The sequence below is a fragment of the Aotus nancymaae genome, unplaced genomic scaffold (assembly GCF_030222135.1).
Source record: "Aotus nancymaae isolate 86718 unplaced genomic scaffold, 86718_ANA_hifiasm-v0.15.2.pri h1tg000025l, whole genome shotgun sequence".
NCBI lineage: Eukaryota > Metazoa > Chordata > Mammalia > Primates > Aotidae > Aotus > Aotus nancymaae.
This window is the reverse complement of record NW_026988438.1, coordinates 3,975,211-4,097,106: the sequence shown is the minus strand read 5'-3', so window position 1 is coordinate 4,097,106 and position 121,896 is coordinate 3,975,211. Positions and strand designations below refer to the sequence as shown.

General features: G+C 34.6%; 1 protein-coding gene and 1 long non-coding RNA gene across 2 annotated transcripts; one reads left to right on the top strand and one right to left on the bottom strand.

The window, feature by feature from the left end:
• Positions 1 to 254: 254 nt before the first annotated feature.
• MEOX2 (mesenchyme homeobox 2) lies at positions 255 to 82,469 on the bottom strand. Its single transcript, XM_012450717.2, has 3 exons — positions 81,595 to 82,469; positions 23,523 to 23,695; positions 255 to 9,017 (listed from the first exon to the last, which is right to left on the bottom strand). The coding sequence occupies exons 1-3, from the start codon at positions 82,106 to 82,108 to the stop codon at positions 8,793 to 8,795; spliced, it is 912 nt and encodes a 303-aa protein (XP_012306140.1). The 5' UTR covers positions 82,109 to 82,469; the 3' UTR covers positions 255 to 8,792.
• On the top strand, positions 81,744 to 90,421 carry LOC105716159 (uncharacterized). The gene is made up of 3 exons (XR_001107208.3): positions 81,744 to 81,994; positions 84,102 to 84,155; positions 90,240 to 90,421. It is a non-coding gene; the product is annotated as an uncharacterized LOC105716159 (long non-coding RNA).
• Positions 90,422 to 121,896: the final 31,475 nt, after the last annotated feature.

Genomic DNA, 121,896 nt, shown 5'->3' with positions numbered 1-121,896 from the left:
TTGCAAGTCACTATGAACCTCTTATTATTCCGCTATGCATTTTAGAGGGACTGCTGTAGCTGCAGTGTAGAAAATTGATTACATACAGCAAAAGAACAATTGATACGGGGGACAGTTATTTGCATGTGTTACATTTTTCTAGATAGTTTGTCAAGTGACTTCAGTGCAGAACATTGTATTCTTCTGTCCTCTTGCCCAGGGAACTATCTAGAACTTCTACCGCTGTTTGGAAAAAAGTCACTGTTTTATACAACTTTCTTAAGAAATTTTTTTTAATGCAGATGGATTTTAAAGTTTTGAACATGTTCCTCAAAAGTATTTTGAACATCTTTAAGTCACATTTTGATTATTTCATTCGACTCTTGATTAGAAAGAATAACACGGGGAACTGTAGATGCACTCAACCTCCTAAGGTAATTATTTATAAGAAGTAAACTTTTTGCATGATCTAATGACATTTTATACAAAAAATGTATAATATTTTCAAAGTAACAGCAATAAAATAATAAGTAATGATCAAAATAAATTTCAAAATATAAAGCATAAATGTCAGAATCAATATTGGTTTTGCCACAATAGCTTGAAAATTTACTGGCAGAAAAATAATAATTGTTAAACACAGAGAAAAGATCAGTCATACATGTCAGCGCTTATTAACTGCCTCTGAAGGTACTACAAGGACAGCTTTGGCTGCTCCTACCCCACGTTCACAGAAATTGAATTGCTTTGTGCATTAACAAAATGGAATTGGACTGAACAATGTCCACAGAAATGCTAAATAGGAAATTATTTAAAATGTCCTCCAAGATTGAGGAATATGTTAACAAAGATTAAGAACACAGCAAATTAAATGATGATTCAGCAGAGCATTACCTAAAATCAGTACAGAAACATTTATAGAATGAATTAATTAATTAAATTGACTATCACAAAATATTAGCTGAGGTAGCCTGAGAAAAAAATTAAAGGAAATTTAAAGTAATATTATTGTGAACCTTTGATTTATTAATTTCATAAAATCAGAATGTTATATAGCCTTCTCTATAATGGTGTCCACTAATAATTTAAAGTCTTTCAATAGGCTCAAGGTACATTTAAAAGAATTAACAATCAAAGTCCTCACGAGGAACAAGAAATGATTTTCTATTTGTTTCTATTTGACTCTCACTGTAGCAACTTATATAATGTTTTGCCTGCATGAAATTTTAAATTTTAAATTTATTTTCTAGACATGGAGGGTCTGCCTCTGCTGCCCAGACTGGACCCAACTCTGGCCCTAAGTGATTCTCCTGCCTCAGCATCCTGAGCAGTGGAAAAATTTTAATAAACAATGAATTTTATTATCACCAATAATTTTATAATTAACGTTAGCATTTACACAGGACCTTTAATACATCTGGAGTTCATTTTGATTGCTCCTTTAAAAAATAAAAGACCAAGAAACAATTTCCCTCGAAGTATTTGTTTCCTCCTCAGAAACTGATGCTTCTGTTAAAAGGTGCATTTCTCACAACCACCCTCTCCCCCATGTCTGGTTCTACTGCAGTCAAAGAAAGTTGACACAATGGTACTTTTTAAAGATAAATTCTTTTCTTTGTAACTCTATCATCTAGTGTTTTCTCAGCTACATATGTGACTTGCCTGGAAGACATGGCTGGTAACTTCTAGAAGAAATCTAAATTGTAAAGATGTAATCATTAGAAAATACTTGTCATTATGGATAGGCAGCTTTATTGTTGTGGCTTTGTTTTCCTGTTTAAAAAACCTGTTTATTTTACCTTTCTACCTTTTTGTGGATATACTATTGCCAGTAAAGGAAGAAAATATGTTTAAGGTAGACATTAAAGTTTGTCTGTGTTCTTGTTGTTTTCCCCAAATCAAAATACTTAAGACATTTAATAATTGTATTTGTTACCATTAAGATGTAATTTGCATGACCTCCTAATAAGTAAAATAATGTAGTTATTTAGTATTTTAGAATTTATGTATTAATAAGTAAAAGCTTTACTGAAAATAAAAAAGAAGATACATTCATTTAGTCTATTGCTTACATATGTAAGAAATGAGTTATGAATGTATAGGTTTTTTTGTTTGATCAATTTCTTTACTAGTTACCTGTTGCATTTGAAAAAACAACATACTCTGGAAATTTACCAAAGTAGCAAAATTCTTAATTTTTAATTTTATAATTTTATAAATATATAATATGACATATACTTAATATATATATAATATGTAAAAATCTCCTACCAATTAATAAGAAATGCAAACATCACAAAAAATATTAAGAACATGATCAACGATTTAAAAAATATAATTATCAATAAATACATGAAGATGTTCAACTTCATTAGTGATTGAACAAATACAAAATAAAATTGCTTTATCGTCAGATTCAAAATACTTTTTAAAAAATTGTAATAGTTAAAATCATATTTATGGAGAAATAGGGATTGGAATGAGTGTAAATTTGCAATACAAAATTGACAATGTGTATTTAAAGTCCTAATAATAAACATACTTACTTGTCCTAAATAATACAATTTCTACAAAATCCCCTAATGGGAAAAATTAGATTTTACAAAGAGGCATGTAAAAAAAAAGCTCAATGTTATTAAAGGGAAACTTGGAGAAAAAATATATCCAATAGTGGCGGATTGTTAAAGAGCATATAATAGATTCATAAAAAGAAATACTGTTCAGCTATTAAATAAATTTATATTGTGTTATTATGCCAAAAACGCCCCAGCTTACAGAGCAGCATATATATTTCCAAAATTATTTAAAAATATACATCTATACAGATATATATTTTCTAAAACTTTGTACCACGTGAATAAAAAGTTTCTCTCTTTTTTTTTTTTTTGAGTTGGAGTCTCACTCTGTCTCCCATGCTGGAGTGCAATGGCACAATCTCGGCTCACTGCAACCTCTGCTTCCTGGGTTCAAGCAATTCTCCTGCCTCAGCCTCCTGAGTAGCTGAGATTACAGGCAACTGCCACCATGCCTGGCTATTTTTTTTTTTTTTTGTATTTTTAGTAGAGATGGGGTTTCACGATGTTTGCCAGGCTGGTCTTGAACTCCTGACCTCGTGACCCACCCTCCTTGGCCTCCCAAAGTGCTGGGATTACAGGCATGAGCCACAGCTCTGGGCCAAAAGTTTCTCTTATATGTACTTTTTTTAAAAAAGCATTTATTTTCAGGAAATACCTGAACATGATTTAATATATGTTAGCATTGCTTCTCAGCCTTTTGGCTAAGATCAAGTGTAATATATTGTTAGCAAGGATGCCTAAATCTGTATGAGGTTTCCAGATAAGAGTATGGTCATGATTAAACATCTCTTCACTTAACCAATCTCATTTGTGGTCTGTTGTTAAATCGAATTCTAGCAAGATATGTCTCCTTTGATTTTTATTTCATAACATTTAGCAAATATTTTATTTCAGATACAAATGATAAGATTTTGCCCAACTATCATTCTTTGACAGGCTACAATCACATCCCTCCAGTAAGCAAAAATTTGCCCAAAATTGTAGTAGTTAGAGGCAACTTTGAAAGGCTTATTTCATACATTCTTCTAAAAGAAATGAAGTTGTTGATACTTTTCTAGAATATGCAATTTCATAAGACAATTTCTTTTTTTCTATTGAACAATTCTAGAAGTATTTTTAAATTCTCCATCAGTCTAGCATCCTTTTCTGTCAATTTTTTCTGCTGTTTTTTAAAACTTAAACACTCTCTTACACCATATATATCTGTTATCATGAAAAATTATTGTATTTCAAAGTTGATGAGTCCAAAGAAAATTATTAAACTCTGCCCTAGAAAAAGGAAAGCCAAAGAAATAATCCAATTGAATTGATAGCTTGATCCTAAATAACAGTTTGGGTCCAAGATTTCATCAAACAGGAAAATCAGGAGGATCTTTACTGATTGTTTTCATTTATTGGCAGTAGCATATTCAGTAAAAGGTAGAATACACTTTAAAAAAAAAAAGAAAGAAAGAAAAACAAAGCCAGCAATGATGAAACAAAACTACCTATCCACAATGAAAAGTGTTTTCTAATGACTGTTTTTAAAATTAATATTTTTTCAGCAAAAGAAAATTTTTAATGTTTTCAACTATAGTTATTATGCATATGCAAAAACAAAGTGTATACTTAAATAATTATAGTATAATCTGGTTCCCAAACCTTCTGATTACTCTTTAATTTAAAAAAATACATGTCTATCTCAGTGAATTACTACTTAGAGTACAGAAATCCAAAGTACAGCCTAAACTTGATATTACTATATACTGAAATCACTGTATCATCTCTTCCATGAAAGGAATGTGACAATAATTTGGATTTGGAAATTCATTCTATTTTGGGAGCTGTTTCTGAAAACCATCTGTAACCAAAGTAAACAATATTTTAATGGGGAATTACTGAGCTGGCTGAATACATTGTGATGCAATAAAAAGTTTTCTAAAATGTTTCAAACCATAGTTTGAAGCTGCATTTGAATAAAAGTTAGCTATTAAGGGGGAAAATAAGACATAAAAAATTTTTTAGTCTTAAATGTACTTTCAATGTATATAACCATTGTAAATGTTAATATAAGAGTATTGTAAAAATACAGTAGAATTACTTAGATAAACAAAAAAACCGTATTTAAATTTTGGGCTGCATATTTTTATAGGTTCTTAGAGTTTGGTGTAGTAATCCAGTTTTCTGGAGCCATTTTTCGTCCTTTGTCTACTACTTCTAGCAACACTTGCAAGAGTTAAAAGCAAAGTGTTGAGGTACCCACGAGGACTGTTATTCAATTACCCTGACCAGCTTTAGGCAGGAGATACAAAAACATAACCAAAAAAGCCACTTTTGTGACAGTATTTGCAGATCAGTCCTACATAGTCCACACTTGTAAGATCTGGAATGTTTGTAGCTTAAATTTATTTTTATTTCTAGGTTGCTTTTTACTGAAAGAATGCAACAAAGGGAGCTGCCAAGAAAATACAATTATTCCCCCAAATAGCTCAAAGAACTACGTACGGCAGGCAGGTATTTGTAGTTCATATTTTAAATTTATATTGTAGTCTAAATACCAGTCACCTCAAATATTAAGTGAATTATTTAAACGCATTTTATTAGAAAATAGGGCATGGCATAAATGGCTGCTTCTTAAAAAATCACCGGCCTAAGTGTATTTAGAAATTAAAGTGAGAAGTGTTTTCTTTAAACCTTTTAGTCACTAACAGGATGCTCTGTGTTTTTGAGACTGATTGGTTTATTTTTTTTGAGACTGATTTTTAACTCTATAGTTTCTCTAAACTTCTGTCAGGCGAAAATTAGCATTTGCCGTCAAATACACCAGTAAGTTAAGAAATGTTCTCAAAAACTAGTAGCATTAGAAATATAAAATATTTATTTTTATAACTTGCTAAATACTTATTTTTATAACTTACTTTGTTTTAATCTGGCCTCTGGTCTTATTTTACTGGTCTGAGAAAAGCTTTTATTGAATTTCACAAGTGAGTCTCACACATTTTTCATGTAATGGTATTCATAAGTATATTAAAAATATAAATGGGATTATTTTAAATGCATTTAGTTCATCTTAAAAAAAGCAAAATTACCAACTCGGGTACTATGCATGGTTTCTGAAGGAGAAAATCTAATGTGACAGCAGTGGGTAAATATGGGAAGTCGGAAGTAACTGGGGTCTTGTGACTAAAGAGTTAAAAATATGTGGCTCAGCCTTTGGAAAAACTTTGTAGTGTTCATCCCTCCAAATCCTACAAAAAAAAAAAAAACTATCCTGACCATGATTTCATACTATTTTCAGAGAAAGGTGTTTTCGTGCTATTATGAATTTCTATCAGAGCCACAGGGTCTGAGATAGAATTACATGAAAAGGGCATTATGTATTAAGATACCAGGGCATGCCAGGAGCCCAGTATAGAATGAAAACAAGTAGAGTTCTTTTAGATTTTTGGCACCTTTGGAGTGAATTAAACCCAGATAGTTCATGAGAAAAATCTTACGTTTCCTCAAATAATTTTAATTCTAAAAGGATATTGGGGTATCATGTAACTAACCTATGGATCATTTAAAGGCAGGAAAATACTGAAATACTTTAAAAAGATAGCAAGTTCCACTAATAAAAATTACTCTGACTTGTCAGTGTGTTGACAATGTGATAATGTGTCAGGTGTCTTATGTGGTGGATCATTTTAATTCATCGTAAAGTGATGTCTCTTTTTGGTCAGCCATGTGGGCCTTTCTTACCATTTTGTGTTCTCTAGAGTCAAATTTCATTTTAGGATTGCTCACAATTCTCTAATAAAGATATGGCCCACGATACAAACGCCTCCCATTTCCTGAATGTCGTATCTATTCACAATCCCATTTTCCTATTTCATTTATCATATTACATTGGAATTCTTATGTCTATTTGGCTACAACCATTACCTCTCCTTTTAGCTACTCCTAAAGCGTCCTTTTCTCTTATTTCTGGAAATTATTTTCCTGCCCAAATGAATTATCCTCCACTTTGTCCCTATTGAACTCAATTTGATTTACATCTTCCCACTTCACCAATTTGTCAAGACATTTTGAATTTAAATCCTATTCTACAGTAAGAAAGTCAGTCCACCCAAGTAGATGTCATCAGCACAAACAGACTTTGTATTTATTCAAGTGACTGATAAAAAACTGTCTGTTTCATGCCTGGAAGACTTCAATTTGAATGATCCATTCTCAGTTAATTAAAAAATACTGATAACTACACTGAGATAAAATTTATTATCACAAAAAGAAAATGTGATATAAATAAAATAATTATTTACTTTATTTCTGGAATACTCTCTATATATCATGCTAGATTAAGTTAAAATAATTGAATCTAATTTTTGTCAGTCTAATCATTATAAAGCAAATGAAATCAATTAACTGAAGAGTTTTTGGAAATTTTTACTGATTGTTTTTCTGTATTTGTTTCTGATTGAGGCAGGGAAGGGAGGCTGGCAATCTTTCCAAGCATTTCTGCTTAGAATATGAAACAAATGAAAAACAATGTGATAAAGTTATGAGTAGAACATGGGCATTGCATGCATGTGCAACCATGCATGATGCAAAACACATTACGTTAATAGCATCCTTGACTTCTTACATTAGTCCCACTAGGACTGAGGACTCTGATTAGCTTGTTTAACTTCTATTTCACATCAGAGACTCTGCATACTATAAACCACTGTTGGATTAACTTACATATATCAGACATAATTTTTAAAATGTATGACTATTTTATTTTCCTCACTGTGGCAAATGATATTATTTAATACTATTTTCCTACTTTTATCTGTGGCTTCATAAAACACACACACAAAATCCATTCACTATATTCTTCAAATTAGAGAAACAGCTTAATATATGCACATTCTTAGGTGCCCTTTGATTACACAAGGATTGAATTTTTTTCCTGCTGTAATAAAAAATTAGAAATGAAAAAAATGTAAATAACTCACTAATTATAATCATCTGGATTTGCACAAGAGCAGATAGATCTGAGACTTGGTTACGTATTGATATTGAAATCTACAAAAATTAAGGAAATTACAGTGGGGAGATCAGTTATTTACAAAGGATCATTTATTAAACACATTTGAAAAACAAAATACAAAGATTGTTGTTCTGCATGAATACATCACATATGAAAAAATAACGTGTTTTTACCGAATTTCATTTGAAGATATTCAGAATTTTATTTTCTATCAACTTAAGGAATCAGTTTTGCTTTGCACCTTGTCTAACACTGTTGCCAATCAGGAAGAGACATCTCCTTGTTAATTAAATGATATTCACACAGCTAATACTTTATAGAAATAAAATAAGACAATGTCTGCCATACAAAGCTCTTTCTGCAAGGTAACTGATTTGCCTATGATCCTAATTTTTTTTTAAGCGATAAGATAGGAAGAATTCAGGAGCTAGGTAAGTTTTATAATAATGTATTAGCAGCAGTTGATAGTAAATGCAACATAAGATTTGTTTTGTCTGTGGTACAAGAATATGTCCTATCAGACTCTACTGTATTTTTCTCTACTTGAACACAAGTAAGCACATACTGATTGTCTCTGGGATGATAAAATGTATAAAAAGGACAAGAAGCTGGCTCTGGTTGTCATTGTGAGTGCCTATTTTCATCAGCTAATATGAATGCATTGCTAAATTAGTGAAGACAGGAAAATGGCTTAAGGGTAATATATACAGAGTTAAAATACACTTTTTATCCATTTGAGTGATTTCAGGCACTGTGGCTATTCAGGATAAAATATTTCATGGTTCTTGATAGCAATTTAATTTTCAGTGCAAGCAAAAGCAAATACCTGCCCACTGTAATACACATGACCTCACGCATCTGGAATGTTCAATGCAAGTTCATCTTCAGTATCTTCACTCTGGAGCCATCTTGAATAAAAACGTTTCATAGTTTGGTCTTGATAGCAATTTAATATTCAGTGCAAGCAAAAGCAAACACATACCTGCTCACTGCCATACACACGACCAAATATTCTGGAATATTCAAAGCAAGTTCACCTTCTCCATCTTCACTGTGGAAGCTTTTTAATAAGCGGCACTTAGTGTAAACCCTCTATAAATCATGGAAAACAGATTCGAGATGCCTGGATTTAATAATATTAAACATCACTGCCATAGTCATCTCTCTGTGTAAACGGTGTTTGGGTAAGGCTTGCCATCACAACATTTCTTTCCTGAGAATGGAGTTGGTCCTCTGTGTATGTATCATAAGTGTGCATGCTCTGAGCTGTGGTCACTGTCGTGACTGTCTTCATTTGCTAGAGAGTCCCCTGTTTGCTGGAGGGTGGCTGCGCCAATTCCAGACAGCTCTGATGGGAGAAGTGTTCCCTTTTTCACATTCACCAGTTCCTTTTCCCGAGCCGCAGCTCCTTGCTGTCCACCCTTCACCCTCTTCCACTTCATCCGCCTGTTTTGGAACCAGACTTTCACCTTCAGCAAAGAAAGGGAACAAACAAACAAAACAAAAAATAATTAAAATGACTTGTTTTTCTCCTTAGTGTCATCAGTGAAAAGTAGTTCCTCAAAGGCTTGTAAAAAGACACCATGAAGGAGTGAACAGAAAAACAAATCCACATTGAATTAAATGAGGTTGCATGTTCATGATAATGTTTTTTTTTGGAAACAGAGTCTTGCTGTGTTGCCCAGGCTGAGGTGCAGTGGCGCGATCTCAGCTCACTGCAACATTCCAGGTACAAGCGATTCTCCTGCGTCAGCCTCCCGAGTAGCTGGGACTACCGGCGTGTACTGCCACACTCGGCTATTTTTTTTATTTTTTAAGTAGAGTAGGGGTTTCACCATGTTGGCCAGGATGGTCTTGATCTGACCTTGTGATCCACCCGCCTCAGCCTTCCAAAGTGCTGGGATTACACAAGACAGCCACCGTGCCCGACCAATAATTTTTCAACTTTCAAAAGGTGCAAACTACTATATTTTGTATTTTACAGCATACAATGTAAAATATGGAAACAGACAAAAACTTAGGTCACTCAAAGTACTTGGGTCTAGATAGAGTTTCCGTGAATTGGAGCTAGCATAATATTGGTCTTGGTCAAAGCCTCCTCACTCCTAAGTTCTTTGATTTGACATCTAGCTGTCATTTCCTGAACCAATATAAAACATGCTCAGGGAGCTACTGATTAAGCTGTATCGGAAAGGCCATCCTCTACCATTAGAAACTACTGCTTCTTGGTTTTCTGTTTCTGTGTTAATTTGTGGAGAATAATGGTTTTCAGCTTCATCCATGCCCCTGCAAAGGACATGAACTCATCCTTTTTTATGCTGCATAGTATTCCATGGTGTATATGTGCCACATTTTCTTTATCCAGCCCATGTTCTCACTCATAAGTGGGAGATGAACAATGAGAACACATGGACACAGGGAGGGGAATATCACACATTGGGTCTGTGAGGGGTTGGGGGGCTAGGGGAGGGATGGCATTAGGAGAAATACCTAATGTAGATGACAGGTTGATGGGTGCAGTTAACCACCATGGCACGTGTATACCTATGTAACAAACCTGCATGTTCTTCACATGTATCCCAGAACTTAAAGTATAATAATAATAAAAAAAAAAGTCAAAAAAAAAAAAAAACTACTGCTGTTTTCACAAAACTTTATTTGACCATTCCTCACACTGAGCCTATCTTCTTTTGAACTAGTCTTCTTTTCTGCCTTAATTCTTTTACGTTACTTTGCAAATATTTGATCTAATGATTTCTTAAAATATGGTCACAGTAATAAAATTCTCAACATCAGTTAAATGCTAACACCGAGATTATATACTACATCATTCACATCAGCTTTGTACAGGTATTTTTCTTTTTAAAAGCTTCGTTGAGGGCTGGGCGCGTTGGCTCACGCCTGTGATCCCAGCACTTTGGGAGGCCGAGGCGGGTGGATCACGAGGTCAAGAGATCGAGACCATCCTGGTTAACATGGTGAAACCCCGTCTCTACTAAAAATACAAAAAATTAGCTGGGCATGGTGGCGCGTGCCTGTAATCCCAGCTACTCAGGAGGCTGAGGCAGGAGAATTGCCTGAACCCAGGAGGCGAAGGTTGCGGTGAGCCGAGATCGCGCCATTGCACTCCAGCCTGGGTAACAAGAGCGAAACTCCGTCTCAAAAAAAAAAAGCTTCGTTGAATTTGCCTAATACATTTAAATATTTTATATATATACATATATATATATATACACCAACAGACATTAAAGGTCTGTCTATTATCAGAACTAGAATATTACTGGAATTATTCCATCTTTTTTGGGAGGAAATCTGTTTCTTTCACATTGCATTTCTCATGATTATAGCTTCTAGTAAGCTAAGTGTTCTTTTTACATTGTATTTCTCTGTCTATACCACCTACAAGTACCACAAGCCTGAGTTTTGGGTATCATCTCCAAGTCTTTCTTTAAAAAGAAAACAAACTTTTTTCATAACACGCGACATTAAAAATATACTCTTTAATTTTATTTGTTAGGGTTATCAAAATAGAATGTTCTTAAGTGTAGGCTTTTTGCCATATCTATGTTGATTCAAGAGACTGTATTTATTCATTTTTTATCAAAGTATAATATTCCAAATTCTGTCAATATAGCACCATTTTTCCATTCTACTGTCCATGAATATTTGAATTCTTTTTTTTTCCCTGTATGTAATGCTGCTATAGACATTCTTGCGTTTATGTTCTGATAAGCATATGATGGGAACTTCCCTGGAGACTGCAGTTACATGGCTGCCACTATCTATCTTCTTTCAATGAATGCTGTTTGTTTTTCCTTTTCTTAGAGTATCTTTTGATAATCAGAAACTCTTAATGTTAATATGTTTAAATTTATCTCTTGTTTCTTTTATGACTAGTGTTTTTGTGTTTCCTTTTTTTAAAAAAAAAAAAATCTCTTTTTTGAGACCACTAAGATATTCTATTGTGTCTTCTAAGAGTTTTAAAGGTTGCCTTTTCCAACACAGTGGAACCCTGTGTCTACAAATAAATAAATAAAATGGAATAAAATTAGCTGGGTGGGATGGCACAGTGCCTGTAGTCTCAGCTACTTGGGAGGCTGAGTTGGGAGGACTGCTTGAGCCCAGGAGGTTGAGGTTGCCGTGAGTGGTGGTTATACCACTGCACTCCAGCCTGGGCAACAGAGTGACATCCTATCTCAAAAAGAAAATACGTTTGCCTTTCATATTGAAGTAGTTAATCCATGAAGTACTGATTTTAGTATATAGTCTGAAGAATTGGCTTAAATTGACTTTATTTTAAATGGATAACACATTGTCCCAGGTCCATTTATTAAAGAACTCACCTTTTTTTTCCAGTGACCACTGTTCCATCTCTGTTCATTAATCAAGTTTCCATATATGCATAGCTTTATTGCTGTATTCTGTTTTTCTTGAACAATTTTTCTATAGTTATGATAAAGCCACATTATCTTATTAATTATAATTTTATAATAACCCTTTATATCTGCTAGGGATAGTTCTGTTTTATTATTCTACATTAGAAATATTTTGAATATTCTCTATTTTCATTTTAGAAATAATCTCAATTTCTGTAAATGGTGCTATGTAGAAAGTGAAGAAAAATATATTAAATTTCCAAAGACATAATTATAGCACTGATCTTTAAATCACAATGCCTCATCAGCATGCTTTCACAGTGAAATGTTTAAACTGAGATATTTCACTACTTCAAATTTTTCTTGGTCTCACTTTGAGCCATAGTTAAATTCATGTATGATATAATACACATACATATATTAATCAATTTGACAATAAAAAATAAGAAAAAATAGTGCTAAAAAGATTCACTAAAAAGTAGTTGATGGGTGTTCACATATTATTACTTACTAACCAAAAGGATCAATAATTGCCTTTTATTATATACCTACTTAGGAATAGACAGCTATACTATTGTTACTGTTTATACAATATTCTAATACAGTTTCGCAGAGATTGTTACCATTAGTCTTATGTTATAGATGAGAAAGTTGAGGTAAAGGTTAAGAGACTTACCTAAGATTGGACAGAAGGAAAACTGTGGTGCCAGGATTTAAATCTAAGGGCTGGGGTTTGTTTGGTTCCAGATTCTGGGTTTTTTTTTTCTTTTTTTCTTTTTTTGGTTCCTGTTATATTTCATACTCCTATTTTTAAAGCATTAAGAATAAAAAATAAATCATATAGAGTATGTGAACTCCATCCATATTAGTATTATCATTCAGGTAATTCTCCCACTTGATATAATTAGGTTTGTAAATATAACACTATTTTCCTGTGCTGTAATTTAGGTAATCATACTACTGAGTTTAATTACCTTTGCAAGCTTGACATTGCATTTTGCATTAGATCTATTTCACATGAGTTGGGTTCGCTCTTGGCTTTACTTCTCCATTTTGTGTGAATTTGAGAAAATTACACTTTACCTCAATTTTCGTATTTCTAATATTGGAATCATGAACCTTTTCAAGATTTCCTATAGGGATATTTTCTCATGGACAATTCCAGATAGAAGAAATACATATGCCATGATCATCATCATTATTACCAAGAACTGAAACATTCAGTCTAAATGATCTTGGCAGAAAAAGAGGAGAAATATACTTTTTAAAACCTACATGTATTTCCTTTTCTAGGAGAAGGGTATGGTAATTCTATAATACCAATATAAAACCTGTTATGGGTAATTCTAAATAAGAGAACTCTAAATGTAAGAATATGGTATTGATTTTAGATATATTATAGCCTATTTTGCATTGCTTTCTATGTCTATTATATAAAATTTTACCATTTCATTTTTTAAAATAGACTGATAAAAGACTGCATAGTTAATTGCCAGTAGTATCTACATGTATATACATATGAATAGATACATACATATATGAATGTGCATTTAATTGTATAGAGTAACTCTAATACCTTATGTATTATTTTCTTTCAAGGCTAGATTATATATCTGACACTGAAATTCCATCATCTTAGTAAGGGACGAAAAATAGCAACAAATACATAATAGTCATATCTTTTAGAAAAGAGAAGGAAAAATATAGAACTCTAAAAGTCAGTATGTTCAGATTTATTTTCAAATATACTATAAGATATTGGGGTGAAGTAAACTAAGTGGAGAAAGATTTTTGGAAAAACAGTTTTCTATTAGCATCATAGTATTAGCAGCGCCCCAACAAAATCTACAAAATTAATTCCCGATTATAAATCAATATTGTCATTAATGTAAGACAGCAGTCCATTTATAAATAAAGAGATTTCATGGTATAACTTAGTATCACTTTATTAACCCAGCCTTATTGACTGGAATGAAAAAAAACTTTTTCTTTTAGTTTTTGTGTTTAAGACAGCTAAATTATAGTCATCCAAATGCCTAAAATTTTATTTATAAAAAAAATTCAAATTATTTTTCTTAAAATGTATGAGCATATTTTATATAATAAGATTTATAAACTACATAGGGTACAGGAATGCTCACATTTCCTTGGTGACTTTGGATCTCTATTTATTCACTCATTCATGCATTTAAAAATATTACCAAATGTCCAGCAACCTGTACTATGTTAGATCAGAGATGGGAGGTGTTGAAGCATTAATAAAACATGGTCCCCACCCTAAAGATATTCACAGTCAAGAAAATGGAGGAAATTTAAATGTAACTTATTTGGCCATCACATTACAGCCTTGACTGTGTAAGTTCACAATATCAGTCTTCTTAGATTTCACAATATATCACAAGGCAAAATAAATGAAATTTGAATCTGTATTGTCACACAATTTCCTAAGGTGTCCAGAGGCAAATAGGCTGATAGAAAGTTAAATCTATATAATGCCATAACTCATATTTATATAATACCGTAAATGTCTGTGTTTTGAAGAAACAACCATAACACCAAACATCTGGATGAAAACTAAAAATTTCAGTGACATACTCAGATGCCTCTAAACATCTGGGATTTGCAGATTTAATATTCCAACTGTTTCCATTTTTACCTGGGCATTTGGAATACTGTAGACATTGTCTAACAAATATTTATTAACATCTTTGAGATGTGAAAACATGCAAATAATAATTGCATAAATAAAATTTTCAGATTTAATCGAATCTCTAGTGACTAAAATTGGTCATGGCAGTGTAGCTAGTAAATCCAAAGACCTGCTCAAGTAATTCAGTGACAGAGCAGCTGAACTACTGACTATTAGTGTCAGAATCAGAACCAAGAATGCTTAAAAGTAAAAGTAGAAAATGGGGAAAATAAAACTTATTTTACTCCTCCTGAATAGATAGATTTATAGCTGATTAAAAGAAGGAATTCTTCAGCTATTTCCAAAAGCTTTTTGGAGCCACTAATTGACTGTGTTGTTTCTACCAGAATTAAAGGGTGTTTGTGTGTGTTAGGGAGGCTGTGGAGGGTTAGGACATATTTCATAACTAAAGGCTGAAGTCCTGTTTACAGGGCCGCCTCTCACCTTTATCCTCTAATTTAGCACATTGGGAATCATTTTCCCACCTCTGTAATTTTTAGTTCTGAAGCCTCTTCTTTTTGTCTTTCCAAGTCTTGTGAATCAGGTTCATTAATGTAATTATAACATTTATGATTACATATTTCATATGTTTTTAAATCAAACTGAATACACATTAGCTATAGACAGCCATGGACAAATAACATCTCGAACAAGGATTAACTCTTTCTTGGGGCAACGGATGAAATTCTCCATGACAGATTTAAATCTCACAGGCACAATTACAAGCCAACCTTATGATCTCATTCATCTTTCCAAAAATGAACCAAAACCATTCACATGATGAGGCAAAGTGGTTATCGAATTGATTTATTTTCGAAAAGGCTTTTCTAAAAGCCTTTATAAAAGTCACAGTAATAGTAAACCATTGCTCTTTCTCTCATACCTGGTAAAATTCAACTCAAATGGTTTCTTTCACTACATTTACAGTGAAAATTCACTACTCTTAATCCTATTTTTATACAACATAAAAAATAGACACGCCTTTTAGTTACTTTAAGTAAAATATTGTTAAGTGTATCATGAATAAAAGACTATATCAAATTGAATGAAAAGATTAAAACTAAATTAGGCACTTTTCTTCTTCATTGTGTTATAAAATTACTGACTAGCAATACTTGAAGACATGGAATTTGTATATTCTGTGCCACTACTTCATATTTATCTTGTTCAAGCTACTGAGACCAACTAGAATGATGGTCTTTGATCTCAATATCTTGCCCAATCTCTTGGCTGATGTTTAACAACAATTAGCAACATAATGCCATCAATATTTCAGCTAACAGCTTCTGAGTATAACCTACCGAATATAAATATTTAGCTGAAACAAAGGAACTTACCCTTTTTATAAATAAAGAACAGTAGAATATTGAAACTTTACTGTGATTTAATCTAAATTTATATTCTGATTGTTAATATTAATATTTTGATAATTTCTGATTGTTTAAGTTCTTTATCGGAATATATGTGAGCCTTTACTGCCCTGGTTATTTCATTTATTAGATTTAGAGACTATTGCCTTAGATCCAAGTTTATTATATGAACTTATAAAGACAATCATTTCTTCTGTGTGAGTATACACTGACCCACAAAACGTCAATAATTTTAATAACTTCAAAACCTTCAACAATTTAAAAACATACATTCAGCATAAAAAATTGGAAGTGATAAAAGGGATTTGAGGTTCAAAGTCTATTCTAAATTAAATGTATCTCCGCCTTTTTCATTAGGAGACATGGAAATATGAAAAATAATTGCTACAAATGCTTTTATACTCAAAGTCTCTAGAAACTGTCAGTTGTCCTAGGCTGGGGTTTATTACATTATAGATGTCACAGAACATATGTATATACTCTTCTATATACATATGAAGATGATAGAAAATTTTCTTAAAATTGAAAATGCCAACACAAAACTTGCACCAGCTTCTCAAAATATCCAGAAGCTTCTCAGTTTTAGAATCCTTTTTAATAACATGAAAAGAACTTATGGATGCAAGAATAGTGTTGACAAGGAATGCATGGAGTGATATTTCATAACAGAAGTCTCTTTCTTTAGCAGTACGCTTTAAGTGATGATCCTGTGATGGAATGCATTATATGTTTCAGAACATTATTGTCAATTAGTTAATTAAATATAAATTGATATTTTTGCTTTTCTATTGGGGAAATTATGAGACAAAACGTGGCAAATTCTTAGACTGCTGGGAAGAATTATCTTTATCCTTTTATGACACCAGTTTGATGAACATTTACAGTAAGAATTGTGGAGCAAATTTAACTAAAATTTCTAAAATAAAGACTCATTTTGTGTGTGTGTGTGTCTGTGTGTGTATACACATATGCAAATACATATACACATATACACAAAATATATATGTGTGTGTGTATATGTATAGATATCTAGATAGATACATCTTCATACCTCTAAGTGTATATATGTCTATCTATCTACATCAAAAGAAATATAGCATTTTAAAAGAAAACAGATTATATATTCTCAAGGCCAGTTCAATAAAGGTGCGGTTTATTTTTCTTTGGTTTTCAAAATATTATTTGAAATTTAAATATTTACATTTATTAGGGATCAGTTACTTATTTCTCAGTCTTTTACCTTATACAGGTAATATTTCTGAAAATGAATTTTAGGTTAAAACATTGTTTGCACTGAATAGATCTTGCTTTATTATTGATCTTCTTAAGTTACTTTTCATGTATCATAAGCTTCTTCTTGTGGAAGCTAAAGTAGTTTTGAGCTTGGCTTTTGGAGCTTTCCAAATACTGTCAATATGCATTTCTTTATTTAAACAAAAGCATTATCAGGAATGCCTCTTTTCATTTAATATTAAAATTCCCTCTCATAACCCATCATCAGCTCTTTTACCCTATACTATTCCCATTTTTCCAGTTGTGGTCAAATTATACTTAATAGTTGTCATATCGTGAATTAAGCAAATAAAACATCTTACTGTTTCTCTAGATGACTGCTATATACCGCTGTAAAGAAATGAAGAAATATTCTAAAATCACTGGCTACATAGGTAGACTTGAATTAACTTGAATAGACAATAAATCTAGTCATGGAGACTTAATTAGTTAAGTAACTAAGTGTATAAGTTTGTAGAAATAAAACTATGAAGCAGAGAGATTGTATAAAATAGCTGAGCAAAAGACAAAACCACTCTATTTGGCACACAAAACATTTCTCCTTCATAGTCATCAGAAAAAGGATAGCTATTTTGGAAACATTTGGCATTGGCCCATTTGATGATTTATAAGTAAAAAACAAAAATAATCCCTCTCATTTCCACTAATGGAGTATGATCTAGCTAGGTGGGATTTTCCATTTATCATGGCAGAAGTAACATTAATTCAGTCTGTTTATTCCAGTAATCTTAACTAGTTTACAAGTCTGCAACATTGCCCCTTGATTAGCTCTGTGAAAAAGATTTTTTGAAATGAAAGGATCTCCCATTCTTTCTATATTTGGCAGCCTTAATGCTATAAAAATGTCCATTTTGCCACTTCTTTTATATGCTCTGCAGCTGCTTTCTCTCATCTTCCCACTGTGAGATATTAAAAATCTGGTGGGAGTTTTCTCCAAGTTTATCTGGATGAAGAAAAAAAGCCAGAATAAGCTTATACAACTTAAAAATACCTTGAAAATGCAGCGCCTTTAGACTGAGTTCTCTGCAAAACATTAGGGATAACCCTGACAATTGAAGATTATTAGCTGTTGATTTTGAAGGGTTTATGAGAATATGTTGTAAACTAGAAGCTGTAAGTTAGAAGTTGGAAGATTTACTGGAGTGATCTGTAACTGTTCAACAAAACAATGTTGCATAATTAAAATATTTGAAGCTCTGCTTCTTTCTAGGTTCTGCATTTTTATTTAACATAAAATAATTTTCTTTAACACTTGAGTTCTAACATGGAATTACTTTTCAGAACGAGCCTCTTTTTTTTCTTATTCTTTGGCCAGATGAAGTTCAAAGAGAATTATAGACTACCCTGACGTTTCATTACGGGAGATGCAAATGTAAGAGTGTAACATCTTTGTGTGATTCCATGACTGTTCTTCAGAATGGAATCTGGAAATTCAAGTCCTGAGTGATATTTAAGGATTTAACATATCTTACTTTTTGCTAAAAGCAAACATAATTATTACTGTAAATCTTCATGACACATATGTAACCCACCATAAAATTTGTGTTAGATATACTGATCATTGATATAAGTAACGTTGGGATAGCCACAAATAACATCAGTTATAGACATGCATATTTTACACGCAATCATGTACAATTTCAATATGACAATATGTCAAAAGACTAGTTCTGATTATAAAGTAAGTTTTCATGTAGGAGAAAATCATTTCTCAAAAACAATTCTGTTATAGATCTAGATGATAATGCTTGTTTTTCCCCATTTGCATGATATACATAAGTCCTGTCTCTGCATTTGAATCTCAAAAGACATTGACAATGTTAAGACAACTATTTTATATTCAAATAATTCTATTAAAGCTAAGGAAAATACGAAACAATATGAGGTTAGAGGTAATATTCCTTGGTGTATATGCTTATTTTATTGAATCTCAGGTTATTTTAACATTTGAAAAAAATAAGTCTTAAAGAATGGATATGAAAAGACAGCATACCTATAATTAGATATTTTACATGTGGAAATCATAGGGAGGGATGTTGTTTAAGATTATATAGGGTCAAGAAATAGATTACATAGATAAACATAGCATTTATAGATTAATAAAAAAATCAAAGTAATTGAATAGCTGTGCTATGGTCCAAATATTTATGACTCCTCCAAATTATTATGTTAAAATTCTAACCCTCAAGATGATATGGTCCAAATATTTATGACTCCTCCAAATTATTATGTTAAAATTCTAACCCTCAAGATGATGGCATTAGGAAGTGGGGCCTTTAAAATGAGATTAGGTCATAAGAACAGATGTATCATTACTCATATTAGCACCCTTATTAAAGAGGTTCCAGAGAGCTACCTAGTTTCTTCAAGCCATGTCAAGGCAGAGTGAGAAGATGGAAGCCTATCAGGAAGTGTCTGCTCACCAGACACTGAATCTGCTGATGCCTGATATTGGACTTCCCATCCTCCAGAACCATGAGAAATCAATGTGTGTTGTTTATAAGCCACCCAGGCTATGGTATTTTGTTATAGCAGCCCCAATGGACGAAGACAAGCTGGACTGCAAATTAGAGAAGGTGGATTTTAAAGTGTTTTATATGTAATTCTGTCAATAACTTTAAAAGCCCAACCTCCAAAAATAAATAAATAAAAGAACTGAAAATATTTCACTGGGATGAGAGCCCTGGGCATTTTGAAGGAATATGCCATCTGACCTTCAAGAATAGCAAAGTTGATGATTGACATCATACTATATTCTTTCTGATAAATTCAACACAGTAAAATTCAGCCCAAAATACAAATATAACTTAAGATAGATACATAATTTAAGTATGTGATTTATTTTTTTTTGATACAGAGTTTGCTGTCACCCAAGTTAGGGTACAGTCACGCAATCTCGGTTCACTGCAACTTCTGCCTCCTGGGTTCAAGTTTTTCTCCTGCCTCCCGTGTGGCTGGGATTACAGGGACCTGCCACCACACCTGGCTCATTTTTGTATTTTTAGTAGAGACGGAGTTTCACCATGTTGGCCGTGGTGACAGCTGGTTTTTAACTTTTGACCTCAAGTGACCCACTTGCTTTGGTTTCCCAAAGTGCTGGGAGTAACAGGTGTGAGCCACCACTGCCAGCCTGATTCTTAATTAGGATATTTTATGCACAGATTAATCTAAGCAATTTAAGATAATATGTGTGCACAGAAATGTTGGAATGAAATGGTGCAACCAGAAACATTATCCAATACAATTATATCATCCCTCTCCTGTGACATTCTACACTCATAACAATTGTGAATACTTGTTTGATTTTTACCTTTCCTGTGAATTCTAACAAGTATTTATCTAGCATATTTTAAGAAGATTTTACTTCCAGCATTTAGCTCAACAAATATTTGTGTTACAAAAGGATTAATTCAACATGCTTTGCAGAGCAAAGGTTTTTCCTACCTAGATGATAATTCTGTTTTACAGTTTATGCTAAAAATTATTTCATATCCATTATGATATATAAATCTAAGTAGAAGAAAGAGCAGGTAGTTTTAATTTCCATTTTGTGCCTTAGGGAGATTGTTACTTACTTAAGAACACACAAATCCAATTGACAAATCTTGGACCTTTATTTAGATTTTTTTCATAGCAATAAAATTATTTTTGACTAACCCATGGAGGCCCTCTAAAGACTTAGTTTTGATAAGAAATTTAAATTCTGCATGTACACATCTTTTTGCATTCACTTGCAAAACTACAAATAGAAATTTATGAAATAAAAATATCTTGTGCACAATAATAAATTTTAAATTCAATGAACCGAATTATCTCTCATGTTCTTTGTTATTTTTCTCCCATGATGCTGTGGTTAGATTATTTCAGGAACAACTTCCAGTGAAGTGGTCCTGTCCTGCACTGACACTGAGTTAGGTCACGTGGCTTGTTTTGGACAATGGGACATTAGTAAATACGATGTAAGGGGCCTGAAAAGCCCTTGCTCATTGAAATTTTCCCCTTCAGTGCTCCCAGGAATATTTCTATCACCATTGGAAGGATCCCAAAGTAGCCTATAAGAAGATGAAACCATATGCAAAAGAGACTAGCTGTCCCAGCTGAGGCCCAGCCATCTCTTAGTCATCCCATCAGCTAATGGGAGTTCCATGAGGGTTCTATGTGGGGCCAGCAGTATTACTGTCCAACTAAGCCCAGTCAAAATCTCTAACCTACATAATCTAGAGCAAATAAAACTTTGGTTATTATTTGAAGCCATTAAGATTTGGAGTATTTTGTTACACAGCGAAGGGTAACTGACACAAAATTTTAAAAGAATCTTTCAAAAAACATTAAAATAGTATGTATAGGTATATATAATTCTTGCATGTAATTCTTTACCAAGCTTATCAAGTCAGTTAGAAGGACAGTTAAATACCCAAGACATCTTCAAAATTTTCAAGCCAGATTTATAAAACTGCTTCTAAAAGGAAATGATTCTTAGACAAAAGTGAAAATTCTTCTCCATGGTCAAATAATGACAGATAACCACAGACTGTCCCCAAATTAGCAAGTACGGAATCTTGTTTTTCCTTGTGGCTGAGAGCACAGTACTGCATCCTGCCATTTCTCTAGATTGGAAGCAAATCCTAGTTTCCTGGTTCGTTCATGCACTATATGAAACACGGTTCCATTTCCTAGAGTTCACCATCTCTATATAAGAACATTAGTGTGTAATTCTCGCTCCACACACGCCTTTTTATTTTCCTGTTCTCTGTTAAAAATAATAATAAAATAGAGGTCTGATGATGTAGATTTTGGATCCTGCTTTCCAGCATGCCAAATGTTGAACACTTATAGATGGAATTTTGTATGTGAAGTTTAAGGGAAGGAAGATGTTGTGCTCCGTAACATAGGTACTAGCCATAGTATTTAATAAAGTATAAACTGCCAATAAATAAAACCTCATAAAAAGTGTACCTCTGCCTATTTCTACTACCCATAAATAACCTGCCAAAGCTGAAATGTAAAAATTAACAGAAAAAAAGCAGATTATTTAAGAAATTGGATAAAATTACTTGCTCTCCTAAGAAATACATTCATTCGTCCACACCCTGTTGATATTTCTTTGGTTCCAATGGGATCCTGGAGGAGGTACACACAGTGAAAGAGGAAATGAGACTCTAGCCCTAAGAGTGCCAATCATAACTGCACTGTCCATAAAGATGTTTGCATTTGCCTTTCAGGAATGTTTTTGTAAAGATTAGCAACTGTTAGCCAGCAGTAGGCTAGATTCTTCTCAGTCAAACCAGAATACGTACAAGGAGTCCACTGGGAGTACTATTAGAGCAAATCATTTGCCATTCAAAAAAATGTAAGAAAGGGACCTAAAAAGCAATTAATTTAAAAATATTATTTAGGTCTCATTAATTGGGGTCCAAAAATATCAATACTTTCAACGTATTCTCTGAGTGGGTAGCAGAATTTTGAATTACTGAGACTAGTACAGTTTCAAAAATATTTTGGACCAAGGGGCAGAAATAGTTACCAACAATCTGTGTGTCCTTGCCTTTCATCATTTCCCAGCCATCTTGCACCTAAGCTGCACCATTTTACTAGTCAAGATATTGGTGTGTAAATAGAAGTGACACGGGTAATTTACAGGTGAAAACATTTAAGGGTCACTACATAAACTTCCAATTCTTTCTTATTTCCTGTGGTTACCATGGACACCACATGTTGAGATGCAAGAGAGTCAGAATGGGTCTGTGAGTGATTATTTGGAATGCTGAACACGTAGAGTTTGTATGGAGGGTGAGTAAGTAATGAATATCTTAGTGTTATGCCATTGAGATTTGAGGGTTAATGTGTTACTGCAACGTAACATATCCTATCCTGAGCAATACAGAAAACTAATCTGGGGTTACCAACTTTCGAATATGCCAAATAAGATGTTAAATTATAAGCACACACAATTCCTCATTGTATGCCATCATTATGTAAAAGAAATAATATTTTAAAACCAAAAAATACAGAAGGATCATAATCAGGAAGATTCTTTCTTAAACTCAAAAAGTATGGTTTTCTTCTAAATATCATTATATTATTTTTAATTTTTTCATTTTGCTGGCAAAGTTTTATCACGGAATAGTATACTTGTCTTCCAAATGGTATGCAAGAATTCTGGATTAGGTATTTCAAAAATGTCATAGAAGACTGTGGACCCAAAGCAATTAAAAAAGATCACATAATGACAATGTCCAGCTTTACCTGTCTTTCAGTGAGATCCAGATTCACTGCTATCTCGTATCGCCTCAGCCTGGTCAGATAATTATGATGGGCAAATTCTGCTTCAAGTTCTCTGATTTGCTCTTTGGTAAATGCTGTCCTTTCTTTCCTGGGTTTGCTGTTGACTTCCGACTTGTAATTTCCTTCCTGGGAGTCTGAAATAAAAGGAAGACAGAATTGGCAACAACTCATTTATTCAAACACATGCAATCATATCATTCACAGTTACTGAGTTACTACTTGTCCAGGTACTGTGCCAGACATGGAATAAATAGAGAAAAAAGATAGTAAGACTGATGGCAGCTCAACAGGGCGAGATATGTTTCTTATTTTTTTCATCTTCCATCAGGTAACTCACAGCCTAACTGGGAAAGCATGTAATTTTCTTCTTATAAAATATTAACAAAACTTTTAACTGCTTGTAATATGATATTAATATAAATGAAAACCTCTCTAGAAAACAATTTTAGACACGAAGTTTTGTTTCATAAGTTGTTGAACACACGTACTTGAGGTCTAAGTAAGATTGAACAGAGTAATCCTTTAAAAAGTGGCATCTCAGTATATGAGTATTTGAGCAATTCAAACGTTTAGCAACTGGACCATAAAAAATTTTATGCTCAGACTGAGCATATATAAAACTAAGTGTGTACTTATTGGCCTTTTTATCTGTATTTAAGTAAAATTCTTGAGGGCAATAGCAATGTTCTTTTATTTTATATAATACTTAGTCCAACATGGAATCTATAAATAAAATTGTGTTCATATGACTTAAACTATGAACAGAGTTTTTAAATGTGATTTTCATTGTATATAAGATAAACAAAAGATGCACAACACGTAACATCAGTGATTCACAACATCGGATCTTACAATGCAATGTAAAATACCAATAATAATTTTGAGCCTATCATTCCATTTTTCCTCATAAGGGTTCAAGACATAATTAACATATAGCATCTCTTTTATCCTCATAGTATCCCTGAAATGGAGGTTAGAAGACATTCTTAATATACTAAAAACAGAATGTGTATCAATAGTAAAAACACACACACATACACGCAAACACACACACTCCAAGTACAAAGTAATCATACCCAGCTCTAATAAATTATGGCAAATTTATCCTCATTGAAATAGCAACATAATCAAGATAAGGGAGCACATTAATGCTCTCCTGAAAATTATTTCTGGTATCTAGTTATTTTTACACATGTCCAAACAAGCTATGATATCTTAACGAAGTGTGAATACAATTAACCTTTCTAATAGCCCAAATGATAGAAAATTGATGTGGAAAGATGACCATTAACCAAAGGTTTCAAAGAGTGACATATTAATTGTTTTTTTAATTGACAAATGTAAGATGGCATGGCTTATAAAGGATCTTTCTATATTATGGTTTTTCATGCAATAATGCTTAAATATGCTTAGTACAAAATGAATTTTTTAGTGTTCGTTTTCTTTCTATCTGCCTGAGGGATGTTTAACTGAACTAAAGAGGACCCTGCATAATGGAAAGTCACTAGACGTAGCACTTTAATGTAAACACTTTTGTTTTGATTCTTAGAAGAATCTAAGTGAGCCAGATGTAAAGTTTTTTAGATCTAGTAGCAGCGGCAGCAGCAATAGGTTTGCATCGACTTGGCAAACTGACCATTACTTATCCTCTGAAGGATCACAGACTGTTTCACTGGCTGGTGCACTGGCACTATCTAAAATTATTCACTCACTGACCCCATTTCTGGGCTGTCACTTATCCCTGTATCAACTAGCTTCTAACCTTAGCAGGGCATGTGGGGCTTTATCCAGTACAAATGTAGTTTGTGACATGTCATGCACAGGTCGACAGGCCCACTGGGACCAGGTGAGTGACATGAGATGATTTGTGTGCTCTCAGGTTAGGCCATGTTTACACAGTGCCAACTTACAAAGTGAAAACTACAGTCTATCATCCACTTTCCTCTAGCTACAGATTTGCCAACATTCAAATTGGTGGAGCATTTAGCTATTCTGACATTGTGTGAACAACATTTCCAAATGATTGATTTTTTTTAACTTTTCTGTGGGCTGTTCTTGCAGTCTGCAAACTCAGTCACAGTACAGAATATTCAGATAACAAGACCCTCTCATAAGCATTCATGTTCTCAGGTGAATCGAAAGAAATTTTGCCAGTTTGGATCCCCACTTTGCCAAAAATATGTAGCTGATTATTCTTTATGTGGAGACGATGCTCTTTTCCTTTCTGTCAAGCAACTCTGGAAACTGACAGTAAAACCAGCACATTTTTTCTCATGAGCAATTCAATTTGAATGACTCATGGTTAGCATATTCCCTTACGTAAGCATGACTGAACAAATCCAAATTGAGGAAAGCCTATTGACTTCTATTTATTTGAGTTTCTTTGAAAGTGATCTTCTTTAACTTTGTGGTACTTCATAAATACCACAAAGTCACACAAACAAAAACACAAAATATGGGCCAATGGTCAGAAGAACACTCACACATAATGATCTATATAGACACCCATTGTAACTAGAAATATACAACAGGAGGTTTATACAGCCAGTGACTAAATTTAAACAAGAATCTGGCTGTAATTCAATATTTACATCCATAAATTATTTACTGAATGCCTGAGTACCAAACTAAAAATTGCTCACAAAGTGAAATCCAAAGACTAAAATGAAGTAAGTTGTGCACAGTCATATTTATGATAACCACAGAAGGAACCATTAAATTATAACTAAATTGCATTAAATTAGATGACAGAGAGTGGATGAGTGCTTCTTGATATCACTTCCTATGAGAGAGAACATTCATGTAGTTGAGGTGACACCAGTGTTGATTAATCCAGCCACTGCTTTTACCCTCGTACATATGATTCTTTTGTGGTTTCCATCACAACTCTCCTTCTCTTTTATGAAAACACGCTTCTTGGAATTGCATTTCTGGATTCGTATTTCCTACAATCTTAGGGGTTTTTGAAATTTTTTTACTTCTTTCTTTACAGTTTCTCCAAAGCCTATCACTTGCTGACCCTAAGACCTCTACTGCCATCACCTAACAGGACTTTCTTTCGTAGAAAGTGGGTGGACGGTTTGCACCATGCATTTGAAAATCTTCGCATCAGTTTCCATCTGTTTCCCAGCTGTTTCAAGTGAGGCAAAACTCCCTCCCTTGTCTTCAACTTCCCATATCCTATGCCAAATGGTAGGTTTTGAGGGCAGAATCTGCATACTGCCTCCCTTTCTTCCCTACAACCACAAACAAAATGTCACCTTCGGTACAGTATATTCCGACGTAAAATACTACAGCTGTTGTTTTTCGTTTCAGATACTTTAATGCACCTGTGGGTCCACTCACACACACTCTCACCACTTCGAGGAAATGCTGACTTATGTGATCAGGTATGGCTGGCAGTCCCAGGTCTCTAACCTTTTGCTCCCTGGGACTACGCTAATGGAAGAGGTCTGCAATACTTCCGTGGAGGATAAAAACTGCCCTTCAAGGATCATTTCTGTCTAGCATTTAGAACTTCTCCACATGTGACTTTTTATTTCCCCTAGTGCAAGAGAATGCCAAAAGATACTAATGTTTTATTGAAGACAAGTAACGGGAGGGCTTGGTCTGTTCACTAGTGGCGCAGAGTGCCATTTAGTAAAAGAGAAATAAAAGAATGATTGAGTATATTTTTAGCTACTCTGGGTAAAAGTATTAGCTCGTTTAAATTAAGAACATAATTTACCTATGTCTGTAAAATATCAAAATGGAATGGAATGTCTATATAGCTTGGACTAATATAAATTCTTATTTCATATCCTGAAGAAAAATTAATACTAAGCCTCAGCATATTGATGTAACTTTTGTATCAATGTTTTGTAAACTATTCAAAATGAGAGATATTCTGTTATTTATTAACAAAACTGCATAAGCCTGTAGTTATGGAAAGCGAATAATTTTTATGTAGGCATAGGGATTGTGGATGGAGGCAGAAAAATTTATGAAATCATCCTATTGGTGCTAGTAATCTTCACATTTAAAGGGGAAATTGCCTTCTTTATGGGCATTCATCCAACTTGCTGCTCCAGCTTATTAATGAGTAGGCATTTCAGCTTCTCAGTGTTTCTTCTTTTTTCAAAGTAAATAACCTTCTCTGGGAGTTTTTAAACCCTCCTGCCCATCCACTCTCCAGATTTGAGAACCACAGTCATAGTGAGCTACTATGATTCAGGAATGTGTCTATTATACAACAAGGTGTGTGAGGAGTTAAAAATAGAATTGAAAACCACTGTTAGATCTAGAATAGGATAGCACAGAAAACATCTATTATTTCTTGTACCTCTTTGATAGCTATAATACTACTTTCTGTTATAAAGCAAACCCAAATTTCACACACCCAAAAAGGAATTTCCATAAATTTGTAATTATTATTGTAACAGTTGTCTTCAAAATGCAAAAAAAGAAATCATTGTGCCTGCTGAGCAGTGACTGTCAATTGGCAGATGTCCTCTCTTTCACCATCTGTCCTCTCTGCTCCACATTTTGATTATTCATGTGATTGTCTCATATGCTTTCAGGGAGGAAATAAATCAAATAAATCCCAATTTAGTAAAATTGAAGATAGATTAGTTTTTATTATATTTCTGTAGCTGATTATATGTCTTGAACAAGTAATTTATAGAGGATATACTATTTATTCCTGTTAAAGGAATTTAAGTTCATATTTAGTGGTCTATATTGAAAGAGTAACTGTATAACTAAAAATTTTATGTAATAGTCCTTCAATTTAAGTTTATAGACTTGACTTTTTCTCCTTATATTTATTTAGGCTTGTGTTTACACCACTAATTCTTAAAATGAGATCAACCAAAATTTTATGCACACAATTGCATCAGTATTTAGCAATAGCTACTTACATAAGAAAATATTACAATTGCTAACTCATAAAACAATTTATGCTGTACAAAGCAATGATATAAAAAATAAAAGTATGAAGATTTGAGCTGCTTTATAAAATCTATATATTTTATGTTATTTTAATATGAACGATAATTTTAATTTTTGGAAATATCTCATCATACATTTATCATAGGCTATGAAATTTTACCAAAAAGAAAAGAGCAAGTTAAGCCAAGGTTAAATATGTTTGTGTGTGTTTGTGTTTGTGTACAGTGTGTGTGTGGGGGGGTGTATGTAGAGACAGAGAGAGAAACAGAGCAGAAAATAGCACAAGATTTTCCTAAAATGGCAGAAATTTAGTAACTTAGAATGAATATGTATAAGAAAAATTTGCAAACACATATCTCAGAATTTGTGCAAACATAAAATACTTAGGCCCTCCACACCTTAGATGTAGGTGCCTCCTTGAAGTAGGTAATAATATTTCCCTGGTATTGCATTACATTCCTGGAAGAAACTGGCAAGTATTAGAAAAGAGTCTTTCTTTTTGCTTCCTTCTCTCTTCCCCACAGAAAGTTTAGCCATTTTAAAATAGGTACCTAGTATATAACTCATTTTAAGTCCTTCCTTTTTGTGCCCATCAATATATGATTTCAGTTTTACCTTACAGCCTGTTTAGCTGAGACCCTTAATTTTAAATGATGAGATTTTAACGTGTCAGTTAGTTTTAATTTTATCCTTCTTTTTCTATAATTTATTATTATGCAATTCTTCCTCATAATAAGAAGATGCCAACCCAATGGTTCTTCCTTCACCATCTAAGTATAAAGTCAAAGTCAAAAAGAACTAAAAATGTTGATGAAATGAATAGCATGATTAATGTACAATTCCAAAAACATTTAACACAAAGTATTTTTGTTAAAAATATTTCTAAAGGCCAGATACACATAAAATGGTAATATAATGCAATTTACTTCAGTCAAATTTGAGACAGATTTGATTCTTCTAACTACTAACTTCAAAACACTTAACACAAAAACAAAACCAGCACATATCTTCTGGGTAAAAATAAACTTTGTAGATTTTGCTACACAATTCTAGGCTTAGAAAGATGTTACAGAGCCCAGAATTGACTTTATGGCTCTTGCTATATCCAGGGAGAAAACATAAACTAGAGAAAGATCACGGCCATCCATCCAAAAAAACAAGGCACATGTGTCTGAATCTGCGTAATAGTAAAGGACTTCTCAAAGGTCATCACTTGCACCTACAGTGGGACTAGAGGTCCTAATTAAGACTTTTTGATGTAAAACATTTCATTCCATTTTCCCTGCTTCTATTAGTTTAAAGAGGGCACCCCTTTTGTTGGCTCCCTTTCTTACAATGCTTACTACTTTCTGCCACTGTACGGATGATTTGTTTCCTATACTAGAATGTAAGTGTTTGAGGCCATCTCCTGTTCTAGTTTATTCAGACATTGGAGATCAATACAACTAATACTTGTGCCTGGCGCAGTGGCTCATGCCTGTAATCCCAGCACTTTGGGAGGCTGAGGCGGGCAATCACTGGAGGTTGGGAGGTTGAGACCAGCCTGACCAACATGGAGAAATTCCGTTTCTACTAAAATTACAAAAATTAGCTGGGCATGGTGGTGCATGATTGTAATCCCAGCTGCTCGGAAGGCTGAGGCAGAAGGATTGCCTGAACCCGGGAAGGGGAGGTTGCGGTAAGCCAAGATCACACCATTGCACTCTAGCCTGGGCAACAAGAGCAAAAAACTCTGTCTCAATAATAATAATAATAATAATAATAATAATAATACTTGCATTCACACTTATATTTTAATACATGCAGAAGCAATAAGCAATTCAGTGAAGAGAACTCAAGCTTCCATATGTGTCCCGCATTCACCTACTATTCAGCTCTTATGTCAGCAAATGGCCTGAAATTACATGATATTACTGCATCTTTGAGAAGATGGGGGGAAAGAAACTATTTTCACAAATTAAGGACAATGATAACTTGGCAACCGCCAAATGAATTGTGACACTTCTACTTTACAGCTGTCAACAGGGCATAAAGGACCGAGCCCTCTTATGGCATCAGATAACACCATACAGATGTGCAGTGGGATGCCAGAAAATTCAGCACCAATTCTGCTAGTAGTGCAGTGAAACCCTTGGACATGTAACAGGAAAACTTCCATAGAGTTTTTCATTTATATTCTGGAAGATAAGTCCACACCTTCTCAGAGTGTAAGGACTTGCATTTATGCTATAATTCTGAGCCATTTTTGTAGCAAGTCATCATAATGACTTTAATGTATATTTAAGTAGTGACATAGAAATTATTGAACTTTTCATTTATCTTCGTGTCTGCTTTGCTTCTCTGGACTCTTGACTCTAGGTAACTTAAGATTATGAATTTTGACTTCTTCATCTTTGTATTTCTAATACTAAACATCTAATATTCTGCTGTATCTTTGATTTTATGATCTGGTTATAGATTACAATTACAAAGATAGTTACCTAAGGAGACTTGTTCTGTTATAGAAATTTAACTGACCTTCAGCTTACAAAAAGGAAAATCACTGAATATTGCTTTCTATTAACTTTTAAGACATGTTTACCCATATCTCATGTAACTAATGGCAGCCAGGTAATATTATCTTAATTCTATATATATAATGATATCTCCAAATATGGTCACATAGAAAAGTGCCAAATCAGTGTCCCTATTACAAATTTAAAACCAAAATGATTGAATGCTATATCAAGGGAAGGAACATATGGTACAGAGATCAGAGTTCTGAACATCAGCACTATTGACATTTTGGACTGGATAATTCTTGTCACATTTATATTCAATGAAACATAAACACATTCAAAATAAAGATATCCAGTGTGAAGTTGGGACTGTTCTGAGCATTGTAGAAAGTTTAGAACATCCCTGGCTTCTACTCACGAGATGCCTGTAGCAAACCCCAAGATTAATTTTAGTGTTGTCAGATAAAATATGTGACTCCCAATCCAATCTGAAGTTCAAACAAACAATAAATAAAGTTTTAGCATGTTACAAACATTACACAAAGCATACTTGTATATTAAAATGTTTATTATTGTTTGAAGATTCTAATTTAACCAGATATTTGTAGTTTAATTGGTTAAATTTGGCAATCTTACATTGCCAATGTACCCTAAGGGGAAAAATTGCTCCCAGTGGAGAATCATTGCATGTAGATAATATTTGGATGAAGACATCAATAACTTTCAGTTATACAACTCTCTCTAGGGGAGACCTACCTCTGCTACTTATCTGCTTATTCATTTCTAAAATGGCACACATTTTAGAAATTGATTCATAAATTAGAGTGCATTACTTATATGCAAATAACACCACCTTTATACTGTGGTCAAGCCTTATCTCCTCCAAGACATTGATGAGATTATTTGCAGATAAAATTGTCCAAGAAGAGATTTTGTCAGTGCTAATTCACCAAATACATAACTACAGAATAAGTGCCTCTAATAACTTCAGAGGACTTTCCACAGAGAACAGTAAAATGACACATACGGCATCACCATAGAAATTGCCATGTCCCTAAGCCATCCCTTAGAGGTGTGATCATTTCAATCAATTTCAGAAGGAAATATTTCCTGCAATGCATCAAAGCACATAAGAGCTAATAATAACTCAACTATTTGATTACACATATATAATTTAATAAATACTGACTGAATTAATAAGTATTGACTTTGTAGGCACACATTCTAGAAATTGAGGAGATTCTTAAAAACTATCAATTTCCACCTGCTCTCTACATGAGAAAGGTGTGGCTCAAAGTAGCTAAAGGGCTCATCAATGATCGCATATAGTCACACAGTGTTTCTAGGCCTGTGTCATTCAGCTATAGAAACCAACAGGAATACATTTTATGAACTCCTGAAATATCCTTTATCTACTGCATGGCCTTTTCACAACAAGGATTTGAGGACCCCTGCCATTTAATTGTGATACTAAATATGGTTATGTAAGTTAAAATACTTAAATAGAATCTTGATTACCAACGATTCCAAATACACAGATATTAAGAGCATGGTCTCTGCTACTTATTTGCTTATTCAACCCCTATTGCCTTCACTGTGCTCATCTTTAACACAGAATTTAAGTGAAGAGGGTTAAATGAAGTAAATTACGTAGAACAATGCCTACATATTGTGGGTACTCGATAATCAATTATAAACTCTGCCGTTATTAGGAGAGGACTGAGGTCTAAGGCTTTAGCAATTGAAAATTATGCATTTGATAAAATCATGTATCAGAATTAGTTTTTTAAAGTGTAGGAAAATTTTGTTTTTAAAATGGACCTCAATCTAAAAATCTAAGAAGTTAGGAATTTACACAGTGACTAGCAGAGTTCTACTTTACATTGAAAAAATGATTAGGTCCCTAAAAGTAGCTATGTATTATTTTTGGCTAATGTACAAATGAAGCTAAAGGTTTAATTATGATTTTCCAAGGAACCTGAGGGCAGGGGGGTGACACTTTACAAGGCTTAGTGGTATCAATGTACGAAATTTTATTTCCTCTGAAAGTTTTATAGGGAAATTCAACAAAACATAACCAAACCTGGCGTGTCCAACAAAGTGGAGCCAGATAGTGTGCTTGTGTTTGTGTGAATGTGTGTGTTTCTCGTCCTTTAGGGTCCTGGCAAACAGGTACATACATTTAGGAAGATAGAAGTCACATTCTACCTAGTTGTTAAGATATAAAAAGTTTAATTAATACTTTTAAGTGGATTTTTAGAAAACCCAAGATAAGAAGTATTTACTGAAAACACAAGCCAATTCTCTTAAATATTGTGCTCTTATTTGTTTTCTTAGAAATATTCTCTAATTACGAGTTTCTTCATATAAAGGATTTGAAAAGAAAATCACTTAAATTTTTTTTTCTGAAATAATCGTATTGGAAGATTAATGACCAAGAATTTATAAATTGATTTGCTTTATTTTGAAAGTATAATAGACAAATTATAAACAATAATAAATAATGCATAAAGGTAAGGAAATAAACCTAATTAACAAACAGTAAACAACATAGGGTTCTAGCCCAGGCGTCAGTTTCCTTTTGACTGTACTAGCGAAGTTAAATGCTTTGTGATTTATTTCATGTTTGCAGCAGTACTGGCAAGAAGGAAAACAATCTCAGGTTGATGAATCTGCCTTATAATCAAATTATGATTGTTTTTGCAAAGATTTCTCTCAATTAGAGAGCATCTAAATCATTTCTTTGAAAAATCTTAAATTCAATTATGCATGCAATATAGAAATTTAAGAACTTAAATGCAATTATTATCTGCCTTAGACCATTTCGTGCCGCTATAACAGAATACCTGAGTGGGTAATTTATTAAAAAAACAGAAATTTATTTCTGACAATCCTAGAGGCTGAGAAGAAGTGCCAGATCAAGGCAGCAGCATCTGGTTAGGGCTTTCTTGCTGCATCCTTAATGGCAGAAGGCAGAAGGGCAAAAGAGCATGATCCCATCCATACAAGCGCATTTCATTGTGGCATTAATCCATTCATGGGGGGTGAAATCCTCATGACCTAAACACCTCCCAAAAGGCTTCACCTGCCAACACTGTTTCCCTGGGGATCAAGTTTTCAACACATGAATTTTAGGGAACACATTCAGACCACAGAATTATCCATTCATTCATGATATTTTTGAGACTAAGATTAAATGTAAAAAATTTTCTACACCTATTGCTGATCTCTACCAAGACAGCATATAAATGATACAGCATTAAAATTTATGTGAATGTGAAGCTTTTATCTAAGTCTTGCAGGCAATCCTTGGGTTGTAATTTTATAACAAATTCAGGCACTCCATCAAAACTCACAATTATTTTTTCAAATGTCATAGGTTACAGCTTATAATTTTTGGAATAATTCATAAGCTTATTACAGTTAGATATTAGATAGCATTCAGTATTCCATTACATGGTGGAGAGAAAGGGACTTGAAGCACAAACATTTTTGTTTTACTTTACACCTATGCTGCCAGCCACAGAGTACAGGCTTACTCCTAAAATACAATTTTCCAATACACACAGACACACACACATACATACACATGCACACTACACTTAAAACATACCAACTGCTAATCTTGCAATACTTTTCAATAAGCAGAAAAATCTTAGTATTACCCAGTTTTTATGTTTTTCATTGATTAAACAGAATTGTAGTTATAAGTATACCTGTATAACTTACATAGTTTTGTTTACAACTCTTAGTATTTAGAAGAAAAAAAGACTAGGGAATAGATCAGGGGCTTTGAAGCCAGCAGACTTGAGTTGGACATCCATTGTTGCTACTTACTATGTGGTCGTCTGAGCCTGGTAAGTCTTTTGAAATTTAGATTCTCCATCTCAGAATCCACAAGATTGTTGAAAAGAGGAGAATTAGGGAATTTAAAGTGTGTATATCTGAGACACAGTATCAATTCAATAATACAAACCTACTATTAGTGAAGTTAAACTTAAAACGTACCATGAGTAAGATGGTACTGTCATATTTTTGGGCCTTTTCTAAGTCAAATTTATTAGTTTTCAAATTTCGTTTGAATCATTTAACTCTCATTTAACACCTAACATTTAGCGAAATACATCTTTCTTTCATTTTTAGTGATACTGAACTTAGAAAGAAGTTGATTTTATTTCCTACCTCTTTCTACCCATATGTATTTTAAAAAGATCCACAATCTTCACAATTTCTTTAGGCAATCAGCAAGAGTTAGGTATGTTTACTTTTAAAAAGTTAATAGGTTATGAAAGTCTGTATGCATTCATTTCTTTCATATTTTACAGATTTGCTGCTAAAAAGTGGAGGCAAATTTAAAGCATAAATTATTTTTTCTGAGTGCAATGAAATGGCATTAACTTTCATTTTCCAAGTAAGTCAAAATAAAGAGTATGTACATTTGTATGTGTGGGGGCATATATATTTACAGTTACAATTAAAATACTTATTTAGTCGTCATTGGTCACATTAATTTAGTGAAATTCATGCAATTTTGTACATACATAGAGCACTTCTATATCTTTTTTATTTTTTAGGTTCAGAGGAGTAAATATGCAGGTCTGTTACATAGGTATACTTCCTAATGGTTAAGTTTGGGCTTCTAGTGAACCCATCACCTAAACAGTGAACATGATAGTATTTTTCACCCTCTCCGCCCTCTCCCTCTCTCCTTTTGGACTTCCCAGTGTCTACTATTTCCATCTTTGTGTCCATGTGTACCTATTGTTTAGCTTCCACTTATAAGTGAGAACATATGGTATTTCAGTTTTTTTCTGAGTTATTTCACTTGAGATAATGGCCTCCAACTTCATCTTTATTGCTGCAAAGGACAGGATTTAATTTTTATGGCCCTGTAATATTCCAGGGTGCATATATATCACATTTTCTTCACGCAGTCAACTGTTGATGGACATTTAGGTTGATTCCAAAAAATTGCTATTGTGAATACAGCTATGATAAACGTGAACAACAGGTGACTTTTTGATACAATTTTTTTTCCTTTGTGTAGATATGCAGTAGTGTAATTGCTGGGTGAAATTATAGTTCTTTTTATAGCTGAGAACTCTCCATACTGTTTTCCATAGGGTTTGAACTAATTTACATTCCCGACAGTGCATAAGCAGTCACTTTTCTCTACATCCTCATCGTCTCTTATTTTTTGACTTTTTAAGAATAGCCATTCTGACTGTATGAAATAGTTTCTCATAAGGGTTTTTATTTGCATTTCACTGATGATTTGTGATGTTGAGCATGTTTCCATATGTTTATTAGCCACTTGTAGATCTTCTTTTGACAAGTATTTGTTCATGTCCTTTTTCTACTTATTAAAGTAGGGTTATTTGTCATTTTCTTGTTGATTTGTTTAAGTCTTTTAAAATATATTCTGGATATTAGTCTTTTGTTGGATGCATAGATTTGAATATTTTCTTCCATTTTCAAGGTTTTCTGATTATTCAATTAATTATGCTTCTTGCTGTGCAGAAGCTCTTTAGTTTTAGTAAGTCCCATTTGTCTGCTTTGGTTTTCACTACATTTTACTTTTGAGGTCTTAATTTAAGGCCAATTTCTAAGAGAGTTCTTCCTAGATTTTCCTCTTGGTTTCTTATACTTTTGGGTCTTATGTTTAGATATTTTATCCATCTTGAGTTAATTTTTGTATATAGTGAGATATAAGCTTCCAATTTCATTCTTCTGCATGTAGCTAGCCAGTTTTCCCAGAACCATTTATCAAAAACAGTGCCCCTCCTCATTGTTTATTTTTGTTGACTTTGTTAAAGATCAGCTAGTTTTAGGAGTGTAGCTTTATTTCTCAGCTCTCTGTTCTGTTCCACTGATCTATGTATCTATTGTACCAGTACCAAACTGTTTTGGTTACTAAAGCCTTCTAGTATAGCTTGAAGTCAGGTAATGTAATATCTCCAGTTTTCTTTGTTTTTTTGTTTTGTTTTGTTTTGTTTTGTTTTGCTTATGATTGTTTTGTCTATTTGAGCTCTCTTTTTTGGTTCCATGTGGATTTTAGAATTGTTTTTCTAATTCTGTGAAAAATGACATTAGTAATTTAATAGGAATTGTGATGAATCTGTAGATTGCTTTGGGCAATATAGTTATTTTAATGACATTGATTCTTCCTATCCATGGGATGTTTTTCCACTTTTTTGTATTATCTATGATTCTATCATCAGTGTTTTGTAGTTCTCCTTGTAGAATTCTTTCACTTCCTTAGTTAAATGTATTTCTAGGTTTGTTGTTGTCAATGCTGTTTTGGGGTTTTGTGGGGTTTTTTTGTTTGTTTGTTTTTTGTTTTTTCTGGCTACCGTGAATGGGACTGAGTTCTTGATTTGGTTCTGAGCTTGAGCACTGTTGTATAAAATGCAATTGAATTTTATGCATTAATTTTGAATCCTGAAACTTTATTGAAGTCATTTATCCAGTCTGGGAGTCTTTTGAAGGAATAGAGTTTTCCAGATATAAGATCATGACATCAGTGAACAGAGGTAATTTGACTTCCTTATTTCCAATTTGAATGCCTTTTGTTTCTTTCTCTTGCCCAGCTAGGACTTTTAGTACTATGTTGAATAGTAATGGTGAGAGTGGGCATCTTTGTCTTCTTCCAGTTCTTAAGGGGAATGTTTTCAAATTTTCCCCATTCAGTATGATGTCAATTTTCGGTTTGTCATATGTGGCTCTTATTATTTTGAAGTATGTTCTTTCAATGCCTCTTTTATTGAGGGTTTTTATCATGATGGATGCTGGATTTTAACAGATGCTTTTTCTGAGATTATCACATGGTTATTGTTTTAATTCTGTTTACACAGTGAATCATATTTATTGATTTGTGTATGTTGAACTATCCTTGCATCCCTGGAATTAAACTTACTTAATCATGATGAATTATGTTTTTTGATATGTTGCCAGATTTGGCTTCCTAGGATTTTGTTGAAAAGTTTTGCATCTATTTTCATCAGGGATATTGGCTTACGATTTTATTTTTATTGTTGTTGTTGTTGTTTTTGTTGTGGCCTTGCCATATTTTGATATCAAGATTATCCTGGTAGAAGGAGTTAGAAAGGAAATTCTCCTCCTTTATAGGTGATTTGACTCTTTTCTTTAGCTGCCTTTAAGGTTTTTCCTTCATTTTGACCTTGGATAGCCTGATGACTATATGTCTTGTTGATGTTCGTCTTGTATGGTATATTGTGGGTATTCCCTGCATTTCTCATTTCGGGATGTTTACCTGTGTAGATACTAGGGAAATTTTCTTGAATTATCCCTTTAAACATGTTTTCCAAGGTGGTTACTTTTTTGTCTTGTCTCTCTGGGAAGCCTTCAAGTTATAGGTTTGTTTGCTCCACAAAATCCCATATTTCTGAAAGTCTTTGTTCATTTTTTAAAATTATTTTTTCCTTTATTTTTTGTCCAACTGAGGTAATTCAAAAGTACAGTCTTCAAGCTCTGAATTTTATTTTTTTTGTTTGGTCTACTTTACTGTTAAGTCTGCCACAGTGTTTTGAAGTTTCTCCAGAGCATTTTTCATTTCTGAAGGTTCTGTTTCATTTTATTTAACATATCTATCTTGCCTTTTGCCTCCTAAATTGATTTTCTGGTTTCATTGTGATGATTTTCAACTTTCTTTTGGATCTCGTTGATCTTGCTTACAATCCATGTTTTGAATTACTTATCTCTCATTTCAAAGTTCTCATTTTGGTTAGGATCCATTGCTGAAGAGCTAACATGGTCCTTTGGGAGTGTCACAGCATTCTGTTTCTTCATGGTGCTAGAATTCTTTATGCTGGTTCCTTCTCATCTGCAGAACTGTCACTTCTTATTTTTGAATTTACTTTCATTTGAGTGAAGGTTTCCCCCACTTGCGGGTGTAACTATTGCATATGTTGGGTAGGGTCTTTTAGCTTTGCTTCTTTGTGCTTTTAGGGCGCCAAGGCTCTATATGAATTCCTTGGCTGGAGAGAACATTAGTTTAGTGGTTTGCTCAAGTGTTAATTATTTGTATGTTGTAGTAGTGATGTGCTGTGCTGTGGTCAGACTCACTGTCTCCTACAAGGATAAAATGTTGGTGGCCTAGAGAGGCTTATCTTGTTCCTCAGTGCTATGCAGTTCTGTCAGCAATTATATTGAGTTGTGCAGTTTATGCTACAGGCTAATAGGTAGCTCTTGCAAGTAAAAGTCAGTTGAGTGCCTTACAATGATGCCGGAAGTTGTGATGGGACATGCAGTTTGACCTCCCAGCCACTAGGTGATGCTTGTAGCTCAGAGGCTGTTGCACTGTTGGCAATGGGATTTTTGGCTGGCCTTCATTGATCAAAGGAAGTACTGGTATGTCTCTGTTGAAGCAGGGCACTGGGAGTATGTTCTACACTCTGCTACCAAGGTACCTGGAGGTGGCAGAGCTGGGTGGGGCTGGGTCAGGCAACACAGCCACCAGGCTCTCCAAGGCAGGTACAAGCATGGACCTTGGTCAGGGTCTAGGGACAGCTCTCAGGCCACCGGGCCAACCCTTCAGGGAGGGACTGTGCCACAGAGCTCACATAGGGGAACAGGGGTGACCTGGGGTTTTCAGCCCAGCAGACAAATGTGGAGCATGTCCAGGGGAGTCTCCCTCCCACATCCAGCCCAGCAACAGGACTGAGCTCACCCCAAGTTGATTGTTCTCAGATCACTGAGCCATTTTAGGCATTCTGGACTATGAGACTCGCTGAGGGAAAAACTGCAGCTATCAGGCCACATATCCTTCACATTCCAGTCTCATGAAGGGAGGGGTGCCCAGCCCCTGTGCTGCCACACTCTTCTCTGTTTTCTAACAGTGGGGGCTCCTCCTGTACTGAAGATCAAGTCATCAATCCCATTTTCATGCCCCTATGCAGTGTGCTTGAGTCTTGGGGAATTGGGACCAGATCAGCAGTTTTGTCCCCTGGCCCTCGGGGTCAAGCATCAACTGTGATGAGGTTGGTGAGCTACTCCCAGGCCACCAACAAAACAGGGCAATGCTGTGGCCCCACCTCAAGAACAGCCAAGCAGGCAGTCTTGGTTGCAGGGGTGGCTGGCAGGCAAGGAGATATGTGTTTACGATGCATCTTGGTCCCTTGACAATGACAGTCGACCTGTCTTGGGTGCATGAGAGTGCCTGTGCCCTCTTTTCTACTAGCTGGGCAGACACTATTCAGTGCAGCATGAGGGCCATGAGAAATGAGCACTCAGAATCACATTTTCACTGCAGCTGCCCAGCATAGTAAAGCCTTCTATGCAGGTTCAAGCAGTGCCTCTGTATGTTCTCCATTCAGCTCCCTCTGCCATTCCAAGGGTCTGTAGGGGTTGTGGAAATTCCTATTCCTATAGCCAGGATCTCAGAGGTCCATGGCTGAATCTGGTGCCCCAGCGTTCCCTCTTTTGCCCCTTACTATAGAATTTCAGTGTTTTCTTTAAAAATATTTGTTCAAAGTGTTTCACAAGGAATCTAAAAGGTCAAAATCCTTCTTGGCCTGAAACAGAGGAGGATGGAGAAGCATTTGGACCCAGGAAAGTTCTCCAAGAGAAGGTGAATCTGCTTCTGCACCTTGGATAGATCTGCAACACAGCCTTTCCTGTGATGTCACTTTCTGCAGCTCACCTCTTTGCTCCAGGATTTGAGGGAGGTGCTCTGGACATGCTTTGTGTAGTTGCGGAACCCAGAAGGATGAGAACGCAAGCCTGGCCTCAAAAAGAATATCTAGATTTTTTAAATTGTCAATTACTTATGCAATACATGAATCTTTTACTGGAGTAATTTACAATAAATTATACATAGTTGTGTGCTGGAAGGAGGGAAGAAATGCTCGTTTTGTACAATTTGCCACTTTCCATGAAGTAAACACACCCATCAAAGGGGATTCCAATCAGTAAACTAAGGTAATGTCAACAGGGTCACAAACTTCCTGAAAAGTTAACAGCCAGATTCCTAGAGCCCCTACTCACCAGCCCCAGAACACCCACTGCTGTAATAACCCTTACTATTTCACAAACTAAATCCTGGTATTCAGAAGTTGTCATAAAATGATAGAGGCCAATCTCCTTAATGATAACCTAAAGAAGGAAGATTAGGCTCAGGATGTATGATTAGCTAATTTTAAAGTTCTCTCAATGATCAGACAGCAGTATTAAAAGCTATATCTAAAAGTTTATCTATAAAACTGACAATATTTTTCTGATTCATTAATAATCTTTCTTGTACTGTTAATCTGACAGTCAAATCACCAAAATACGTAAATAACAGAGGCTATGCAAACGTCATCATGAGCAAGGGAAATGCTAGGAGTTGCCATACATAAGTGCGAAAGATTTGTTTTTAATTATGTGCAACACAGAGAAAGCAGTGTTCTTTAAATGAAATACCCATGACAAAGCTAAAGCATTGAAAAAAGATATCAAGGAGAAACCAACTATCCTTTGATATCCAAATATTAAAATGTAAAAGCATAGACATGATTTCACACCAGTGAAAAGAAACACCAAACTCCCAATGACTGCAATAATATTTTCCTTTTAAGATAGATATTCAAATTATTTTTACTTGAAAATATTTCTATACTGAAATTACTTAAGGAATTTACAACTTAAACAGAAATGTAAAGAACTGGCTGGTAAAAAACACCCTTGGTAGTAATTGAGTATTTGAATTATCTGGGGACTATCAACAAAGAAAGAAGTATTTCTCAAGTGGTCTATTGACTGTCATGCTATTTTAAGTATTAGATAATGTAAGTAAAATATACAGAGTGCCTGACCACTAGAAAGAGTTGGCTTACAAATAGTAAAAAGAAGGGAAATTATCACAGAAATCTATATAAACCTTGTATTCTGAGGATGTATGTTAATATTTTTATGTCACAAGCATTTGTGTGTGCATGTGTGTATGTCCTCATGGCAGTACTAAAGGAAAGTGTTTCTGTTTTATATATTCTCTTTAAGTACAGGATCAAAGGGAATCTTTCATAGTTGGACACCTACTATTCAAAACTAAGAAGGATGTTTAGGTGATTTAATATCTATGTTAGTAGCCACACAATAAATGCTCATTACTCTGCACTAAAACCCTACATTTTGTGGTGATAGCTATGAAAATAAGAATAGCAACAAACTTGGCATAAAAAAACCTCAGTTCTCGTCCTTGATTGTCTGATAGTTTTAGCACCTCTACTCTTAGTTCATTCCCTGACTTAAAGATTCTTGTAAATGAACAAATGGGATAATATATGTGAAAATGTTTCATAAACTGCCCCATAAAGAAACATAAATTTCATCTTTGAAAACTTTCTATAGCACTTTGAAAATAAATCTTCACAATATAATTGTATATTTTCCTTCCCAAACTTTCTATTATCCCATTATCATCTCTCACATAGCTACACATCTACTTCTTTCTGCTCTGGAATATATGATTTCTCAACTGAAGGACATCCTATTTGTAACAAATAAAGTTCAAAATTTGAGTTTGACATAGTCATTAAAATCCACGATGCTAAAACTCTGGGTTAGTGAAAATATTACTCGTTTGATTATATTTTAAATCTTTATTATTTTACAAGCAGAGCTCTATCATATTTATCTATGAAGCAATGTATTCTTAAAAGAAAGTACTTCAAGAAACATAAGAACGTTTTCATAATGGGAGGAGAAATCTTCATAATTCATAGCTACATTTAATCAGAAATTTGAAAATAGCACCAATGTTTGTCACTTAAAAAACAGAATATGAAAGACTGATATACGGCCGGGCGTGGTGGCTCACACCTATAATCCCAGCACTTTGGGAGGCCGAGGCGGGTGGATCACGAGGTCAAGAGATCGAGACTATCCTGGCCAACATGGTGAAACCCCGTCTCTACTAAACATACAAAAAATTAGCCAAGAATGGTGGCGCGCACCTGTAATCCCAGCTACTCGGGAGGCTGAGACAGGAGAATTGCTTGAACCCAGGAGGCAGAGGTTGCGGTGAGCCAAGATCACGCCATTGCACTCCAGCCTGGGTAACAAGGCGAAACTCTGTCTCAAAAATAAAAGAAAAAAAAAAAGACTGATATACAAATTAATGAATCAGCATTTGCTCTTCTCTAAGGTGACAGTTGATTTCAATTAATGTTTTCTATTTATTAGTATTCTGCTATCTTCAAAACACTATATGGGCTATGTTGCAGTGCTTATATCAAAATATATTTCCTACATTAAAGGCAATTTATATACATTATTATCTACACATTCAGTACATTTATATATCTGGACAACCCTACCCCCCACCCAAGTAACAAATATAGCAAGTATACATTTATTATGTTAAATTATAGCTAAAGCTTGTACTTCGTTTGATGCTCCTAAGACTACTATATTAGAAATATTCCTTAATTTAGGTATTTCAGTAATTCTACAGGAAGAAAGTTTTTATTAGCTAAGTATACTTTTTGATAGATATCATGTCTTAAAAATATTAAAGTTTCTGTTGAGAAAAAAGTAATCATCCAATTCCCAGAAATTTATGACACTTAGACATACATAAAATGAGTGTGGGAAGAACATCACAATGCTTATTTTTACCAATAATCCAAGTTTGCCTCATGAACCCACCATAGCAGTATCTCAGAGAGGTTCTCATGCTTTCTGCATTAAATGGTAAGACATTTCCAGACATGTGGCTCAAAGCTACATTTTAGTAAATTCTCTAGCTAAGCTCAACAAGCATTAAGATTCTGCTTGTTATGCAAGAGTCTACTTTGATGGTTCAATTTCTTTGTCTTCTCGTATTACACTATTTCCTTTCCTTAGCAACCTTATGCATTAGCATAGACATTCTCAAGGATAATGATCTAGGTTCTAAAACGTAAAGACAGGAAGCTCAATTTTATGGAACATGAAACTAAAGGTGCTGTGAATAGGCACTGCATACTAGTGGCAAGGCTAGATGGCTGAAACTTTATAATTGTTTGTAATAGCCAACAGCAAAAACAAATCACGGTAAGTTTTATGATTTCAATTTTCTTGAATTTGCTAAAATATAGTTTCTCATTTTAAAAGATAATCACTTAGTAAAACAGTAGGACTTTTAAATTTTAATTGGCCTTAAGAAATGTTTCTAGGATTATCATGTATGCATTAGCTCATCTTCTAATAAAGAAATGACTTCAGAACTCTCCTTTATTTTTAAACTTCTCAGTTTACAGACCATGTTTTGAAGGGCTTGTAAGACAAATTCAAATAATAGAAACATAATAGTGTCAGAAGCATTTCTTTTACTCAGTCTTTGAAGTCGGGGAATCTGGCCTTCAAAATGCTGAATATTAAGATGTTGATACTATCAGGCTAGAGATATTAGCATAGCATACAAATACATCCTTAATGACATGTATTTTTAATTTATAGTTAATTTTAAAAAATCAAAAGTAGACAAACTTTACCTGTTTTATATTTTTAAGTTTTTAAGATTTAATGTAATATTTGCTTCTCTGAATTATTATGAACAGCATGAATAAATATTTACAGATAAAACACAGCTACTTAAAGAAGTAAAACTGAATGAGCATTATTTAAATGAATATAAAGCAATTTTAACCCTATATTCGTAATATAGGAGACTGCCTTTTTCCTTAAAATTGTAACCAACTATACATAAAATATAATTTTATGCCAGTGTGGATGAAGGAATAAAAAGGAAGCGTAAAGTACATCCCAAAGTATATAAAAGAGAGATTGTATTAGGAGGGTTTAAGATGGCTCTTTTTTGGAAACTGTATAATCACGGCTGGGATATAGAGGAAAGGATAGGAGGCCGGAGAAAGGGATCTGTGTCCTTTATTGTTACCATTAAAGTCTTACATAAAACTGTCTCCACATTCCATAAAAATGCCATGGTGCTTCAGGAAAAATACAGACCTGAGACAATAGTTTATTTTGGCTGGGACTAAGGTTCCAGAACTGAAGAGTTACTGCCAGAAATAGAAACCAGCTTTGAGAAAACTTTAACTGAACTAGGATGCAGCGAAAGTGCTGCAGCATCAATAACCTAGCGCTTCAGAATCTGAATCAAGGGTTCTTTGTTTAGAACCTTGTAACATAATTTATCACCCAGAGGAAGTAAAGAGGTTTGAGGTTGGAGTTTAGTTACCCAGGGAATTCCCTCTTCCTTTGGCACCCACTTGCCAGCACAACTATAAAACAGGAGCAGAAATGCCTCACTCTATAAATGATTAATAATAGCTGATTTACATGAAATTAAGTTGTTCACTTGCTGAGACACAATTGACCTGAATTCTGGGAGGCCCTCCCACAACTCCCTGAGTAACAAAGCAAGTCGCCGTCTCTAGCAGTCCCATTTCTGTTTCCACTACTCTTTCCACTCAAAATGGAAAATTCTGCAATAGCCATGCATATGCTGATCTTTTCTATAAATAATTTCTACATCTTAAACAGTTCACCGTTTTTAAGGTGTTAACTACCACATGGATTCCACTCAACAAATACAGTATTTATTGAATACTTACAATGCTAGATATTGTTTTAATCACTAGGAAACAAATTGTAAGTAATCTATTATGTAACTTCATTAAGGAGTTTATAAAAATAGTGTGCAGTAGGGGTGGGTGGAGACATCAGAAGCAGAGATAAAAATAATTTCAAAAACAGTTAAAAACGTCAAAGAACATACTTAGTACTCGAAAAGTGATACAAGCATCTATGGATAATGAAAGACGCAAAAATCATGTAAATTGAAGAATCATGAAGTTTCACAAACAGATTACATTTATGATAGTTCTTCAAGAAGGGACAGAGCTTTTACAATGGCTGAAAAGAGCTTTCTAGATGACAAGAAAAATAAGAACAAAAACTTAACGTTAGGGACTGACTAGTGGGTACAAGAAGCAGTGAGAATCTGGAATATAGACGGGAGAGATGGTAAAGCTCATTTAAGAGACATAGTTCAGGCCATGGCAATGCCTTGAATGAACAACAGGCTGAGGAACGAAGTGGAACATTTCTGAGCAGAAAAACCGTTCTGTGACAGCAGCAAGTATGGGGTATTGCAAAAGTACAGGGGTCTGGGCAATGGTATCATGGGGCTGAGTAGTAGATCAGGATACTATGCTTCTAGTAAGACATCAGGAACTTACAAGAGGGGTCTCATCCAGAAGAGAGTCTAGTATTTTTGGATAAGCAAGGCAGAAGCTCTCCCTATTAAGCCAACACTACAGAAACTAAGCAGAGTGCTAGAACTATATTAAATCGTTGCAAAGCAATTTGTTCCAAACTCTCAAAGTTAGTGACCAAATAGGCCCAAGCCTACAGATGAAAGGTTTTAAGGATCACTAATAAATAGAGGTCGATCTCAGGAGAGTTCTCACCAGTCCAGCTCTTTTAACTGCCTACTAGGAAATTCTTGGATGTTTGGCCATCCCTTACAAGTCAACTGGTTTAGTTAAACTCTTCTTCACAAAAGCTACACTTGCTTTCTTTGCCAACCTCTTTGTAAGTTGCACCACAATTCTCTCAATTGTGGACTCAAAATCATTAAAGAGTTTTACTGTTTTCCACTTTTCTCAATACCCAATAACTTAGTTGCAATGCTCTGTGTAATTTGCCCTTGAGATGGCAAGCAACACCTGAGCCAGATTCAGCAGCTTGTGCTAAGATTACCGCAATAATCTCTTAGTACAATTCACACTTCTTTAACCTTCCGTGTACCTTTCAATTTGTTTTACTTTTCCTTTGAAAATTGTTTCTATTTTACCACTGTATATTTTGTAAGTGCAAATGATGCTGATGTCATTACATATTTCAGACTAATTCCATCTATTGTGAATATATTATTTGTAAATGTTTACTGAATGCTTCCCATATGCCAGTAACTGTGCAGGGCACTGAGGGGACACAAAGATACGTGAGAGGCCGGGCGCGGTGGCTCAAGCCTGTAATCCCAGCACTTTGGGAGGCCGAGGCGGGTGGATCACGAGGTCGAGAGATCGAGACCATCCTGGTCAACATTGTGAAACCCCGTCTCTACTAATACAAAAAAATTAGCTGGGCACGGTGGCGCGTGCCTGTAATCCCAGCTACTCAGGAGGCTGAGGCAGGAGAATTGCCTGAACCCAGGAGGCGGAAGTTGCGGTGAGCCGAGATCGCGCCATTGCACTCCAGCCTGGGTAACAAGAACGAAACTCCGTCTCAAAAAAAAAAAAAAAAAAAAAAAAAAAAGATACGTGAGAAATTATTCCTTCCCTTAAGGATCATAGCATTGAAAGAAGAGAGAAGAAATAGAGAAAAAAGAAATTTGACACTCATTTTTTTTGCACTTTTCCATACTTTTAAAATTTTGAATTATAAAAACAATTTTAAAAAATTCAGTGGAATGAAAGAAGTGCTATTAGCACGGAGGGATTTCCATAGTGGTTTAAGAAGAGAACAGAAGAAAAGAGAACAGAGGCACTCAAACCGCCTGCCTTTTATTAAGAAGGACTCCCAGAGAAGGTAAATATGAGTCAGGACTTGGAAGTGGAGAGGAGTTTGCCTAAAAGGGAAATGAGGGAAGACTGCATTTAGACAAGTGAACAGAGGACTGAGATAGAGCATGTGGAAGATACTGGGAACACTTCCTGAAAGCGCTAGAAATAAGGCTGTGGAGCAAAAAGGGGAGATGAGGCCAGGGACAGCCTGTGAGAGTCCTCGATTTTCATACTGAGTATTCTCTCTTGTTAATAGGAAGCCATTGATAATTTTTTAAATTGATAGGGAGCAGGGAATAAAATTGGTTTGAATGTCTAACTTTGGTATGTACAGATGAAATATGATATACTTCCCCTCAATACTGCTATGAAAATCTTCATGCTCCTTGGATATTCTGAGGATTTATCCTGCCCAGAATAATTAAAGACAGATACTTATATATAAATGATTGTTACATTGTAGGTATTGAACAAAAAATCATCAGTTAACTCTGGCATAATCTTAATGGTCAAAAAATAGTAATAAAATGTCTCTGATTTAAAATAAGAGAAATTAGTTTAGAATATAATATCATTTCTACAGTGTTCTTGATATTGACATAATACCACCTAACCTCTAGAGTGCTTTCTATGCACCAGGCAGTATTCTAAGCACCTACATTTTTGTACACAATGCTTCATTTCAAGAATAAGGAAAATGAGGCACAAGAGGTCCAGAAGCACATGCCAGGTCACACAGCCAGCGGGATTTAATTCTGAGAAATCTTCCACTAGACTGGGTGCTCTTAATCAGTGCTCAAGACCTCCTTGTTCATGTTCTATTTTGAACCTATACTAAGAAAGACTCTACTGAAAAAAAAAGGAAAAATGAGAAAAGACATGAACAACATTTAATGGCTTCTACTTTCCCTACTGAAAAACTTCAAAGCCATACATGATTTCAAAAATCTCAGGGTCTTCAATTACACAGGTAACCACATCATTAACAGACTCACATATTACTTAGTAATTTCACTCCCTCAACGTAAGACAACTGAATATTAACAATCATATCCTGGGAAGAAGGAATAACCTAGAACCCATTCAATGATTAACTCATCTCTTCCCAGTCTTAGGCTCTACCAACAAAGGATCTGAAGAGCTTACAAATACCATCTTTAAAAGAAAGAGACTTTTAAGATAATAGGAATAAGACTCAATTGCTTTGAACCTATAGGCTTCTCAGCAATTAATTCATTTTCGTTGGACTAGTTTTCAAACTCAGTTACATGTTTTTACTGATCAAAAGTACTGTTAGGTGAATTAGTTGTGACTGATTTATAGGATATTTTAGGATGCCTCTTTAGAACCCTGTTATAAAACAGAAAACGTTTATGTAATTACTCATGCATTCTGAATACTCTCACTAAGTAATCTATAAGATGTTTAACAAATTGTAAGTGGCATAAAAGCATGTAATATATGTTGCAATATCTTTTGTAAACACCAGTCATGTAAGCAGGTTTTCTATTCCCAGCCAGAAGTATTTCCCATTTTGAAAGCAACACTAATATTGCCACATTAGAAAAAAAAATCTACAAAGAGTACAAAGCATATCATGGCCCACATAAGAAGTAAAAATATAAATAAATAAGCATATAATACAAATAAAGATATTCAAAAAAACTAAGCCATTATCTTTTTAATTAGGTTCATCTTTTTATTTTGAGATAGTTGTTGATTCACATGCAATCTCTATTTCTGGAAGTTCTCTATGTCTATAATTTTTGTCTTCTCAAGAATGCTATTTATATGGAATAATACATTGTTAGTCTTTGGGGATTGACTTTTTTCACTCACCATAATTCTCTGAAGACTCATCCAAGTTGCTATAAATATATACACATTTCCTTCCTCTTTAATTGCTGAGTGGTATTTTATGGTATGGATGTATCACCATTTGTTTCACCATTTACCTACTGAAAGGCATTTGTACTGTTTCCAGTTTTTGTTTATTATGATTAAAATTTCTGTGGTTATTCATGCACAGATACTTGTATAAACACATTTTCATCTCTCTGAAATAAATACCCAAAAGTGCAACTGGTGAGTCATATAGTAGTTGCATGTTTTGTTTTCTTAAGAAACTGTCAAACTCTTTTCCAGAGTAGCTAGGCCACTTTATGTTCCCACTAGCAGTGGTGTCTGGATGATCCAGTTTTTCCACATGCTTGCCATCATGTGTTAGTATCACTATTTTTAAATTTTAGCTGGCATGATAGCTATGTAGTGATATCTCAGTGTGGTTTTAATTTGCTCTTTCCAAACAGCTAATAAAGTTGAACACTTGTGATGTATTTATTTGCCATCTTCATATCCTGTTTGATAAACAAAATTCTTTCTATCCTTGGCCCACTTTCATATTTGACTTTTTTATTATTGAGACGAGAGTTCTTTATGTATGTTTGATATTAGTCCTTTATCAGATTTGTAGTTTGTTAACATATTCCCCCATTCTGCAGCTGGTCTTTACATCTGTTAACAGAATGTTTTACAGAGCAAAAATCTGTAAATTTGATGAAGTCTGCTTCATCAATTTTTCCTTTAATGAATTTTATGTTTTTGATATCAAGTCTGACAACTCTTTACTAAGCTCTACAGATTCAGAAGATTTTCTCATATGTTTTATTACAAGTATCATAGGTGAATGTTTGTTTGTATTTACATCTATGATTCATTTTGAGTTAATTTTTGTGTAAGGTCTGAGGTTTAGATCAAGATTCTTTTTTACCTATCGTTGTCCAACTGCCTTAGCACCATTTGTTGAAAAGAGTATGCTTTCCCCACTGTTTTTGCACCTTTGTCAAAAATCCACTGAACATATTAGTCTTGTATCTGTTTCTTGATTTTCTATTTTTTTCCTTAATCTATGTTTCTATATCTCCACCAATACTACACAGTTTTGATTAATGTAGATATGTAATACATTGAAATGTAATCCGCTACTTCTTATCACTTCATTCTTCCTGTTCAAAATTATTTAGCTATTCTTGTGTCTTTGCTTTTCATATACATTTAAAAAAACCTCATGTCTACAAAAATTCTTGTTGGGAATTAGATAGGAGTGATGTAAAACTCAGAGCAAATTGGGGAAAATTGACATCTTTACTATGCTAAGTTTTCCAGTCCATAAACACAACACGTCTCTCCATTTACTCAGATCTTCTTTTGTTTCCTTCAACATTTTGCAGTTTTCTACATGCAGATCCTGTGAGTGTTTTGTTATATTTATACTTAAGATTTTTCTTTTTTAGCTATTGAAGATTGAATTGTTTTTCAATTTTGGAGTGCATGTGTTAATTGCCAGTAAATAGAAATAGAATTATGTAATTTTTGTATGTTTATCTTGCATTCCACAGCTTTGCTCTACTCATAGATTAGTTCTAAAATTTTAGGGTATTTTTTTTGGTAATTTCCATGGTTTTGCCTTGAAAATACATGTATCATCTGCAGATAAGGACAGACGTTTTTTCTTCCTTTCTGATCTGTATGCATTTTATTTCCTTTTCTGGCCTTACTGAACTGGCTATACCTTTCAGTCTTATGTTGAATAAGAGTGGGTTGACAGGACATTCCTGATGTTAAGGGTAAAGCATTCAGACTTTCATCATTAGTATGCTAGTTATACGCTGCCAGTAAATTCATTTTTATCAAGTTAAGGAAGTTTGCTTCCATTTCTAGTTTTCTGAGAGGTTAATGGTAAATGCATCTTGAAATCTGTCAAATAATTTTCCACCACCAATATAATTTTACATCTATATTCATGTGGTTTTCTTCTGTTATACTGTCTGCTTTTGATATCAAGATAATATTATCTTCATTAAGTAAATTGGAAAGTACTCTCTCCTCTGCTATTTTCTAGAAGATATGTATAGAATTATGTTAACTCTTAATTCAGTTTGGTAGAATTCTCAAATTAGGTCATATGGGCCTATAGATTTTTTTGACATTTTTAAATCCTAAGTTCAATTTCCTAAATAAATTTGGAACGATTCAAATTAAATTTTTTTCATATTGTATGAGCTGTACTAGTTAGTGCTTTTAAAGAAATCAGTCAATTTATTCTACATTGTCAAATTTACATGAGTGGAATTAATCATGGTATTTTGTTTTTGGCCTTTTGCTGTCTGCAGGATCTATAGCAATACGTCTTATGTAACACCTAATGTTGGCATTTTGTGGTTTCTGATTTTCATTATCTGTCTTGCTAGAGGATTATCAGTTTTACAAATCATTTCAAAGAACAAGCTTTTTATTTCACTTATTTTGTTTATCATTTTATATTTTCACCATCATTGATTTCTTTCCTATCTTTTCTATTTCCTTCCTATTGTTTGCTTTGAGTTTATTTTGCTCTTCTTTTTCTCGATGTTAAGGTGGGAGATCAGACAATTTTTTTGAAACCTTTTCTCTTTCCTAATGTTCATTTACTGCTATAAATTTCCTTCTCAAGACTGCTTTAGCTAGATTCCACAAAATTAACAATGTTGCATTTTCATTCTCATGCAGATCAATGTATTTTTTATTTCCATCAAGATTTCTTCTTTGACCCATAATATTTAGAAGTGTGTTTAATTTCTGTGTTTAGAAATTTTTTGTTATTAATTTCTGGCTTGATTTCGATTTGGTTAGAAAACACATTTTGTAAGATTCTAATTCTTGGCCGGGCACGGTGGCTCAAGCCTGTAATCCCAGCACTTTGGGAGGCCGAGGCGGGTGGATCACGAGGTCAATAGATCGAGACCATCCTGGTCAACATGGTGAAACCCCGTCTCTACTAATACAAAAAATTAGCTGGGCACGGTGGCGCGTGCCTGTAATCCCAGCTACTCAGGAGGCTGAGGCAGGAGAATTGCCTGAACCCAGGAGGCGGAGATTGCGGTGAGCCGAGATCGCGCCATTGCGCTCCAGCCTGGGTATCAAGAGTGAAACTCCGTCTCAAAAAAAAAAAAAAAAAAAAAAAAAAAAGATTCTAATTCTTTTAAATTTGTTAAGATTTGTTTCATAGTCCAGGTTATGGTGTACCTTGATATATGCTTAGTGAACTTAAAAAATAATGTGTATTCTACTGTTTCAGGATAGAATATTCTACAAATGTCCATTAGGTTTTGTTGGTTTATGGTGTTGTTAAGTTTTTTATATTTTTGCTAGTTTTCTGTCTAGCTGTTTTATCAATGATTGAGAGAGGGATACTAAAATCTCCAACTATAATAATGGATTTGTCCATTTCTCTTATCAGTTTTATCAGTTTTTGTTTTATGTATTTTGAAGCTCTGCTTTTTGATGAATATACATTTAGAATAGCTATATCTTCTCAATGAATTGATTTTTATCATTTTTAATGTCTCTCTAGTAATTTTTTTCTCTAAAGTCTATTTTGTCTCATATTAATATAGCCACTCTATCTTTTGATTGGAGTTTGCCTGGTAAATCTTTTTTTAAATTTTCTTTCCTCTCAACCTACATTTATCATTGTATTTAAAGTGAGTTTCTTATAGACAACAAATAATGGTCAGTTCCTGCTTTTTTAATTCACCTTATCAATCTCTGAGTTTTAATTGCTGTGTTTTTAGACCATTAACACTTAATATAATTATTGTGCGCTAGAGCTTAAGTCTGCCCTTTAATTTTCATTTTTTCATTGTTTCCTCCTGTTTTTCATGTTTTTCTTTTTTTTTCTGCATTCTCTTGGTTACTGAACATTTATTTAGAATACAGTTTTGATTTGTATTATGTTTTTCAGCATATCTCTTTGAGGTTGTGCTGGATATGAATAATCACAGTCTACTGGTGTCTTCATCAGTTTGAGAGAAGTGTAGAAATCTGACCTCCTTTTATTCCTCTTTAACCTCCCCTATTTATTAAAACCATTGTCTTAAATATATTCTTTATATTCATTTTAAAACCACATAAGACAACATTATACCTTTTGCTCTATATAACAATAATAACTTAGAAAACTCAAAAAAGAAGGACAATGTATTGCATTTATCTGTAATTTTACCCTTGCCATTATTCTTTCTTCCTTTTGATATTCCAAGATTACTTCTTCATCATTTCTTTTTTTCTTCAAAAAAATTTCTTTAGTCATTCTTTTGGGGTAATCCTACTAAGAAAATTCTCTTAGTCTTACTTCACTTGAGAATATCATGCTCTCCCTGTCATTCCTGAGAATATTTTTTCTGGGTACCAAATTCTGAGTTGTCTGTTCTTTTCTTTCTGCACTTGAAAAATATTGTACTACTTCTTTCAGACCTCCATGGTTTTTAAGGTGAAGTCTACTATCATTCAAAAAAATGTCTTCCACTGCTCAGGTGTAGTTTCTCTTTCACTGCTTTAGACTTAATTTTATTTTCTTTGTCTTTAGTTTTCAGAAGTTTGATATGACATCTTTAGCGTAAATTTGTTTGTGTTTATCCTGTTTGGTATTCTCTCAGTTGCTTGTTTTTGCAGGTTTATGTCTTTTGCCAAGTTTGGAAAATTTTCAGCCATTATTTCAACAATTACTCTGTCAGTTTCACCCTCTTTTTCCTCTTCCTCAAGAATTCCAATTACACAAATAATAGATGGCCTTTGGTCACAGTCTCACAGATCCTAAAGATAAAAATCTTTTTTTTTTTTCATTTTTGTCATTCTTATTGGATTAATTTCTATAGTTCTAACTTCATGTTCACCAGTTCTTCCCTTTGTCCTCTCCATCCTGCTATTAAGCTCATCCATCGAAATTTTATTTTGGTTAGTATACTTTTAGTTCTAAAATTTCCACTTGGTTCTCCTTTATGTCTTCTTGAGCATTGTTGAATTGTTTTCTTCTTTGCTGAGATCTTCTTTTTTTCATTTGTTCCAGGCATGTTTGTACTTAATCATTGAAAAGATTTTATGACTATTGATTTAAAAATTTTTCAGCTAATTAAGACATCTAATTTCTCTATTATTTCAGTTTTAAGGTGCAATGATGGTCATTTGTTATTCAACTTTATATTTACCTGGCTATTGGTAAGGGTATGTTGAGTGATTTTTTTCACTGAAACCTGGATAGTTTTAGTATTATGTATGGTACTCTGGGTCTCATTTAAACCTTCCGTTTCAGCATGCTTCTTTTGACACTGCTGTGATAGTCAGGGAATGAGGGGTGAGGCAAGTGGAGCAGGCTCCTTACTGCTACCTGAGAATAGAAATATAAGTTCCCCACTAAGCCTCAGTTTACATCAAAAGTGGGGAATGTTCTTGATTACTGCCAACTGGAGGTAAGATTTCTAGCTCCCCACTAGGCCTCTGATAACACCACCTTAGCTGGCAAGGATAAGACTAGCTTTTTACTAATACCACAGAGGCAGGGTGGGTGGAGTCATCCTCATCAACACTGTGTGGTTCCTCATTAATTAATACTGTGTGGGTTCTATGAGGCCTGCTCTGAAATCATCCCTGTGGGGTAGAGGATGAGTAACTTGTTACTACCAGTTGGCTCTGGGTCTTTATTCAGGTTTCTCTGATTTCAGCCTGGTGGAGAGGTGGGAGGAAGATTGGAGTTCTCGTTAAAGCTTGGTGAGGGAGGAAGTCAAGGCTATTCACTCAGCCTTCACTAGTGTGGATGCAGAAGCCACAGGTTTCTTATCTATCGTGTTTGACTGGAGTAGAGAGATTGTTGTCTTAAACTGTTATGCTTTATAAGACTACTCCTTTCCTGGATCTCTGTGTAAAAACAGCAAACTTTTGTTAAAACTTTTTTGTCTGTGTGTATTGGCGCATTGGATTTCTGGCTTCTGCAATTCTGGTCTAGTACTGATGAGGCAAAAAAGCAAAAAGAGAGCTCATGATCTCTAAGTACCTAGCTATTATGGACCAAAAGTGTGTATCTTCCCCCAATTCATACGTTGAAATTTCTAATCCCCAATGTGATGGTATTTTGAGATGGGGCTTTTGAGAGGTAATTAGGTCACAAGACTGGAGCCCTAAGGAACAGGATTCGTGCCCTTATGAAAAACAAAAAAGATGCAAGAGAAATTATCTCTCTCTGCATGTGAGGATATAGTGAGAAGACAACCATCTGCAAATATGCCACCCTGACCTTGGACTTCCCAGCCTCTAGAATGTTAAGAAATAAGTATTTATTGTTTAAGAAACCCAGTCTATAATATTTTGTTATAGTAACCTGCATTGACTAAGACACTAGCTATTCTGCCTCCTCTTTCTGCCTTTAAGAAACTCCTTATGTTTGTTTTACATAAAATATCCAATGATCCAGTACTTTTCTTTTTTAAGACAGTGTTACTCTGTTACCCAGGCTGGAGTGCAGTGGCATGATCATGGCTCATTACAGCCTTGATCTCCTGGGCTCAAGCAGTCCTCTTACCTGAGCTTTCCAGTAGCTAGGACTTACAGGTACATGTCACCAAGCCTGGATTTTTTTTTTTTTTTTTTTGGTAGAGATGAGGCAGAAGTCCAAAAATTTACTTTAATATATAAACTTATTTATAAACTAGGCAATGCTGTTTTAAAATATGAAAGGTGAAGAAACCATGATGTTGCATCTTTTTTGCAAGCAATTTCCATATATTTATTTGTAAGTATAGGAATTAGTAGTAGTAAAATAGGAAATGCTTTTGCAGTCTGATGTGTGCATATAAAACAAATATTTTATATCTGTGTCTGCTATTTGCCAAAGTAAGCAGACACTTTTCAAAAGAAGACATATATGAGACCAACAAACATATGAAAAAATGCTCACGATCACTGGTCATTAGAGAAATGCAAATCAAAACCACACTGATATACCATCTCATGCCAGTTAGAATGGCAATCATTAAAAAATCTGGAGAAAAATGCTAGAGAGGATGTGGAGAGATAGGAACGCTTTTATACTGTTGGTGGGAGTGTAAATTAGTTCAACCATTGCAGAAGACAGTGTGGCGCTTCCTCAAGGACCTAGAAATAGAAATTCCATTTGACCCAGCAATCCCATTACTGGGTATATATCCAAAGGATCATAAATCATTCTATTATAAAGACACATGCACACATATGTTCATTGCAGCACTGTTTACAATAGCAAAGACCTAGAACCAACCCAAATGCCCATTGGTGATAGACTGGACAAGGAAAATGTGGCACATATACACCATGGAATACTATGCAGCCATATAAAATGCTCAGCTCGTGTCCTTTGTAGGGACATGGCTGAATCTGGAAACTATCATTCTCAGCAAACTGACACAAGAACAGAAAATCAAACACTGCATGTCCTCACTCATAGGCAAGTATTGAACAATGAGAACACATGGGCACAGTGAGGAGAGCATCACACACTGGGGTCTGTTGTGGGGGAAACAGAGGAGGGACAGCAAGGGGTAGGGAGTTGGGGAGGGATAACATGGGGAGAAATGCCAGATATAGGTGATGGGGAAATGGAGGCAGCATTCCACATTGCCATGTATGTACCTATGCAACAATCCTGCATGATCTGCACGTGTACCCTAGAACCTAAAGTGTATGTGTATATATATATATATATATATATATATATATATATATATATATAGAAACTGGGGACAAGAAAAAAAAGTATGCCTGATGTCTAAACGCAGAATTTCAAGCACTTGAAAGCAAAGAGGATCCAGCTTATTGATTTTTCGAAGTTTTATGCAATATAGATTCTTTATTCTCTTTTCACAACTATTCAAATACTTATTTTATTCTTGTATCAAATACTTGAGTAGATACTCTGTACCAGTCATTATCTTAAGCACAGAGAACTAAAGACTTGATCTCTGTAATCAAGTTTAGGAGACACAAGTTAATAAATGATCTCAATGCAAAATGACTTATTCAAAAATAAAAGCATATGCAATGATCTATAATATCATTGAGAGAAAAAGTGAATAACTTTCCTTCTTGAGTAAGCTAAGGATGGCTTCAAGAAGGAAGTGATCCCTGAGCTGGTTCTTAAAGAATGTGCGAGATTTCTAGATATGCAAAAATAAAGGTATTCCAGACAAAGGAAATAGCAAGAACAAAATCTAGAAACACAAAAGAGCACAGAATGGCAGCGGAAAAACATACTCTCCTGGGTCTAAAACCAGCACGTGGAGAATACTGGAGAATAGTATAAAAAATTAGCAAGAGATTGTGATCCCACATTAAAGGCCCAACATTGTGGCTGTCATACAGTGCTTAAAGAATGATGGTTAAATCCATGGTCACAATTGCATTAAAAACGAGAAAGGAACCAGGTGCAGTGGCTCACACCTGTAATCCCAGCACTTTTGGAGGCTGAGGCTGGTGGATCACCTGAGGTTAGGAATTCAAGACCAGCCTATGCAACATGGTGAAACACTATCTCTACAAAAATATACAAAAATTAGCTGGACATGATGGCAAGTGACTGTAATCCCAGCTACTTGCAAGGCTGAGGCGGGAGAATTGCTTGAACTTGGGAGGTAGAGGTTCCAGTGAGCAGAGATCCTGAAGGAAGCATTAGAATACACCGAAGAGGGACAGGTGAATAATTGCATTTCTAAACTGGGTTTAGGGAAATATTACACAGTTGCTCAGAATGTAAATTTGATAAAAATCCATAAATAGCTTTTCTGTTGATAAGTGGCTTTTCTCCTTATCAAATTTGCCATGACGTATAACTAAGCTACTTCACAAACTGAGAACTGTATTCACTCACATCGCTGATTTTTCTTAGAGTTAAGCTAATTATGGTCTGAAAGAGGAATATTTCAAGTTTCTCCATTTTCTTTATGACTGATTAATATATTAATATATTTGCCAAACTGACTTGATCAAATGGCCACCTACACATGGGGCCTGAACTTTTGGTATGCGTTTTGCTTTTAAAATCAACCACATGTGTTTTTAGAAGTCCATCATTTTGCCAATGGGAGGGACTCAATAAGCACTTTATAAGTGACTGAATGACTGAAGGAGTGGGGAGATGAATCAATCATCCTAAAAAATATGAACAGCCATTTCAAAGTGGTGTTCTTGATGGGTTTTCCATTTATGGTAAGGCAAACACACAAAGTTCTCTGTGTAACACAGAATGCATTTATTATATGGCTGGTAATGATTAGGGCAGTGCTCTATAGCCACGAAAGAAAGTCATTCTCTGAGAGAAGCTAACGTTCATTTAACACCTAAGCCTGTGGTTTTGGCATTATTAGTACCACTCTACCTGCTTAAGCATTGACAAATTATTCAGTAACAGATAATGACTGGCTGGGGTGGGAAGCATAGATGCTACTACCTCCATAGTTGCACAACCACATACTATAAAATTGCATTATGCAGTGGAAAGAGTCAAGTTAAATAGGGTAAAGTAAAATAAACTTGTTTTGTATTTAGACAGAACTTTGCAAGGTTAACAATTTCATTTTCAGCTGAAGCAAGAAAAGATCAGTATTCTCCCATTCTCCATGACCCCAACTTGGTTTATTCTCTTTTCTGTTGCTGACTAAGAAAATCTACAACAGAAAATTAGCACGACTACTGCTATTTGCATTTCAGTTAATTTTGGAAAAGTAAAAGTAAAATCCATCAAAGACTTATTTAGAAAATTATAAATTTAGAAACTTTGAGGTCTTCAAAGAAGAATGTAATATTAATGTTATACATAGTATTTTTCTTTAGGGATGTGTATCAGTTATAGGGGTTTTCAGTTCTCCATTTTCTTGAACTAAAAGCAATTAAGTAGAGAAGGAAGGAAAGCTTGAGACAATTCTACTTGTAGTTAATTTTATAAGTACGTATACCAAACTGCTCCAATAGCATGAATATCAGCTGTACAATAGTCTAATGAGACTTGAACTGTCAGCAGAACAGAACTTTTGAAAGATACTAGATTCAAAATAAAGGAATAAAGACAGAAGGACTGGGAAGATTAAACATATTTTGTAGTTGCCAGGCAATATAATTTTTCAAGGTTGAGTAATGCATTAATCCCCTATAGGAATACACAGACTTTTTAGTTTCCATAGTGTTACAAGTCAAATTTTGATATTTTTGGCTTTGAACAATGGAGCAGGCCCCCATATTCAAAATTTTTCCACATCCTCTTTAAAATCCACACTGTGCAGTGACTGAGAGTATTTTTGTCAATTTATTTGCATTTCATACAGAGATTGATTTAAAAAAATGAAACCACTCCAAAAGATTTATGGCTGAATGCAGGCCATATGAAAATTTAAAAGCACAGTTCATGAAACCAATCAATGATTCCCATGGTTAGAAAACAATAATCTAACAGACAGTGCACTTTGTTCTGGAGGTCAAAGTCTAGGTTATTATCAATACTCTGGGAACAGAAGCCCCACAATTGAAAGACCTCCACACAATTTTATCCAATAATTCATGGATGTAAATGGCATTAACTATACTGACATAGTGGCCATTCCCACATCTATAAATAACCAGTCTGGAAATCTATTCTACAGAAAGATTATCAGCTTTCCTACTGAAGTTCCCAGTGACTGACGCACACAGAACACATAGGCATGACAGTCTTTCACAGCCACAAATAATATTTTGTTTAAACAATATCAAGAATCTCTGAAAATCAGTATAATTATAAATTTATTATTGAAAATTAATGAGTAAGAAGATTCAATTTTCAAAAAAGACAATAAGGACTCATGTTGTAGTCAACTGTGTTCATGTCAAGCAAGATAAATTTCTATAATCATCTTTAATATATATGAGTGACATAGTACTAAACTTATTTTTTGAAAGGCAAAAACAATGTGCACACTTTCTCAAGGCTGGGACTATTATAAATAATGGCACAGTCGCAGGCATCTGAAGAGAAAGATTAATGAGTATAAGGCAGGCAGTAGAAGCAAATCATATCTCACAGTGACAGCATCATTTCAATCACTAAGTTGCTGGAAGAGACAAAGTAACGTGTGATTTGATCTCCTAATTAGGCTTTTATTCTTTTCAATACCTTCTGTTTGAAATGTGTAGATGGACAAACAGATAGATAGACAGCTAGATAGACCGACAGACGGACAGACATAGATAGATAGATAACTAAGAAATTTATCAAATCTTGAGAGAAAGAAAATTTTGAGTTCAAATAAAAATTTTAGTTCAGATCAAGTTTTGTTTTGTTTTTATTTTAGCATCATGATTGTTAAAGCAAATATAAACTACAGTTGACTGTACTTAAAGAGCCAATATATGTAAAGGTAGCTTAAGAGGTATTTGCTCTGCCATTGAGACAAAGAAATTCATTAATAAAAAATTAAGGGATTAAAAAATACTTAGGGATACAAAATTAAATTTAAAAATTATGTATTATGCTTTTAAAAGCATAATACAATGCTTTTAAACTTAATTTTTTGATACATTTTCGGTCTTCCTCTTAATGTCTGTTTCTTCCGCTTGTGTTTTATTTGCTTTTTGACCTCTCTAGTGGTTGTACATATGGCTTCTCTCTTTGTCTTACCTCTTACCTGACCTTGTATTTCCCTATTAAATTGCTGGCGAGATTATACATGCAATTACTTTGGAGGTATTCATTTGTTTTGATTGAGGTAAATAATAATGAATCGTATCTCTGAAATTTTCCAACATCAAATATGCCAGCAAGCTGGGTGCAGTGGCTGACACCTATAATGCCAGCACTTTGGGAGGCTGAGGTAGGCGGATCACCTGAGGTCGGGAGTTCGAGACCAGCCTGACCAACATGGAGAAACGCAGCCTCTACTAAAAATACAAAAAATTAGCCGGGCACGGTGGCACATGCCTGCAATCCCAGCTATTCGGGAGACTGAGGCAGGAGAATCACTTGAACTTGGGGAGCAGAAGTGGCAGTGAGCCGAGATTGCGCCATTGCACTCCAGCCTGTACAACAAGAGCAAAACTCCATCTCAAAAATAAATAAATACATACATACATAAGCAAATATGCCAGCAAACAAACAACAAAAACTCTTAGCAATAGATGCTTGATGTTTACTCCTTAAGCAAGACCCCACTTTTCTAGTAGAAGTTCTTATATAGGGATCAACTGCCATTTGATGTAAAGTAGAATATTAAATAATTTAAAGATAAAAACACTTCAGGGCCAATTCTTGGATGGGGGGCACAGCCCTCCAGCTATAATTCATAACATTTTCTCTTCAAACTTCCTATGTTCCCACAAATCAGTCTTTCTAATTAAGAAGTTTCCAAACGCTGTATAGATTTCTTTCATGGCTTAGTCTCTGCACTTTTGCTAAACGTCAAGGTTTGAGATTTGTTTGAATTTGTGCTCTGCGGATATCTGCTGGGCCTTCTAGCAGGTGTGAAGACCCCACCACTTTTTCTGTTGCATCTCCTTTCCACTTATTAAATACTTTATCTTAGAGGATGAAGCAAAAGTGACTTTTGTGTTTCCTGGCAGTCTCCTTTTTCAAAGGACTTAGTAGTGATTTGTTTATTTCAGAGGAAATGAAAACCAGTCAGTGATGACAGATTTATTATTAAGTGGACATCACACACACACACACACACACACACACACACACACAAAACCTCTACTTTTCTTACAGTTCAGAGTTATTTCTAACCACATTCTAAGTGGTCAAGACAATGTCACACATTTTGGCAAACCAGAGCCATGTGATTCAGTATCATCAAATCTGTGAATCTGCTGTATGACTTCCCCTAGATACATTCCAGAATAATCTAGGGAAAATAAAATGAGCAAAGAAAACTAAGTTTACCTTAAATTAAGAGAAAAAAAGTACCTTAATGAATTGGTAACACTGATTATCTTTTGGAAAATACTTGAAGGAATACTAAAAGCAAAAAGAGATTAATTTCAGGAATTCAAGTAAGATGTCTGTTATTTAGAAAGAGAACACAGAAAAACCCTGAAACTCCAGATTCTGAAGTATTTCAAATACAACAGCACTATAGATTTACTTGTCATTTTAGTCACTAATGAAATATATTAATGCTAAGTAGAATTTTCAAAATAAATTTGAAGAATAAACATCAACTCCAGAATGGTCCAAATTTTTCTTCCCCCAAAATGACCAATTTTACCATGTAGTAAATGTCATATGGGTCAGACACTGAGCTCTTAACAATGAGAATTATATCCCTTTTAGATTCAATTTTTAAAATACTGGCAAACTAATGTACAGTATTCATTCAGATCAAGTGGACAGAAGTAATGTAATGATAATATTGCTAGATTAGGAAAGTAGATTCATATGCTATCTTTATCCTAATTGCTAAAAGTGATCAGCTGAATAATCCTCAAAGGTAAAATTTCATCAACTTGACACAATAATAAGTGAAATGAAATGTTCAAACAGCAGATTATAAAAGATCTCAGTGGGATGCTATTAGTCCCAGCTCTGCATATATGGTCTTAGGGGTGCCACTTTCTGAGCCCCAATTTTTGTCACCTTTAAGATTGAAAGGGTGGTTGTGATGGATCCTAGAACTCCTTTCAATTCTGTGAATCTGTTCAAATGTGGCCTGCATGAAAGTATTGACAGTCCTAGAGATAAAGATGGAAAGAAAGGAAGAAATGCCAAGACCAATGGAGAGAAACTCAGAAAGGGCTAAAAGTCACATCACTTGTTTCATAATTTTCACCTGAAGTCAGCCCTTGAAACATGGGAGAGCTTATACAATCACAGTCATGCCTGTAAATGTAATTCTCAATGACTTTCACAAGCCAAATCCTCCCTTACCTTATCAAAATGGCATTGATTTCATGCCAAAAATAATACACTTTATATATATTTAACCAGCTATGAAAATTTCCTGCCTTTCATTGTGACTTTATCTAATGATGCCCTAAGAATTGTATTTTTGAAATAGAAAGTTTAGTAACCTATGATCAATTATTGCTTCACAAATCTTGGTACATGAGACAAAGAAATATTCAAATGCTAAAAACTGAGGATATGAACAGGAATATCCTAGGAATAGATTTTGGGCGGGATTCCAGGAACCCAAAAGCTACACTGAATTAAATATCCTCATCAGTTGACAAGGTTCCTTATATTTTTCTGCAAAATGGTTTTGGTCCTGGCCACCTTCTACTAGATTTTCATGTACTCATCACTTTTTCGAAGTAGGAAATAAGATGTGAGAGGAGCTGAGGCAGTCACCACCCTTTTCCTGGAACCTCCCTGGATATTTCCCTGGACATTTGCATCATGTTTGCTGCGTTATTATACCCTCTATTACACGTTGTCACCATTTGTTTCCATCTTTGGCTTCCCTATTGTGCTGTGGACCCTTCCAGAAACCTCCAGATGTTCTTTTCATCTTAGTGTACGCAAAGCATAGGCCAAGCCCCTGGAACTTAGGGAGTTATGTACAAGTTTATTAATTACGATGCTACTGAAACACTTACTGCACTGGTGTGTGTGTTGGGGGTAGGCTGCAATTTGAAACGAATAACCATTTATGAAAATCATTCTTTTCTGAGCTACCTGCTTTTAAATAATTCATCCTGGGCTAAAAGACTAATGTGCTTCCTAACGTTAATAGGTGATTTTAAGTGAAGTATGTTTTCATTAGGAAATACAAAAGGAGAAAGTTTTAAAAAGGTATTTGAAGTGTAGAGAACATGTGAGAAAGTATTTATATCTGATCTTAGAATAGTACAGCTACTTCATGAAGAAAATCCCTTAACCACATACTGTTTGTGACTCTTGTGCTAAGCAGTCCCTCCCTAGTTCAGCACCTCTTCAGGACTCCATTAAATAACAGATTGACTTTATTCCATCTCCTTTGAATAACATATTTAAATTTCTTATTGGTTTAATTTGTTTTTCTCACATCCCAGGTTTTCAAGGTAGAGCCAAGCAATGTGGAAACCGACTATTTTTACTGTGTAATGACATGCATTTAACTACAGTTGACCTTTGAACAACAAGGAGTAAAACTGTGTGAGTCCACTTACGCATGGATGTTCTTCTGCCTCTGCTCCCTGAGACAGAAGACCCTTCCCTTCTCTTGCTCCTTCTGCTCGGCCTGCTCAACCTGAAGGTGACAAACACTGAAGGCCTTGATGATGATCCACTTCCACTTAATGAATAGCAAACATATTTTCTCTTCCTTATGATTTTTTTAAATAACATTTTCTTTTCTCTGGATTCCTTTGTTGTAAGAATACAGTATGTAACACATATAACATAAAAAATGTGTATTAATCTACTGTTTGTGTTATTGATAAGAATTCTGGGCAACAGACTTCTGGGCTAGTAGCAGTTAAGTTTTTGAAGACTCAGAAGTTATACATGGATTGTCAACTGCCCATGGGTGTCTGCACCCCTAATTCCCATACTGTTTAAGGGTCAACTGTACTTTACTGCATTTAATTAACATAAGTTTAATTAGTGTCTCTAATAGGAGTGCTATACATATGTAAACTATTTCCTCTAAGTGGTTTCCATTTAAAAAATCACCTTTTACCTCTCCTTACTATGTCCATGGAAAAAAACAATAGCACCTTTTCTTAATTTGCAAAAAGTCAGATTAATCTGAAGTAAAAAACAACTGGCATTAATAACATACATGACTGCATCCACACATTTACACACCAACGACACCAGTATCATATGAGTAAAGTTTCAATATAAAAGTAAACTCATAAATGTCACTCAATGAAAACTACTGAAAGCTTTTCTCTACCTTTCTTCTATACTGCCAATAAAACTTTACTACAAATTATATTTAGTCTGGATTTATTTCTGATCCAAAACCCCTTATGAATAATGAGGGGTGCCTGGGCACTTAATGATATTTGACTCCATGCTATAATATGTATTTTTGTTTACCGTGTTACTAAGATATCCTGAATGCCATCCTTATGATTTTTTTCTACATTTTCATACTTTAATGCACACTCTCAACTCATAAATTCTAATGTGAATATATCCCATAATATATTTCCCTAATGTGTAGTGTTAATATTACCTTTTCTACCACAAATCACTGGCAGTTTAACCATCAATTAATTCCCAATTAATCTTTATTAAAAATGAATTCACTGGTAAAATAGTCCTCCTGCTTCCCACATAGTCAGAACTCTGCTGTCGTGGCAGCTGAATTGTGTAATGTATGGTCACAGCCAAACAGGCCCAGATGTTTCACGGTATAGACAAGAGACTCACTATACGTCACTCTTACTTGCATTTGCTCTTTTCTAATGCCAAGATGAATACTTTATTCCCATTTTCCTGCTAAAACGTTAAAAACTTCTCTAGTAGCTTCTCCTGTTTCTCAGCTACCTGACTTGCAATTCTGGAATTCAGACCAGGGATTACTAAAGACTACATCTTTTGAGAGCCTTTTAAGGTTAATGATTCTAGGTCATTAGTTGCCACTGTCTGATTCGATTAAGTTTTCATACTTTCCCCCTGGAAAATCTAGCCTCGTTCCTGGCATGTTCCCCATCCTTTCCCAGAAAAATGTCTCCTCCCCATTCCTCAAGAGGCCTGGAAGAATCTCCCTAGTTGACCTTACATTCTTGAATATGCTTTTATTGTTTGCCTTCCCACTTCCAAAATTCTACTTTTTTTTTTTTACATTCACTTCCATTGTTATGTTGTGCCTTACTTCATTTTAATTGGGTATCTACAATTCAATGATTTCATATTTCTGATTTTGCTTTTATTTTGGTAAGTCTCCATATCTTAGGCATATGCATTATGTTTAATAATTATTTTAGGATGCACTTTGGCCTCTTCAAAACAATGAATGCATTTTATGTTCATCAATATTTGGTTTCTAGAAGCAAGAATTTATCCATAAAGACATTTGGTAAAATAGCGTTCTTTACATTTCACCTTTAGATATGCTTCAACTTTTCATTGTAATTGGCTTCTTGTGGTATTTGACTCTCATAATTTCTTTGTCCATTGAGGTGGGAAAGGAACCCCATCCTTGATGCCTTTCTCAGTAACTGAAGGGTAAGAAAGTTTGTCTTGTTGTTAGAATGACTGTCCAATTGGAGTTACTAATAGATGAAAATGTTCTATATTTGTACTGCCCAATATATTAGCTAGTAGCCACAAATAGCTATTCAGTAATTGGAATGTGCTTAGTGGAGCCAAATAATTGAATTTTTAATTTTACTTAATTAAAATTTAAATTTAGATAGCAACCTGTGGCTTTACATACCATACTACATGGCATAAAGCAGTATTACAATAATTGATGCTAAGCATATATGTACAAATGGTCATTTCTAGCACATTTGTAATATTTGTTGAGCAACCGTGTCTGACACTGCTCTCCATGTGCAGAAAAGGATCATATTTAGACTACGGGGTCCTTGACTCTCAGAACTTTTCAACTGAGAGACAAGACTATTCTAAACTGGTAGTCCTTAACTTTGTCTATACATTGCAAACATCTGGAATCTTTTTAAAAATACTAATGTCCAGATAAAATAATAAGATATCTGAGATGTTTTCAAAATAATTGGAACAATATGAGGCAGTAGTGGAATGGTACAAATGAATGAGATTTGCCATGGATTGATAAATATTGAACATAATGGACACACAGAAGTCCATTATACTATTCTCTCTATTTTTAAATGCTGTAATTTTCCAATATAATATTTTTAAATGCTAGCTCCATTCTAGATGAAGTTAATCATATTCTATGGGGTACCAGTATTTTTTTTAAATGCCCATATCATTCCAATGTAACATCAGGGTTGAGAATTACTAGTCAGGGCCAGGAGCAGTGACTAACGTCTGTAATCCCAGCCCTATGGGAGGCTGAGGCAGGCAGATCACGAGGTCCAGAGTTCAAAACCAGCCTGGCCAATACAGTAAAACCCCATCTCTACTAAAAATATAAAAATTAGCTGGGATGTGGTAGCATGCATCTCTAGTCCCAGATACCCGGGAGGCTGAGGCAGAAGAATCACATGAACCCAGGAGGCAGAGGTTGCAGTGAGCCGAGATCACACCACTGTACTCCAGCCTGGGTGACAGAGTGAGACTCCATCACAGGAAAAAAAAAAAAGAGAGAGAGAGAGAATTACTAGGCAGAATAATTTTATGACAAATTAAAGAAGCATGGAGAGTCTGACAGTTATCTGTTCTTATGAACTAAAGAAATTGTTAAAGTGGAATCAGTATCAGAGTAATGGGTAACATAACAAATCAGATTTAACAGATGTTTTAAAACCTATTAAAATGTATTGCAATATAGATTGAGTCTTACTTCCTTACAGAAATAAATGCTAACTCAATTGCACAAGTAGACTTATTGCCCACTTCCCTTTTATCAAACAGTTTATGTGACTAAGCCCAGAACCACAGCTGAAATGACTTTATTAGCTTGCTCACCCCTCACTATCATTGCTCCTTCTTTACAAGCCAGGCCACAGTGTGGTTACTTGTCAGTGTCTCGTAACCACATTCTCTAAACAAACGGCACGGATGAACATGGTTAATCAGTAACACTTAGAGTGATATGACACAGCTATTACAGTTTAAATCAGTATCATTGTAGCAAGGTCCTCATAAAGGAGATTTTTTCATTAGTTTCTTAAAAAAGTTGGTCAATTTGGGCTGGGCATGATGGCTCACACCTGTAATCCCAGAGCTTTGAGAGGCCAAGAAGTACTGATCGCTTGAGGTCAGGAGTCTGAGATCAGCCTGGCCAGTATGGTAAAACCTATCTTTACTAATGACACAAAAATTAGCCAGGCATGTTGGTGCCCGCCTGTGGTCCCAGCTGCATGGGTGACTGAGGCAGGAGAATCACTTGAACCCAGGAGGTGGAGGCTGCAATGAGCCGAGATCTCACCACTGCACTCCAACCTGGACAACAGAGCAAGACTCCGTTTCAAAAAAAAAAGAAAACACTTTTTTTCAAACATTGTTTTTCAAAAACAATTTGAAAAACTTGAAATTAATCTATTTTTCATTCTCAAATCACCAACTATTTGCACTACTATCCAATACTATAATGCAGATTGCCTGAAATTCCTAATGTTTCCCAATTGTCCAGTAATTCCATGTTTTATTTAATGTTTTGGCTCCGTTAGACAGGCATATTAAATACTATGTTTCTTGATTGTATGTAATGCTCAAAAGCTCAACAAACTCTAGCATAACTGCACAGAATGTATATAGAATCTTATGTCTTACCTAAGAACAATGTAATGAGGCATTCTCATTTGTTAGAAAATTGGGCTTGACAGTTACCAAGTTCTTAAAAATATGGACATCTTACCTTTTAAAATATAGACTTTCACTGGTTTGTGGTAAACTTTTTAAAATGCGTATTTATTTTTGTCCTGATTAATCTAATAATTGTAAATATATCACATTTAATCAAAGGTATTTCACTTTAGAAAGTATCCATAAATATCAGTTAGACACAAACATAGATAATTAAACTTAACCTGGATAGTCATTCAGCTCTCCTATGGATTGCCCAAGCATCTTGGAAATTTGCCCTAGTACTAAAAGCCTGGAACCAAGACCTTCAAAACACCCCTAACAAAGAGAATTCATTCATTATGAGGGAAACATTTTCTATGCCAGAAGCAGGATTTACCAAGAACTGTGCACCTAAGCCTATGCTGGAAAACACACTAAAAGATAAAGAAAACACTAATTTTTCCTCAGGGAGTGCATATTTCTGATCCAAATAAAAAAACAGAGATATGTGAACTATGGAAAACAAAGATAACCATAAGGGAAAATGTAAGTGTGTTCTGCACTTTATAGCTATTACATGGTCAGGGAAATGTCATGATTAGTGTAGGGTGGTATTGATCTCAGAAGGTGTAACCATCCACATTGTAATGAAAATGATTCTTATTGATTGGAAAAATATATTATAGGCTATGGGATAAAAATAAAAAATAAATCTGGCAGGTAGCATAGAACTAAATACACAGAAGTGCATATAAAACCAGTGAAATCTTAATAAGGGCTCCTGCTGTATTACTTCTTACAACTGAAGGTGAATTTACAACTATCTCAAAATAAAGATTTTTTTAGATGAAGAATATGCATAAATAAGTATATTAAAAATAAAAGATTGGTCAAAACAAAAGCAAAACCAACATCAACGAAAACGGCCCTAACTGGTCAATAAAGACTGTAATAATTAGGACGAGAGATTGTACACAGGAATCCATGAAAATATAGTCTAAATTCTTTTCTGGGGAAATTAGATAGTAAGTAAAACAGCATGTCACTGGAGATTCTTGACTAACAGAGAGATGTGGAAAACTCTGTAGAAAACTTAAATGTAGCTAAACTATAAACATTTAGATATTCACATTAGAAAATATCAGAACATTGCCTTAAATTCTTAACATTCAGCATCATGTTCCAAATGCTAAGTGAAAACATCACTTTTTCAGAAAAGTACTGCTCTAAATACACACACACACACGTACGTGTATGTGTATATAGATAGATGATAGATAAAATAATACATATCTGTATATAGATAGGTATAATATTAAACAAAATTTAGTTCCATACAAGAGTCAGTAAAAGTAATATCTAAAAACATATTATTGATTGACATTAGCCACTCTGTGTGTCATGTGTTTCAAGGCCAATAATTAAATATTTGTATTTTAAGTGTAGAATAATTTCAGGTTAATGTAGAATGTCATGAAGAGAAATGATAGGGTCAAAATACTACCACATGTTGTATTATTCTACAGCATTTAATTAGAGAAGAATGACAAGAGATAAAGATGCTCAGAGAATACTTAATTCAGGAGTCCTGGGCAAAGAACTAAATTAAGCGCAAGAGACTTGACAGTAGGTAGGGAAACGATGTAGAAGAATTGGAATAGAATGGATTTGAACCATGCTCTGGTAAGATGAAGTAGTGGAACAGAGTCTTAAATATAAGTCTGACAGAAAAGGAGAAATCATCAATTGAGACTATAAATGTGAAAGCATTTTGAATGTAAATTAAAATTAGGTAAAAGAGGTGTGTGTGTGTGTGTGTGTGTGTGTGTTTGGAAATGGAGTTGTCTGTAGAAAATAAGAGGAAAAAAGTTATGGAATAATTCACTGTATTTCTGATATTTAATTCTGTGTTTTGAGAGTCCAGTAAGATCTAAGGATCTGAAATAGACAAAAGAGGTCAATGTTAAAGTGTTACAGAGGTTACACAGTTCATTGTATTAGAGAGGAACAGATGGGTCTGCTGTTTACAGATTGTGGGGAGGATGAGTGTGAACAGGAGAGGAGGAGAAACAAGGAAAGCATGTCTGGTTAGCAGAAGAAAAATGACTAATCACTAATATTTTTCAGCAAAATATTCTGTGCAAAAAGACTGTATTCAATTTTTTAAAATCATTGGTTTTCTAAAAATGAGGATCAAGTTAAGGACTTGAGATAAGGGAAGGTTACCTGGTGTCTACTTGTAGCAATGTTTTTTATTACTTTATCTGAACGCAAAAAAGACAAATACAATATAGAAAATGCTCAACTTAACAAAATTTACTTGGATTAAATGTTAAATTTTTAAACAGAAAACAGATTCTTCAATTCACAAATAGCTACCTAAAATCTATTCTGTTTACATAAATACCTACTATTTATAGCAAGGCCATCTGCACATTGCCAGATATTAAATTTTAAAATGCAATGGTACACTGAGGTGTCAAATATGTCCAGGTACTTTGGTAATTGACCACAAGAGCTACATCAGTAAAAAATTAAAAACTACAAGCTAAGAAAGTTGATCACTTTTTACATTCATAAAACAACCCTGAAAAATGACTGAGGTAATCATGAAATCAGATTCTCGGAGAGGTAATTCACACCCAAGCAAAGCACTTTGTCAAATTCCATTTTGTTCACTCAAAAGCAGTAGCCAACATTTTAAATGATGCTGAAATTTATTTTTATTGGGAAGACTAAAAACTTAAGGCTTCAAAATATTTTATGAGATTTTCCTTTTAAGGGCACTAGGCTGAAGTCTGGATATGGAAGTTCAGCTGCCACTACTTGGCTAAATGGACAGACATTACTTAACTTCTCTGGGCACAGTCCCTCATCTAGGTAATACATTCATTGAACTGGGTAGTGTTTGAATCTCTTCTAGTGTCTTGATTATTTTGAGTCTAACGATCTGTTTAAATAATACAGATTACAATTCATTAAGAAAACTTTGACAAATCAAGGCTCGTCTAAAATCAAGGAGTCAACGCACCAGTTGATACCGTTGGACCCTTGTTGTCCCTGCTGTGTATCATCAAACATTTAATATTTTGTTCTTCTTCCTGTACTCTTCTCCCCATTCCCTCCCAGTTCTTCTGTTATCTAGCAGAGAAGCAGTCTCTATTCCTTTACACTTCTCTCATTTTAGGGATCAGATTGCTGTGGATCTGAGAATGCGTAGAGTTAACTCTACATTTGGGACTTTAATATAATGTTTGATTCTATTCTTTATTCAAAGGCACTGTCAAAGTCTAGCACATATAATCACTTAAAATTTATCTGATGTACATTTTGGAATTCTGCACACTGCATTGTGGATGTAGGAGAGGTAACTAAACTAAATAGTCAACGCAGCCAGCCACCCAGGACTTGCAAGTCCAGGGAAAGGTAACTAAACTAAATAGAGTCAACGCAGCCAGCCACCCAGGACTTGCAAGTCCAGGGAACTTTGCTGTTCCCTGTTACCTCAATCTAAGTGGTGTTTCTCAATAATGTATAAAAATGCAAACGTGAACAAACAAATAATTAAAATGTTTGTTTGCTTTGTAAAAAGAAGTATCACCAAAATAAAATAAGTTTTATACATTTTGTGTGGGACATACATATTTTCAGCTTTTAGTAATATTTGCACATCTGCCATGATTAAGGGTCTCCAACTGGAACCACTAAAAATAACAGAGCTACAATAAGAAAATTCTCTCTGCAATAAAGTTTCTAACATAGAAGGAAAATGTCATTTCCACCCTCCTAGTTTAACAGCTAAAACAGAGACACAAAATTTCATTGTCATATTTGAATTCCTTTCGTATAAGCTGTGTTTCCTCTTGACTAAGTGCCCCGCTCCCCGTACACTGTTTTTAAAAAATAAGTCCTGGCTGGGCGTGGTGGCTCACGCCTGTAATTCCAGCACTTTGGAAGCCCGAGGCAGGGGGATTGCATGAGGTCAGGAGCTTGAGACCAGCCTGGCCAACATGGTGAAACCGTGTCTCTACTAAAAATACAAAAATTAGCTGGGTGTGGTGGCGTGTGCCTGTAGTCCCAGCTACTTGGGAGGCTGAGACAGGAGAATCGCTTGAACCCAGACGGCGGAGGTCGCAGTGAGCCGAGAATGCACAACTGCACTCCAGCCTGGGCAACAGAGTGAGACTCGGTCTTGAAAAAGAAAAAGTTCTAATTTTATTCTTTATTTTGTTCAATATGCACTCTTCCTGAAAACGTCTTTTCAATAGCGAAGTAGCAGGAGACAAAGAGAAGAGGCAGTTAGGAGAGCCCTAAGCAAAAGAGGCTGAGGATAAGGGTGGGAAAGGCAACTTAAGCCTCTTACATAACTTGGCTAGAATTCACCGTATATTTCAGGGATATTTCACGCCATTTACAATTCTAAGGACAATGATTATTTTAAATCTTTAGTAATCACTTAGGCAAGCTACATTTCCTATAGGAGTATTTGTAATAAAATGCAAACAGGTGGCATAAAACAAACTGTTTTCAGATGGTGCGTATGTATGACATAATTGCAACTTCACTGGTAGATGATAAAAATTATAACTAATATTAACTAAGCCAGACATCATTCTAATTGCTTTGTGTATGTTAACTCAATTTTATTTTTGGAAACGATGGTACAGAAAAGTTAAATTTGTGGACAAGGGGTGACACTAGTAAGAGACAGGTTAGGGGAGCTAATATTTTCCAACTGTGGACAGACCCTGGGTGATTCATCATTTCCTGTGGTTTCCCTACATTCTACCCATCATCAAATTGCCATCATCAAACTCTCTTCAATTATACCTTTGAGTGTGACATCTATTTCCTTGTCTAATATGATAACTAAGAAATAGGATAAATCATTTATAATTTATCAACTAATGGCTAAATATGCAAAAGTGTTGCCACTTCTTTATATTTTCCTAAACATCTGGATATCCCAGAAAAATAAATTATAAAGCTCTACTTCCAGGAGCAAAGAATAGTTCTGGAGGAAAAATTATTTATAATTCTCTGAATTTTGAGTGTGAACATTCAAAGATGGTAATCCTAGAAATATGGATGGCAGCAAGCCTCTAAATAGAAATACCTAAACTCTGACTTTCCTGTCATTTCAATCTGTCTCAATCATTTACATCTATTCTGTCTAATTTAATGAATCCAGACCCATTTATACTTCAAATAAGAAAAAGAAATTCCCATGTAAACAGAGCCTACAGGTGAGAAAATTTTAATTGTTAAAGGCAGTAAACATACTAAGACTTCATTTTACCTTTGAAAAATATTAAATAAAAGACATCACTTGATTCCAAATTACACAGTGAATGCTAAAGCACTATTTAGATGGTTCTTTAAATGTGAAAGTTATTTGCTAAATTCCTGTTGTCCCACAAAATCAAAGCTAGTGCCCATTACGTTTTTGATGACACATTTATTTTCCTAAACTGCATGTGTTACCTACCAACGTAAATCAATGATTTGTGAAATTTGCTTTGCATGCATGGTTAATTTGATAAGAGTCATGTCCATTTAATTTTTTTCTACTAATAAGAATACACCTCAGTTTAGCTTGCCAGATTTTTGGGTAGCTAAGAATAATCACCCAAATGTTTACTGTGCAGTCCAGACAATGGACAAGCTACCTCAACAGACTCCGAATATATTTCACCACTGCATTTGCAAATAACTATCACTTTGCAAAAATAAGTTTTCATTTGGGTGTCATTTCTGGCAAACATTGAAGGCTATATTTTCAAAGAGTAAAATTCCAGGCCTTTAAAATTCTACTGGCATCTGGCAACTGAAGCCGGACCCTCCTGTAAGTTTTGCAGAGCCTCACGGATGACTTCACCTTAGTCATTTTCTTGCCCACAGTCACTTAAGATAACTGCGAACTTATTTTTTTCTTGTAGCATTATGGGAATCTCTTGAAGTATGTGGAGAATAATAAGCTAAAGAAAGAAAAGAAACAAAAGAAAATAAAAACTGCAGGGGACTTGGCATGCTTGACTTTTATGACTATCATTGATTGCCAGCTTAAGCCTGCTGGACTCATCGCACAACCATATATGCTTCAAGCTTAATATTTAATTTTATAAGTGGAACATTTATAATCATATGGCATTTAATAAGCCTTCTCTAATTCAGGTTTACTATTATCAGGAAATTAAATTTGGAGTTCTAGTAATATATGCATATATATATACACACACATATGTATGTGTATATATATCTACATATATATACATATATAAAGTAATTTTTTTCTTTAAGATGTGCTTTAAGTATAGCTTCCATGTCCTAGTTAATTCAGCACCCTCCCTTTTATCCTTTCCTTGCCATTATCCTCTCTACTAGACTACAATAAAAATGAAAAACTATGAAAAATAAGCAGCTTATAATCATAATTTTGATCAGTGAAACCTATACAAGCTTTAAGAAACATACCTATAACATCTTAGAAAGTTTATGAGCACAAACAGCAGAATACTTAAAAATACATTTGAGACATTCAAATTGAATTGATTCTATGAAATTTTGAAGAATAACAGCTTTTGAATTTAAAGCTATAATCAATACCCTAAAGATTTTACCACTGTGAGTTATTACCTAGCAAATATGTTATATGTTATATTTGCAATAAAGGTACACATTTTAAGGACATAGGAATTGTCATCAAGGTACACAAATATTTTAGAATTATTTAACATTTAACTAAATGGTAAAGTTTAAAAATAAGATAGCAATATTATCATACAAGTTAAGATCCAGTTTATTAATTTTTAATTCTATTGATAAAACAAAGGATTATTTTTGAAAGCCTTTTTCTCTCCTTCATATAAACCCTTTCCAAAAATATATAGACATAATACAGATTCTACCTGATCATTCTTGTGTATATGCCGATGTAAGAAACCAAAAACATGTAAATTATTTTCATAACACTATGGAAACCAATATTAAAAAATATAGTACCCAATTTACAGCAAGTAACATGTATAAATATAGAAATATTATATTGCTTGTAGACAATATAACATAAACGAAAGCTTCAGGAATAATGAGATACTTTATTATATATCAAAAATCTCAAATATAGAGGAATATTAATGACCCACACATCACACATGAAAATTAGTAACCCATTTGATCATACGCTTACCATGTAACTTACTGTTAATATAGTAATAAATAACGTCAAAAGGTTTTGAATGAAACTACTTATGCTGAAACATAAAAACAACTTCTGAGATATACACAAATGGATCAATAGATACAAATATTAATTATTTTGTATCATAAAATACTATCTAGTACACATTCTTAGAGGAAAAATCATCCAATATTTTAATAATGTAAAAAAAAGGAAGAACTGTTAGATAAAAGGGCATCAGATTTAGATTAATTCTGCCTCTAACGCAAATTGAAGGCTGAGTCCTATATGACCTTGACCATTGTAAGTTTACTACATTAAAACAAATGAAATATTCTGCAAGGTTTTCTCCAATAGGACTTTGAATCTCACGGATGACTATGATTTAGGAGTATTGCAGAGAGTTTTGCAACAAACTTTACTTTATACTGTTATTCCTTCTCTATTTGGGGGTTCAGTTCAACACGCTAATAAAAGAAATCGTTATAAGAGCACCATAAGGAAAGTAGGCAAAATGTTGGTGCTTCATTATATTTACAATCTTTACAAAAAATGTATGTCAGTAAACCATATTAACATCTAAAGTACATAATATGTAGGAGCAAATCGTGATTATAAAATGTGTCTTGTTTCTTAAATATGCTAAATGGAAATAGATCACATCTAGTTCAATTTTTAATCTGCGGACTTCGGCCTTAGTTTGTGTTTTATTTTATTTTATTTTTTTTTGCTTTTGATTTTAACCATTGAAATCATTCACCAACACTATAAGCCAAGAAATACAACATAACTGGCCAGTTAAGAATTAAGCCCTCTCACTTTACGGGTACAGTCAAGGGGGAAAATGTTTGTGATTACACTCAAAGGGAGCACTGCTGTCTCACTTCATGTGCTTATATATCTTCCCACACACAATGTTTTACTTATTTTTAAAAAGTGACAAAAATAAAGAAAATTTGGGAGAGATAAGTCATCCACAACTATTAATTCAACAAATAGTATTTAAGAAATTCCTACTTGTAATTTATTTTCTAATATTTCTGCATCATCCTTGGTATTTATCACTCATAGACATTTGCAACCCTCATAGCAGTGCTTGAAAAAGAGATATGCTCTGAAAATTTAGAAATAAATTACTGAAGTAGCTACAGTCCAACACTAAAATACACTGTTGTATTATGTTGGTTTTTCTAATTTGAAATGAAAATCTAAAAAGTCTTCACGTTTGATTTTGTGTGTTAAGCTGCCGTTATAAAAATACTAAGTGAATAAAATTTCACAAGCAAGGCAGCATTATCAGGCTAAGTAGTGGGCTTATAGATGGTGACGTTTTACATAATTCAGCTCTTGATTCATCTCTAGGTTTACATTTCTTAAGTGCAAAAATAAATGTAATTATTCCATTACATACAGAATTCACCTCCCGATTATTCCAGAATCTAAGAGAAAGGATTGATACTTTCTGCTATTTCATTTTTGCTTAAAATCAGGTTCTTAGACTGTTTAGATCTTATTATAAATATTACAACTTATAAATTCCAGGATTATAATCAATGATCTATGTTTTCAAACACAGAGGGAAAATGGGTTAATAATTGAAGTACTGTTTTTTCAGTTTATTAGTAAAAATCAGTTATAAGAGGTCAATGTAATGGTTTCCATTGATAATTACAATAAACAAATATTAAAATTTTAAATACTAAGTGCTGGAATTCCAAGCCCAGTGAAAGTTTGTGCAATATCATGCCTTGCATGTATGCTTTTCCTTTTAAAATGAACAATAAATAAAGAAATTTACACAGAAGTGGAAACTATTCCTACTTTTATTTGCATTCTTCCTTCCATTCATTGCTAACATTCAACAATAAAACAGGTTAATTCCTAAGGAATTGTTGCTTTTAACTTGAGTGTAATCATTTTAGAACACTCATGTAGGTCAATGATGATACTTAGAATTTTTTATGTCCATTTTTAAATGGACAAAAGGATTACCATTTTTAAATGTTCCCACCTAAAATTAATCTACCACTCCAAGAAAAAGAATGAAAGTGGTGTATTTTTACTCCATTTGATTTGTTCAATACTTCCCTATAATCTTCAAGGTCCAGTATACTTTTTTTAAACTCCAAAGCAAATGCTGAAAAGCCACAATCCAGTAACACAGAAATGAATAATAACACTACTTTATTCCTTTCAGAAAACACAATGATTGAAATATCTTGGAAATATTGCAATATAATTCTGAATGAAGCTGAGTAAGATACTACTCTGAGTTTAACTTCCAGCTTATTAAATGTAATATTTGCTTGTCATTCTGCATAGCCAAGCATATAGACAGATATAATTTGTCAGCAAAGGTTTATGATATAGTAGCTATAAATAAAATAGTTGCCATTTTACAAGAATCTAATATGATTCAAAACCTAGTAAAGTCTACCTTCCCAAATCGCTCATTTCTTTTTTGATATACTTTTATTTTTAATAAAATATTCATTCATAAATTAATTTGAATAGAAAATATCTAGATATGTACAGTATATAATGCAGGCACAAAAGCAAGGTTTAGACTAATGAATCAACTTTAGTTATTTTCACTAAAAGTGGGCAGTTTATGCCTACTACTAGGTTGCTTAAAGAGCAATCAAATGTAATTGAAGCCAAGTAATTCACACTATTTATAGACATTTTTCAGAATCACCTGCTTTGTAGTGATTTTTTTTCAGCACAGTTGTAAAGTTTTGATTTTTAAGAGTCCCTTTGAAGGCGTGGCAGATGTTGGCTTTGCTAATAATGATGGAAAGCGTAGCAGGTTCAAAGTTACAAAAATGTTTAACACATATAAAATATAATGGCGTGCTTTTCTATTTAATTTGGTTATTTTCAATTGTCAATAAACTGTAAAGGAAGCCTAAAGTCCATAAAAATTTGCTTCCAAAACATGAAGCTTCTAGAGTTTGTATATGTGTGTGTCCATGTACATTTGTGGAGGGAAAATGCATAAAAATATATGCTAGAGAAGCTTACATATTACAGTCTTAAATCATTACTATGAATAAAATTGTAAGGTTTATAAATATTAAAGCTGCTTTTCAATATTTTCCGGTGCTTAAAATTCTATTAGAATTTAACACGGTAATTGGCACAGACACATACAGTCTAGCTATTAGATGCAGAGATACAGAATTTTGGTCCTGACTTTACCCTAGATTTATGTACTAAATTTTCTCTCAACTATTAATACAAAGTAATTATAAACTACCTAACAACATGCAAATGGTCTCACTATATAGGATGAGATTTTTATCTAACACAATTTTAAATTTCAGTTCAGAACTCACTTCAATTTTATTTTTTAGAAATACTGAAATACTAAAATGTGCTATAAGCAATGAGAGATATATGTATTAATAGCATACCAGGATCATAATCATTTTCAACTTTACTTATAGAAAACCTAATGCAATCATTAAAGAGAAATAAATATTTAATTTAAATCTATCTGAATATCTGACTATTAATTACCTCAAGCTGAAATTAGCAAATAAAATTTTATTTTCAATAAGTACACATAGGTTTAAACAGAAACTATTGTGATATTTCCTTTTAGTCAATATATCTTCACAATATCAAAAGAAAGAAAAGCTCATTCTAAGTACCCAGCATTTTTATCCTTGGTGATGACTAATTGTACTTTCCACTCAAGTTTTAATTTATTCATAATTTATTCAGCTGACACAAACACTTATATTTGTTTGTTTTTCCATTACCCTCATTATCAGCTTCAACATGTAGAAATGAACTGAATTTCGTTAAATTGCTGTTTCCCACACAGTTGGGGGAAGAGATAAATAAGTGTTGTTAAATTATTCCATTAAAAAAAAAGTTTTATTAAAATAAATTAAGGGACTCAGTTATTGAATTCCACTTTCTTGGTTTCCCCCAAACAAAATAACACGTGCTTGCATGAAAATTCAGTTTGCCCTAAGAAACTTAAGGGCAATGGCTCAGTTCCGGAAGCATAAGGCTATCACGTAGGTTTCATTTTATTTTTATTGCAGAAAAATAAAATGAACAGTAAGCACTTATGGGAATTGCAAGAGAACTCTCAACAGCCTGAACTGGGATCTCTTTCAAAAGTTACACTGATATCGAATGTTCAGTTTATGAAATTGTCACTGCATTCTAAAATCGACGGTTTTTCTAATAAAAATTGAAACCTTCTTACAACGATTAACCTTTCACTATCTAAAGGGAGTTTCACTTATAGTTGGGAAAATACAGTAAATATCAGTGACACGACTGCTAACTTTCTTATAAAAACTAATTTGTGATGGAACATTAAAAGTTCACCCCCTGACCTTGGAAAATAAAAGTTAGTTTTTGAGACTCTGACAGAAGAATCTATCCCATACTAACGCTGAAGAACGATTGATATTGCTGCAAAGGGGAGAGGAATATTAAACGTGCGGTCAATCATTTTCATTTATGTGACATCTCACCTAAAGCTTTATAAAGGATAAACATTCCAATTCTTCAAACCAATATATGGTATTACCTTCTAGGACTATTATTAACCCAGTTCCGCAGAGGAAGAAAAATATACAAATATTATATTAAACAAATGACACTTTCCAAAAAGATGGAAGCCAGGCTGCACCATAGCCACGAAAGAAAACTCACAAGTCTCTCAATTTTAAAGTATCTTTTAACAATTTTATGATAACAGAAGTAGGTGAGAGCTTTGAAAAGTTGTCTGGAAAACTTTGAGTTTCTCTGGATTGCTACAATTTACTCGGCAAGTTGTGCCTTCAAGCACCAGAGGTCAGGAAGGTTCTCCTTTTGCGTGGCTGCTCAAATTATCCCCAGTGAAACCAGCGCCTCCTGCGCGCACCCTTGCATACCACCTTCAGGCACGTAGCTAACTAACACTACCCGAGTTGCCGTTCGCTTCCCAGTATTTGCCGCCGCTAAAACCCACTTGGTAGAGGGATTTATTTTCCACTCTTGAAATTTAGATTCTGTAATTAACTTACACCACCTGAACATATACTAGATTAAGGTTCGTCTTTCTGCCAGTGTAAGCATGTATTTATTTACAATTCTCTGACACATTCCTTAAAATCTGAATTCCTAGATAATGTCTTCTTCCCCAAGAAGGGGAAATTTTTACCATTTGAAATAGGGTGCTATTTAAAGAACTCTCAAACAAGAATGTTTTTTTTTTTTAAAAAAAAAAACTAAAACTTTTTTTTCTCATGCGCTCTGCCAAGTTCCATTGCAAGTTCCAAATATTGTGCAATAATTTGGAAATCCAGTTAACGATGGGAAAAGTCGAGCCACTCAGAGTCGGGAACTTGCAAGAGAAAAGTCAAAAAGCGGCACCCGCACGCACGCCTGCCCAACGGACGCGGCATCCCTGGGCACACGCCCCTCCCTCCTCAGTGCTGGGATGGAAGGTCACGCTTCGCAATCGATTTCACAGCCACTTGTCCTTTTTTATCAACCTTCTGGTAAACTAGTTTAGGACCTTGGAGAGCTTAGAGCTGCTAGCTGTGTTGCTCTCGGATAAACACGTGTCCGCAAATAACAGGACCAAAGCTTCACCGCCGAATTTAACACATTCCCATCTTCCCCGCCGCCACCCTCCAGTGCCAGACTCTTCCCTGGCATCTCCCCGCCCCCTTTCCAGGCCGGCGCGCACTCTCGAGGGTGCCTGGCGCTCTCTTACCTGAGCTGTCGCTTTTCCTCTTGCCACCGCTTCGCTTCTCCGCCTCCGCAGGTGACAGTGCCTGGCGACCGTAGTCCCCCGGCGCGCACGAGGCCCCGGTCGGGGTGCTGGAGCCCAAGCTGGAAGAGTTGGAACACAGGACAGGCGGGCTGCTCCCCAACTCTGGGGGTCCTCCGGAGTCGGGCTGGAGGCAGAGGCTGTGCCGAGCCGCACTCGGTGGGGAGGACATCTGCGGGAGGTGCCAGTTGGTTTGCAGAGCCTGGTGCTGCTGCTGCTGATGGTGGTGATGGTGGTGATGGTGGTGGTGGTGGTGACCCCTGTGATGCTGGCTGGCAAACATGCCCTCTTCGTTGGGGTATCCCGCGATTATGCAAGATGAGGAAGAAGTAGAGAGCTCGGGGTAAGACATATGGTCAGATCTTCCATGGAGGGCGAGAGAGGATTGGGAGAACGGGTGCAAGCCTTGCGCCGTGGCGTGAGGGCTGCGCAGGCAGCCAAAGAGCGGGTGTTCCATAGCATGCAAGTTTCAGGTTCCAGGCAGAAGACTTCACGACGGTTCCAAAGGCCACCACCCTCTGTCACTTTTCACTGGAAACCGTGTGATGTTTTTTCCCCCTCTCAAAGCAATAGCCGTGCACTTCTGCGGAGCTCGGATAATCCCGGTCCTGAGCCCTAGCGGCCAGTCTCCTTTACATATGAACAGTCGGACCGGGAAGAGCTTCCCTAAGCTACTCAGATGTCAAGAGTGGGAGAGGTTGAAGCCAAAAGAAGGTGGTCCCAGTGAACTGCCTTCAGGGGGAAATGGCTCTGAGAGGTTATAAATAGACTGTAACGTGAGCCGGGGGCTGGCTTAGGAGCCCAGAGTTGACCACATGCAAACTCCCTCCAAAACTCCCGCTCAGTCTGCGCCACGCGCTCCCAGTTCCACTTCCTATCGCCGGCTGGACAGACGCAGAGCGTCCACGCCCGCCTAACCCTGCCAGCTACCAGGACTACAAGCGGCGCGCCAGCGTCTAAATCCCGCCCGGGAGGGCAGCGGCTCTGTCCTCCACACTCTGGAGGCCAGGGCGCGGCGCGCACCAGCGCCAACCCAGCACCCTGTTTCCTACCTACTAACTTTTCTCTTGGGAAAACGTAACTCGTCAGTGTCATTTGGGAACTGTCACCTGCAGAAAAGCTAGGGGATACGCCTAGCCTTTGAGGAACACGAAAGAAGTGATAGGGTTAAAGGAAAATATCAGAGCTAGTTTGGCGCACTCTCGAAGTTTTTCAAACTTCGCATCTTCCCGTGCCCTGGGCGCCGCGGCGCGCCTAGGTTTTCGCAGCTAGTTTCTGTGGGTGGGTGGTTAATGGGCTTGGACGACAGGTCTGAGGTTTCGGGGATGTGCACCATGGCCTGGAAAGTGTGATTCTCAGTGCGGAAAGAAGGAAGACCTGGTGGGGTGGGTGGGAGGAAAGCGTGAGTCTGAGAGGGTTGCAGATGCCTGCTCCCTGGCATCCTCACGTGCGATGCCCGGTGGAGTCTCCCTCCCCCCGCTTTCCTGGTCTCGCTCAATTTCCTAGCCACTTGTCCACCAAGAAGAAACTTTCCGGGGTCAAGAATTATTTCCAAGCGATTTTGTCCCGGTCACATGAGATGTGTAGATTGCACGCACATTTCTAGCCTTTCCCCTCAGTAGCTAGCCCAGGTCTCTTCAATTCCTTCCAGAAATCCACTCTCTTCTGCTCAAAAATAAATCCACTAATCATGTCTCTTACCATCACGGCTCCATTTACTGAGAAATCTTAAATTTCGATAGCTCTAAGAATTCACTAAGCTTGGGCACTTGGTTACATCTTGGCATCCCTGAAAATAAACTCGATAACTTGCCTCCAGTAAGCACGCGAGAGCGAGGGCAGGGCTTTGATACTGCCACTTGCTTGGTGGGCGACAAGATCCGCTGGGGCACAGTAGTTTATACACAAGTGAATGGTGCTGTAATGAGCAGGAGGAGCAGTCATGTCCCATCTGGGACGCGTCGCATCAGGAGAATATCTGTAGTCACCTATTCCGCCCGGGCCCCGAATGCACCACCAGCAGTGTCGCCCTGTTATTTTCATTGTCTCAGGTGTCCAGAGGATGATGACCAGGTCTTTGAAGTTGTTAATGGGATTAATGGGTACAGCAAACTGGGCTAGACATCTGGTTTGAATTAGGAAAAACTATTGATTAATCTTTGAGAGGTGTCCCCAAAGCAGAACCTTTCCCCTCCTCTTCCAGCCCCCCTGTTTAAGCCTGACTATCTTTTCTTTTAAGTCACGCTGCAGAATAGTGGCTTCGCAATAACATTCGTGTGAAAGATCGAATTGTTTTCTATTGCTTAGAGGTGGGGTGGAGTGGGGGTTGATCAGGAATTCTGAGATTTGTAAGCGCTGCTTTCTTTAACGGAAATTGAGCTCTATTTTGAGGGAAATTAGTTTTGCAGACTTCGTTTAAAAAAAAAAAAACTAAAACTTTTGTTCACCAGCTGCTCAGCTTTTCAGTGTGGGTCTGAGCTGAAACCTGCTGCAAGCCTTTGACGGTAAGATTTTCTTTACCGATATTTTGGGAATCTAATATTGTTTTAGACTTCGAAAGAGGGTGTTGTTCAGGTTGCACGTTTCTAGGGGTTTTAAGCACTCGCAGGATGGCGTCCAGGACTTAGATCTTAAGAATATTTCTTCCTGCCACTCCCCATGCCCTTGGCTCTTTAAGAATAAAAAGAGGTGGGGGAGTTATAGTCCTCCAATATCGTCGGAATATTTTTTGTATTTTCATTGTGTTTATGGTTTCAATATGTGCTCTAATATTAAAAGTTAAAGTACAAAGAGCCACCCCAAACTTCCCAAACTCATGTAGGTTCTCTATGGATTCTGGGTGAAAGCATTAAAGGCTTTATTTAAAGTGAGATTTAGGCAACCATCTCAATAAACCTAACCAGAAATATTTACATAATATAATGCTGTCAACCAAAAGCATTGTGGAAAATGTCAGACAAGACAGACTAAAATTACACATGATCTGCAGACATCAGTACAAAACATCCACAATGGTCCTTTTGGTTTGCATTACAATGGTTTAGAGGAAGCTAAGCAATTACTAAATGAATGGATTTGAATTTAACCAGTGTGTTGCAGGTAACTAGAAACAAGCCCACACAAACCTTTCATCTCCAGGAGCTGCCACTTCTTAAACCTGCCCAGTGACTGTGCTGGAGTTTTTTCTCACTCACTGTGTCAGATGTTAACAACATGTCCAGAATTTTCTCTAGAACCTGCCCCAGTCAGTCAGCCTCTGGAACTGTGGGGCCAGAAACCTGGGAAGAAAAATTTAGGAAAGGTTAGAAAAGGAGAAAGTCATTCCGAAAGCATGCAGTGAAAACAAAGCTAGCAAGAAAGGTCTTTTTAATTGAAGACAGAAAACATTTAATATCAGCAAAAATTATGAGGTCCAGTTTTCTTACAGAAAACACAATATAAGGAAAATATTTGGAAGGAAAAAATGAAGGACTAAAAACGAGGTCTTGGTGAATTCCAGAATTAAATATGACTTTAATTTTCTCTGGATTTCTAAATATGTATTAATTTTTATATAAAGATTTTTAAATTTTCATTTACTATATACTACTTGGAATGAGATAGAATACTGAATTTTATGTTCTAGGTTATAGAGAAATTTTGAAAATGTAATAACAACAGGAAAAAAAATCCCTAGCATTTCCTATAATAGCTACTTCAGTGTTCACATCCATAAAATTCAACACTGAAAAGATGCCTTTTTACCTAATAATATAAGGAGAATGGTAAAAATTATAAAATTTATTATAAAATTTCCATATAAACATCATTTAAAACTATACATTATATAGTATTTATCCTACATTCACAATATACTTGAGTTTTCCTGAAGAAAAGTTATATCAATGCCAATATTTCATGAAAGGTTTCAATATCAAGTAACACCTTATAAAGAGGTTGATTATGTGAAAAGGTAAGCTCCTTAGCTCTTGTAGGGTCCACAATTATAATTATTTTAAATGTAGGCTAGGTTCTTTACACTTGGTAAGTGTGCATATTTATTGGTTCCTCAGCTTAAATGAAATGACATTTAAGGGTAAATGTAGAGATTTATTTTATTAGGACTATTTTCTTTTAAAACGAATAGAACACATATTAAGCAATCCAACAAAATTATATTTAAATTTTACTTTAAGATTTATGACGATTCTTTTAAAAGTTGCCATTCTTCTGCACACATATGACATGAGTTATCATGGAACTTCAAATATTTAAAATTAAATACAAAATTCTACTTTACCTAATAGATACATTTTCCTAGGTAACATATAGTCATAATATATGAACTTAAGTGTGGATAATTACATTAATATTGGAATTTATCTCTGAAAACTTTATTGAGTATAGAAATATTATTTCTGCTATATTTTGCCAAAAAGTAGCAGTTATGTCCTTCAGTTGGTTCTTCTGAAACAAAGAATTTTGAAAATGTATCCAAATATGCTACATACCCAATGGTAATTTATGTGATTTATGACGTACTTTATTTTTTAAAACTAAGGAATTGACTTTCCCCAGGAACTATGCATTACAAAATTTATGGAACAATTTTGCTATGGCTAACACTATACTAATTCCATATACTTATACACATTTTTTAAATGTTATTATTTTTACATAACACTAATTGTTAGGTTCACAATAAAACTTGTTACATTCATTTTACACGTACCAAAAGAAATGAATACTTAAAACCCTACTTCTAAACTATAAAACAATCCAGCACACTTTGTTTTTCTAGTTTCTAGGTCTTCCTGCATTTAAATTTATTTCCTTCAGAAATTGGCGGTTTTCTTCAATTCAATTACTGTATAGTGTAATCAATGAAACTGTACTAAACACTAAATATAATTCTGCCTAAAGCAATAAGAGATGAAACAAAATATATCAAAATTAGAACAATTTAATAGATAATCTTTAGAAAGCCAGCATGCAATATAGATTAGGACTAATAAAATTAAATCTTAACAATTGAATTAAAAATTCAAAATACATGCATTTTTTCATAACATGTATTCATACAGTTAATAAAATTCTAATGATCTTTTTTCTTTCTTTTTCTCTTTTTATTTTGTGAGGAGTCTTAAGACTGGGAAGACATTGATTGCCTTTCAAATTTCAAAAACTTCTAACTGGACTTCCTTTGGTTCACCTGTTTTAAATCCATAATTATTTGATAGTTACCTCATAATAATGCTAATAGACAATAATTAATTTTTACATTTACATTTGGATTCACCTCATATGTTATTTTTATTGATAAGTGTAGGCCTTTTCAAAATTTTATCATTGAAAATTGTCTCCTTTCCATAACAGAGAGATGTATAGCCACACTAATTCAAGATAATTCTATAATGAAATGTTCTATATTTTGTTATATTTTCTATAGCATCAAACTTATAACCATTACATTTCTATCCACAATTTAAGATAATTACACCATTTATTTCTTCCGTGTTTTAAAAAAGCAATGCTATCTTTTTATATAAACTGAATTTAGAAAAGTTCACGAATCTCAGAGAAGAAAAATGGAATCGAAAATACAGATGGGAATTGTAATAAACCTTAGTCTTCCGTTTGAAATTTTCCAACTTGAAGAGTTTAACATAACTAATGTAATTGTGGCATTATGATAAGTTTTTTTGTGTGTGTTATTTTTCATACTTCATCAATTTATAGCAAGTTTTATTCTTAAAGTGGCTTTTCCATTTTGAACTCGGGTTTATTATTTGGATTACTAGAAATCTCTGTGTTTTAGCTGTTAGTATAGTCTCCAAAATATTTAATTGCACACTCGTATTTTATATGATGCAGACTCAACAAAGAAACACCAGCTGCCTTTTATGTCAACATTTTTTTTTAGGAATAAAGGAAAAATGTTGTATATTTGTATACCAAACAAAATGAAAAGTTAAGGCCAAATACATGATCTCTTAGAAAAGCATATTTTTCAGAGTTTAATATTATAATAGTACTTTGATGCAGCACAGGTTTTTTTTTGACGATTTTGAGAGTGATATGGACTGTTTTATACAAGGCAATGGCCCTATGGAAATAGATAAAATCAAGAATGAAATGATTAAATGACAACTGTCTATCTATGTCTCAATTAACCTAAGAAACAAGGTCAGAATTGGTCAAAAAAAAAAAAAATCAGAACAGTATTTAGCAGGTGAAAAGGCAGAAAGTAAGATAAACTTAAGATATTAAAAATAATTTTAAATTTGTTAATACATAAATTGTAAGCCACATATGATCATGGTAAAAAGATTTCAGGTTCATATCTTAGTTTAATTGAAATTTTAAAAATAAGTAATCAGAAAGGTTCATATTTAACTGCATAGCATATATATTTTTGATAGAAGTAATAATGAAATATTACTATTCTGAGAAACAGTTTCAAATAATTAATGTGAAATGTGGATATACATGTGATCAACGCTCAGACATGTGCAGGCTACTGAATATCTGAAGTTCTGAATAATCACTGCCTTTTCATCTTACAAATTCGTAAGCTGAAACTCCTTGTAACCAAAAGTTTTTTTTCTAATTTTTTTCTATTTTTAGAGGATGATTTTTGTTAAGTTGGGTCATAGTATATGAGAAGATAATAAGCTGGTTTTCAACAGCTGTTAGTGTCTGAGGGAAAAAAACAAGTCTTGGGCCAACTGCACTCAAGAACACTTCAAAGCACAAGTAAGGAAATTCTGTACCAAACACCAACCAGAACCCAGGAGGAATACCAGCTCTGAGCTCAAAGGCCCAGGACAAGCCAATTTGTCATACCACCAGCTAACAGTTGTTTTCATCCACAAAAGGACCTGTGATCAAAACAAAGCTTTCTTTATATTACGTAAGGTTGTAGAAATACTAGATGGAACCTCTTCAACACTTAGAGTGACTAGAAAAGAGTCATTTTTCTCCTTCGGACATGCATTTTGCATGCCTTTGTCCTATAAGCTCAAAGCTGTGGGACTTCACGTTGGTCCAATTCCACTCTAACAACTCATTCTTGAGGGTATAAAATACTAATAAATAGAAAAAGACAACAGTGACTGAAGAGGTCAAAACGATCTTGTAATACTTCATGAAAAAATAGAATCAAACTGACAACTGATGCTGAAAATGGACTTTATGAGTAAAAGAATACTGACATTTTTTTCCTCTAATTTAGGGCATCTGTAGTAATCTGCTGCAGCATTTCTGCAAATAACTTATTAAAGATGACTGAATGTGCTGGTTAAAGTGACAGTAATGTTTCTCTGAAGATATACCAAGGTCAAATTAAATAGACTTGACCCATAATCAAATATAGTAATACCTCTATTTATTGCAAACAACTTTAAGAGCATTCCTTTGATATAGTAACTATAGAGCACTAAAAATAGCACATTTATGACCTCCCATGTTAATTATTTTATTTTTTCATCATAGTTATCATCTGTGGGTTACCAGTACCTGTCAGCAGCTTATGCAGTGTTTGAATTTCTACAAATTTTGTTCTCGGTTACCTCTGGTATCCTACCTCTTGCAGTTAACGATGTGATTTGATCAAAGTTGAAAGCTGAGTCTTTTGGATTTTAAGATCTGATCATACCTTCATCAGATAGACCCTGCCACGGAAAGGTCTCAGGCCCAGGTAGCATTACTTGGAATATTTCTTCCAGAACCAAAGACAAGCACATAAGTATAAAACTGCAAAAATGTTCACTGTTGCACATGTGGCAATAAAGCCTAGCATGTATTTTTAGAGAAGAAAGATACAAAGAAGCACGTAGTAGCTTGTAAATGTTATGCACTGCAAATCTAAAGTTATCGAATTAGCTATTGGTGTCTCTTTCTGTAATAGTATTAAAGACTTGCTAATCCATGTGTAGTTCTGTTATATAAACAATATTTTTCTTAAAAAGCAACTGCTAGATCACTATAATCTGGCATTTGTGTCAAATATAGCCATGACTAGAACCATGGGTTGAACCGTGGGTTATGTTCCTTGTACTGTACTAGCAATTCCAGTGATCAAAAATTGCTGTCTCAATTTTAAGTGAGAAAATCCTGTGTCAGCCTCTCTCTAAACAGCCTTATTGACAAGTCGGTTGCTTAAGTCAGAAGTAGAAACCCACAGTTGCCAAGCCCCTCCTTCCTTCTCCTTTCCCCCCATGCAGTCAATCATCAAGTACAGTATTCCCAATTATACTTCTTTAATGTCCCTTAACTCCATACTCCTCTCAGTCACCAGTCAGTACTTTATTTGGGAGCCTTTATTTGAGGTCTATTTATCCTCCATCATCAGACCAGTACTTTATTTGAGGTCTATTTATCTAGACCTCACTGTGGAATACGATTCATGTGGTTGTTGAGCACTTGAAATGTGGTTTTTCCAAATTAAGATTTATTTAAAGATTAAAATCCACACCAGATAGAAAAGACTTCTTGTGAAATTAACCAAGTTTTGCACTGACTACATATTAAAATAACCATGGTTGGATGCATTGGGCTAAATAAAATATATTAATTAGCTAACTTTATTTTTTACTTTTTTCATGCAGATGCTAGAAAACTTAAAATGACCTACATGGCTTACATTGGACAGTGCTAGGCCAGAGGATGTCATTTAGTTTTTTCTCCCTTTTATTCCCTTCCCTTGCAAAAAGGTACCAAATTACATACATATCTGTCAAAATGATGTAGGACCTAATGTCTCTCTGTAAGTTGATCCTCTTGACCCCATGATTAGGAGCTTCACAATGTGGTACCACACCTGGAAACCTCCAGAGCAAGATCTCAAGGAAATACAGGAAATTCCTGAAACAGCAAAACCCCCCATGTGAAGACGTCTGTTATTCCTCTGTGCATCAGGAGCATCACTGTTAACTGCTGACAGGCTTGAAAGAGCTTGCTTGACAATGTCCTTTTTGAAGATAAAAGAGCCAGGTGTGTTATTCAGGATGGGCTAGACAATGCTGTCACAAGTTTACCTCTGCATCTTACTGCCTTGGAAAATTTTCATGCATAGCATGGCACAAGATGGTTGGCTCTCCAGGCAGCAGTTGGCGTTGTGAATCAGTCATCTCAGCATGTGTCTCCAAGATCCACAGCAAGGGAAAAAAGAGGTGGAGGGTCACATGCCTGGTGTTACATACTTTGAGGCAAAGGTGATAGGTGCCATTTCTGCTCACAGCTCTTGGGCCAGAACAAAGCCATACATACCTATGAGAGGACCGGAAAATAACTCTGAAGCACAGGGCTCTTTGGTGAGCAGTAAGTATTTCTGTTACACCAGGTTTTGACAAACTTCACATTTACTCCTAATAGGCCTAATTCATATCACTAAACTCTGCATTTCTTGTGTCTTGCTGGCATCTTATGTTAACATTTTCTAGCATAATGTCTGGCACAAAATAAGAGCTCAGTATATATATTTAACAGAGCATTTAGATCTAAGCGTTTCACTTTATCACTAGATTTTAGTACCCATGTAGCTGTTGTGGCACATCAGGGAAATATAACTGCTTCTACAACTGCAAAGAAAATTTAACTGATTAAATACTCATCCCAGCTTCAGGGTTGTGTTTTGTTGTGTTGTGTTGTGTTTTGTTTGCTCGCTTTTTACTTAGTATTTTTTGGCTTTCTTTTTTGCCCTTGAGCAGAGGTTCATTTCTAATTCTTATTGAAATTAGAACAACAGTTGTGTCCCTACGCAATGACAGTGTTTCAAATTCTTTGGGGATTTGCCTATAAGTGTCTGCAGTCATATTGCGACATCAATTGTGATGCCAATCTCCATGTAAATCAGACTTGTTGCCAGTGAGACATTATATATTTTTGCAGTCAATACTATCTATTTTATAGGGGTTGATAGGATTGTCTCTGAAGAGGATACTTTGGGTTGTCTTGTTTTTGTCCATTTTCAGCCTTTTGATTGTGGCCAGAGTAATTAGTATTTTTGTGTCTATGTTTCCTCATCTCTAAAATAAAGATGTTTATTTCTATAGCTTCATGTTGACAATTACATTATATAATTTAAACGTTATTCAACTAGATAGTAAATTGAATCATAGTGTATTTATAAATAACAGATATTACCTTTATGTTAATTTTTATTATCATCATTATCATTAATTATCAGGTCCATGTTCCGTCTAAAAAGAAGCCATAGTCTGTCTAAAACAAGCTTTGTAAGAAAAATTTGGAGTATTTACTTATATCTAACCATTCATTCCACCTTTTTTCCCAAATAACACTCTAATGAGAAATCTTGTCTAGGTCAAGTTTTCATAAACGCTTGTGAGGCAGGGTCTGGAGGGAGGAAACCTAAAGCCAATTCACACTAACTTCCTAGAATGAAACCTAAAGGAAAACCCCAAGTTTTTCTCACCCAGGTAACAAAAAGATCAGAGGCTATACTCCCTTTGCAACCTGCCCCATTTCTACCTGGCAGATGAAAAATTAAAAAGTACCTCTGACTGGTCCCCTTCCGCAACCAATCAGACTGGTTGTGGACCACTACTTCATTTACATAGGGTGTAAACCGAGTAACCAATGGAAAACCTCTAGATCTAGAGGGTATTGAAACCCCAGAAAATTCTGTAACCAGTGGTCTCCATCAGCTTGCTCAATCCTGCTCCCACTCAATGGGGTGAACGTCCGTTTCAATAAATCTGTGTTCTTCTTTCGTTGCTTTGTTTGTGCATTTTGTCCAAGTCTTTGTTCAAAATGCCAGGAACCTAGACACCCTCCACTGGTTACACTGGTTGATCAAATAAATAATATGCTAATGATTAATGTAACTTATCAACATTTTTAATTAAATGATCATACATTTAGGTTATACATATTTCACTTAACTTTTTCACTTCCTTCGAAGTAATACTGAAACAAAAACTCTTGCCATATAAAAACCTGGAATTTGAGATGCCTGACAAAAATGCTTCATATGGTCAAAAGGACTACTAAATTCTAAAGAAAAAGCCATATGTCATTTCTTATCTAAAGCACTTTGAATAAATTTATAGTGGAATTTGATTTTATGTTGCACAGGATGTAGCCTTTAGTTCAAAGATAATGAACTGTGCTACAATGACAGAGGTTTAGTGAGATAATATCTACCGGACTAACCCCAACCCCAATTATAGTGTAATATGCAACTCCCTTAACTCGAAATAAATAAGCATACTAACAATGAAATAAAATACTCATAAAACGAGCAACACAGAACCTAAGGTTTAACATCTATTTACATAACTTATGCTTGATTCATATAGTGAGTATATATGAGGTATGCCAGAAATAAGCTCAATGTACTGCTTAGTGCTGACTAAAATGTGCATTTGTGACATGGTAAAAGTTTTATAAAACTGCATACTTTATACTTTAGCTTTGTGCTGAAACTGCTTTTTGTAACACTGATGTGACAGGCAAGCAGTTTAAACCCATGCCATTTTGGCTCCTGCAACTTGTAATAAGTAACTACGACACATTCTTTTATAATTGAATCCCTACTTCCAGGAATGTTTTGTGGTGATTTACAGTACAATCTGATAAAACAAAATGTACATGTAGAATAAAGACTATACATTAAATAACTACTAAGTCAATACATTATACACTAAAGTGTAATATAAAATAAAGACATAACCTTCTGAAGGAGAAGTTTCCAAATCTTAAATATCAGAAGAAACCTGTGTGTTTTGCTTTTTTTTGAGACAGAGTCTCGCTCTGTTGCCAGGCTGGAGTGCAGTGGTGCGCGGCTCACTACAACCTCCACCTCCCCGGTTCAAGAGATTCTTCTGCCTCAGCCTCCCGAGTAGCTGGGACTACAGGCACATACCCCCCATGCCCAGCTAACTTTTGTATTTTTAGTACAGATGGAGTTTCACTATGTTGGCCAGGATGGTCTCGATCTCTTGACCTCGTGATCTGTCTGCCTTGGCCTCCAAAAGTGGTGGGATTACAGGCATGAGTCACCGCACCTGGCTTGTTTTTAGGAAACACATTCCAAGAGACAAATGGATCTTGAGACAGAAGCTAAAAACCAACCACTAATTTCTCCAATATATGTAATCCAGCCAGTGAAATGGCCCCTCAAATGCCATGCCTGTATTTTCTTGGTCTATTTTTTTTCAGAGGCAAGATCTTGCTCTGTCTGGGGTGAAGTTGTGCAATCATAACTCACTGCCACTTCAAACTCCTGAGCTCAAGAGATCCTCCTGCCTCAGCCTCCCTAGTAGCTGGGACTACAGGTGTGTACCACCACACTTAGCTAATTTTTAAAAATGTTTTACAGAGATGGGTCTTACCATGTTGCTCAGGGTGGTCTCAAACCCCTGGCCTCAAGCCATTCTCTCACCTTGGCCTCCCAAAGTGCTGGGATTACAGACATGGGCCATCACACCGTATTTTCCTTTATTTTTGTTTTCAAATATTTGGTTATTAATTCTTTCCAATTTTCTAAGTTTTGTTTAATATATAAAGTTAGATTACCTAAAACTATGAATGTAGAAATACTTCTAATGCAGAAAAATTTAATGTAATACCCTTGTATTTATCAAGAGTTATTTTTGTTTTCTAAAAAGGAACATCTCTATAAGGTCTGAACAGCAAAATGTTACTAAATTGAATCTAGAAAAATTAAATCACCATAGAATTCAATGCTAGAAAAACAGAGCCTAACAAAAAAGAAGCGAAGTACATGAATTACTGTATTATCAAAGTAGAACTATTTATAATCAAGAAATATTAAAGTACTGGAAACTTACTTGTAATCAAAATGAAAGTTAAAAAGATAGCATTTTCCACCTACCAAATTGATAACCATTAAAAAACAAGTAGGTTATGACGACAAGGATTTTGGAAAGTAATAAATGTCATACACTTCTGGGAAGAGTGTAATTAGAACAGATTATTTCATGGAAATTCTAGGAGTAAGTAAAATGCTAACTTGAATCCAATAATGCAGATGAATTAATATAGTGATTGGAAATAATAAGATATATCAAATGATGTATGTACAATTACATCTCTGAAGTGATACTTATTATACTGAAATATGTCAAATAAAAAATGATTAAATTATGGTAAATCATAAGTAGAGTGAAACTCAAAAATCATGTTCTAAAATAATAAAGAATATGGAAAATCAGTCATCATATGATGCTAAGAAAGAAAGCAGGTTACAACTATATGACTCAAATACACTCACATCATACATGTTTTGTTATATATATATTGTATTTGATTTCAAAGACATGCTCAAAATGACAACAATTTTAGCTTATTAATACTATCTCCATTTGGTGAGATTAGTGGATATTTGTGTTGTTTCTTAACATTTTAAAAATTGTTTTATAATTTTTTATAGTGAATATGTACACTTTATTATCAGAAATTGCCTTTGTTATTTCTAAATATTTAAAAGATGTTCTCTGAACTGGGTGTTATTTGACCCATCAACCCATCAAGTTGGTTTGTGAAATAACACTTCATCATCAAATGGAAATGGTATAATTGTGATTTGGCCCTAGCGGGCCATGAAGACACAAGTCAGTTACATGAAGAAGTGGCTCAAATGCCCCTGGTCTCCACTCTTGCTACCCTGGCTTCTCTCTCTCAGCCTGTACAGGTAGCCTCATGAAGAGTTCCTGATGATCACCTGACAGGAGAAGACTAGGGCCTGGTTTACAGATGTTCTGCCTAATAGGCACTACCCTAAAGGGGACAGGTGCATCAAAAATAGAATAAAAGGCTTAGAAACAGCACATGTGCTCATTGAGCTGGGACATGTATCATCTCCTGCCATTGGACATCAGCACTCCTGGTTCACAGGTCTTTGGACTTGGACACGGATTTTCATCATGGTTTCTCCTGGTTCTCAGGCCTTTTGACTCAGATGTCTTATATCACTGGCTTTCCTGCTTCTCCAGCTTGCACATCTTGGGACTTCTTGGCTTCCAAAATCACGTGAGCAAATTCCCATAATAAACCTCTCTTTCTGTATTTGTTTGTGTGTGTGTTTGTGTATGTATATACGATTGGCTCTGTTTCTCCAGAGAATTCTGACTAATTCAGATGGAGAAAAACATATCATTTTCTCTGATAGTCAATAGTGTGCCTCTCTTTTGATCTTGACCTCTTTTGTCTCCATTAAACACTTTTATTGTATTTGATACATTGTGGCAGTGATAATAGTTGTTTTTTTCTTTAAGTGATCAGAATAGTTGACTCTAAAGCAGGCCACATATTTAACTTGTAACAGGTCAGATATGGCTTGGGTTTAAAGGTCAGTACAATTGATTAACACTATAAAATTTCTTATCAACATTTTCAAAGAAGATATCAAGAATATGAATATGTACTACTCGTGTATTTTTTTCAGTTAAACTTACATTAATATTTGACAATAGTTTTCATGAAATGCTTCAACAATTGTGACATTTAAGTAGCAGTTAAGAGACAAGATGGTAACATTTCCTGTGCAAGCTGGGGAGACCAGCCAGCTACCTGATGGCAGGTTGATTCCATTGAATCACTTTCATTATGAAAGTGTCCACATTTTGTCCTTACTGGAATAGATACTCTATATATAGATTTTCCTAACTTGCAGGCAATGATTTTGGCAAAACTACTACCTGTAGACTTACAGAATGCCTTATCCACTGTAATGATATGCCATACAGCATTGCTTCCGATTAAGAAATTCACAGCAAAAGAAGGGTGGCAATGGGCTCATGCTCACGGAATTCACTAGTCTTACCATGTCTCCCATCATCCTAAAACAGCTGCCTTAACAGAATGGTGGTTTGGCCTTTTGAAGGTTCAGTTACAGTGCCAGTTAGGTGACAATGCCACTTGACCACGTTCTCCAGAAGGCTATACATGCTCTGAATGAGCATTCAGTAAATGGTGTTTTGTTTCTTTTTTCTATAGTCAGGATTCACAAGTCCAGGAATTAAGAAGTAGAAACGAGAGTGGTACCATTCACAATTACCCATAGTGACCTATTAGCAAAATATTTTTTGTTACCATGACTTTGTGCTCTGCTTGCCCAGAGGTCTTAGTCCAAGAGGAAGGAATGCTTCCACTAGGAGATTTATCAGTGATTCCATTGAACTGGAAGTTAAGACTGCCTCCTTACCACTTTGGGCAACTTATGCCTCTGAGTCAACAAGAAGAGGGTTTTGGTATTGTCTAGGGAAACTGAACTGGACTACCCAAAGGAAATTGGTCTACTCCACAATGGAGATAAGAATATCTTAAATATAGATGCTTCCTTAGGACTTCTGCTAGTGTTACCATGCCTGTGATCAAGGTTTATAGAAAACTATAACAATCTCATCTGAACAGGAATAATAATGGCCCAAACTCTTCATGAATGATTTGGGTCACCCCACCATATAAAGAATCATGACCAGCTAAGGTTCGTGCTGAAGGGAAGAGCATACATAATGGGTAGTAGAAGAAAGTAGTTATAAATGTCAGCTATGACAACAGAACTGGTTATAGAAACTAAAACTTTGTCATGAGAATTTCCTCCTTATTTTGTTATAAATATATTTTGCTTATATGTCTATATTAAGCAAATATCCTTGTTTTCTTTTTTCTCTTATTCTCCTATTATGTAACATTAGATGTTTGACTCTATATCAGTATTTTAGTATTGTTAATTTTACATCATTGTATTTAAGTTATAAAATATTGGAAGAATAAATATTACTTAAGGACTGTATCTCCTCTTCTCTGGAAGGAATTAGGGCATTTCCATTTTATGGAAGATAATTGTATTATGTAAGGCAGAATTATGGCCTTGTTATTGTCTTTATTTGGAAACTAAGTAGGGTTAAAGGACATGCACATGGGTGCCAAGCAGACAACCAACGGTGAATTGTGATGGTGAATGTTATGTATCAACTTAACTCAGCTAAGGAATGGGCAGATAGGTGGTAAAACATTATTAATGGGTGTGCTGATGACGGTGTTGGTAGAAGAGATTAGCATTTGAATCAGTAGAAAGCGTAAACAAGACTGCCTTCACCAATGTATGTAGGTTTGAAATAATGGAGTTTATAGGAGAATGTGTTTAGCATGAATGCCCACAATCATTTTTTTAACATGATAGGTTTTAACAATTATATGACCTGCAAATAACTTTAACGATGACATTATATTTTTCGTCAAAATATGCCGATACTGAACCAGAATTATTAAAGTAAAAATCATTCCATATTTCTTGAAGACAAATATTACTGATTTATCTGAGATAATTTACACATAAACCATGTATATTCTACTATTTAGTGCAAACAAAAATTATGAAATTAATTTAATAATTTATTTCTATAGTGAAAATCCCAGGATAACAATCAATAAATATACTTTGAAATATAAAATGTATTTCTATACATTTGTAAAACAGGGATCAGTGCTTACTTCAGTAGGCACTAAAGCATACACAGATTATTAAACTTGCCATCATTTTGTTATATTGCTTCCGGTTTGAAATAAGTGACAAATGTTTATCAAAACATACTTTTCTGTTTTTTTCCCATTTCAATTTCATAATTTTAAATAAATATACATTATATGTAAGTACATAAGTTATACTTTATACATAAGTACATGTACACTATATACAAATGATTACTAAAACATTTCAGGTTTGTATGTGAGCTTTAATTACTAAACACTAATCTAGCTGTGCAAGACAAACGTTAATCATCCAATAATTAAAGTAAAATAAAACGATAAAATTCCAGTGGAAAGTCTAATGAGGTGCTCAGTCATAAACATACAGACAGATTTGAAAAGTACAGACAGACTCCTTTCCTGAGAAAACGTATTGGATTTCTAGAAAGACAAGATTGACATATGAGAGGTAGCTAGACAATAATACAAGAATATATATAATCTTCTGTAATTCATAAATGGAGGGAGGGAGGAATTGGGGAGAGAGAGAGAGAAAGAGAGAAATAGAGACTACATGTTAGAGTGGCCTGCAAAAGGTTTCTAGAAAGATAAAACAGCACAAATTTTAAGGGAGTTTGAAATTTCATTTGGAGACAATGCTTGTGCATTGTTTGAGGCAGAAAGTTAGGTAAGAATTATCAATTGATTGTATTTTAGGATTGAAAAGTAATTGGTAGCCATGCAGTTCATCCCCCTGGGAGTAGGAGATGTTGTATTTGACAGAATTAGAAATATCAACAAGGACCTATCTAGAGAGGAAGGTGGTGAGTGCTTATGTATTATGTATTTAATACATGCAATTCGAGCGGATGGTGGCCTATTGAATCTATTTCTTCATTTGATGAGTTGGAACTTGCATTAGAAGTAAGGATACAATTAGGGCTTGATTGCCAAATGATCACTAAGACTATGATTATAAATAAGCTTTCTGAGATGGTACAGAGTGGCAATACAAAAAAAATGGCTCCTCCTGGAGGTAGTCTCACTCTCAAGAAGAAAGAAAAGGATGAAATCTCATAAGGAAGGTTTATCAGAGAAATGATTAGAGAAGCAAGGGGCAAGAACATACATTTTCCAGAAAGCCATGAGGAGAGAAAAATTCTGGAAATGGGCGATGAAGAGCTTCAAGTAGAGATATTGTGGAAGATAATATTTGAGAAAGGCCCCAGAGAAGGATGTGATTAACAGTACAGAGAATGTTTCATCAGAATAGCAGAGGACCTAGAATACAGCAAGAAAAGGAAAAACAGATGCAGGGTTTATCAGAATTCTAGATATGAACAGGAGAAAATGTAAGGCAGCCATTTAAAAGAGAAGCAAAGACAATGAAAATGATTTTGCTATTGTTTATTTAGTTTGTCCTAAAAAATAATCCTTAAGAAATTTAAGTCAAAGGAACGAAAGTGATTATGCTGTCATGGCTGTACAAGTCTGGGATCAATATATGTTGAGTGGATAACTAAGAAATAGTTGGAAATGGCAAAAAATATGAAAACAGTAATATTTTTGGAAGTCAGAGAAGATGAATACAAGTGGAAAATTTCCTTTAAATGAAAAGAGAGAGAGACATTTACTTTTAACATAATATGGCTGGATATGGTGGCTCATGTCTATAATCCCAGCATTTTGGGAAGCCGAGGCAGGCAGATCACAAGGGCAGCAATTCGAGACCAGACTGGCCAACATGGTGAAACCCTGTCTCTACTAAAAATACAAATATTAGCTGGGCATGGTGGCAGGCGCCTGTAATCCCAGCTATTTGGGAGGCTGAGGCAGAAGAATCATTTGAACTCGGGAGGTGAAGGTTGCAGTGAGCTAACATTGCACCATTGCACTCAAGCCTGGGCAACAGGGCGAGATTCTGTCTTAAAAAATAGTAAAAATCTGAATTTTTTTCCATATGTTGGGATGGGATTGTAGAGTTTTGAAAAAATTATCACTTTGATTTTAAATAATAATATGCTGCTCGGCAGTCTTGGTTTCTCTTTTCCATGGGTATTTATCTTTTTGACTTACCATTTTAAAGATGTTTGAATTTGGCATACAGCATTCTCCTTATGTATCTGTAATTAAATCTAGAATAAATAATAAAATCAACAATACATAAAGCAATTGCTAAATTTTCTGCTATGCAATTCTGTAATAGAAATATGGGAATCAAGTTTCTGACCAATAATAACTTGGTAAAAAAAAAAAAGCTAATTAAGTGTTTATCTCATTAGGTGTTCAGGAAATTGTTACACATGCAATTTTAGGCACATATCAGAATAAAGTGCTAAGCACTACAAGTCATGAATTTTACGAAAGATGTACCCTTTCACACAAATATGTAATTTACTATGTTAAATTTAAATCACTTCAGCATCTTTCTAAGAACGTATTAATTTGGAATTGACCAGTGAGTTATGTCAAGCAACACTCATATTTGTTCAAACATGAGGACAATGCATTTTCCCAATAGTATCTTACAGGAAACAGGATGTCATAGTTTGAATCACTGAATCTTTACATCCTCTGATACGGCTCATTCTCTCAGTTACATTATTTTTAGCTATAAACCACTTTTCACAGAGACATGTTAACCTAAAACAATGTCAATTCATGCTTTTGATGTTTATCATAATTTTAAATTAATAATTAAAAAGGAGGAAAAAAGTTTAATAATTTTTTTTAACATTTTTCCCAGGAAATTACCTCAGGATAACACATGTTAGTTTAGGATGCTGTAAAGAAGTCTTTTAAAGATTACTTAAAAATAGGGAGTGGTGAAGTTGTGAGATCAAGCATATATAATTTTCAAGAAAAACAAAATGTTAATATTTTGTAAACTGGTGTAGGAATTGAGACAAAATATTGAGTGAGATAATTATGCAGTCTTAAAAGTGCTCTGTCTCTTTTAAAAGGAGGTAAGGTTTATGTACTCTTGAAAACTGCCTTGAAAAACACAAGACATGACTCCAGTATGGACCATGGAAGAATCAACTGGTGTTAAAGATGCGTATTACAGGAGTAAATAGTTTCCTATGACTTCTATAACACATGACTGCAAACTGTGTAACTTAATAGGATCTTATTCTCTGACAGTTCTTGAGGCTAGAAGTCTGCAGTAAGGTGTTGGCAGAGCCACGCTCCCTCTGATGGCACAGGGGAAAAGTCCTTGGTTGCCTCTTCCTAGCTTCTGAAGATTGCCAGAAATCCCAGGTGTTCTTTGACTACAGCTACATTCCCCTGCCTTAATAGTTACATGGCCTTGATTACCATGTCTCTCTTCTTATAATGACACCAGCCATATTGAATTTAGATCCCACTCTAATCTTATATGGCCTCAACTTAACTAATCACCTCTATAAATACCCTATTTCCAAATAAAAGAACATTCTGAGTTTCCATGTGCACATAAATCTTGGAGAGACATTATTCAGACCAATGCAGTGAATGAAATTCTATAATAAAAGTAGAGAGTTGACTAAAATTACATTTCCAAATCATATATAATTTTATATGGTGTGTAATTTTTTAGTATATTTTTGAAAATTAATACATTAAATAATATAAATAGACATGGCTATTTATCTATAGCCCGAAAAGTTTATGTATCCAAAACTGGCCAAAATCTATCTTTTGCATCCTCCTATTAATAAAAAAACTTATATTTCGACACAAATGGTAGTCTGGTGAATCAAATGGTTTCTGCCCCTTCAGAAATGGTTTTTGATCTATTAGGCCTTAAAACAACATGAAAACAAAGTTGTTAAACTTTAAAGAGATAATTATACCTGGCAGACTTTGTATGAAAAAGCAAAATCAATATTTCTTTCTCAAACAGAGAGTTCAAATATAGTTTAACTCATTGAAATCTCCATAAAGAGAGTTTCACTGAAGCGTTTGTGTCTTTCCTTTAAACACAGGAGTATGCCCATCTTCATTAGATGGATAGAGCTTGGAGATAGAGTAAGATCATTCTTCCTCTGCTCTTTCACTCTCTCTTTTTATTTTTTTCTGCTTTCTAAATTTTTTAAGACTGAGTTTAAGACTCACTTTTGCCTGGAAACTTAAAATATATATTTTATATATATATTATATGTATATATATTGCATTTAAAAACAAAATGCTTACATAGAGAATAGTTACGTCTCAAACAAATTACCAATAAAATGTTAATAAATAATTTGTCCAAGTTTCCACAGCAATTAGAAGCAAAAATCACAGAGGTTCAATATTTTCAAATCATAATCTATGACTTCATGACTTGAAGTTTTTATTGATCTTCTACTTTCTCCAAGCATGGACAGCATTTATAATTGGTAATATGAAACTGGAAAGTGTTTCACCCGAATTGTTTCAGTTCCGGTTGTCTTATCTTTATAGGTTTACAGTTGGAAGCAGCAGTTTGATACATTAGGGAGAAAAAGGCTTAAGAGCAGACCAAAATGCCTGGACTTGAGGCCTGCCTTTACCACATTATAGCTACATGACCTTGGGCAAGTTATTTCACTTCTTTTTACGTAAGTGTCCTAATCTGTAAAGTGGGCATAATACCTGAAAGATTATTGGTGGGAGGATTTAATGAAGTATTCATGTCAGGTACATGGTGCAGTGTTTGGCAAAGGGTAATAATTATTACTCTCAATAATTGTTAGTATTATTCTATAACTCTGATAGCCCCTCAAGCATTAAGCATGCAATAAACATCATTTGCATACTTTCTCATTTTTAAGAGATCATTGAAATATTTAATTTGATTTATAGCTGACTTAGTGCTTATAGTACAATTTAACTTGAAAATTAATTGAAAACACGTATTCCAAATGTTACTTTAATGAATTTGAGGACTTCCTGATTAACAGCTTATCAATAGATGGAAATAGATATAATGTAAAATGTTAAAAACAATTTTGGCTTCTAGGCACATTCCTTCCAATGTACATGTTTTAGCTTTGGTACTTATCTATATTAACTTCAAAATTGTGCTGATGTGACAGATACAAGATCCCAGACTGGATTTCAAAAACATCATACAGTAATATCAATAGATTTTTGTATAGAAAACATTGAGGAGGCTGGGCATGGTGGTTCATGCCTGTAACCCCAGCACTTTGGGAGGCTGAGGTGGGTAGATCACCCAAGGTCAAGAGTTAGAGACAAGCCTGGCCAACATGGTGAAACCCCACCTCTACTAAAAATACAAAAATTAGTGAATGTGATGATACAGGCCTGTAGTCCCAGCTACGCAGGAGGCTGAGGTGGGAGGATCACTTGAGCCTGAGAGGTGGAGGTTGCTGTGAAACAAGATTGTTCCATTGCACTTTAGCTTGGGTGACAGAATAAGACTCTATCTCAAATGAAACAAAAAGGAAAAAGGAAAAAAAGAAAACATTGGGGAAAAGTACAATGTCACTGTGCTGTTGATGGTAAATAAAAATCAACATTTAATCATATGTGATATGTACAGAATAATGGCATGCAATATAAAGCTATAGAAGCTAATATGAATCAATACTACACCAATGAATCATACTATATGTACTTCATCAACTGAAGGTGATGAAAATTCCTAGGGAAGGAGAATTACCAGTATAATGAAAATTACATAAGGAATTGAAAGCCAAGGGACTAAAGTCACTGAAAATCTTGACCAATATTCTACAACCTTTGAAATAAAACTATAATACATAATATAAGAGGATTCTCCACTATAGTTCACACACTTAAAGTAAGTAAAATAGATACAAGGCATTTTACTTTTATTCACCACACCTGCTCAACAGGAAAATTTTAAGACCTGCCCCTGCTGGAATTTCTATCAGATTTTTAAAAATGTATTTGCTTTGTGCATAAAATCTTCAGATTTAACAAATTTATAATTATTTACACTCGCTTTATGCACAGAATAATTGAAAGCTTGAGTAACTTTATTAGCACATAATTTGCTCTGCTCAAGTTAAGTTCCTGCCCAAAAACAGGGCTAATCAGCCAATGTTTCACATTCAGTTTAGTCCATTCTCACTTAGACATAAACAAGTAGTTCTGTTTATTCTAGGATCTTCCATTTCTCTTAGCCGTACAATTCTACCGCTTATCAGATTTTAGAACTTTCATCTCCTAAATACATATTGGCTTTTTCTTTCTTCTCTTCATAATTATCTCTATAGCTGAGTCTGTAAAAGAACTTCTATATTCTTTTGTTTCTAGCTTAGGATTCTTCAAATCCAACCTACATATTACTACCAGAAGAATAAACCCAAATCTGGTTATGATTTCTTATACATATATAAAATGTACACACACTACCTGGTATATATAAAGATCCCACTTTAAGGTAGCAGAATGTTTCTATCTTTTAAAATCCTCTTCCTAGATTGCTGCAATGCTACCTCATTTTCTTCATAATGAAGATTCTTTGATGAATTCACTGCTAAGAAATCCAGACCCAAAATGGCTTCACAAGAAGAACATTTTAAATCTCACATCACATGAAGCTTAGAAACAGCTGAGGGCTCTAGTTTCTGATACCTCAAGTTTCCAGCCCTCCTTCTCAGGTTTTCTTGACTCTGCCTGTAACCCAGTATCAGCTAATTATTCTCAATCTGGATTCTCTCATGGAGCAGCAACCATGAAACATACCTCTCACCAGTCCTCTGGTTGCAGAAAAGGTTTTTCTCTTTTCCATGGAGTTGAAGAAAGTTTCTCCTTGATTTAAATTTATTTAGATCAATCTACTCCTGAGCCAATAATAAAAGAAGGAATAAAATTACTATGAAGGTTTATCAATATCTGGAGAATAAGTATCTGGTGCATAATAAATGTTGAATGAATATTCACATGAATAATTAATTGCATATTTCATGTAACATTAGATTTTTGCATGTTATTGCTCCGGATTTGCCTACACATATTCTAAATACTAATCACAGCAACTACTTTCTGCTTCTTAAATGTGTAATGTTTTTCCTCTCCTAAAGTCATTATTTTCTTTTTGCCAAGAATGACCTTCACCATGTTTTCATCTGACTGATCTCAAGCATTCTTTAAAGCTTCGTTTAAGCATCGCCTTTCCTGGATCTATTGCCATGTTTCTACCAGATGGAATCAAGAGTACCTTTCTTATCACCTGGCTTGCCTCAAGCACGGTCTTTCTCAACCTCCTAAAAATCAGGATTACTCTACAGACCATTTCAAAATTCTGATGGCCTGAAACCACTTTCAAACATTCTGATTCAACTGGTTTGTGGTAGAGCCTGGGCATGAGATTTATTTATTTTTAACTTCTCAGCTGGTCCTAATGTGATGTGAAGATTTAGAACCCTGCTCTTGATCACTTGCCATATCCGATTATTAAGACACACTTCTCTTTCTCCTCTACTAGGGTTTTAGTTTTTGAGGAGATGACTATGTTTTTTACCCTGGTAGCCTAAATACCTAAAAGAACATCTGATATAACGTTAGTGCTCAAAAGTTTGTTAATCAAAAATAAATGCTGAGTTTCAAAAGATAGTTTAGTAAAATTCAATTTAACAGCTGTAAACCAAATGCCTTCTGTGTGCTGGCCTCTATATAAGTTGTTGTTATACATGGTAGATTAATGAATTAATATTTTAATTAGGTGATAACAAGTTAGCAATTATGATCATAGTGACAGTAGCATCAGGCCATGACATCCTAAATTACTCTTCCAGACCTCCAATCTTAATCAAATTGCAAGTCTTTTTTTCCTTAAATAATATTCCATTATCTTAAGTAATAAGAGGCATAATTAAAAAAAATAGGTCTTACAAGTACATACTCATGAGAATGTAGGGTCTTACTATACATAAGTCCATCCTTTTGTTTTTATTTTATCCAAATATTTAATTTTTTTTTTTACCTAGGCTCAAAACAAAATCTAAAAGGTTTTGCATTGATTTAATATCCAGTGAAAGGCAGGTGTTCACTAAATGTAATGAGAAAAATTAAAAGCAGCCTAACTGCAGAAGTATCTTTCAACCACAAGTTTAAATTTTTAGCGGTTTTACAATCTTCTCAAGCTGTCAATGGAAAAACATGGCTTGACACTGAACAAATACCAAGTCAGTAGCCTAACTATTTTATAATGTCTGACTGGTCATTGAAAAAAAAAGTTTAAAATTCAATCCATGTGATAGAAATGCCACTTAGAAAAAGACCATTCATACTACAGTGCTATAGGAAGCCTGTGGTTATAACAGTTCCCATTTCATCCAGCAGCAGACAGGATTTTAAAGAATTACAAATGGCATAGTTCCTAGAATCCTGCATGTTGAGTATTATCAATATAAATTTTACCATCATAAAATTCACTATGAGAAGAAAAAACCCTCATATTATCTTTTCACTCTCATGCATTAAAAATCTTCATGTTAAATGAAGAATTTTAGGTTTATTTATGGGAATTCTTTGGGAATGTCCATTCATAATTTCATTAGGTCATTCACTCATTAACTGAAATATGTTCAACACTTGCTATATTGTTTCTCATAGTAGAAAAGGTTTGCCTGGTCATCTGTCCCACTGGCATTTATATTAGTCATGGATTTTTTATTCTATTTGGGAAATATATCTGTAGCTATTAATGGTTAGAGGTGGCAGAATTACAGATTGCCTGAAACAGAACTGGTTGCTTCAAAGGGTTTATAAGTCAAATAACAAAACAAAAGCTTAATCAAAATAAAACAAATGGTGACTTTTTAAGATTTTTAAACTGTTCTGGAAAATCATGAAAAATTAACTGGACTTCATCCACATTTGGAAATCGGATTTGTTGTACATATCCCAGTATTAGATAAGTTTTGAGGACTGCAAATTTTGAATTTCTAAAATTCTGCTAACTTCAGCTAAATCTGAATTGTCTAATTTTGAGAAATTTATTGTCTAATTTTGAGAAATCCAAACTCACTGATTTTCTCATATGCCTATCTGTCTATCTTCTAGACTTTTTCATTACTAATTTGCAGTTTCAAAAGGTAGGGACAAGGGGGAAAAAAGCAGGGACAAGAAAAGACAGCAGGGCCAAAAAGAGAAAGCATTACATGAATTAACCCATTTATGCCTGAAGTTGCAATTTCTTGAATTTTTGCAATCAGCCCTTGGCAATCTTCTTGAGCAGTAGGATATAAATAACCCCCATATGCTTAGGGTTCCAATAATAGAACACTAGGCATAAATGGGACAGAATTTGCCCAATCTTGGTTATCATCTCTAAAAAATGATTTAATAGAAAATAAGGTTGAAATTAGCGTGCAAGTTTCAGATAATATGTAGTTTTGCAAGATCTGCTTTACTCTTTCCCCCCCACATCATTGCCAAAAGTCAACAAGTCGTCTTACATGTAATGGTTTGAAATTCATTCATGTTCTCATCTGTAAAATAAAAGTTAAGCATTATAATTGACTTCAATAACTATTATGGTGATGACTAATAAAAATTCCTGGCAAGTATTGACAAGCCTTCAAGGACATAGCTGTTAAGAGTTGACAGCTAAAAAGTACTTCGAGACCTGGGCAGGAAGGTGCTTTATGGCTACTTTCTTAAAATGTAATTTGACTTATTTATTTCCTTAAAAGAAAACATTTTACTAAGGTTTTTTGTTTGTGTGTGCTTATAGTTTGTTTTGTTTTTTGTTTCTTTTCTGCAATAGACATTATTTTTTAGAACAATTTTAGGTTCACAGCAAATTTAATGAGAAAGTATAGAAAATTACTATATTCTCCTTTCCCACACCTCGACACACAGCCTCCTCCACTACTAAACATCCAGCATGATCATGATACATTTGTTACAAAATAAACCTACAATAATACAGTATTTTCAGCAAAAGTCTTACTCGACATTTGGATTCACTCTCTGTGTTTTATATTCTATGGGTTTAGATAAATGCATAATGACACGTATCCATCATTCAGAATAGTTTTACCACCCTAACATACCTCTGTGCTCTGCTTATTCATTCCTTGTTTTATCCAAACCCCAGGCAACCACTGTTCTTTTTACTGTGTCCATAGTTTTGCTTTTTGCAGAGTGATATATTGTTGGAAATATAAAGTATGTAGACTTTAAAAATTTGGCTTCTTTCACTTAGTAATATGCATTTATGTTTCCTCTACATCTCTCCATGACTCCGTAGCTCATTTCTTTTCAGCGCTAAATAATATTCCATTGTCTGGCAGTACAACATTTTATTTATATACTTAGGTACTGAAGGATACTGGTTTGCTTTCAAGCTTTGGCAGTTATGAAAAAGCTTCTATAAACCTCTTTGGTTTTTGGCTTCTTCAGGTAGATATCAAAGTGTGTGATAGTTGGGTCATATGATAAGGGTAAGTTTAGCTTTGTAAGAAACTGTCAAACTATATTCCAAAGTTTCTGTACTATTTTGCATTCCCACCAGCAGGGAATGACAGTTTCTGTTGCTCCATATTCCCATCAGCATTCAATATTGTCAGTGTTCTGGATTTTGGCTATTTTAGTAGTCAAAATATCTCATAGTTGTTTTAATATGCATTTCCCTGATGACATATGATGGAGTACATCTTTTCATATGCTATTTTCATTTGTATATCTTCTTTGGTGAAATGTTTAGCACTTTGGCCTATTTATTAAATTAGTTGTTCATTTTCTTATTGTTGAGTTGTAAGAGTTCTTTGTGTATTTTGGATAACAGCCCATCAGTTAAGCCTTGGGCAAATAATTTCTCCCAGCCTGTAGTTATCTTTGCCTTCTCTTGACAGCATCTTTCATAGAGCAGCAGTTTTTTATTTTAAGGGAGTCCCGTTTATCAGTTATTTCTTTCATGGATCTTGCCTTTGGTGTTATATTTTGAAAGTTGTGATCAATGCCCAAGATCGTCTAGAAGTTCTATGTTATTTGCTAGGAGTTTTATAGTTTAGTATTTTAAATGTATGTCAGTGGTCAGCTTTGAGTTAACTTTTGTGAAGAGTGTAAGGTCTGGGTCTAAATTATTATTATTATTATTATTTTTGGCATGTGACTGTCCAGTATAGTGAGGTGGGTTTTGTTTTGTTTTGTTCATTTGCTTGTTTTAGAGAGATGACATCTTACTCTGTCATGCAGGCTGGGCTCCACAGATTCCCAAATAGCTGGACTATAGGCACAAATTCTGGTGTCCAGCTTAGTACTAAGGTTTTAAGGTTTATCGGTTTGACCTGTCTTTTTGTGATTAAAAACTTTATAAATTCTATTAAATTTATTTTAGACATACAATGCAAATTTAACCTTAGATGTAACTATCAAGGCCAAGGCTTGATAGTTATAATACAATATAACTGATAATCAAGAATTATAGGTAGCACGATGTCTAGGAAAAGAAAACTGTATATAAAGGCATTTGATACGCATACGAAACTTTCATAAAAGTAAAAAGAAAACACTTCCCTATCACATTTTAAATTACATCTTACTGAATTTGATTGAATAGTAATTTTACTATTAACTCAGGTAGTATTAGTAATTATCAGACAGATATATACCTAAACCTAAATTTTAAAATGCTGTCTCTAAACAGAATGGCATAATTTTTATAATAAAATCCAAGTCATTGCTTTCATAAAATGATGAAAGAAAGGAAGAGAAAGAGGAAAGATAAACATCAAACGTTTTCAGCCTCTAATTTTAACAATGTCTGTATCGATCACTGTATACCCACTAAAAACACTACTGCCAAAATATTCTAAATCTAGAGGCTTACTTTAGATGGTAACTATGTATCCTTTCAATGTAAAAAATATTCACTTATCTTAAAAGGAAATATGATGGAAAGAGCTTTTAAGCGTTATTGTTTGATATTGTGATAGGCAAACAACATCATTTTTGTGTGTATTCTTAGGATGGAAAGTCAAAAGTTGTGGCATGTGTGTGCATGTGTGCATACATAGGCTTTTTTTAAGGTATGTGTATGATGGGAGGTGAGTAGATAATTTTTTTTTTAGGATTTTGAAAACTTCATATTTACATCTCTTCCTAAATCAAGCACAACAAGATGGTGTTAAAAGTGGTGAAATACAATAATTAATAAGAAAATGGAAATCAAATGACAATAAAATTACATCATACACAGAAGAGAGTTAAGTACTTGTGTAGAGGAATTAAACGTATTAAGGTTTTCCTGCATCCATACACACATTATTTCTGTAACTTTAAAGAATATATTTTGGTTTTTTGTCCAGGGTGTATTATTAAAATAAGTACATTCCCTCTTACTTGTTCTTCTCAACCTCGGATCCATTTTCCAATGCCCCACTGATCCCATGGCAGCATGCTCTGTTTTTGACTAGACAAATAATACACAGATTTATTTCTACAGGAAAAACCTCTGGTGAAATCAGAGTGCGTACTTGAACGACACCCAAAAGGTAACTGCATGCTTTCCGCTGCCCAGAAATAACTCACAGAAAATGAATTCACAGAGCAGTCAATGGAATACTGTAACCCTCTTAGGGGAGCCATTGTACTATGAGAAAAACTTGAAGCAGTGAAACAGCCTTTATATATACATAAATACTATATATATACATAATACAGTGTGTGTGTGCACATATATATACACACATATATGCATACATATGTATGATGTATGTACACACACACTGTATTATGTACGATAGAAATTATGGTAAGAATAAGTTAGACTATTGATCTGTGACAGATTTCCACTTGAAGCCATAGAGTGTTGGCTTAATATTCCTTTCACTTACATTGTATTTTTATGATAATTTATTTAGAATGGTTTTTATTTATTACTGTTGTAAGACTAGCAGTAGATTGGACTGCAGTAATTCTAAGACAAGAATAGACTGATGTTACTTCTAAGATGTAAATCCACAGATTGAAAGATTGGTACTATGAGATTTGTTTTTTTGTTTTGTTTGTTTTTTGTTTTGAAATGAAGTCTCTCTCAGTCACCCAGGCCAGAGTGCAGTGGCGCAATCTTGGTTCACTGCAACCTCCGCCCCCTAGGTTTAAGCAATTCTCCTGCCTCAGGCTCCCCGAGTAGCTGGGATTACAGGCATGCTCCACCACACCCAGCTAATTTCTGTTTTTTAGTAGACAAAGGGTTTCGCCATGTTGGCCGAGCTAGTCTCGAACTCCAGGCCTCAAGCTGTCCACCCACCTTGGCCTCCCAAAGTGCTAGGATTGCAGTCACGAGCCACCACACGCAGCCCAAGATTTGTATTTCTTAAACCGATTCCAGAATTTAATTGAGAGAAAACACACACACACACACACACACACACACACACACACACACTCTTTTAGTGCATCAATAGGATTCTGTATTACTGGGATTAACCAGAAGAATTCATTTAGCAAATTTCTTTCACTGAAGTCAGTTTAGAACTGGGTGCAGTGTTAGAGCTAAGAGTATGGAAAAGTAAAGATGGAAATAAAATTTTTGGAAATAAGACTCAAATTTATCACATGGGAGAAATCATGAATTTTTCAAGTTAACAATGTTTGGCTATTGTTATAGATATATCATGGTTTGTCCAATTTGCATATCCATTGTTTTATGCTGACATGTCGTGTTACACATTTTGTTATTCTTGGAAGCTGGCACACTTCTGAAATTTTCTAATGCGTCTGAAAACAAACAAAAAAGGTAATTATTTGAAGGAAATTAATGCTAAAAGTGGAGATGCATTATCAGTCTGCATCAATCTAATTTAAATATGTCTCTTAAATCTAAATGTCACTAAGAATTACTAGTTATTTTTTTTTTTCCAGTCTAAGAATTTGGACAATCTTCCCCGCTTCCAAAATGATATTTCAGGGGATTTCCAGACATTTTCCCCTATTACATTTGATTGGTTTCTATCTCATTACTTCAAAATCTGATGTTTTCTAGAATATCTACATACTTACACACACACACACACACACACACACACACACTACAACATCTATGCTACATTCCCTTTATCCCTAGTCATATGTTTTTAGGTCATCTAAATTTTGGGTTGGTCACTTTTCTCAATTCATCTAATTTCTGGGATGGTAACATTTCTTACTTCATTTTAATTCTGTTCAAGGGCAGGATTTACTGTGTCTGGACAGATAGTGAGAAAGGGCACGACAAAGGTGAAGAGAGCACACTCCTGCCTCACATCTCCCCTGAGAATACATATCTCAGTCTATCATTCTTCCTTCTGAGTGATGCTCCAAGAGATACAGAAAATGATCAGAGACTTGCTGCTGGCTGAGTGCATCTGAGTATATAGGACTCCTCATAGGAAATGAACTGCAAGTTTCTGCATGTCTCACAATTATGATTCCTGTCTGCTTTTATGTCTGTAGATTGTCAAAGGAGAAGGCAAAGGGGGAATGGGGTAAAAAGCAGAGAAAGATAAAAGAAGAACCCTCTTCACAGCTTTTCTTTCTATTTGTTAACAGCTATGAAGATTCCTTAAAACTTGAGTGGGTTTCTGCGTTCTCCCTTTAGGAAAAGAAGAGCTGGAGAGAAAACATCAGAGTTCAATGGGAGCAGCCACAGCCAGCAGAAGGTAATTATGCAGCCAAATTCAGACTCTGGAGAAACACAACAATGGTGATAGGTGATTCCAGGACAGAGAAGTATGCTCCTAATAGAACCTTTTTCCAATCTGCATTTTTTTTCCTGGCCACCCAGACCACTTGTCCAGACATGGAACTCCGAACAGTAGCTTAGAGCTTTTACAATATGAAGTACTGCAACTGAGGGGAGTTTTCTCAGTCCAAGTTATGGCTGAAGTGTGAAGGTGTCATCTGAATTTGGGAGTTTGTCTGAATTTATCTTACACTTAATAATATTTTGGCAATGCTAAACCAGGGTTATGCTTTATTCACAAACCATAGCTTAAACAGAACGTTGTGGGTCAGGTCGGAAATACAACCACCACAAACATTGGTTTTGTTTGCTCAACAAGTATTTATTAAGTACTGTGAGGATGTATTCCAATTTTCAAGCAAAGAATAGCAAGACATAGGTTTTAAAAATTAGTGATTATCTGAATATGAGTGGCATTAAAATGTGTATGTTAAAATTACTATTTTTTCAAGATATATAAAGGCCTAATATTCTCCTCCAGAAGATGGCAAAGAATGAATTTCAATTATTATAATCACTACTATTGATTTAATATGACTTCAATTGGATGTACTATCTTCTGCCATAAATATAATAAATAGAAAATTATATAATCTGAAGAGTATTTTTTCTCCTTCAATTTCTGTAACATTTATTTTAAATTAATACAATGCCTTCTTAACTTGAAGAAAGCAAACCTGCATTTGAAAAACACTATAACAAAATTTACTTCTGAGTCCACCTTCATGTACTAAGAAATGTTGTTACCGTTTTATTGTAATGTTATTATATATAAAGCAAACCTTCACATCTATAATTATTATAACATGTAATTTAAATCTCTATGTTGTCACAGAAATACAACAGCATAATAGTGACCATTTGTAGACATCTATTTTAATTTAAATGACTCATAAAATTTGAGTTTATTTTAAGAAAGAGAGGAATGGATTGAGGCAAAATAATATTGATAGAGTTGAAGAAATACAAGTAACCAGTTAGAAGCACTAAGCTGAATTTCTGACTTCTTATCAAATTCTAATTATTTGTTTTGATTTTAAATTTAGAATATTTTAACATACAATATTTTAGTTTTAGAAAGTTTGGCTCAAAGACATTTGAGCATTTTCCATTAACCCTTAATAATGTAACATTTATATTTTCAATATTATACTTGATACAGTGAACCACGAAAAAATTTTTCTTCAACTACTTTGAACATTAAGACTCTTATTTTAACCAAAAAATATTCCAAACAGTAAGTCTTCTTTTACAAACACAAACGACAGTAAACAGACTGAATCGAGAGTTTGTAAAATGCTTATTATTAGTATTGAAGGAGAAAAGCTCATTCAGGATCGTGGTATTGAGGATGATATAAACGAGGACATTCTCAACATACATGATTTACAATTGCTCTTATACCATGACGACAATCTTCAAACGCTCTTGAAATCATTTTGATCATCTCCCCTCCCCAGGAAAATAAAAAATGCTGTTACAATAGAAAAAGAAGAAAGGGAAACATAATGGGTGACTGAAAGTCATTGACTTGATTTAAAATCCGGTCAAAAGATTATGGCTCTCTGTAAACAAAGAAGCATAGACTGTCTCATTCTTTCTCACAGTTGTGTTATGATGCAAGAGGATATATATTTGGGTTCCCAAATTCTTGCCTCCCTAAGGGAATTTAACTTCTATACAATTCTCAGCAATAAATATGAACCACCATTTCACACTGTAAAACATTTCTGTCAACATTGTAGATGCTAAAGATAATATATTTGACTAAGCACATATCCAGATAATACAATGTATTCTGAGTGATTGGGAAATAAAATAATCTGTGCAGGTAAAGAGAATATTCTAATGATATATTTAATTTAGACAATAGAATTCTTTTAATGTTTCTACCTTTTCTCTTTTCATAATTTTAGCAAAGAAAAAATATTTAGAGTGCTCCCAGAATTGAACTTTAAAAGTCACGATGTTCAGCTATTTTTGTTTTATAATATTATAGAATTATGCATGACCTGCATTAAATATCATGTGAGCTTTATAGAGAAAAGAGAAGACATAGATATTACCTTCAAGAATATCCCTTACTTGCTTTTAACATAAAATGTCAGTCTAAAAACTAAACATTTTAGATGGGCTTTATGGAAATTTTCAACTATAACCATCAGAAAATGGGCATGAGGAATGCTGTCAATTTTTTAATCCATTGAACCAAATCATTTTACAAAAGATTGTATTTGTACATTTTTAAAACGTCTGTAGTTTAAATTTAGAATATACAACAGGAGGTCATAACTCCTCCCGGTAATTAACTTTTAATTTTTAACAGATCCAGGAACAAATATCTAAGAAATGTTTTATTTTTGTTTTTGTTGTTATTCAAGAAATGATCCATAATATGTAGATGTGGAAAATCCCTATTTTTCCAGTGGTCAGATGTTTTGAACTTGTGTTGACTGAACCATAAAAATGGCTGACTCCATCACTACAACACTAAGGAAATTGAACCTGAAAGATACATTTCCTTGTTTTGTTCCTGTGTTTTTTTACTTCTGAATTACTTGATTTTCCTAGGAACTTCAGAATCTCTTTTATTATGTTTTGAAATTATTCATTAACCTCTCAAGCAAGTGAACAAAATAGATTTCACCATTTAAGGTGAAAAAAAGAAATGCTATGCACACAATTCATTATCATTTTTTAGCACAGCATGATTTTAAATCAAGGTTTACATATTCTGGAATGGAAACGTTACACTAGAAAAGAATAAATGTATAGCTACAGACACAAAGGGCCTTGTTCCCTAAAGAGCTTCTGCTTCCAAGATCTTTCTGATTTTATCACAAAGACCTAAATGTGGGGAAAAATTTAAAAAAAAACTTAACAAAAGAATAATTGGAAAATACACTTAAGTGTTGGAGAAGTGAGAGTCTGTCAAAAACAGAAATAGACATTTTAATTATCTAGAACAATAAACAACCAAAAGTACTTTACAAAATGTAATGACGTTTCTGAGAATTTTCTAGAAAATTAATTCTTGGTATGTTTTCTATCTAAGAACATTCCCCACCAGACTGCAAATATGAAACTGGCTTTTGAAATTCTGAGAAAAGAGGGAGGAATGTTTTCACCTGTAACAATGAATCACATCCTGACAGCACCATCTACCAGTCACAGTTCAAACTGTAAGGGAAAACCTAGTGCTAAAAGCTTCTGATTGTAAATAATCAAAACAATTTCTGAAACAAGATATAATTGTGTCTAATATATAAGACATTTTATTTTTCACTTTATTTTGAATTCATCATTTTATACTTTTACTATGTCCTCATAAATTGTGTAGGGGATTTCTAATTAACCAAAAGAATATAATCCAACATCATTTTTAGATCTATGTGGCATAGAAAAATATAGCTTCCTAAGTTCATTTTATTTTCAAAGTTCATTTTATTTTCAAAGTTTGGTTTATATTCATGACTAATACGTTCTCCAGGAAAATATAGTGCCCATAGTTTGTCTATGTCCTTTTAACTGTGTTGGTGTCTCATGCAGTGGACAATTTTATGACTTACTGCCTTACTGACATTCTCATGGTATTCTAAGGTCCAGAAAAATTCTATCTTTTATCCTAGCTCTGATTTGAGCTTGAAATGTAAAAGCCTAGAGGCTTAGTCTTTATTTTTCTCTTGCAGAAATGGAAATAATTGAAATGACACATTACTAACTCATTAAAGCATTATCACAAGTTGTTTTGGTGTAATCATTCGGTTTGGAGCCTGTGGAATGGAAAGCACACTATTCTGTTTTGCCTTGCAGCCCTACTTTAGTTAAAAGACATTAAAGTCTCTCATGGGTATGTGGTATAAGCTTCTCTGTCCAAAACCAACAGTCAGTTGGCTCCACACTCACTCATTTCCTTCTCTTCTCTTCTTCCTCTTCCTCCTCCTCCTCCTCTTCTGACAGAAGCAGAGAAATTATGTAAGCATTTTGAAATAACTGTCCTTTTGGGACCGAAGATAACTATCACTCAATTAGAAGAGCAGGAGAGACCATGTAAACTTGAGAACCAGTGCAAATTGTGAGGCTGAGGAGGAAGCATGTTTCCAACATGAAGCACAAATGTTTCTATGAGTAACTCAATTGGCTGTGGCATTTGGATCTACTCAAAGGATTCAAAAAAAAATTGCTTATAGGCCAGTCTTTGTGGCTCACACCTGTAATCCCAGCACTTTGGGAGGCCGAGGTGGGTGGATCATGAGGTCAGGAGTTCAAGACCAGCCTGGCCAAGATGGTGACTCCATCTCTACTAAAAATACAAAAATTAGCTGGGTAGGGTGGCAGGCACCTGTAATCCCAGCTGCTGCAGAGACTGAGGCAGGGAACTGCTTGAACCCAGGAGACAGAAGTTGCAGTGAGCCAGTTGCACCACTGCATTCCAGCTTGGGCCAAAGAGCAAAACTCGGTCTCAAAAAAAAATTGTTTATAAGCATAAATAGTAAAAACATGTAAACATTATTTATGTGCCTCAAGGTATTTTTTTTACATGTAACCTCTGTAAGGCCGGCTGCCTCACCGGGAGTTAAATGGACACACTTATCTCTCCCCATGCCGGCCTCTCCATGCTGACACACTTATCTCTCCCCATGCTGGCCTCTCTATGCTGGTTCCCCACACCCACTCCTATCTGTTCTCTCTATGCAGGCTCCACACACCCACTCCTGCATTCCTCACTCGACCCCTTCAAAATTTAAAAAGCCCACCAAAGATTTGTCCAACGGCAGCTTAACATTGACCTCCCCAGCCGGTCAGCCCACCAGTAGTCCTACCTGGCAACCAATGGCAGCTCGCCCCATCAGCACCTTGACTTCCCCTGAGATCAACCCACTGCACTCCAGCATGGACAACAGGGCAAGACTCCATCTCACATCACAATTAATATTCCTCTTTTTGTTTTTTCTTTTAGGGAGAAAGAATATTTAGTTTGTACTTGTTTGGACATCAGCAACAAAAATGCCTTTTTCTATTTTGGAAAGAAAATTTGTATACCCTTAGTTGACTTCACACACACAAAAAAATCTGGTACACAAATGTAGGCAATTTAAACTAGTCACTTGGGTGAAAATCTCTGTCTTCATCTAATTCAAAATATTACCTAAATGTAATCTGAACCATTTAGAGTAACTCTACTTAAATCCTGTTATGTTTTCAGTAGTAAAGACTGATAACTTGATAGTTCCCAAGGGTTTGATGCTTACAGTGTAAGTACGAAGTTGACATTACATGCCATTTTCTGAAAATCCCTGGGGCTATATTAGAGATGAGATAAGTAAAGATGCATAGAACTGTGTAGAAATCTGTGGGTATCTTCGAACATAGCACTCTAAGTGAATATCCCTATGGATTTAGTCATTCTCACATTAATATAATCTTGTTACTGGTGGTTAATGAAAGACAATGAAAACTTGGCCTCAAAGTTTTAAATACTTATATATTTCTTTGGAAGTAGAATTACTATGAAAATAGCATTTATTATACATTAAGAACACTTCAAAGGTATTAATTTTTAGAGATTATGAGTTTATTTTTTCACTCCTTCTTGTTCTCTAACATAGAATTAGAATAGCATACCCTGAAAGGCTCTTATTTAGGCCATCATAATTTCTCCTCTGGGCTATTACTTTACTCCCTAACTTAATCCCTAACTTCAGTTTTACCATTCTTCTTCCTTTGCACAATTATCTAATTGATTTTTCTAATCTTTTTATCCTATCATCTGTGCATAAAAATACACACAGACCTTCAACAACGTTCCCTTATGATAGCACTTCATCCCTCTACTTCTCCATCTTAAACCTGAAATCCAGCCACACTGGATTCATAACAGTTCTTTTGCGCTCCCTCTTCCTGTTCCCCACTCCTACCCACCAATCATCTCATATGTTTAGGACATACTCACTGCTGTTTCAATACCTATTAAAATAAAACTCCACAAAGAAATCTTTCCTGACCTCTTGAATCCTTCTTTTTAACTCCCCACATTTCCAACTCACATTGTACTGTAATCTCGTACTTGCAATTCCATAGACTGTAAGACATTTATGGGCAGAAAGCACGTGTGATCCATTTAGAAGGCTAGCACTGAAGGCCGGATAAGAGACAGTTCTCAGTGTTAGTTCATTGAATAAATAAAGGGGTGTCTGAATAGACAGATCAACTCAGTAACTTTAGAAACAAAGAAACTGAAAGGTAGTTTGATTAAAAGGCTTGTCCACTTTTTGAAGGAATGGCACCATGACACCAGGTGACAACTATCATTCAGGGCTCCTTCCCCTTATAGCTCAATAACAGTTCCTGAAAAATGTCAGTCTCAATAGCATTAATTTAGGAATAAATCTTAGCTATGTACAATGTCCCAGTAAGAATAATATTTCCTGTTTGTCCTTTGTGTTTAAACAAAGTGTGTGATCAATTTCAAGTTCATGTCCTCTGCCCCATGCCTGAAGTGGAGAGTACAGCTTTAGAAACTATAGAGTGGCAGCTCCTCCATGCAGCAAGGCGCTTGCACACTTCGCTCTAGCTCTCTTTTCCATGCTTTCTTCAGTCCTGACTTCCTCCAGTTGTGTGTTTTTTTTTTTTCCTTTTTCATTTTTCTTTTTTAAGTTTGGAGAAGCACGGCCAGCTGGCTGGAATCTGCTTCCCATGTGTTCTTAATAACTATTATTTCCCCAAGGACTAGCCTATGCTTCTCAAACCTGGCTACAGATTAGAATCTCCAAGGTAACTTTAGAAAAAAAAAAACACCAATGTGTGGCCCCACAACCAATAATTCTGATTAAATTGGTTGGGGCCAGATCTTGGGCAATAGTAGGCTATAAAAAACTCTCATCTGATTCTAATGTATGGCTAGACCTGGCCATCTCCACTCTTGACTTTTTCAGGAGAAATAATGAAATGGCCTGGCCTTCTATTTAATTTGTATACCACTTCTGTCCACAGCTTCCAGGGCAGGGGATGCTGCATGCTCGATGTATACATTCTATTCAAATGTGCAATGAATGAAGAAAAGATTGTTCTTTCCTTGTATTTTAGTTTGGCTATGTGGCTGCTCAAAGACTCCTATAAGGACCAAATTATAGGAGTTGGATCCTTTACTGTCAATGGATTCTTTATTGTCAATGTCTGACTTTGTCTTGGAAAAACTGTACTGAAGCACTATTCGAACTTGACTTTGGAAAGCCCCTTCCTCCCTCAGGAGGGTGAGGCATGTGGTGACAAAAGTTGATTACAAGACAAAGAACCATTTCCCCTAATTTCTCTTTAATTCTGAGTATTTTCTTATCACATTCCCATTCCTCTACACTGAGTCTTCTCTTGCATTGAATACGTGATTTCAATAGGTACTAGATCAGTGTTATTATAATTTCTAATTACATGTTAAGCTGTTGGTATTAACACAGTTTATTGGTTGTCCAGTGACAAATCTGATTATTTTCCAATGATCCATACTAATAATGCCAGAGATATTCCAAGGTTTTCAGAGATATTGACATCTTAAGGTTATAATTCTAAGGCCGTTGGCCAATTTCATCTATGTTTAAGTGGATAATTAAACAGGGAAATCTGGTTCTAATGTGTATTCTAATATATAAAATATATTGACTATTCGGCTTAATGAGCATGCCTTGGAATGAGCGGCAGAGAGAGAAAGGAGACCAGCTACCTGTTTACTTTCTAGTTCTCGGGTTATGAGCTATGCTTTCTTTCACTCAGTTGTTGAGACTTCCTAGTGTTCATCTAATAGATTCATTTTTTTCTCAGCTAATTTATGTTCATTAAAATAACAGTATCCTTAATTAGGAAGAATAATAAAGTGTTCCATAACATACAAATTTAGATTAGTCTTCACTTTGAATTCCTTTTGTAAAAAGAGATTCAAAGATACCATTTAGCATTGGATTGGCAAATTTCCAGGGGAGGCTTTCCACCTAGAAGAACAGACTGTGGAAAGACCTACAGGCTTATGCGATGGAGGAAAAACAAAGAACTCAAAAGATGAGGAAAGAACTTGAAAGTCAAATTCTGCATTATTTCATACCAGTAAGTGATTTCTTCTTATATAATTTACACTGTAACATTCTTTAAATGGACAAAAATATTTTGTATCTTTGTAAAAGGCACTATGCGTACACTGGTAAGAAATGTGTTAAAAAAGAAAGAAAAATGCTGACATGCCTAGGAATGATGATAATGATTGTAAATATTATGCGCCAGACACTCTGCCAACGTAACAAAAATAACAGCAGTAAACTTTATGTGAATAACATTGAATTCTATCAACAGTTTTACGAATTTAGAAATGTTATGCCTACGTTATGAATAAGGAAACCTAGACTTAGAGCAGTGAAAGCACGGTTCAAAGTCATACAGCTGTAATATGGTGGATTCAAATTGCAAAATCAACTGAGTATTGTTTTAGCGTCCGTGATCTTAAGCACTCTGCTTTAATATACTTAGAGGAAAACTTTCCTCAATTTCTGGAGATGAAGAAATGGAAAATTATCCAAGCTAGTGGCAATGCAAACCATCTGAGAAAGGAGTGTCTGGGAGTGTGGCTGTCTGAGACACATCATTTCATCCCAGCTGGTTCTCTTGGGAAGAGTTAGGACTTTGTAAGAAAAATTTAATTTGAAAGAGATTATCTTAACACTTCTGTGGAAGGTTGACCAAAAAAAAAGGAAGATATATCAGAAGACTATTTTAGTAATTAAAATGCAATGAAAATGTCCAGTTCGGTGTTATAATTATCAAGGTTCATAGAAGTTGGTAAAGGAGAAAAATTGTGACAGATAATTTTAAATTTTCAGTCTGGTGGACTGAAAAATTAATGATGCCACTGTGAGCAAAAGTAAAATTATAAAGTGTCCATTTTTTGATGAGGGGAAAAAATATTTCACTGGTGGTATAATCAAGCTGCAAGCCAAGATGTGAAATAGTGCTTTCCTTATTCAAGTGAATTATCTTCCTGCTCTGTTCTAGTCCAGCTTTCTTTCTGAGTTTGCAGCTCAGCATCTCAACTTCAAATTATGTTTTTAGCTCACCTTATTGTGGTCATTGTCTTGTTCTTTGCGACTCA

Excerpts from the sequence above, each read along its gene's own strand:
- MEOX2 (XM_012450717.2), bottom strand. The coding sequence starts at position 82,108 with ATGGAACACCCGCTCTTTGGCTGCCTGCGCAGCCCTCACGCCACGGCG. Across the intron at positions 23,696-81,594 it reads GAGGAAAAGCGACAGCTCAG|ACTCCCAGGAAGGAAATTAC; the intron begins GTAAGAGAGCGC and ends CTTTTATTTCAG. Across the intron at positions 9,018-23,522 it reads TGGATCTCACTGAAAGACAG|GTGAAAGTCTGGTTCCAAAA; the intron begins GTAAAGCTGGAC and ends TCTTTGCTGAAG.